The sequence below is a fragment of the Gopherus evgoodei genome, chromosome 1, assembly GCF_007399415.2.
Source record: "Gopherus evgoodei ecotype Sinaloan lineage chromosome 1, rGopEvg1_v1.p, whole genome shotgun sequence".
NCBI classification, from domain to species: domain Eukaryota; kingdom Metazoa; phylum Chordata; order Testudines; family Testudinidae; genus Gopherus; species Gopherus evgoodei.
Window position 1 is genome coordinate 160,143,108 of NC_044322.1, and position 142,638 is coordinate 160,285,745.

Below are 142,638 nucleotides of genomic sequence, written 5' to 3' on the forward strand. Positions count from 1 at the left end.
TCCTCGGTACCGTGGACGCACACCACCGAATTAATGCACTTGGAGCATTTTTTGTGGGGACACACACAGTCGACTGTATAAAACAATTTTTTTAAAACCGACTTCCATAAATTCGACCTAATTTCGTAGTGTAGACATACCCTAGGTGATGTCTGGTCCTGAGAAGTGGTTTACAGATGCCCCGGGGCTGTTCTAATCAGTCTTGCCAACCCTGCCTGTTCAAATATCATGAGTCAAGCCCGTCAAAAATCATGACACAGGCTTAAAAATCATGTGACTTGTGAAAATAATAAATGATGGGTTCTTTTCATTTGCTTTATGGATTTTGAGCCTTTAGGGTTCACGTTTGCAAGCCTTTTCCTGCAACCACAAGGGCTAGAAACTTTTTCCCCCTAAAACAGCTGAGAGTCTCACTTAACTATGTGACTGGGGCTTTAAGAAAACAAATACAAGAAGATTCATTATCAAATTGCAAAAACTGATAACACTGTAACTTATTTTGCAAGTCAAGGAATTGTAAAATAGCTGTACCACAGTACACACCAGTCACGTCTCTGACCTCCCCCTTCAGTCCCCATAGTCCCCCAGACACATACTCCTATGCTGGGAATAGGGCTGGCCATACTAGCAGGGGATCCTCCTTCTATTTCCCCAGTGTCCATTTTTGCCCCCTTTACACCAAGCAAGGAAGCACCAGGTAAGGGATGGAGAGAATCATTCCCTGTACTCATATAGACAGACCAGTTGCAAGGTTATAAAGCAACCAGCCTAACAACTGTAAGATGACTAAATTCCAATAGCTAGTACAACATAAATATATGGCAAATCTGACAAATCATTATTCAGCAGTCACAAACTGAGGGAAAACGGGTTTCTCAGAAAACAAACCTGTTTAAAACTGGCCACTAAAAACAAATTTCCCCTTTGTAGAAGCTAATGAAGCATGCTGCTGGGTGCAGAGCCATGTAGATTGTGATGTGTGAGTTGCCTTTCACCATCTAAGATGTAAAGCAGCCCATTCTTTCCTTGCCAGACTTGTCCCATATTCTCTTGGAGAGTGGAGATGGAGGAAAAAAACAAGCACAAAGAACCAAGTGAATCATAACAGCACGGTTGATAAATAGCCTGGGAGATAACTGACCTAAATCCACATAGAGAGCTTACAATCTAACCCACAAAAACTACAGACACCAGTTTCAAATAGCCACTGCATCCATTTACTGAAAAGCTTTATTCTGAAAATCAGAAGAGTCTACTGAGTTTATCAACAGCATAGCACGTATAAAAGCTTTCTGAGCCAGGAGTCAGCCACATCTGGTAGGAGGCGGTGACGTCTGATCCATACCAATAGTTTGAGCCATGAGAACCAGAGCAGATCCTCCACGAGGTGTCCCTACCAATACAGGCAGAAGGAGAGATAAGAGAGAATGTTCCTTCTGAAGAAAGTGGCTGATTCTACACCAAGAAACAGTCCCATAACATCCACTCCAGAAACCTATCTACATATCCCACCAAGAGGAACAAAAATCAAAGCTAATAGCAGAAAGCAATTAAGAAATTAGCTAAGGTATCTAGAATATCAAGAAGCAAGACAAATCTAATTACTGTGTTTAACTACTGTACCCAGAGTATATTGCCAACAATAATAATTGCATATAATTACGCAAAGGTAGCATTAAAAAAGAAAGCAGTGCCAGGAAAGAGAGAACTTTGTGCCCTGACGGGTTGCTGTGTGTCTTGCTGGGTAACAGGCAACTGGTGGCTAGTATTCTTGGAGACAGGAGCAGAGCTGGTCTCTGCTCTGCTGGCACCAGCCACTCCCACCATTCCATCTCCTTCTTTGAGATCCCTTCAAATTATTTTTAATTACTCTGAAAGCATCTCTTTATTTCCCAGATTGGGCTTGGAACTCAAGAAAAGAAGACTGCCTGCCTTTATGGAGCACAAGTCCTAAAACATCCTGTCCGACACTCACAGAGCAGAAAAGCGCAGAGGTATCACAGGGAGGCAAAGTGGTCTAGTGGATAGCACACCATGCTAGGAACCCTGCATTCCAGTCCTGGTCTACCACTCACCCTGCTGTGTGATGTTGAGCAAGTCTTTATGCCTCTGTTTCTGCTTCCATCCTTCGTCTGTCTTGTCTTGCCTAAAGTGTAGGCTTTCCAGGGAAGGGACTTGTCTTGTCTTTTGTGTTTGCACAGCTCCTAGCACAATGAGGCCAGGGTCTCAGCTGTGGCCTATAGGTAAAACTGTAATATTAATGATGATAATAATAATAATTATTACAGTGATTGGTGCTCTAGAAAAACCCTAAGACAAATAAAACTCTTATCTATATGGCAGCATTAATCCATCGCTCCCTTTCCCCCAACGTTACAGAGCAGTGGCCAGATGTCTGCTGTGGGAGTACAATAAAATGGAGGGCAGGCTTAAATTTTGAAAAATATGATTTTCTGGTTAAGCAGAGGAACCAGGAGGCAGCATGATGGGGATGGAAATTATGTCAGCTTCCCAGTAGCAAAACCTGGAAGTTACCCACCACCACCACGAGGGAAAGGGGAAAAGTTACAGATCATGGTATAACTCCTGCAATCCCAGTAGCACCTCAGGCACTACACTAGAGATCTGGTGATACAGCTGCAGCGGAGCACCCCTTGCGATCACATATGCTGAGAGGAAGGACAGTCTTGTGGTTCAGCCCCTGGACTGGGACTCAGTGGATCTGGGTCAATTCCCAGCTCTGTCACAGGCTTCCTGTGTGACCTTGGGCAAATCACTTAATTTCTCTGCACCTCCATTCCCCATCTGTAAAATGGACATTGTACTTTCTTTGTGTTGTCTGTTTAGATTGTAAACCCTTTGAAGTGGGGACTGTATGCTAGTGTGTGTATGTACATCACCTAGTCCAATGTAGCATCCCCACCACGTGTCACCACTAGCTGCCGGATAAGGAGATTTATAACCATGAGGATCTTCTATGAAGCAACTAGTGGCTCTGCAAAAAGATTTCAATCAGCTGATCCAGGAGCGGAACCCTGAAATAGAGCTGGGTGGAAAGTGTTAATTTCCATTTCAGGGAATAGGCTGAGATTTCAAAATTTCATTTTATCCAAATTGGGATAAAAAATCAAACCCTCTGATTGTTTTGCAAAATGAAATAATCTGAAATATTTGTCTTTATTGGTTTGACTGCTATGTTATAATAGCAGATTTTATATTATATTACAAATTATAATACAACATAAAAGTTGAAGTGATAAAGTCAAAACAAAACATTTCCACCTTACAGAAATGAAACATTTTGATAATTTCTTTGACAAAATCAATATGTTCCTGCAAAACATTTCAATTTACTCAAATCAGCCTTTTCTGATGGAAAACTTCCAACAGAAATTTTTCAACCTGCTCTATTCGTGAGACAGCTGAACAGTTGAATAAGGAGCAGGACCTTCAACACCGCAATGGTTCCTTTCACATAGAACATGATCCTTGTCAAAAGAGTCATTGTTGTGTCAAAGATCCTACCTAAAAAACCTGAGGAATTAATACACAAAAACACTGTGTTGTGCACCAGTTAAGGAAAGGCTATCATCAGCTCACAAACTCTATTCCCCAGTCCAGAGACATATCTCAACATTAGCGCAACCAACCCAGAGAACACACCACAATCTTACCTCTCCCACGATCAGCAGAGGCAGTGCTAGCAGGAATATTTAGTGGGGCTTCCACATACAACATATACTAATAATTAATCAGGGGCCCCTTGAGCTGCTCGGGGCCTAAGCAATTGTTCAGTCTGCTTATGCCTAATGCCAGCTCTGATGACAGGGATTCCAGCCCTCTAACACCCCTGCCCCAAACCTAAGTGTGTGTTTAGTTTCAAGGAACTGTGCATAAGGCACAGGGAGCAGGGAGATCTGGTCTGTTTGTAGTGGAGGATGTGGGTGAAATCTAGGGAAGGGAGGACATCTGAAAGGTAAAGGAAATATATCATCCCTTTCTGATCATAAATTAGGTTTGTAGAAGTTTCTCTTTCTTTTTAAGCGCAAAGACTTACATTTCTTTTCCTGTGGCCTGACGGGTGCAAGTAAAAAATGTAGAAGGTTCCAGTTCCATGGCTTGGGTAACACCCAAGCACAAACATTCCACTCCTCTGGCAATGGAGTGGTCTTTTGTATGAGGAAGTAAATTGCTGAACATCAGCAAACAAATGTCATCAGTAATTTAAACCTGATATTTTTAGAATAGACAGGCATGAGTTGCTAATACATTTTGCCCATTAGAGGCCTGATCCAACACCCACTGAAGTCAATCCAAGTTTTTCCATTGATTTCAGGGAATGCTGAATTGGATCCCATTCTCATTTAAGCTATACAGAAAATGAAGGGTTATAAACCTTTTCCCAGTCAGGTCACTCAGCCATCTCAATTTATGTTATAGTTCGCATGGGTAGATACTGCAAATAAATCCACAGACTGCTAATTTAAGGCAGTTGTTTCCAGCTCCAGAGAACATTTTCTGCCTTTTCACAAGGACTTTGTTATTTGTTCTAGAAATGCTTCATCCACTTCTTCTTCCTGATTTGGCAGTCTGTAGTAGTCCCCTACAATGACGTCACCCCTCTTTTTCCCCCTTTACCCAGATACTTTCAACTGGGTCTGCCTCTCACCTGCTTCTGGACTTCTGAACAATTGCATATATTCTTGATGTTTAATGCAACACCTCTTCCCTTTTTTTCCTGCCTGTCTTTCCAGAACACTATATCCCTCTATGCCAATATTCATCATGAGATTTATCCCACTCTGTGATGCCAGTCAAGTCATAATTTCGCTTATGTACTGATACGGCCAGTTCTTCCTGTTTAGTCCCCATATTCCTTGCATTTGTGTATAGACATCTAAACTGCTGAGCAGATTCCCTGACAGAGTTCTCTCTTGTTGGCCCTGTGACCCCAGTGTAATTTTCCACTTCCCCCTCCCACAACATCTAGCTCTCTGTTAAGGTTGTCTTTTTTCCTGCTCACCTGTGGGCTTTTGCCACTTGCCCCCTTTGAACTTAGTTTAAAGACTTAGTCACTTGGTGCATCTGTGGACAAAGATGCCCTTTCCCTTCATCTCCATGGTGAACAGCACTGCTCCCCTTTCTCCACACTCAGCACCTCGATACAAATGACTTGCTAGACATTAGTGACTAATTTAGTTAATTCATGAGTGTGTGGGAGAGTGAACACTTGAGATTGCCTTTTATTCTATGAGAAATAACAATCGCTGGCTTAAATATTTCAGGCAACAAATCTATTCTCTGTAATCACAGTAATATCTGACATCCCGATGCAACTTGCAAACATATCACACAATACTGCCAAGGAAATTATTCTGCATATAATTGTTTAGGGAATAAGGAGCTGATAGCACTTGTGAATGAGATATATAAGATGAGCGAGCACTACGTTGAGTAGTAGCGAAGGTGGACACCCTTTTTGTGATGTGAATACCTACTTGTTTGTGGAAAGTGATTTGTATTAAGGAAAGATTTCTCTTTCTGCCTTTGAATATTTATTTCTTATGTTTGTACTATAGTGTGACATGAACACACAGGTGAAGTAAGTGTCTCCCATGAGCAGTGCCTATTCCAGCCTTCTCTGTGGATATCTTATATGTTACAGGGATGAGAGCATAGTTGGAATGGAAGTTACTTTGGGGATCTGCACCATTGAGATCAGTGAAGGTAGAAGCAAACCACAAATCCCCATTGGCTCAGACTCAGGACTGAAGATAATAAAGATTTGGTCTTCTTCTTACCTGCATTCCTTCCTAGCCCACTTTGGGTGACCAGGAACTCAATTGTCTTGCATTTCTGATATTTACATACATGTTAGTTTCCCCTTTTCTTTCATCAGTGTCTCTGAGATAGCCAGATTTGGCCTCCACGCAGGGCACTGACTTATCAAGCAATTCCCATACTAACTCTTGAACTCTGGGGACCTTTTCCTCCAGCATTCCTAACTGTATCTCCACAGTAAGAGATGTATTTTTGTAGCCACTATTGGTGCTGTTAAATTGATCTTATTTTGAGCTGAGTCTTTTCATTGTCCTCCCATGCAGTGCCACAAGATTTCAAAGGTCTACTCTGTCTGAACTTGGATTATGAGAGAACTTTCCCAGTCCAAACTCTCTGCTCCCACACCTGCATCTCTTTCCTTTTGGGAAGAGATTGGCATTTTTACTCTTCTTAAGTGATCATTTTGCTCAATTCACTTCCATGCCCTGCATATGAGTATTGCCAAAGCAGCATGAAAATAATGCAGACCAAATAATGGAAACAAACATTCTTTGTATGTGTTTAAAAAGGGAGGGAGGGGCGCGGGGGAGGTGAGCTTGAAGTTAATCCAGTTATTCCTGGTTATCCTGTCTTGTGCATCCCTAAATATGTAGGCATGTACAAGTCATAGAACCATTGACAGCTAATTAGGGACAAAGCAAACCCTGTACTCATTGAGGTGAGAATGTTCCCCTTATAGCTCATTGTCATTTCCAGAAGGTTGCCAGTCCCTGACAGTTTGAAGAACTATAATTCCAAAGTCACTCCTAACATCTGGAGAGTCTGCATGGTAATATAGTGCAGCTGCCTGGGGCCCCAGTTCAGTAAAGCACTTAGGGCGAGACATTTTAAAGTATTTAGATGCCTAACTCAGAGGAGCTTAAAAATCTGGCCCTAAATCACACGTTTACATGCTTTGGTGAATAGGACTGGATTTAAACACAAGCTTAAAAATCAACCTACTTAAGTGCTTTGCTGAATTGGGGCTTAGAACCACAGGGTCAGGCCAGGAAAATAATATATTCCATGCGCTGTTCAAATGATACCTTCAGCTATAATCGTATCCATAACACATAACTAATGTAATAATAAGATACATCAATAAAAATAATAGTAACAAACAGATCAGATCCTGGAGTCCTCCCTCAGGCCATACACAGGCAGAACTTCTTTAACTTCCATAGGAGTTTTCACTGAGGATGCACTAAAAATTGCAAAAATTGGCCCAATAGTGACAATACTTTGCACTTCTATAGCACGTTCCATTTGAGGATCCCAAAGCATTTAACAAACATTAATGAATTAAGCCTCATCCTGCCTCTGTTGCGAATAGATAGCGTTAAACTCATTGCACAGACTGGGAAACTGAGGGGTTAAATGACATGTCCGAGGCTGCACACAGTGTCCTTGGGAGAGCTACAAATACAGCCCAGCTCTCCTGCAGCTTCTGTGCTGCCGGAGGCCCAGAGTCAAAATGCTATCAATTACTATCAGTGAACCCAAAGAGTGACACAGGCTCAATGAGTGACTGGGACTAGAGAGGACGGTGTCAGTACTATAAAATTTGAAATCTAGTCTCTGCAAAGATTCCTACATTGTACAAATGAAATCTTAAGTGCCAAGTAAGTTTAAGAGAACATAGTGTGGAAGGACACTAGAAACATGCTGTTTCTTTAAATCTGCAGTGGGAAACCAGGCAGGATAGACTAGGGAAGGTTGTAAGCAGAAGCTCTTACCGTGAAGCAGGGAAGAGAGAGTGGCTTTGGGGATAATACTGTTTTCTTTAATAAAGTTCTTTGTACGGTTTTACAAGAACGCTGCTCATCTGGTGGTTTTTCATTTTTACATGACATACTCCACCTTCCTTTAGATAAACAGCAATACCAATGTTAAACTGTAAACTCTTTGGGGCAAGGCCTGTCCTTTACTATGTTTGTATAAAACTTAGCACAATGAGACCTTGACCTGGTTGACCCCATGCTGGGGTGCCAAATAAGTACATAATAAAAGAAAGTTTTGGAATATATCAGCCTTCTGTTCAAATGCATGGTCAAAGAGAGGAAAGAACTGTCAATACTGAATCAGCAGGAGGAAAATTGGCTTCATAAGTCAGATGATTCTAAATGATTCTCTGCAGTGATCAGCACATATAGATAATGCTCTGCTCGGCTCTACTTACCTGAGTAAAATGGCATGAGAAAAAAGAGATGAGTAAAGGGTTTTACTCAAAGGAAATTAAAGAAAATACACCATGTAGTAATAAGATCTTGTAGTATTACCCTTAGAGCTCTACACCTCTTTACAGCTCTCTCATGCTTATTTTAAGCTTGTTGGCCTGCAGGAAGCAAATCTATAAACCTGACTTCATTATCAGGACTGTATCTATCCAGTGATAACATCTGAAAGCTAACATCACATATAAAATTGGACTGAAAAGGTCAGGATCGAGTTTCTATTTACAGAGAAAATCTTTATGTGCTAATGTTGATTTCATCATATAAAATTGCACTTGTTTGTCCTCTGTTATGTTTCCATTTGCAACTGGAGCTCAGGGCTTGGCTACACTGGAGAGTTGCAGTGCTGTAAACCCACCACCAGCACTGCAACTTACTCAGCGTCCACACTTGCAAGGCACATACAGTGCTGCATCTCCCTGGCTGCAGCGCTGGCTGTACTCCTGCTCTGCCTTGGTATAAGGATTGCAGCGCTGGTGATGCAGCGCTGTTCCACAAGTGTGGCCACCATAAGCGCTGTAATTGGCCTCCGAGGTATAAGGAGGTATCCCAGAATGCCTGTTCAGCCACTCTGCTGTTTTGCTGTCAGCTTCAGGCTCCCAGAGCTGCTTATCTAAAAAACAAACACAGCTCGTTTGCTAGAGCAGAGGCAGGCAGGGGAATTTCTTTGGAATGTTCACAGCTTGATAGTGTTTGCTTGAGGAGAGAAGCAACACAGCGAGGGGAAGGGGGAAGTCCGTATTGGAGCAGCTGCTAGTCTGAAGGCTATCTGCATTTACTGAATAAGAGAGGGGTGGGGGAAGGGGTCGAAACTTTTAAAATGATTGAAGGTTGGTGCTGTGTATCTTCCAGTCCTTAGAACTTGCGAGGCAGGGAGCTGAGAACAGTGTCAGCTCCAAAAATCCACTCTCTCTGTCTCCCCCACGCTCCCTGTCACACTCCACCCCACCCCCCTCTTTTGAAAAGCACGTTGCAGCCACTTGAACGCTGGGATAGCTGCCCACGATGCACCACTCCCAATAGCCCTGCAAATGCTGCAAATGTGGCCACACTGCAGCGCTGGTAGCTGTCAGTGTGGCCACACTGCAGCGCTTTCCCTACACAGCTGTACGAAGACAGCTGTAACTCCCAGCGTTGTACAGCTGCAAATGTAGCCAAGCCCTCAGAAATGTGTAAGTGCACCAAAGTACCTCTCAGTGCATTTTGCCAACAAAATTGTTGAGGACTTTTCCCACCTACGCTGCCACGTTGTGGTCTAGAGCCAGGTTGTGTCTGAGAGGCGTAGGCTGCACTTGGTGGGGAGGAAGGAGTGCAGAGATTACACTGTCCAAGAGGAAGTTTTGAAAGGGGCTGTGGCACAGGAGACACAATCACAGCCTTGGCTCCTCTAAACCACAGAGATGGTGGATCTTTATTGAGGGTGAAGCCTGTTCCCCCAGCATGTCTAGGCTGCTCGACGGGCTGCAGAAAGAGATGGAGGTCATCAATTTCTCCTTCCCTATTCATCAATCATCCCACAAGCCTTTGGGGTGGCTTCCCCACCTCCTGGCTACTAGAAGAGCAGTCATTGTGCCGAGGGCCAGCGATCTCTGTGTTGTATCATAATTATTTGTACGGGCTGTTGCCCATGAAGCTTCAGGATCATTAATGTGGTCATGTATAGAGATAGTTCTATTGGTAGTTATCCCGGGATGCTAGTACTCCTGTCTTGGCTTCTAGCCACATTGCAGACAATTTGCTTCATGCTCTGGGGTTTGGACATTTGAAAATGTCTCCAACAATACAATATTTTGCTTCTGGAGCTGCCCACACCTTTTTCCCCCTCAAGCCCTTCCTCCTCTCATTGCTGCTGCTCAGGCAGGCACTGACCAGTGATCATTCCATTTTGTGTTATAATAAGAACATAAGAATGGTCCTACTGGGTCAGACCAAAGGTCCATCTAGCCCAGTATCCTGTCTTCTGACAGTGGCCAGTGCCAGGTGCCCCAGAGGGAATGAACAGAACAGGGAATCATCAAGTGATCCATCCCCTGTCGCTCATTCCCAGCTTCTGGCAAACAGAGGATAGGGAAACCATCCCTGCCCATCCTGGCTAATAGTCATTGATAAATCTGTCACCCATTAACTTATCTAGTTCTTTTTTTAACCCCGTTATGGTCTTGGCCTTCACAACATTCTCTGGTAAAGAGTTCCACAGGTTGACTGTGTGTTGTGTGAAGAAATACTTCCTTTTGTTTGTTTTAAACCTGCTGCCTATTAATTTCATTTGGTGACCCCTAGTTCTTGTGTTATGAGAAGTAGTAAACAACACTTCCACATCTACTTTCTCCACAGTCATGATTTTAAATACCCGAATCATATCTTCCTTTAGCTGTCTCTTTTCCAAGCTGAAAAGTCCCAGTCTTATTAATCTCTCCTCATATGGAAACCATGCCATACCTCTAATAATTTTTGTTGCCCTTTTCTGAATTTTTTCCAATTCCAATATATCTTTTTTGAGATGAGGCGACCACGTCTGCACACAGTATTCAAGATGTGGGCGTACCATGGATTTATATAGAGGCAACATGATATTTTCTGTCCTATTATCTATCCCCTTCTTAATTATTCGCAGAATTCTGTTAGTTTTTTTGACTGCTGCTGCACATTGAGTGGATGTTTTCAGAGAACTATCCACAATGACTCCAAGATCTCTTTCTTGAGTGGTAACATATAATTTAGACCCCATCATTTTATATGTATAGTTGGGATTACGTTTTCCAATGTTCATTACTTTGCATTTATCAACATTAAATTTCATCTGCTATTTTGTTGCCCAGTCACCCAGTTTTGAGAGATCCTTTTGTAACTCTTTGCTAGGATGACCAGACAGCAAATGTGAAAAATTGGGACGAGGGTGGGAGGTAATAGGAGCCTATATAAGAAAAAGACCCAAAAATTGGGACTGTCCCTATAAAATCAGGACATCTGGTCACCCTACCCTTCGCAGTCTGCCTGTGTCTTAACTATGTTTAGTAATTTTGTATCATCTGCAACTTTTGCCACCTTACTGTTTACCTCTTTTTTCAGATCATGTATGAATATGTTGAATAGGATTAGTTCCAGAACAGACTCCTGAGGGACACCACTATCTACCTCCTCTCCATTCTGAAAACTGACCATTTGTACCCTCCCTTTGTTTCCTATCTTTTAACCAGTTACCAATCCATGAGAGCCCAGACTTCTTCATTCTCTGCCATTCTCCTAACACCCCTCCACTGAATACACAACACAGTGCATACCAGGTTGAGCGCTCCAGCACTTTGCAATGAAAACCTGCATTGCATACAAACATGTTTGGCCATGCTTTACATAGACAAGTATAAATACTACTAGTTATCTGGAAAGAAAGCAAATATTTGTAGGAACCTACACCAGTCACATGAAAGTTAGTAAAAAAAACCTAAAAGGGGCACAAACATGGTAGAATTGAATTGCAAGCTGGAACTGGCCAATATATTTGAAAATACCTTTTCCAAGCGATCCTCCCAATTCTAGTTTTAGTTTTCTGCATTAACTATTGTGCTATTAAACAAACACTGAACCATGTAACACAACACAAGAGCTGAGCCTTCTTCCTGGTTAACAGTTATTTATATTCAACTTTGTTGAAATTTTAGTTCCTCATTCCACATTTATCTGCATTTACATTAAAGCCATTCGATACTCTGTAGACTGTAAATTCTTTGGCTAGAGAGTCTACTCCACTGTGTATGTATAGTGCCAAGCACAATGGGGCCACAATCTTGCTTGCCCTGTAGGCACACAGTAGGGTCTTCTGAATCAAGTCAGGAAACAAAAACATGCCAGGTAGCTGATATGCCTAATGAAACTAACCAACATAACTTGAATAGCACAATTTAAAGATCAGATACTCTCCGTGACCTGCATAAAGACAAGCTACCAACCAATAATTATTAGCAGAAATGATTCAATATATTATTTTGAATAACAAACCCTCCAGAAAACAGCAAATGATTGAAGATAATTCATAAACAGAATGAGGGAAAATTCATCACTCTAATAGTTTATATACATTTTTCATCCAGCTCCATCAGAAAATGGTAATTGAGCTTAGTTTGAAAGGTGCATACCTATGCTACTAGGAAGGTTTGGGTCATTTGTGCTCTGTAAGTAAAACAAAAAAATTGAACAAAAACTTTGGCTGGGTCTGTCTGCACACAGATTTTGTACAGGTGTCATCATTAGTGAAGGAGTTGATTTTTTTTTAACCGATGGAGTTGTACCACTACAATTCCTAGTGTGGACACAATTATATTGGCATAAAGGTGCCTTATACTAGTATCATTTATTTCCCTTCCTATACAGGGATGGGCTATAGTGGTATAATAACATTTACATTGATATTAGTGCATCAAACCAGAGGGGTTGCATGGCTTTAACCATACCAGCATCGTTAAAGTAGTATAACTTTTGTGTGAAGACAAAGCCTTTATGGGGGCTTTTAGCATTGCCGTGACAAAACGAAATCAAGAGATCTGAGAAATAGGTGAGTCTCATCAAAGCAAACCACGAGTCATCTCCTGTTTCCTGGACCTCATAACTCCCTAGCTTTGCATGTAGCCACTAAGTCCCTGTTAAGTCATTGGGTACCGCCTCACTGTGGAAGTTCTGCTTGTCCACACAAAGAAAAAGCCGGTTGAGCTGCAACTTTACAAATACATCTAAATACCTCCTTCACTATAAGATAGCATTAATTCATTGGGTACTTTTAGGGATCACATGGTGCATGCAGGAACTAAGTCTAAAATATGTACTGGTGTTTTCTGCCTGCCCATCCACAAAGTGGTTGTTTGGTTTGGTGTGATTAAAAATAGTGTGTGGGACTCAGTTGAGTGTGCAGAACTGTGACGCCTATTTGTGTTCCTAGTTAGCAGATAAGTAACTGTTTACAGAAACATTAAATATATCCCCAACCCCACCCCGAGATGACCTCTAATTTGGTTTATTTCCTTATTCTCCAAACCATATTTGCACAGTGTACCTTAGAACTAACTGCTATTGGTAATGCTGTGGTCCTTTTGATGAGTGGTAGCAATTCTGAGAGGAGGAGAAATGTTGAAGCGTGTCAACTTCTCATTAGAAATGTGAGATAGACTTAGGGTGTTTCCTCCCCTAATGTGTTATTTGTAGCATATGTATATCCCGGGCTAGGATCCCAGGGAGAGGAGAAATCCAGCCCTTGTGCATTTCAGAGTTTTAGTCCCATGGTCTCACTCTATTTTAGTTGGCTTCCCAAACTCTCCTGCCTTCCCAAAACTATTTCCTCCCCCTCACTTAACCAAAGTCTCTGCTTCCCTGTGTCCCTCTCTCTTTGGGACAGAGTGAGGATGAGGCCTTCAATGAAGCACAATCCTTTTACAATTCAGAGCAAGGATAAAACATCCTTTTAACAGCTGGCAAACCAACCAGCTTCAAAGCCACAACAGGGCCAAAACCCCAATCAGGCCAAGCTATGCTCAGGGCAGTATTTGGGGCAGGGGTATTAGGAAAGGTGACTAAGTCACTTTATTGCTTTCCTGATTTGGGGGTCAAAAGCCCCTGGCACTAAATTACACATGCTAAATTGCTGCCCCTGGGACCACTCTGCTTGCTGGGAATAGGCATATAGCATTGTTCTTCGGTCACTGACCTAGCCCACTCCAAGGTGCCCTGTATACTGGGGGCGGGATGGGAGGAGCAGCTTTCTGGAGCTGGTTATGTCAGCTTTTCTGAACTGACATGACTAGTTCAGAGAGGTCCTAGGCAGTAGCCATTCTTTTGTCCAGCTACTCTGCAATACCAAGTAATCTCTCCGACAGGCTAGTGTACGTCTACCCTCCGACAAGTCATTTTTCAAAGCTGGGAATAGGTGACAGGAGATGGATCACTTGATAATTACCTGTTTTGTTCATTCCCTCGGGGGTACCAGGCATTGGCCACTGTCGGAAGACAGGATACTGGGCTAGGTGGACCTTTGGCCTGACCCAGTCTGGTCGTTCTTATAACCAATGTTCAGTAGAGCTGGTGTCTCTGCAAGTCTCCACTCAGACCAAGGGAGAGTACTTAAACTCACATAAAACCTGTAACAGACATCTGGGTGTGATTGCAGTAGCCAGCCCTTCTGGGGTCACTGGGGTATGTCGACACTGTGATAAAAGACCCATGGCACAGCCATGGCTGGTCAGGCCCAGGTGACTCAGGCTCGTGGGGCTTGGGCTGCAGGATTATAAAATGGCAGAGTAGAAGTTCAGGCTCAGGTAGGGGCCTGGGCTCTGAGATCCTGCATGGTGGGAGGGTCCCAGAGCTTGGACTCCAGCCATAGCTCAAATGTTGACACCCATTTTTAGCCTTGCAGCCTACGTCAGCTGATATGGACTCTGAGACTCAGTGCTAAGGGGTTTTTATGGCAGTGTAAATGTATCTTGGACAAAGCCCTCTTTCTTTAACTCTTTTTATGGAGACTTTCACATCAAGTATTTATAGAACAATGACTCATTAGATGTAATAACTTACCTTGTAATTCTGCCTCTGGGGATATATTGCAGGTTTCTCTACCTTGGTCTTCTGCTCCCTAATGTGAGCCAAGAGGAAGTAACTCACCAACAGCTAAAGGTTTTATTCTCTGAGTGCAGGGATAGTGAGTTGGAGTCTGAGCCAGTCCCATGGTGGTCTCGTGCTACCCATCACTAATCACTGCTCTTGGAATCTTCCGTCATTTCATTATTGTGCAGAGGGGAGAAGGCTCCCCGAAGAAAAATTAGCCAGTCACAAAGCAAAATCAGTGCTTCCGAAAGGTAGAACCAGAAATACATCAATGTGTAAAAGAGAAAACTCCTTGCTAAACTTTGCGTTTGTCTGGATTAGGAAAAGAGAGCAAGGCTAGGTCAGAGTTAGTGAACATCTAAGTGTGTCCTTAGCCAACTCTGCCCTAACCTTGACCTCACTCCTGGTCTAGACAAGATCTCTGACAGGATGTGGGTGGCCTGCATGATATCTTCAGAGAAGCAGAATTGTAAGGCCCCTTCTCTAAAAGCTCAGTGCAGAATTTGCACATCTGGAGAGTAATTAGCTCAAGGGAGATCTCAAACCAAAAAAATGTAACCAGAACAAGCAAGAACAAGACAAGTACAAACAACGGAAATGGAAATGTTTTGTTATATGTAGATATATTCACACAGAAACACAAATACTGCTACATAACCAGTAAGGTTGAGTAAAACACTGCACAAATACCTCAGGCTTATCCCTTCAGCCATCTGTACGATGGGTCCAAAATACAGAGGTCAAATATGTGACATCCCAAAAGAAATTAAACTAGGAGGGTAGGAGAAAGTAGTCCCTGCCCTTACATCAGGAAAACTACTGCTGTAGCACTGGGAGACCAAAGATCTACACATGTGTAAAATGAAGACCAGCTGGCTGATTTATATCTATAAGTGTCTGAGGGTATGTCTACATTATACATGCTCACTGCTGTAGCGCAGACACTTATTACAACAATGGAAGCACTATAATAAATCCAAGAAGTGGAATTCTTCCATTGTCCTAACGGCATCTACACTTGGGGCTTAGGTTGACTTGATTACATCACACGGGATGTGAACATTTTCACAGCCCTGAGTGCTCCCATTAAGACAACCTGATGTTGTAGTGTAAACCATCTCTGAGATGGAAACTTCTCTGAAGTAGGCAGTGGAGGCCTCCCTAACTTGGATCAAGTGAACCATGATGTGGCATTGTAGTCTTAGGCCAGACAAGTCAATGCCATAAGAAATGCAATCAGACCATCCTTTAGAACCTGATCCAGTGTCCACTGAAGTCAGTTGAAAGTCATCCATTGATTTAAATAGATGCTGAATTGGGTCTTTAGTGAGGGCAGGCTCAAGGGAACTGGCATCAAATAAAGCAAGAAATAGGGTGGAACTTAAATGCTTTATTCCACTCTAAGTAGAAGCCCAAGGAACCTTATTGGAGAACTACTTTTATGTAACACCTTCTAAAAATCATATTAGAAAGTAGCAAATAATGCAAAATACAAAGATACAAAAACTAAAACTGAAACTAAAGAGATGGCCAAGAAAGGTTCTAACATCATCTTTCTTTGGAGGAAACCATGCAGTAATTTAGACAGGAAAACAGTTGTGCTGTGTATGTTTGCTTTTTATTTTGGCTCTGGCGGGCATCATTGTCATTGCTAATGCCACACTCTGTATTTATTGTAATCTCTTGCCAATTACAAACTCAGTAGGTGTTTGCCCTAAATATATCATCGTTTGTGCCTGCAACATGCTGCCTCAGAAGTGAAAAATGCTCTTTCCGCAAAGTTATTTTGATCTGCTCACTGAGAGATTTCCTTCTTTGCTTATTTTCACTCCTTATAGCCCTTGCATCAACAGGGAAGGGGTCTAGGTGTGACATTGCTATGACCGCACTTATATAAAAAGCTAGGGTCCAACTGAGGAAGAAAGAGATGACTACTGTGCTTTCAGAACCTGAATGAGTAACAACGACTGAGAATCAATAACTTCAGCCTAGAATAGACCACACTTCCCAATTACACCCAGAACTAAAAAAAAAAGGCTTATGCAAGGTCTCAGTCCAGTTCCCTACAGACCATCTTCCACATCATAAAATCACCCTTGTCATTGGCACTGTTACTGGAAGTCACATGAGAAAACCTAAGGCTACATGGGAATAGAGACTGAACTAAGCTCTTTCCCACAGAGCTATTCCCTCCTTCTTGATTCAGGTACATTTGCAGGATAGCTGTGAGCTTGCATTGCCACCATCCATGCTGCACTTGTTCTGCAGATAATGGATTTCATGCACCAGAGCCATCAAGCTGGCACTTTGCACAGACAATGTGAATATCTCTAGAAAATGATTGATACTGGAAATCTGCCCTCCTCCAGACTCTTAAATGGGCCTCATTCCAGAGCTGTGTGCCTCCTGCCTTTCAGGTTTACTGCTCCTCGAGTTGATGTGGGTCAGCCAAAAAGGGGAACAACAAACAATTATTTAAATTCCTCTGTCTCAAGAGCATTTAATTGAAGTCCATTTTTTCTACACCCATTATTTCAGGCACACTCTCGGCAGCTTCCTGAGACAGCGTTGCAGCACTTTGTGACATGCTGAAGGTGCTATAGTATAACACACACACACACACACACACACACACACACACACCTGCTTTTTGACTATAACAGACTTCAAGCTAGTGGTGACATGGTACAGCTTACAGTGGCATACAACAGCCAAAAACGTTGGTATGAGACAGGCTTTAACTTTAACAGAATACATGACCTTGCTACAGAATGCTGCATTCATTTCTGTTTCAGGACCCTATACTGCTAACTTTTACACATACAAATAGTATCATTGACGGCAGCGAAGTAAGAGTCACTTGAGTGAGTCAAGGCTACATGGCTGAGTCTTTATTTGGCAGCTAACCTTTTGAGGATAATAAAAATGACTCAGCGGCAGCAGCAGGTTCAGTAGAGGAGTTATATGATCTGTGATATATAATATTTTCATAAGATAATGGCCAGAATTGTGAAACTGGCTTTCAGTTTATCTATCTATTATCATTATGGTATTCCAGTAAACAAAAAAAAAGTGTTACTAGTATTTAGAGTTACAACAATCATTATAATTTCAGATAACGAAAAGACAAAGGAATCTATTCTTTGTTGGTCAGCCAGATTGAGAATTAAAGGCAACCCTAGATAGGAGGCCACCTATTAGTTGTGTGAGAATGTGCCTTTCTCCTTTGAATTAGAAAGGAAAAACCATAGAGGAAGCTGACTATTTATCAGCTGGAAGATGCAGCAATCAGTTGCAAATATCACATTATGATGACAGCTGTCAATCTAAAGGGCTGGGCCCACAAAGACATGCTGGGAGAAAAGTTCCTACAAGAGAGAAAACCTGCCCTGGGAAGAATTAAGAAGGACTAGGCAGTTACAAAAGAAGATACTCCTGAAAAAGGGATGTTTCTGTGTTTTGCATACAACCATTATATCATAGACTGAACACCGCCCATGATTAGTTTCTAGAGTGTTCATCTGCAAACTCCTTTGAGCGATAACATCAGCGCATTTAGAATATACATTTGTGTTAGGGAAGAATATGATAAAAGTTATGCAGCAATAAATGTGTTCCAAGAGCTGCCAAAACCAGGAGTTAAACATTAAAATCTCTCAGAAAGAATCATTTCCTCCCAATTACCTAAATTAGTAATGGTAAAATTGTCACCATTGAGAGCACTATATTTTATTTATAACAGGTTATACCTCACTGCAGGGGTCGGCAACTTTGGCGCACAGCCTGCCAGGGCCAGCCCCCTGGCGGGTCGGGCTGGTTTGTTTACCTGCTGCGTCTGCAGGCTCGGCCAATCGCGGCTCACACTGGCTGCAGTTCACCACTCCAGGCCAATGGGTGTGGCAGGAAGCGGCGGCCAGCACAACCCTCAGCCCACACCACTTCCCGCAGCCCCCATTGGCCTGGAGCAGTGAACTGTGGCCAACATCCATGTCCTGATTTCAGGAAATAAAGCTGGCAAAGACATAGAGTGATCATTTCTGGGCAAGGTTTCAACCTCATTTTTAACAGTCATTTGTCTTCTTTTGCGTAGCAGGAAAATAGGAACTGCATGTCAAGTAATCAGAAATTACACAACATAGCATTAACGACTTTCTTCTTCAGCCATTGGGCTGCCTCTAGCTTTTGCCAAAAAAAAAAGAAGACTCTCTGAGTTAAGAGAAATCACCAGCAAAGAAGCAGTTAGAGAAAAGTAAACCATAGTACTTCATATTTTTCAGAGTACTGTACAAACATAAGTGAATTAATCCTTGCAACTTCGCTGTTCCGTTAATTTTATTTTCCTCATTTTGCGACTCTGGAATCTGCTAAACAATACATCAGTGGCAGGGCAAGGATTAAATCATCATAGACACGAGTTTGGAGCTCTCTTCTGCTTCTGTTGAAGCAGTGGCATTTTTGCACCATTGACTTCAAGGGGAGCAGGAATACTTGAGGCATGTTAAGTTGTTTTATGTTTAGATGTCAAGGAGTAGTTCCACATGCATCTTTTTCACTGCTTTCTTTAGAGTGTCATTGCTATTTCTTTTAACCACATCTGCCAGACATTTATTTAAATTAATGTTATGTTTAAATACTTATAGCAAAGAAATGGCTCACCGGTAAATATATCGCAGAAAAGGTACCTTTCTATGGAAGGCTTCTTAGACTTTTTATTTTCGACCCTGATTCAGTGCTGGCTCATCTCTTTGAAGATGAGCTGAGCATGGGAGAGGTTAGGGGTGCATTAGAGACAAATATTTTCAGCACTGCCAGACATTTCAGACTGAAATAATTTCAGCACTTGGTTCCAAGTCCAAGCCACCCTTCAGACATTACTCCTAACACTGGACCACTGCTACTGGTCTTTGTTGGTCAGAGTCAGAGGGAACTACAAAAGCATAGGTTGCCTTGATTGCTTCTTCTCTTTCTCTTTTATTTTCAGAGAGGCTTCTAATACTCTGCATATCAAGCCCACCACACCTTCTCCCGAGCAGTGGTCCACCATGCCATTGCAGGTGGTTACACCGAAGCTCAACATGCATTTACTGACAGGCATAACTTTGGCAGGGCCAGCTCAAAAAAGTTCCATGTGTGTTCTCCTTTGAAAAGGCTCAGTGGGTTGCCCCGTTAATAAGCTTAGTGATGTAGGAAGCACTATCTCCTCTAGTAAGTGCTTGCAGGATCTGGCCCTAGAATAGAAAAGTTAGCATCCAAGTGGCATAACAGTTACAGAGGCTTTGTCAACACAGATTTAAATTTCACTTATTCTGGGGCTGTGTGCCGCTCAGGACACGGCACCCACCAGGGAACCTGGAGGCCTGCTGAGACTTGACAGATTTCCTGGGCTCCTTCCATTGCCCTGTTAAAGGCCAGGAGTCTTGTCTACCTTCCTGTCTGATCCAATCGAGGCTTACCATAAAGGGTTCTAAGTATCCCCATACTCTTCAGTCTGCACAAACCATCGCTGTCATTCCCTCCCCATCTGTTTGTATGGCTGTCACCTAGGTGCAGTTACCCTGGCCAGTAATGAATGTGAGCAGATACTTCACCTGCTCCAGAAGGATATGGAGTCAATGGCAGTTTTACCCACACTCTCCCCTCTTTTCCAGCTCCATAGCAAACATGCTCTGAACTAAGCCTAAGTTCAACTAGCCTATGGAGCAAAAAATCTACATTCATTTTTGAACCAAGTTTCCTACAGCTCACTACCAAGCAAATAAACTAGTCTATCAAGCGGTTGCTCATTAAAGCAAATTAATGTTTTCTTTTTTTTCCCTTATGTTTCAGTGAAAACTATTATAGCAGCTGTTGCTCTTTCATTTTTGCTATCTTTCAACTCACTATTTGCTGTGCCATTCAAAAGGGATACAAATAACTCTCATTGCTTTCATTGAGCTGGAAGATGGCCTGAAACGATCGGCCAACAAAGCAAGAAGCATTGGATCAAAGGTACAACAAACCATACACGGGATAGATGGAGAAAACAAAGACAAAAGACCAAAGTATTAGATTACCCAGCAGTAGAGAATGTATTAGTCAAGGCTCTGTTGGAAGAAAAATTGCAGTAATGCTGACTTTATTTAGATTCCTCTTATTTATGTACAGATTTTATTGAAATTCAACATGGTAGTTGTTGTGAGACTGTTACAGTCTGCTATTAAGCATTAGCAGATATAATGGAAAGCATACTTTTCACTTAATGCTGACTTGCAGGAGTGGTACTAAGTACTTCTTAACTACCAAGACTGTGATCCTGAACAAAAGAAGAGCGTGTATAGCTAAATTACACAACATGTGGAAGATGGAACTCTGTCTTACTTCCTGGAAACGCCCTAAAATGTAGGGGTTTTATGGGTCTCTTTTTGTGAAAAACAACAGCAATCAAACACCTCCCAGTAAATGCACCTTCAAGATGTAGGGATACTTGGAATTTCTCTGCCATACACTAAAACTTTTTCTTTCAAGTCACCCCTACCCATTGTAGAACTATGTAAAGTATTTTGAGTTTTTTCCACCACTAGCAGTTTTTTCATCTCCTTTTAACAAAAGTGTGCCAAGAAGTCAAATAAATATTTAAAATGCTGACTTGCCTAAACTGTAAAGAGCTGTCCCCAAAGAAGGTTATATTTCAGCAAAGAGTTCATAAATAGGGCCCTACCAAATTCACGGTCCATTTTGGTCAATTTCAGGGTCATAGGATTTTAAAAATCGTCAAGGTTATTGTAGGGGGGAGTGTGGTACTGCTATCCTTACGTCTGCGCTGCTGCTGGCAGTGGCGCTACCTTCCGAAATGGGCAGCTGGAGAGCGGCGGCTGCTGGCTGGGAGCCCAGCTCTGAAGGCAGAGCCACCACCAGCAGCAGCACAGAAGTAAGGGTGGCATGGTATAGTATTGCCATCCCTACTTTTGTGCTACTGCTTTCAGAGCTGGGGCCGCAGTCAGCAGCTGCCGCTGTTCAGACACCCAGTTCTGAAGGCAGCAGTGCAGAAGTAAGGGTGGCAATACTATGATTCCCCCCCTAAAATAACCTTATGACCCTGCCCTGGCAACCCCCTTTTGAGGCAGGACCCCCAATTTGAGAAAAGCTGGTCTCCCCGAAATCTGTATAGTATAGTGTAAAAGGACATAAAAGACCAGATTTCATGGGAGGAGATCAGATTTCATGGTCTGTGACCTATTTTTCATGGCCGTGAATTTGGTAGGGCCCTACTCATATGCCATACGCTGTCATCATGCAACACTTGTCTTCAAAAAGCTGAAGAACCAAATCTGCCCTCTAGCAACTGGATTGGAGGGAGGTTACCAACTCATTTCAAACAGGACAAGAAATTCCTTTCCAGCTGGTAATAATGGCTGCTGACCTGGGTTGAATTTGCACAGTGCCCTAGAAATGAGAGGCTTTTAAGTCATTGGCCGTCAGATGTGCCATGCAATCATCCACACTGAAGTAATGCTGAAATGCTAACTAGCACCTAACACTTTGGATCAGAAAGCTTATTGTAATCAAAGACACAACTGCATTCTCTCATTCTTGCTTTTGAACCTTCTCTTATTAGACATCCATTATAAATTAAACATGCCTACTCTAATAATCCCCCTTTCATACAGTCCCATGAAATAACATATCCAATAACTGCATATGTATGCCTAAATCTGTGTGTCTGAGAATGGGTAGGCTTTCTGGTTTTGTACTCAGTGATGGTTGGCTAAACCAGTTTTAGTATATGGTTGACACCACTGCCTTTAACCATTTAAGTGGAATATACCTTAAATGCATTTAGCCTCTTACCACTCTAAAATCTAGACACTGTGTATTAATGCAGCGTGGGTCTAACAGGCAAAAATTGGAGATGTAAATCACCACAAGAGCAGTGCCATTGGCAGTGGCAATGGAGGAAGCCAGAGACTAGCCAGACTCAGGTATTCTTACCACTGTCTTGTCTAACTCTACTCTGAGCATATTTAATTGACACAGTGAAAAAAACTTGGAAGCTCCTGGAGATTTGTCTGTGCTAGGCTTTTCAGAAGCATTACCGCGATTGGTGGCAAAACCAGTGGGAATTTTTTTTTGCTACCTTCATACAGAGACAGCTTAGATAATATTTGTCACTCTCTTTCCAGGGATGGCATGCTGCCTCCAGTGTTCCCTAATGACTGAGCGGCAAAAGAAGGATGGCAAATTCTCTATTTCAGTGGCATCCCTCTTGCCATATAAGAATCCCAGATTACACTACAAGGGCCAGAGTATACACATCTTGACATATGAATGGTCCTTACAAATGAGATTAATCCCATTCACTTTCATGGAACTAGTCTAGTGAGTCAGGATTACTCAGGATCAGTCCCCTTCCATCACCCCCCTGTACTCATCTTGCGTCTTCTATTCAGTGTAACTACATGCTAGGGTACAAGTTCTAGTGATCTTAAAGCATACCTTACTTTCTGATCCACAAAGCAGAACTGCTGTTAAACCTGGAAGAGAATACATAGAATCATAGAAGATTAGAGTTGGACGAGACCTCAGGAGATCATCTAGTCCAACTCCCTGCTCAAAGCAGGACCAACCCCAACTAAATCAAGCAGGGCCTTAAAAACCTCTAAGGATGGAGATTCCACCACCTCCCTAGGTAACTCATTCCAGTGTTTCACCACCCTCCTAGTGAAACAGTTTTTCCTAATATCCAACCTAGACCTCCCCCACTGCAACGTGAGACCACTGCTCCTTGTTCTGTCATTTGCCACCACAATACACATTACTTCCTCCTGTTAAAGGGAAATATGCTGCACTTGTGACCAAACAAAGGGAAGCAGTGGGAACATGGAGTCAGAATTGGTGGTGCCAGATTCAAAAGACGGACAATTAATAATATTCAGATGCCTCAGTGGAGAAAGAAGAAAAATCTTGCTTTTTAGAGGGATTCTGTAAAATGACTTTGCACAAGCCACTGGCATAGAATTCTGTTGGCAGATCCACAAAACTGCTGCTGTAGCTGATGGCATCTGGCCCTCCAGCTTTTACCTTACAGTTACAGCTTTAACCTTGCTGCCAAAGGTGAGGGTTTTTCTATGTCACGCATGTTCTACTTTGCAAAACCAAAAGTCTTGTTAATTAAGCCCCAAATTCCAATTCAAACAAGCATTTCTATAGGGTTTGTTAAGTAGGCTCAACAGAAAATGTCTGTTTATTGTTTTGCTTTCAAGCAAACACTATTAAATACACAATTAAAATGTCAGTTATAAGCATAAGATGGCCACTCATATATAAAGCACAGCAATGATTCCCTTAAGGCTGGCATTAGAAGAAATACAAGATTCTTCTAGACACATGTATTAACTGAAAATTTCGAGCGACAGTGCTACCTTCATTTTTTGAAAATGCCAGGTGTCCAATGTATATAATAAAAGGAAGCATTGTTTGCAGTCGGTATTTCAGATCAAAGCCCTCTGGGGCATAAGAACTTAACCCTTCTCAGGGTGAGGTTGGAGTTTAAGCATTGCGGAATGTAAGTCATGAGGAACCCATGCCGCCAATAACGTCATAAGCTGCCTGCACATTCATAGAATCATACAAATGTAGGACTGGAAGGGAAATTAAGAAGTCATCAAGTGCAGCCCCCTGCACAGTGGCAGGACCGTGTAAACCTAGGTATTTGTCCAACTTGTTCTTAAAAATCTCCAGTGATGGGGATTCCACAATCTCCCTTAGCAACCTATTCCAGAGCTTAAGTGCCCTTTTAGTTAGATACTAAGCAAACCCTTTTATCCTGTCTCCCTTGCAGCAAATTAAGCCTATTATTTGTCTTACCTTCAGTGAACACAGAGAACAATTGGTCACCATCTTTTTATAGCAGCCTGTAACATATTTGAAAACTATTATGATGGGATGGGCAAACTTTTTGGCCTAAGGGCCACATCTAGGTGGGGAAATTGCATGCAGGACCATGAACGTAGGGCTCGGGCAGGTGGTTGGGGTGCGGGAGGGAGTGTGGTGTGTAGGAGGGGGTATGGTGTGCAGGAAAGGGCTTAGGACAAGGGGTTGGGGTGCAGGAGGGGTGCGGAGTATATGACTGGGCTCAGGGCAAGGGAATGGGGTGCAGGAGGGGTGTGGGGTGCAGCAGGGGACTCAGGGAAGGGGGTAGAGTGCAGGAGGGGTGCGGCAGGGGCTCAAGGCAGGGAGTTGGGGTGTGGGGTGCAGGAGGGGTTTGGGATGCGGGATTCTGGATTCTGGACGGGGGGGCAGAGGGCTCTGTGTGCTGCCCTTGCCTGCAGTACACTGCACTTTGTGCGGTGCCTGCAGGGAAGGGCAATGCATGGAGCCCTTGCCTCCCACCCCCAGGGGCAGCAGGGATGTGGTGCCAGCCGCTTCCGGGAGCAGCACAGGGCCAGGGTAGGCAGGGAGCTTGCCTCAGTCCCATAGCGCCATAGGGTGGCAATCCAGCAAGCCGAATCCAAAGCAGTGACAGGCTGTAGTTTGCCCACCCCTGTATTATGAGGTTCCCCTTCATTCTTCTTTTCCCAAGGTTTTTTTCAACCTTTCCTGATAGTTAAGGTTTTCTGAAGCTTTTATTATTTTTGTTGCTCTCCTCTGCATTCTCTCCAATGTGTCACATCTTTCCTAAAGTGTAATGCCAGAACTGGACACTGTACTCCTGCTGTGTACTGTACTCCTGTTGAGCCATCACCAGTACCCAAGTAGAGCAGGACAATTACCTCCCTTTTCTTACATACAACAGTACTGTTAATATACCCGAGAATATTACGCTTTTTCACTACTGCATCACATTGTTGACTCATGTTCAATTTATGATCCATATTCCCCAGATCTTTTTCAGCAGTACCACCTAATCAGTTATTCCCCATTTTGTAGTTTTGCATCTGATTTTTCCTTCCTAAAGTGAAGTATTTTGGACTGATCTTTATTTACTTTCATCTTGTCGAATTCAGACCAATTCTCTAATTTGTCACAGTTGTTTTGAATTCTAATCCTGTCCTCCAAAGTGTTTGCAATTCCCCTCAGTCTGCCAATTTTATAAGCATGCTCTCCACTTCATTATCTAAGTCATTCATGAAAATTTTGACCATTACCATACCCAGAACTGACCCCTGTGGGATCTCACTAGAGAAGCCCTCCCAGTTTGACAGCTAGCCATTGATCTCTAATCTTGAAGTACGGTCTTTCAACAGTTGTGCGCCAACCTTCTAGTAGTTTCATCTATACCACATTTTCCTAGTGAGAATATCACGTGAAACTGTGTCAAAAGCCTTACTAAAATCAAGATATAACATGCCTACTGCTTTCTCCCATCTTCTAGGACAGGGGTTCTCAACCTTTCTCTTTCCGAGGCCCCCTGACAATGCTACAAAAACTCCAAGGCCCACCTGTGCCACAACGGTTTTTCTGCCCATCCCGTATATTAAAAGCTGTATTAAATAGATTGTTATACAGTTAAACACATACACAAAATATATAAAAAGGATAATATAGGCACAAAAATAAACTGAATGTTATTTTTTTATTTACTCAGTGTGAAACTTGTTGGTGCTGATCAAGAATTCTGTCAAGGTGTGGGGCGGGGGGGTATCTTTGACATGCACCCGCGCTTGTTATGGTCAATGTTCATCCTGGTTCAGTACTTTCTTTTCATTGATGTCGTGGCTGAAAATCCAGCTTCACATAAGTAGGTGATACTAAAGGGGATCAAAACTTTCAGCACTGCAGAAGAAGCAGTGATGTATTCATTGGAACACTCACACCAAAATGTCTCCAGTGGTATTTCTTTGAACATGGTTCTGAGAGACCTGTCTGACGAAAAGTCAATGAGCTCTTCCAACAATTTTGATGGAACTTCAGAGGGAAGTTTAGCTTCAATGTTCTCACAAAGAGGTTTGTAGTCCACATGTGTGTAGCAGCTTGTTCTGTTGTGAATTTGGGAAAATAAACATTACATTTGTTAAGCAGACCAGACAGATGCGCTGCTAGCTGAGGTTTAATTATGTCAAAGTCAATGGTTCGTTCCTGAACGTAAGAGCTCAAATATATCAGTAGTGTCCCCACAGACACACTCTTTCCAGAGTTGTAGTTTTCTTTTGAATGCTTCAATTCTTTCACACTGGGCAATAAAATTAGCGTTCCCACCTTGCACAGTTTTATTCAGCTTATTCATTTCACTGAATATGTCTGCGAGGTAACCCAGTTTTGCCAGCCACACATCATCTTTCAGCACTTTGGCAAATTCAGTTTTCTTATCAATGTAGGAATTACATAACTCTTCCTTGAGATTAAATATATGGGCAAGCATTCTGCTTCGAGATAGCCATCTCACCTCTGTGTGCCTCTGTACGCATGAGCAAGGAACTGTGCTTTGCACCCATTTCCTCACAAAGTGCGGCAAAACACCTGGATTTAATAAAATTAAACAAGTGTTACCACAGTATTTAGAACACTGTGAAGACCTGGTTCAATATCTTTTGCAGCAGCACTTCCCTGTGTAAAAAGCAGTGTGTCCAAACAGCGTGAGGTGCAACGGCTTTTATTTTTTGCACAACACCAGAATGCTTTCCAGCCATTGCTACGGCTCCACGAGTGCAGACCCCAATGCAATTAGTCCAGCTGATTTCTGCTGAAATCATAAAAACATCTAACAGTTTGAAAATGTCATCTGACTTTGCTGTTGCCTTGAGCTCTTTACAAAACAAAAAGCCTCCCTTTATTTCCTTATTCCACGCTGTCATAAATACACACAGGGCAGCTGCACTGAATTACCTTACCTGTAAGGGGTTAATCACTTCAATTAACCTAATTGGCACCTCACCTGAAGGACCAATGTGGAAGGAAGCTACTTTCAAATCTGTGGGGCGGGGAGGGGAGGTCTTGTTTGTGCTCTCTTTGTTTGTGCCCTTTCTGGATGGAGAGAGAGAGCAGGGCAGAAAACACATCTCCTACAAACATACCTGAAATGAGCATCTAAGATTACAAAAATTTTAAGTAGGCAAGGGAAATGCATTAACATATCTTTTGTTTTGGCTTGTGAAATTTTCCCTGTGCTAAGAGGTAGTTTCATTCCTGTTTGTTGTAACTGTGAAGCTGTTTAAAATCTTTTTATTACCTTGTAAAGTTACCTTCCATCCTGATTTTGCAGGTGCGATTCTTTAACTTTTTCTTTATAATAAAGTTATTCTTTTAAGAAACTGATTGATTTTTAGTGTCCTAAAAACCAAAGGGTTTGTTTCTGTGCTCATGTGAAGGGGCTTGGGGGATATTTTAGGGGGATACGGCTCCAAATGGCCCTCCCTGAATTTTTGTTAAATCACTTGATGGTGGCAGCAATACCATCCAAGGACAAGTAAAGCATTTGTGCCTTGGGGAAGTTTTAACCCTAAACTGGTAGAAATAAGCTTAGGGGGTCTTTCATGCAGGTGCCCACATCTGTACCCCAGAGTTCAGAGTGGGGAGGGAACCCTGACGCACACATATTGAACATAGGCAAGTAAATGGGATATTTTTGAAATGTCTGTGTAGTTATATAGCAAAATTATTGTCATGCAACCAATCAATACACTGAGAAACTGTCTTCTGACACAGAAATGATCTGTCATTTGACGGCAGTATTTTTGTCAGTACCTTTGCCTTCTTTCCAAACACTTCCTTTGCTATTTCAGTAACACATGGTATTATCAAAATCTCAGCAATCGTATGTGATTTTTTTGTTTTAGCCATTTTCTGCGCCGCTATGTAGGATGACCTTAAAAACCTTTTATCTACAGTAGCTGTGGATTTCATTACTGCTTTAGTGCCAAGCAGTTCCTTGGCCTTTCGCTCAAAAAATGAGCAGTGCTTATTCTTATAGATGTCATGTTTTGTAATTAAATGCCTCTGTAATTTGGAGGGTTTCAAACATTCATTGGACAGTACTTGTGCACAAATTACACACTGCAGTTGAGGTATTTCTCCACAAATAAAACAAAAATTCAACTAGCTGTCTTCATATTTCCTAAACTGTGTGAGGTTAATAGCAGCTTTGTTTCTTACTCACGTCACCTCCTTGATGTTCTTCAGCCATTATGGTGCTTGAACTTGTTGAAGGAAGTTTGCTGTCATTGCTTTGTGGATTTTGTTGTTTTGAAGTTGATGGTCTAATTAAAAATTTATCCATATCTGATATTTATCGTTTACACTTACAGCCCACTGTGGTGCAGGGCTCAGGGCTTCAGCTCTGTGGCTGTTGCCTGAAAGGGGACGTTGGGGCTCCAGGCCTCAGCCATGAGCCCCTAGTGGACCCCCTGAAAGGGCTTGCAGTCCCCTACGGGGCCACGGATCCCTGGTTGAGAACTGCTGCTCTAGGACCAGGCCAAAAATCCCGTCAAAGACAGAAATTAGGTTGGTTTGGTTTGGCATGATTTGTTCTTAACAGATCTATTCTGACAGTTCCTTAAAATCCTATTATCCTCTAGGTTCTTACATATTGATTGTTTAATAATTACTTCCAGTATCTTTCCAGGTATTGAAGTTAGGCTGACTGGTCTATAATCCTCCAGGTCCTCTTTGTTTCCCTTTTTAAAAAAAGATACTATGTTTGCCCTTCTCCAGTCCTCTGGGACATCACCTGTTCTCCAGGAGTTCTCAGAAATAATTGCTAAAGGTTCTGAAATTGCTTCAACTAGTTGCTTAAGAATATTAGGTTTAGGCAGGGGCAGCCCTAGACTAGCTATCAGCAACTGGCACCCTAGGAGAACCATGCAATCGGCCCGCACCCTAAAACCCCAAGGGCAGATCTAGGCTGAGGTTTTTGGTAAACTGGGAAACATTTTGCCCCTTTTTTTCTATTAATGTTTTTTAAGCTTTTTTTTTAAAACAAAGGCTTAATTATTCGGTTTGTTCATCTGTCGGTCTGTTCAACCGATGTTTCTGAGATCAGATAAAATAGAGTCATGAAATTTTCAGAATAGATTTGTACACAACAGCTAGATGATATTTCAGTCTGATTTCAAATAAAAATGTATTAAAATATTAATTATAATTTTTATTATTACAAATCCAAAATCATCCGTTACACTGTCCTGCTTTAACTGCCATTACCACCACATCCAGTATAGAAAGAAATAAGAAAAGTCTTCAATGAACTTTAACCAGTATTTACAACATACTCCAAATAAAAAACACTCTGTGCTCTTAAAACATGACTTTTCTTGCTTTAAGTTTTGAAAATTCAGTCACTAGTTCTTTTAGATCCAGTTTTTCAACTATTTCATGCTCTGTTGACGTGGCAAGTCCAACAAGTCTCTCTTGCACCATTGTTGAATGCAGATATGTTTTTATCAAACTGAGAAGCTGTGTTCCCCACTAGCTACAGAAACTGGTAAAGTTAAAAAATGCATAGAGCTATAAAAATGTTCGGAAAATTGCCCGTGAGTTTATTTTCACAAACAAACTTCAGTACTTCTTCAGAAATGGAATGTTTCTTAAGTCGTCTTGAAAAAGCCTGAAGCTCACTACACAAATCTGTAGCATCAGTGTCTTTTGAATTTTCATGAGTCAATGCCGACTCCAGTTTTATACAAAGTTCTCTTATCTGCTTTGCTGTTTTCCTTTGCAACCTGTAGATATCATATAGAAAGCCAAATACTGACTCTAACTGCTGCATCTATTGAAAGTTTTCATCAACCAAATGAATAGCAATATCAAGGACTGAGAAGTAGAAATTCACTTTGAACCTTTGTTTTGGGTCTCATCCTTCATACAAAAACTGCTGTTTCTTATGCCAAATGTGAACTGGCTCTGGGTTCAAATTCTGTTAGAAAGCCTATTTCTTCAGCAAGCTCAAGAGAATCTACCAGTGTTCTTTCTGAATTCCTCCAGAATATTTTTAGTTTGCTGCAGTTTTTGAATAGCAGAATGTATATTCAAGTTCTTTTCCTGAAGCTGCTTACTAGTGAGGTTAATCTAGAAAAGGACTTTATACCACAAAATGAGTGAAGTCACAAATATGGACTTGGAAAGGCCATTTGCAAAAGCTTCTGCATATGAATGTGCCATATTGCCAGGTGATCCAGTAAACATTCATCAGAAATTTCATTCAGGGCATCATAAATGTTTCCAAGTTCATAGCGAAGAGGTTTCAAAGCATCAATGAGACTCTCCCATCTTGTCTGACTAAGTGGTTTCACAGTTAGAGAATGCACATGGCAAGTCAGAATCTCCCAACGGCGTGTTGCGTCTGAGAAAAACACATAAGCACGTTGCACCAGGTCAAAGAAACTGCTTGCCTCCAGACAGCATCATTGACAACCAAAATCAGAGGATGCGCACTGCAAGGAATGAAAAAGGCCCTAGGATTGATTTCCATCATTTTCCTTTGCACACCATTGTCTTTACCCTTCATATTACTCTCATTATCATAGCCTTGGCCATATAAGTTTTCAACAGATAATGACATTGTTTCAAGCTCTTGTAGAATAGTTTTAGTCATAAATGCTCCAGTCGTCTCCTTCAGTTGTACAAAACCCCAAAAATGTTCCTTTATGAGCACTTCAACATTATCGTCATCTGTAGACTTTCCCATATCCACAAAACGAATGATCATCATCATTTGTTCAACATGACTCACATCCAGGGCCAGTGCAAGGATTTTTTGCGCCCTAGGCGAAACTTCCACCTTGCACACACCCCCTCTGATGTCCAGCCCCCACCTTCCTATGACCAAGCTCCCCCCAGGGGCCCAGATGTTCACAAAGTGCAGGAGTCATGGGAGGGGGTTACAAAGAGGGGGGTCGTATGGGGGCTCTTCCGGGGGTGAAGGTGGCAGAGGGGGGGTGCATGGGATTGTTGCAGGGGATGGAGGTGGCCAAGAAGTGGAGGGGGCAGGGATGTATTGGCAGGGAAGAGATTGCACAGAGGCAAAAAGGGCTCATTGCAGGGAGTGCAGTGGCAGGGAGGGAGTGGCACAAGGGAGAAGTGAGCAGGAGGGGGTTGTTGCAAGGGGCTGGCAGGGGCGGGTGTGTCTGTGCCCAGGGTTGTTGCAGGGGGATGAAGGTGGAAGGGAGGGCTTTGAACAAGGAAGGAGTGGACAGGAAGGAGATGGCAGGTAGGGAGGCGGGATCCTGAGATTGATGCAGGGGTGAAGGTGACCATGGCTGGCTTGGGGGGGTGCTGGGTGAAGGTTGCCCACAGGCAAAAGTGGCAGGACAGGGTGGGTTGTTGGGGTAGGGAGTGCATAGGAGAGAAGGTAACTGGTCGGTGGGTGTTGGAGGGGGTGGCACGGGCTGGGGGAGGTGTGCCCGGGTTGCTCCCACATACATCATTCCCAAGGCCAGCGACTGGACCTGCCCACCCCCTGGCGCTCCGCGGGCCCGTGCGGCACCCCACAGCCTGGCTAGATACCTTGCAGGTGGAGTAGACACCCAGCTTTTCCGCCTGAAGAGCAGAGTGCAGCTGTGCCTTCTTTCCTGCGCCGCAGGCCGAGCCGGGCTCCCTGCTGCCCCTAGGGCTCTCAGTGGCAGCACAGGCAGCCAGCATCCCCAGGCCCGAGCCTACTGCCGCCGCTGCTGCTGAAAGCCCGTGGGCAGCAGGGAGCCCGGCTCGGCCTGCGGAACGGGGAAGAAGGTGCAGCTGCTAGTGCTAGACTCTCCCCTTCCCCGCTCTGCTGCCAATTGCTCCCCTGGGGAGAGGGACTGATCGTGCCGCGGATGGCCCCTCTGGAGCCAGGGAGCAGCAGCAGCCTAGTGCTCTGCAGTTTAAAAACAATAGGGGGGGGGCACCACTTTTTGACACCCCCAACCACTTGGTGCCCTAGGCAGTCGCCTAGTCTGCCTAGTGATTGCACCGGCCCTGCTCACATCTCGTGTACAGTCCAGTATTATTGAAAAGTATTTTGCAGAATGGGCAGCTTCTACAATTTTCTTTTTAACAGCATATGCAGTTCATTCTGCATATTTTTTCCTAAGTAATGAACCTGTGTTTCATGATCAGTTATTTTATGTAGATGCTCCTTCATGATTGGATCAAACAAAGCTAAGTATTCAACAAATTTTCAAAAGTTTCCATTACCTGGAGTGTATAATTTTTCATTTCTATCGTGATTGCAGACTGCTAAATTTTGCCCACTGAGAACTCTCACTAAAGTAATCAGATGCTCTAATATTTGTTGCCAATATTCTTCTTTTTCTTTGATCACACGTAAATTTTCTTCATTGATAGTTTTTCCTTTTTTCAGTCATAATTCAAGTTCTTTCCAATTTTGAAAACATTTCAAATGTTCTGTACTTCTTTCATGTGAAGAGAGAATTGAAGATGTGTTTTTCCATCCTTCGAACCATTTTCAGTAAGTGATGTACCAATTGCTTGATTCTAAACAACTTGCAGCAAAAACAAAACACAGAGTCCTTCGATACTGAATATTGTAACCAGTTTCAATTAATTTCTCCCCCTTTAATGAGTTTCCACTTGGAAGGCTGAGCAGAGAATTTTCTTTTATTTCTATCCTTAGGGAAGGGAAATTCATGAACTTGTTTGGGTCCATGTTCCAGGGGAATCTGCCGCACACTGTCATCACATCTGGGCCATGAAGCTGGGTCTCCATACTGTAACTTGTTTGTAACTTCGTCATCCTTTTTTCCTTCTACTTCATTTACTTTAATTTCTGCATGTGTCTCTGAGGGTGAATAAATTTTCTCCACTTCCACATCATTCTGATGCTGTGAGCTGCCTTCATCTAGAAGTAAGTTTCCATCATCTTGAGTTTCCAAACTGCTTTTTTATGGATGTGAGCTACCCTACATCAAGATGAAGTAATATACCTTCATCTTGATGTTCCAAACTGCTTCCATGCAGATGTGTGCTAAACTCCTCTCCAACTAAAATTCTTTCATCTGGATGCTGTGAACTGCTTCCATCTTTATGTGGATTAAAGAGATGATATTTCAGGAAGGATCCCTGCTGTTTTGCTTGGGCCTTTTCCTTCTCAGCTTTTCATTTATGATACTCAGCTCCTGAGGGTTCTCTTTTTCCTCTTTCTACCATAGGGTATTTGAATATTGTTATGTATTGTGCTCCCGACTGAAAGCATTATATCGTTAAGGATGGTTGACACACCACATGGTTGGCGATTTAAACCACATTGCAGCCATCCCAACAAGTCTTTTCACTGCTTAAAGGTTCAATGATTAGCAACATACATTTACTTACCTATTAAAAGTAAAAGTATTTACTTACCTAGTAAAAGTTAGCTACAGCATTTTCACAGAAACAAAATGATCTTTTTCGACATAACCTGACATCGGTTGCTTGGAAAGTAATCCTCTTCCTCATGGTTACTCGCTTGGAGTGTGAAGTCATCACTTTCGTAGTCTATTAAGCGTTAACACTGTTACTTTTCTTTAATGGACCTCATTTATTACATGTGAATCAGTTATAACAAAGAAAAGTTCATAATTATACAGCCCGATGATACCGCTAAGGTTTAATAATGCTTAAAGTTACTCACATTTTGGATTTATAATGCTGAAAGATGTTATTCTTTATTCTTTGGCACCAAGGAACACAATTTTCCACAGTATTCGCTCGATTCTTTATCATCTACCTGTGAAGTGTGTTAAAATGACCATTTGACATGTATCAACTCGCGATATCGCCACTCTGCATGAATTTCTGGCTATGCAACCTTGATGTATAGTCAATTTAGGTGTCACTAGCATTGCAGCTCTTGCCACTGGTGGATGTGTTTCATTGTGGCTGAGCTATTGCTTATCAAAATTGCAGAGTGAGTCATCTTGGCCCAATGTCACAAATTGAAAAAAAATCACTAAAATATTATTTATTTTTACAGTAAATAAAAGATCTCACATATTAATAAATTCTCAGAAATGCAGAAAAATGAATTATAATTCATATTCCCTCTGTACCTGCACAGGAATTGAAATAATGACATCTTTGTTATTTTATTTGTATTTTTTTCATCTTTTTCATTTTGTTTCCATTTAATTTTTTTTAATTTGATTTTTTCCCCTCAAATTTGGTGCTGCATTTAACTAGTTTGCCTATATGGACGGGCTGCCCCTACCTAACAGCTGTAGGCTTAATTGAAAGCAGCTTAAGAAGTGTTCCTGTCTTTAACACTCAGATGCCCAACTCCCAGTGGGGTCCAAACCCCAAATAAATCCATGTTACCCTGTATAACGCTTATAAGGGGTAAAGTCATAAATTGTTCGCCCTCTGTAACACTGATAGAGAGATATGCACAGTTGTTCCCCACTCCCCTCCAGGTATTATTACATACTCTGGGTTAATTAATAAGTAAAAAGTGATTGTATTAAATATAGAAAGTAGGATTTAAGTGGTTCCAAGAAGTAACAGACAGAACAAAGTGAATCACCAAGTAAAATAAAATGTGCAAGTCTAAGCATAATCCAGTAATAAAACTGAATATAGATAAAACCTCATCCTCAGAGGTGTTCCAGGAAGCTTCCTATTACAAACTAGTCTCCTTCTAATCTGGGTCCAGCAATCACTCACACCCCCTGTAGTTACTGTTCTTTGTTCCAGTTTCTTTCAGGTATCCTTGGGGGTGGAGAGGCTATCTCTTGAGCCAGCTGAAGACAAACTGGAGGGATCTCCCAGGGGTTTAAATAGACTTTCTCTTGTGAGTGGAGACCCCCTCCTCTCTGCTATGCAAAGTTCAGCTCCAAGATGGAGTTTTGGAGTCACGTGGGCAAGTCACATGTCCATGCAAGACTCAGAACTTATAGGTAGCAGACATGGTTCACATGCTGCCTTGAAAGTCCTCAAGTAGACTTCTTCAGTGGATTGGAACCTTCCAAGATCCTTTGTCCATTAAGTGCTTCTTGACTGGGCACTTAACTTGCACATTCCTTTCTCAAGAAACTGACCAAATGCTTTACTAAGGCTACTTAGAAATCAAGCAACTTACTGCCAGATAGTTGGACACTGTCCACGGCAGAGGCAGTACATGTAAAATCCTGGTTTGTCTTTGGTTACACTTCCTTTCAGTACCTTTAAACCATATGATGCCATCCGTAAGTGTTCTAACAAGTTTTGGGGTTCCTGGTCCCCTAGTGCCTGAAAATGAGTTGGGGTGTAATATTGCTAACAGAATGCAGATAGAAATATCTGTTAAAGTGTCAGTGTCTTGGCATTTAGCCACCAATGCCATGAGGTGGTGTGCCTCAGTTTCCCCTTCTACACAGCAGCATGGGCCTGTTATGATTTTGCTGCTGTGCCAAACTTCCAGTCTGTTCACAGGTATAGGCTGCTTGTGGGGCTGTCTTGTCACTATCCCTAGCATGTACAACAGTTTTTTCCACAAATCAGGTATGTCCCACATCTTTAAAGGGTTTACCACTGGTATTAATTCCTTTGTTTTAACACATAACTGAATTAGCAAAAGACACATGATTAACAGCAAATCTATGGTGGACAGGCTTTGTTCACATAATGTAGCTTGTTTGGTGTCTACTGCATTTCCCCATTTCTTTGTGCACCCTGGTAGGCACTCTGATGCAGATTCTTCTGCCTCTTTGGAGAAGGCTTTTAATTCAGGGGTGTGTTTGGGGCTTTGGCAAGGAAAGGGTGCACTGCAACCATGCCTGCCCTCGGCTCCTTCCTCTAGAATTTCTGTGGGCTGGACCCCACTCCCTTGTGAAGCTTCACCCATGCAGAGATTTTTTCCTCCTGCCTTGAAAAGAGAGTTTTATCTCTTACAAGCATGGCAAGAACATCATCTTTCAATGGGGTGCTTTGGATTGGCAAGATGCCTTTGGACACCCCAGTTTCTGTTCCCAAAAAGTTAGCTGGGGGGGGGGCTCTCCCCTCCAGATTTGATCCCCTTTTCCCTTTAACCCTGATCCACAGAAGAGGGGTCTGGCATTTTAAATGCAGATTTTTCACTCTCCTCCTGGGAAAGATCCTCCCTACAAAAGATGGGCAGACTCTCTTGCCCCTCTTCACCTTCCATCTGGGCTTCCCTCTCTGGGTTCCCCTCTGGGCCAGACACTCCTGTGTCCCCCAAAAGGGAAGGTGACCCTTGTCCAGCTGTGGGCTCACAGCTACCAGCTATGACAAACACTTCATTGACCAGCAAAATTCCCCCCTTTTCATGTAGGTTGGACTTGCTTCCAGCTACAGAGTCCTTGGGGTCTGTTCCCACCGCAGCAGTCACCAGAATCCCAACTTCCACCTTCGGGAAACATGTCTCTGTGCACTCCAGGGCAGGCCCTGCACCCTGCAACTTCCTGGCTGTCAGCAGCTGGGGTGGCCCGCCTGCCACAAGGTGGTACATTCCCCTCCCTGGGGAGATGATTGCGGGACAGGAACTGGCTTTGTCCAGCCCCTCCCTCTGGAACTTCCCTTGAGCCCTGGCACTACAGGAACTGGCTACAACCATCCCTTTCCCTAGAGCTGCATTCTTTACTGCTACAGAGGAATCTAAGGCCATGTCTACATCTAAAATTTTGCAGCGCTGGTTGTTACAGCTGTATTAGTACAGCTGTATAGGGCCAGCGCTGCAGAGTGGCCACACTTACAGCAACCAGCGCTGCAAGTGGTGTTAGATGTGGCCACGCTGCAGCGCTGTTGGGCGGCTTCAAGGGGGGTTCGGGGAACGCGAGAGCAAACCGGGAAAGGAGACCAGCTTCGCCGCGGTTTGCTCTCGCGTTCCCCGAACCACCCTGCAAACCGCAGGGAAGGAGACCTGCTTGCTCGGGGGTTCGGGGAACGAGAGAGCAAACCGGGAAAGGAGACCAGCTTCGCCGCGGTTTGCTCTCGCGTTCCCCAAACCACCCTGCAAACCGCAGGGAAGGAGACCTGCTTGCTCGGGGGTTCGGGGAACGAGAGAGCAAACCGGGAAAGGAGACCAGCTTCGCCGCGGTTTGCTCTCGCGTTCCCCGAACCACCCTGCAAACCGCAGGGAAGGAGACCTGCTTGCTCGGGGGTTCGGGGAACGAGAGAGCAAACCGGGGAAGGAGACCAGCTTCGCTGCGGTTTGCAGAGACACCCTCCTAATTCCCCAGAAGTCCATGTGACTTCACCCTCTCTTCCCCCACACCCAGCCCCGGGGCTTTTAGCACAAGATTCCTTCTCATTGATAACCAACCCTGGGACAGATCTGCCATATTAAAGAAATCATTCCCTAGTAGAAATGATACAAAATTGTGTGCCACTGTTGCAACAGTCAGCTCAGCCTGCAAACGACTAGTTTGCCTGTGTACTTTAGCTAAAGGTGCAAGGACTTTGTAACCCCCACCAGTTCTAATTCTGCCATTTTCCCTGGCAACAAATCATTCTCCTGGAACAGGTCCCTCCTGACCACAGAAATTTCAGCCCCCGTATCTCTCAATCCCATGAGTAATTTAGCATTAAGTTTAACAGCATGCATATGCTCACTGCTTAGTTGTGTAAAAGCAAGCTTTACAAATCCTGTGTGGAAAGAAGAAACAGCCGGGCTCTGAGAAGCAGCAGCTTCATGTGTTACTTGCTGCCTGTTCCCACTCAGCAAGGGACACTTATTCCTCAGGTGCCAGTGAACTTACAATTATAGCACCTCTGGGGCTCCTTTGCTTGTCCAGGAGATTTGGGACGAGTCAGAGGGGAATGGAGAGGTGAACGCCCAGCCTCCTTTTCCCAGGGGTAAAATAGTGATTTTGCTTTTCCCCAACCCTGTACCCCTCTGCCAGTGGTTTATGTCTAACTGCAGCTTGTGCTTGCTCATAAGAGTCTGCAAACCCAGCTAATTCACCCACTGCATTCACATTTTTGTCCCACAAATACTGTTTTACATCATCACCCACTTTTTTAACAAGTCTCTAATTTCATTTACATAAGCCACATTACTTAATCCAGATCCCACCTTAAGACTCTTTAATTTAACCCTGTAGGTCTCAGATGTAACCTGAAACTGTTTCAAAACCAGTTCCTTACATTTACCATAGTTTGAAGCATCATCAGTAGGCATCTTATTGAATATGTCCAGAGCTCTACCAGTCAATTTTGCTATCAATGTGGTCATCTTTTGATCTTCAGGGAACGATCAAGTGAAGGGTGCATAGTCTCTCAAAGGTGATGACATATTTGGCAATATCACTAGATTCATCAGACTGTGGACATAGTAACTCCCATTTGTGGATTTCTGGGGAAGTGGAGCCAGCAGCTGGAAGGTTTTGTCCCTTCAACTCCATTACAGCCAGTTCATGTTTCTGGGGCTGTATTTCTGCCTTTTAACTCCTGGGCTCTTTTGTGGACAGCCCCCTCCCTGTCTGTTTCTGCATCAATTTCTAATTCTTGATTGGGCACTTAACTTGCACATTCCTTTCTCATACATTTCCCTCCCGTATGTGCAGGGGAATTGAAGTAATGGTATCTTTGTTGTTTTATTTGTATTTTTTTCATCTTTTTTTTTTTTTCATTTTATTTGGGATTAGGGTTATCAGGTTTGGGTTCAATCCCTGAGGGGGCCGTTTGGGGATTGATCCTGCTTTGAGCAGGGGATTGGACTGGATGATCTCCTGAGGTCCCTTCCAACCCTAATAATCTATGATTCTATGAATTGATCACAGTTAACTCACACAATTAACTCAAAAAAATTAAGGAAGGTTAAAAAAATTAATCATGATTAATCACAGTTTTAATTGTACTGTTAAACAATAAAATACCAAATGAAATTTATTAAATATTTTGGATGTTTTTCTACATTTTCAAATATACTGATTTTAATTACAACACAGAATATAAAATGCAAAGTGCTCACTTTAGATCGGGGTGGGCAAACTTTTTGGCCTGAGGGCCACATCTGGGTATGGAAATTGTAGGGCGGGCCATGAATGCTCACAAAACTGGGAGTTGGGGGACGGGAGTGGGTGAGGTTCTCCAGCTGGGGATGTAGGTTCTGGGGTGGGTCCAGAAATGAGGAGTTCAGGGTGCAGGAGGGTGTTCTGGGCTGGGACAGAGGGGTTCAGAGGGTGGGAGGGGGATCTGGTCACCATTAACTATTTTAGTGAAGTCTGAAGCAAAATAGTCATTAAACACCTGAGACATATTGATGTCATCAGGTATTGGCTCTCTTTCCCTACCAAGTAGAGGACCTACGCTTTCCTTAGTCTTTCTCTTGCTCCTAATGTATATAAAGAATCTCTTATTACCTTTTATGTTCCTTGCAATGCATAGCTCCTTTTTTGCCTTAGCCTTTCTGATTTTGTACCTATATGCTTGTGTTATTCATTGTACTCCTCCTTAGCAATTTGTCCATTGTCCTGGGCATTTTTAATATGTCACAAAGAGCAGTTTTACAATTCGAGAAATAGGGAGGGGATTTCTGATAAATGGACTACCTAAAGTTAGGAAGTGCTCTCAAAAGTCACTGCCATTGATATGGGGCCATATTCCCTGATACATTGGGACAGCTTTGTGCTGATCTCTGCACACAGCTTTCCTCAAGCCAATTAACTGGACTGGTAGAGTATTCTCTCTGCTTAGACTACACATCTACCCCAATATAACGCTGTCCTCGGGAGCCAAAAAATCTTACTATGTTATAGGTGAAACCATTTTATATCGAACTTGCTTTGATCTGCTAGAATGCGCAGCCCTGCCCCCCGCCCCCGCCGGAGCACTGCTTTACTGCGTTATATCAGGGTAGAGGTGTATTTCCAAATATGAATTAAAAATAGTTCCCAGAATTACACTTGCTACTTAGTTTCGCCTGCCAATTTTCATGGGTTCTCCACATTTTGCTATTATTTCCAATTTTTTTTTCTTCCATTCTGTTACGCAAAAGACCCATGCTACCAGGGGAAATGATGAAATTAAGTGTATACAAAGTGCTGTCAAATCCACCAAGTAAACAAACTCAGAATTAGAGAATTCATTTTACTTCTCATCTCCTTCAGTTCTGATGCTCTTAAGTGTTACTTGTAGCAAGAGCAGGCAAAAAGATCATCAAACAGAAGTGATTTTTAAATTGATGCTGTCCCTTGAAGGATTGAATGAGAGAAGTTATTTTTCTCTTTAAATTAATTAAGCCTTACTCAGTAAGTAGGGGAAAGGTGAAAACCATTCCGCTGGTAAATGTTCACCACTGCATCTCTGACACAACAGACAGATCTAGCAGAGCCTTGTTGGTGTCCTATGCAATGTTCAATAGCCTGTGGGGAATGCATGGAACTTGAACCTGGGTACGCAGGGTTCCGGGTGGGCAGCACTTCCACACCATCACCAGGCAGCCTTGGGCAGTGCACCATATATCCTGTGAGATCAGTCACTGTGGGAAGTGCCACCCACAGCAGAAATGACTGGCAGCTCCTCTCACAATCTCCAAGTTACCCAGATCTACCATTTAAGTCTGGAGGGAGCACAAGCAAATTGTCTGTTCCACAAGGCAGATCTCCGAACCGCTGCTGAGACAGACCCTGCCTCATCTCTGGCTCCTGTTTCCTTGCTTATTCCTGGGTATTGACTCAAGCTTGACCCTGGGCTCCAGTTCCTGGCAATTGACTTTGGCCAGACCCCTGGCTCTGGCCCCAGCTATTGACTCCAGTTTGATCTCCTCCAGCCCAGCCGTCTATGTCTCTAACCTCTGCATCTCACCACTCACGTTCTGGTCCCTGACAGCAGGGCCATCCCTAGCCATTTTGGTGCCCTATGCAGCCCTACAGGGCGTGTGTGTGGGGCCCCAGGCATCTGTGGGCAAGGGGGAGCTGGCCCCAGACCTCCACAGAGGCAGGAGCAGACTTGGGGGGCAGAGAGGAAACCACCCCACAACACTCACCGGCGGAGCGAGTTTGGCCCGGTTCACTCCACTTCCTGCCACCAAGTGCAGGGCAGGCCCAACCTGGCATTCACAGGGTGGTGGGAAGTGGAGTGACCTGGCCCCAGCCTGCTCCACTCTGCTCCCCTCATTCCCAGCCTTGGGGTTTGGGGGGCAGGGGGAAAACTGCCCCTCAGCACTCACCAGTGGAGCACAGCAAGCTGGGGACTGGTCACTCCACTTCCCGCCATCCCGTGTGTGCAGGGCAGGCCCAACCCCTGCTGCAGTCCTCAAAGGAGTGAGGGTGGGGCTGGGGTGGGAAGAAGCAGGGCAGGGGCAGAGCAGGGGCGGGGCCTTTGGGGAAGGGGTGGAGTGGGGGTGGGGGTGGGGCGGAGCCCCGAATTGGTGCCCCAAATTTCCTGATGTCCTATGCAGCTGCGTACTTTGCCTATGTAAGGACAGCCCTGCCTGACAGCACTGGAAAGATTCATATTTTGACAGCATCCCTGCCTACAATACCTATGTTATTTCCAGAAGTGATAAGCTTCATAGCCATGGAAATATTTTACCTAGAAGAGGAACACTGCTTTGGAGAAAAACAAAAAGGACGGGGTGATCTACTAAAAGTGCTCATGCTGCTACTTTTCTCCATAATATATCAGGTTATGTTGCATCACTTCAATTCAGGACTTCCAGCTGTGCAGTTCATTGTCACATCTAGAGGATTTGTTTACCCACCACAATTATTTTTAAAAACCCACTTATCAGGCAGTGCCATCTAATTACTTACCTGTCTCAATACTTATGTAGGCCTCATCACTGCAGTTGCTGAGCATTGGCTGATAAAAAGAAAGCAATGTGGGTATTGCAAGTACCAGGGATTTATCACTGTCTCTAGAACATTTACATTTCCCCTTTCAGTTTTTTCCTTATCCACCTCCAAATGTTTTACCTACTTCCCACCTCTTTTTCCTTCCATTAGCACAGCTAGCAGCCTGCAGAGCATTGGTCATGAGAAGTATTTTTATTAAATGTATGAAACTTTTTCTGTCTCTGTTTCTCCTTTTCTTTGGTTTTGAAAACCTTTCAGAGTGAAGTTCACGTTCATGACAGGTGCTGGACTGACAGCTCTGCTACTGTGACTCCTCTATGCCCTCTACAGAAGTCCATCTATCGAACAGGCAGGCACAGTTTAAGCTTCCACACATTACCCTTCCAATATACCTGAGAAGCCACCTGTTTGACTAAGAGGGTAGGTCAGTCCCCATTCCTGTCTAATTCTTTGCCTTTCTGCTGAGACTTCTAGTAAGCGAGGCAGACGGTGCTTTTCGAAATAGGTTGATGTGTTCACTAGGCACCCAAACCTGAAATGTTCTAATTACATTCCACTCCCACTGATTCCATAGGAGAAGAAGGTGCTTAGCACCTGATAGGAGCAGGTTTTAGGAACTAGACTAACACCACTAACTCATTTCACAGTAGAATGGATTGAATAATGAAGAATGGATTTACAAATATATGTGAATAAATGAGCCAACATTTTGTCCTGCTGCTATTTGTGGGTTCACATTATTCATTACTTGCATATATTCAGATGATTGCTTGTTTCAAATCCCAAAGTTTTCAGGAATTTTAGCACAAATTATTAGTTTGAAAATTCTTACTACAAGTGTGTTACTGGCTCTTTGTCATTCATTAGCCTCCTGTTTTAAAGATTCAGTCATCCAATCAGAGTGCAGAAATAATGCCATGTGACTTTTATGATCACTAGAAGTTATGACTGAGATGGCACTTACATGATAAAGCACCCATATTTCTGACATACTCAGTTTTCTGTTGGATGGGTGAGAAACTAAAGGGTGCATCAGATGGGAAAGCCCTAATGTTTTCAATAGACTGGCCACTTTCCACAACACGGCAACTTGATAAGTCCTGATATGAACACATCTGACAGCCAAAGAGAGCTGGAAGTTGGCCACAGAGACCTACTGAGATCATGAGCACAGAGAGGAGGAATGAGGAGGGCCTGTTAGGATCATGACGAAAGAGGAAGTAGAAGAAGAGTGTCTATAAAGAAGAAGGGTTGGAATGTACTGTTCCTCTTCGAGGAGTGTGCTATTTGGTTTTATGGCTGAGTACAGCCCTCACAGACAGATCCCCTGCATAATACAATTGTCTGCACAGACCAGACCAAACCAAACCATCAGGTGGCTCTTTTACTCTAAGCTTGTGATGAGAATGTATTTTGCATCCTTTGTTTAATGCTTTAAGATAAATTACAGTAAAACTTTTTAGGTCTCTCTAATTTGTTTTCCTTCCCAGTGAAGACGGGAATTTTCCAGACAGACATTTAAAAAACAGTTCAAATTTCTTATATTTTCATTGACAGGTCTGTTTTCTACTATTTCAGCTATTCCCTATGCCCACAAGAATGGCAATAACTTCTTGTCTTTAGACTACACTATTAATGTGCATATGCAAAATGGCACATGGATTGTACATCAAAACTTGCTATGTCCATCATTTCCAATAAAAAATGGAATATTTAGAGATACATACAGGTGGCTTAAATATTTTCCTAGGACAAAATTTAAGATGTCAAAACAAAACTCCCCAGTGTTATTTCTATATGGGTTTCCACCACGGTTCTAACAGGCCTCACAGAATGCCCTACTAAGAGGGGGGAAAAGGTGGACAAAATCCAAACTGCATCAAAGAGGCAGCTAGCAGCTCTGCTTTTTGGTGGGAGCTGTTCTCGATCAGAGGCTGATAGTAGTTCTGACTTGTATGGCTGTAATAAACAGATAGCTAACGGTTAATGTCTCTTTCACCTATAAAAGGCTTAACAAACAGTGACCTGAAACACCTGACCAGAGGATCAATCAGGAGACAAAATACTTTCAAAACTGGGTGGAGGGAAGCTTGGGTGTGAGTTCTTTGTTCTTTGTCTTGGTTCGGTGACTCCCTCGGCTCTGAGAGTGATCTCTCTAGCTCCAGGCTTTCCAATCTTCTGTTTCCAAGTTGTAAGTACAAGGATAGTAAGACAATAGGTTTATATTGTTTTGTTGTGTTTACATGTGTGTAGTTGCTGGAATGTTTTAAATTGTATTCTTTTTGGATAAGGCTGTTTATTCATTTTCTCTTTTAAGCAATTGACCCTGTATATTGTCACCTTGATACAGAGACCATTTTTATGTCTTTTTTCTTTCTTTTTATATAAAGCTTTCTTTTTAAGACCTGTTTGAGTTTTTTCACTGGTTAAGGCTAAGAAAAAAAGGGAGGGGGAAAATCTCTTTGTGTTAGATTTATTAAGCCTGACTTTGCATACTCTCTGGGTGAGAGGAGAGAGAGATTTGATCTCTCGGTACTTGTGTTTCAAGGACTTGAAGCAGGGAGTATCCTAAAGTACTCAGGGCGGGGAAATCTGGGAGGAGGTAAAGAGGGGGAAGAGAAGTGGGTTATTTCCCTTTGTGGTGAGACTCAGGGCATCTGAGTCTTGGGGTCCCCCAGGGAAGGTTTTGGGGAGACCAGAGTGAGCCAGACACTGAAATTTTCTGGCTGGTGGCAGCGATATCAGATCCAAGCTGGCAATTAAGTTTGGAGGTTTAATGCTAGCTTCTCATGTTCTGAACTCTGAGGTTCAGATCTGAGTAGGAAAGTTATGACAATGGCAGTGAAGTGGATAATTGACCACAGCAGTTTAAGATGAGACCATCAATTTCACTCCATCTTCTTACCTGGATTTAAATTGACAAAGACAGAAGGGCAGTGCAGGAACCTACTGTAACACCCCACTTAATATCCCAACCAAATAGTCGTATGTGCCATAGCGCAAGAGGGAGATTGAAGAAGAAGAAAAATGCATTGACAAGAGATTAAATGCTAACAATTGAAATTTAGTGAAGAATTAAAATCATTGCGCAAAGAGAGGGTAGAAGTCATGACCTCCTGCAATGCAGGGGATGCAGTTGGACCCCACTGTTGTGCAGGGATATAAAGGGGGTGGGAGGGTCTTTCCCCTCCCTTGTACACTCAGGGCCTGATCCAGTGACACCAAAGCAGAGTGACACTGATTTCAATAGTCTTTGGATGAGCCTTTTACAGAACAGCAGGGGAACTATCTGGCCCTACAACTTTTTCAGTGGGTGTATTAAAATAATTACACATAGGTGAGAGAAACCCAGTGATGACTTGATAGGAGATGGACTGATGGACAAGTAGCTGCCTGTGTGCCTGTCTTATCCAGTCTACTAATGAAGAAGAGCAGGGCAAAGTGACCCCCTTTAGGTGGTTGAAAAAAAATTATAAAAAAAAGCCTGCAGAGACTTTTGAGGTTTTGCAAATCTCAGCATGGATGATTGGGAACTTGCTGTAACTTCTACCTCAAAAACTCTACCTTCCCTCAGGACTCAGTTGGTTGGCAAGGGAGTAGAGGAAGATGGGACATATTTCTACTCTGCCCTACCATTGGTTGATCCACACATTCAGGGAAGCACCTACTGCCAGACCACAGTCCAGGGGCATTACTGAATCTGCTTTTCAGTAGACAATCCACTTGTGACCCACTTGATCCAAACTGGCAGAGTGAGTGTATTGAGCTTTACAGGGATGCCCTGAGTCATATATATGCATATTCGTTCTCCAAAGGGTGATGTGAGGTCTCTACTGAGAGTCAATAGCCCACTGGTTGTTATCATCATTGAAAAAATGTATGTACGGGTAATATTTAAGGAGTTATAGATCTATACTGATTATTATCTTCTCAAAACCTTTAGAGCTGAGGCAGGTAACAAGGAGATTCAGGCAGAGGGTAACAGACACTTATCTCCCTGTCTGGTCAGTGTATGTATTGTCCACTTCACAGTGGGGGTCTATTTGACTACTGAGCCACAAGCTAATCAAGACTGTGACATCTACAAGAGATGATAAAATCCACAGGAAGGAGCAATCAGCAGGAAAGTGTCCACTTTATGAGCAAAGATCAAAGGATTTGTTTTGATATTCCTGGAGTAGCAAAAGAGACACCCAAGATCCTTTACCTAGGATACAAGTGGGCAGAATGTTTCAGCTCATCTAGGAGGGTCCACAGCCAGACCTGGCTGTGAAGACTTTGTGTGAGCTTTGCCCTACAAGACATGACAGTGTGTAGTTAAATAAGTCTAGGTTCTACAATGCATGGTATGATTTTATTTTATATGGAACCACTTGCTATTGCTTGAATATCTATTCTTTGTTAAATACACTTACGTACGTCTATCGTGAAGTATAAGTGGTGTGTGTGAAGCAGAGCAGTGATTGAGGTGAAACTAGTAAGCTGGGCTGTACTGCTTCTCTGGGAGCAGTACATCTGTGAATACTGCAAGTGTCCAGTGGATGAGGGTCTGGACACTATGGAGAGAGAGAGAAGCTGAGGGGGTTCAAGGTTGGAGTATACCTGTTGCTACCTATAAAGAGAGAGCGGGGCCTTCATAGCCCTAGTGGGGAGGGCTGGTGTTGCCCGTGGCTGGTGGCATTGGGAAACTGACCCCCAGCAGGCACAGATAAGCCTTCCTCAGACTCAGGAAAGGTAGTAATGAAGTGCCTCACAACCCTGGGTACCCCAGGATGCGTCACAACTCTACCTCGCTGTTTTTGGCTCTGAAAATCCTAACACAAAACAAAAAAGTTTGGTGCATCTCTCATATGGTATTGAAGATGTACCCCCTTCAGAAGTCTGGACATGTAATAATTTGTAACTGTAATACATATTTGCATTATATCACGTCACGTATTTTGGCTTGATATTCATTAAACTGAGGTTTGAGTAGCTCTTCAGAAACTGTCAGGAAGAAGTTGGTTCAATAAAAGATATTACCTCACCCACCCTGTGTCCCTGATACCCTGGGACCTAAACGACTACAGGTACACTGCATACAACCTACATTGCCACATTCACTCCACACACTGCTTCAGGACATTCTCAAAGTCTTAATTTGTGACCGAGTCATTAAATTTAAAAAAAAATGGAAATAAGCTTAGACCTTGCATTTATTAAGATACCAAAACAGGCTACATAATATCTGATTTGTGTCTGTTCACAACAATAGTTTCCATTCAGCATGCTAAATATCAAATGCAAGTTATCCCATTTCATTAAAAACTGTGGGCAAGAGCCTCCGCAGCTGTAAATCGACATAGCTCCACTGAAATCAAAAGCAGAAGCTCTGGCCATGTAATTTGAGAGCAGTTTAGGTGTGAATACTACAAACTATAAAAAATATTTATATTAAAATAGTTTCCTCTTTCACTATGTGCACAAAGCAAATACAGTGTGATGCTCAGTGTAAATTCACTAAGAACAAAGAAACTTCTATAAGACAAAAAGTTAGTGGTACGTTCATCAAACTAAGACTGCAAAGCATTGTATCTTCACTGCCCCATCATCAGCCAAGGCAGTGTTTTTAACTAGGATCTAACTTGCTGTTGAAACTGATACACAGATGACAATCCAGTAATTGAATTGTCTACCTTGAATGGTCTCTTACAATACATGCTAACTATATATGCGAAACAATCTGTTCCACTTTGCATTTTGCTGTGAGGCTGGGAGTTCCTTTCCAAGACCTGAGGAACAGCTCAGTGTGGCTCAAGAGCTCATCTCTCTCACCAACAGACAATGGTCCAATTAAAGACATTACCTCACCCACCTTGTCTCTCTTCAATTCAGTAGTGATTTATGGAATGACGATACAAAGAAGATTTGCATGCTTTGTAAGACATCTTGGGTTAAAAGCAGAGATAATTTACTCTGTATGTGATCCATAGATTTTAGAGCCAGAATGGGAGCATTATGATCTAGTCTGGCATCCAGCATAACACAGGCCATAGACCCTCCCCCTATAATCTCTGCACGGAGCAAACTTTGGATTCAGAAGATACAAATTGTATTCTTGAATATAAATAGAACTGCAAGGAGTGTAAAGCAATACCAGTAAATCAGTGCAAAGGCTATGATCTTTTAGATTATCTGTCTGTTCAGGTTTATGTCCATTTTCTACTGATCATTTTAAATGTTTTTTGTTTAAAAAGAAGCAGTTGTTTATAATTATAGCCATCAACCTTCAAGTGGTGTGATTATGTCCACCATAATCAATCAAACCAAACGTGTGACACAGGTACCGGTAACTAATAATGACGGTGACTGCATTTGGATTGCTTAAGAAATTTTACTTGTGGAGTGATTTTACTTACAAGTTATTATGCTGCCTCTCTCTTCATGCTGTGGAAATGTCTGTCAGGTCAGGGATTGGGGCAGTGGAGGAAAGATCATGTCATGAGAGCTCCTGAAGAAGTTACTCGCCATGGAGATGGGATTTCCCAAAAGCATTTGAGAGACATGTTCGTAGGGCTGGTGCAAGGATGTTTCGCGCCCTAGGCGAAACTTCCATCTTGCGCTCTTTCCCCTGCCCCGTGCCCCTGCCCTGAGGTGTCCCCCCCCGCGGCAGCTCCCTCCCTCCACTCGGAGGCGCCCTCCTTCTGGAGAAGTGAAGCAGCTCACCCCTGCCCCACCTCCTCCCCGAGCATGCCATCGCTGCTTCACTTTTCCCACCTCTCAGGCTTGCAGCACCAACCAGATTAGGTGCCACAAGCCTGGGAGGTGGGAGAAGTGAAGGAGCCATGGCATGCTCTGGGAAGAGGCGGGGCAGGGGTGAGCTGGGGCAGTGAGTTCTCCTGCGTGCTGCTCCCCCCCTTACTTGCTGCAGGCGGCCCTCTCCACGCTTCCCTGTCCCGGCTCCCTCCACCTAAATGCTGACAGCGACCGGGACAGCCAAAGATATGGCCGCCAGGGTCGCTGCCAAAGAAAATGGCGCCCCCCAAATCCTAGCGCCCTAGGTGACCTCCTAGGTCTCCTAAATGGTTGCACTGGCCCTGCATATTGGACCTCTGCACAAATGCCCTAGCCTTCTACAGGTGACCCAAGATCCCGCTCATTTCCCCCACTATTCTTGAGTCTCCTGGGGTTTGGAAGGCCAAGGTGTTTGCCAGCACTCTGCAGGGAAATTATCATGCTTTCCACAAGATGGGTAGCAGGAAACTGCAACTTGAAACTTGATGATTACTATACGCTGGCTAGCATACATATATATCTATTATGCAGATAATACTACCCACCATCTATATTCCAAGCATTTAAGTACACATATTATTAAGCATGAACATAGCAGTTATATATCCCAAACAGGCTTGCACCCAATCTTGTTCACTTATGCTAAGGATTCCATAACACCTTGCATTAGCTGCAGTAAGCTTTGGCTTAACTAGATAGGAAAACTCTCAGTATCAGGACATATATTGTTTCCTCATAGCAACAGAAAGGGCGTTACCCTCAAAAACCTATTTGTCCTAGCACAGATTTATGAGGTGTCCTCATGCCCTTAGTAGCCAGAACAAAAGTAAGAGTGCATCATGATCTGGAATGCATGTTCAGAAAAAAAAATAGAGGCATACGCCAGGGTATCAGAAACAGGCAAGGTAAAAAGCTGATTACCTGAATCCAGTTTCAGGTGACATACATATTACCTTTTACTGGGAAACGAGTAGGGAAGTACCTCCATAGAGCACACCTTCTGCTTAAGGTGAATGCACAGGACTGCTCTTCGGAGCCTGATATCTTACAGAACCTTTTTCCTGTATGACAGTAATAACCTGACTTACATTGCTATTTGGTCTCTTGAGTATATTTCGTAACAAACCAAAATGTGGTCAAGCAATTGATTATACAATTTATCAGACTAATCACATTTCTTGGCCCAGTGCTTATTTTTCCTTATGCAGGGATGATCTAAGCCTTTCTTTCTTAAGTTTCCTTCTCTGCCTCGAAACTAGGAGGTTTCAGTGCCATTCAGTGCAGCAGTAAAGCGATTTACCCAATGCAGGACAGCATAAGATAACAACAACAGAAGAAAATATAGTGATCAAAATGTTAAAAAGGACATTTCTTAATTTTCCATGAAAACAAAAATGGAGGAGCTGAACTGCAAGTGGCTGAGAGAGATTTTTAAGCAGGAGAATCTTGTGCATAGCTGGAACTGGAGCAATTGAGCTAGGATGGAAAGGAGAAGTTCTATTCACAAATATTTTGAAAAGGGAAAATAGTAGTACACTTGCTGTAAAATGAGACTAAGAGAAGCGATATGCTGTTTCTTGGCCTTGGGTCCCAGTTTATTCAGCTGAGAACTGAATTGCTGCCTCGTACAATGGAGTACCCAATCAAATATCCTGCAAATGTACTACGTGTAGACAATCACAGCCAGTTTAAATGCAGCTCTACCATATAGTTTGTGTGTTGCAATTAGACTGCTCTGGTGAGTAACAGACAGCGAAAAGAGATCAGGAGGAATATAGTCATATGTTGTAGTGATTGTTAACTTTGGGGATTCAGTGTTGAGACAGATAATGACCACCGACATGAGAGCTAATGGGAGCAAAATGATGTGCGAAGAAAAGCTGTTGCCATCTGTGTGTTGAGACGAGTTCCAGCTAAAAGACAAGAACAGAGAAATCATGCTGGGGAGGTGGGATCAGTAGTCTTCAGAAAAAATTAATGAGTGGCAAAGAACTGCTTAGTTGTCTTAGCTTCCAGAAGGAAGCTATTAGACAGTGTACTGCTGAGAGTATACTAGGCTGTTTATACATACATATTATGAGTCTGAATTGCATTTACACCAAGGCCTTGTTACACTGGCCAGAGACCTTGATGTAAATGAGAATCAAGCCCTATAATTGATGGAGCCGACCCCCGTCCCAATTTTTTACAGTCACCCTATTTCCTCCCCCCAAGCCTGCACCTTAATCCAATCACAGCGAGGCAACCAGAGGATTCCTTTCTGATGAGGTGTTCTTTCTGTGGCTGGCTAGGCACACAGAGCAGTACAAAGCAGCCACAAAGCAGATGATCAGAAGCGACATGTCTGGCAGTTGCTGTTAAGATCTTGGTAAGCAGATACTTACTACAGTATTCCTTTTACTTTCTTCCTGACATTCCATGAATGTCTCAGCAACGTTAAATGATTTACAAAGACATTAATAACTATCATAGTGATGAACCACCCTATGTACATGTCAGTTGCATTTTCAAGCATGAGACTTCAGACCAGGAAAACTAGTTATTCGTAAGAGACAACAACAGTAGAAGTCTCCTGCAAACAGGAGCCCTGTGTGCTCTATGGCATGATAGGTCCAAAATTTGGAACTACTGCCCTCAAATTCTGGGGCAATTATTTATTTTACCACCATGAAATACCCTTCTTTTCCAACCCATGCACACTCAAATACACACACAACAACTATGGCTTATACTAGGAAATATTCATTGTACAGGAAAAACGCTGAATTCTCTGGTATCTTAGAAAAATACAAAACTCTCCAGCAGCATAGTCATGAACTCCACAGCACCATGAGTGAGATGACAGGGGCAGTTCACACCACTGCTTCAGGCTTTTTGCAGACTCAGATAAACATAGGTTTACGCTCAGTTCAAATTTTCAAGTTTATCTTTCCAACCACAAGGGCTAGGAAGTCAATTTGAAAAAGAAAGAAAAAGAAAAACACACCACACACCCACAACCCTCAATGAAAGCTGAGATTCTGGAGCACAATTCTGTGGCATGGGGTAAATTCTGCAGCAAATTCTGCAATCACAGAATCATGGAACAAAAGGGATCCTGCCTATAAATATTGTGGTAAAAATTCCTTCAGATACTGTATTTGACACATGGTACATGGCAATGGAAATGGTTACAGGCACATTACAAAGATGGTATGTCTTCTAGTGTGAGCTAGAGCAGTGGCTCTCAACTTTTCCAGACTACTATACCCCTTTCGGGAGTCTGATTTGTCTTGCATACCCACAAGTTTCACCTCACTTAAAACCTACTTGCTTACAAAATCAGACACAAAAATACAGAAGTGTCACACCACAGTATTTCTGACAAATTGCTTACTTTCTCCTTTTTACCATATAATTATAAAATAGGTTGGAATATAAATATTGTACTTACCTCTCAGTGTATAGTAAATACAGCAGTATAAACAAGTCATTGTCTATATGAAATTTTAGTTTGCACTGACTTTGCTAGTACTTTTTACGTAGCCTGTTGTAAAACTAGGCAGATATCTAGATGAGTCGATGTACCTCCTGGAAGATCTCTGCATACCCCCAGGGTACCTGTACCCCTGGTTGAGAACCACAGAGCTAGATTGTGCCATCATGCTATGAGGCCATGTAAGATGATAAGGGGAAGCAACACACCTGTCCCCAGTATGGCCATGTAGGACCTACCTGGATCATGACTCTGGTGCAGGAAGGAAACACAGTAGCTGCATGCTCCATATTCCCCTTGATCCACAGCTGCAAGGGGATGGGAAGATTTCTACTGGCTATATAATTACTGTCCACATCACTAAACCAAAAAATGCTTCAAGTTATTGAAGACAAATTTGTAGGCATTTCACAGTTTCCATTTTAGGTAGGGTTGGGCAGTTTAAAACTTAATTGATCACGGTTTAATACTTACATGTGATGAATTGGAAATATTTAATCATAGAACACTTGGTAGCTAAAGTTGTCGGACTTGATTTTGAAGTTGTATCTCCCCGTCTTTCGTTGGTATTGGGAAACCGAAAGGGCCACCACTCCCAGCACAAAAACAAACACAGCAATGACGATAAGGATGATGGACCCTATTCCTAGCCCAGGCGCCTTCTCACTTTTTGTATCAGATGCTAGAGAAAGAACAAGGAAAAGTTTTGAATCCCTGGAATCTATTCATTTATTAAGAAGCCAACTTAGTGTTACAATCTTGCATGCAATTTAAGGCACATCAAGTAGCCCAATGCAGTGGTAAGAGCATGGCACTCTGATACATTGATTTGGTCCTCTTGGAAGGGTTATTCTCATGGCAATGTCTGTGCATTAGAGAAAATCCCGTCTTTAGATACGTGTGCAGAACCACCACTGACTGTGATGAGATATATGTACTCAAAGTGGTATGGAGGATGTGGCTCTAGGCATTTTCTGTTATAATATTAATAATAATATATACATTTCTGAGCTACTGCCCTAGCTTCAGCATAATCCTGTAGGGAGAATGTTCTTTGATTTTAGTCCTGTCATTCATCTGCAGTAATTAAGCATATTTGTAAAATTAATATGTTTACACCACATGAGATACAATTCATATTATTGGGGGGCAGGTACTAGTTAATGCCATGACAGGCAATAATTACACTTTAAAAGAACCTTTAGCATCATGTTCAGATGGAGTGTAGAGTAGTGAGCAAGGTCTAGCTTGTACATCAACTCTTCCCTGCCCTCGCTTCCCCCCCCCCCAGAACTCAGTCTCCATTGGATTGATTTTTGGCCACTCCACCCACTTCTAAGCAGTCTAACTTATTAAGGAACCAGAAGAGGTGTAATTAGACTGATCTCCACCCTAGTTTACACCTTATTCCAGTTCTTCAACATGTAAATTGTGCCAACTTTTCCTCTCTTACAGCATCTATAAAGTGGGTGTAAGGGGGCATAACAGACCTTATTTATATCACCTTACATAGCACATCTCTGAATTTGGCCTCAAAGTCTAACATATTGTGCTCTAAAAGGAATCTAGTCTAAGCACTGTGCAAAAGCTGATTGCAGCATAAGACTTGAGCAGACTCAGAACATTATAGTTCAAATACCCATTACTTTCTGCAATTAATTCTACCTCCTCACTAGCACAAATAGTTGCACAGAACATGCCTCCACCCCCTAAGTGTATCACCATTACTGCATCCCAACTGGCAGAGATTGGCCCATAAAGTATCAGTAATTGCTACCCAGCTTCAGCTGACCATCCTATTTCTCAGCCAAGGGGGTTTATGCCTTACAAGGAAGGTTTTCAAGTTCGCCCATCAGTACAGAATCTGTTAAATAATTAGCTTGTGTAACTTTTTTGTAGCCATCTACTCACCAGTGGCTCTGCACAGAGGCCCCCAGGATGTTCTGTGTGTGGCAATAATTTCACCACTTTTCAGGGATCGAACATCTTGGCAGCTCTGTAACAATCACAAAACCCTGATCATTTATAATATAAACATATGTAATATATATGCAGTCTTGTAATGACTCTAAAGAATGGAGAATTTATGCTGATTTATTGAAGGCAGTACCCAGTACCAGAGCTTTTTTTTATTTCCCAGCGCTAACCTTTGTTACATTCTAACATAAACTGAAAAAGATCAGAGATCAGTACTGAAAGAAATATCCGCTTCTCAGAACACTGCAAAGAAACCTCTGTGGACAGGCCCTTGGGACAAAGCAGATTGTATTGAGTCTATTTAAAAAAAATAAAAAGCCTACAGAAGAATGTCTACCAAAATTTTCTTTAAGCAACACAGTGTGTGTACTACTAAGTTTTCTCCCACACTCTTAGGGTATGTAAGAAGGATCTCCAAAATAAGCCATAGCACACTACTTGGCCTTCAGCATCCTTTTTTAACAGCATTGCTCATTATACTATTATTAATTGTTATTATGAATCATAATAATTTGTATTGTGTTGCCACCTGAAGGTCTCAGTCAGGATCAGTGCTCCATTGCGTTTACACGTAATAAGACTATCCCTCTCCTGAAAAGTTTACAGTCTCGTTTGAAGCAAGATGAAACATGTAAACTTAATAAACAAAGGGAAGAAATGGACAGTAGGGGTAAGTAAGGGTTTGTTTACATGGGCCAGTTTTTCCAGTTGTACTGGTATAACTAGATCACTATAGTTATAATGGCATAACTCCACTTGTTGATACATTTATTCCAGTATAACAGTGGCTTTCTCCTGCCTACCTTGAAACCTTTCCGAAGACCCATAAATGAAACAAACAAAAACACCAAAAAGTCACTCTTGTTCTGGAATTAGAGTATCCACATGGGTTGTTATACAGGTATAACTATATCAGTTTAAATTCACATCTTAGCAACAGTTATAACTTTCCTGTGTAGACAAGCCCTAAAATAAGAACATGTGGTTACATAGGTAGCCACTGTGCAATTTCATGGTTCCAATTCACTGTAATATTTTTTGCTCCTATTTGTCACTGTGCTGTTGGCTGTGCCTGATGTTACTGTCCTGACTTTGTCTTACTATGTTTTTCTCCCAAACTACTCTTTTCTCTTCCAGATTTAAAAGAGCCAAGACTCATCTACCAAAAAAACTGGGAAGTGACAAAAAGAGATGAAAAAATAGGTGATTTCCAATCTTCAGGCAAGAATCCAGGCCTCAGATCAGCTCTGAAGTGAGCAAATATTCCTGGAGGCAGAAGGTAGGTCAAGTATGAGAATATTGTGAGCCTTCACTTTCATGCTTCCCTAACTCGTTCTCTCACTTAGGTCATGTAGTGTTGGATGACGCCTTGCTATCCAGCCCACATAAGGAGCTGCCCCTGATTAGGCAGGGACCAAACCTGGACTCAGAGTCACAGTTCAATCCTTGCTTTTCCCTTGCACCATGGGGCGCTTGCCCTTTTCCTGTCATAGCTTTAAGAGTAGGTTAGATAAATGTCTATTAGGGATGGTCTAGACAGTATTTGGTCCTGCCATGAGGGCAGCGGACTGGACTCGATGACCTCTCGAGGTCCCTTCCAGTCCTAGAGTCTTTGAGTCTATGAGCTCTATTCCCCTGGGTGCCAGCTGACATGTGGTCGAGGAAGAGCCCAGGCTTCACCTGCTCCCCACCCACCTGTTTGTAGCAACTGCTCTTCCTTGCTGCACAGGTCCTGGATATGTGGAGCCCCACAGAGGAGAAAGAGGGCTCCTTATTCCCCTTACTCCCATGGAGGAACACGCAGGCATGCTGACAAATAATCCCACAATAAAGCAGATTGGTTTACTATTGGAGACCCAGTCCTGCGCACCAATTTCCCCGTGGCTCTTTGTGACCCTTCATGCACCCTCACCCTGGCATTCTGAGTGGTTCCCAGTGCCCTATGCATGCTCTGAGAATCCCCAGTGGTTTTCAAGTGCCTGTCATGTCATTGTTCTACTTTCTTGAGGGCTTCACTCCCCAACAACTCCTCTGGTTTCCCAAAAGTTTCCCTCTCTAGATTTGCCGGATGCGGTCTAGTGCCATCTGTGCTTATTATTTTAATTTAAATCCAATAAAAATATACTAAACTCGCTACATTTTCATATGGGATAGTTTGCTTGGGATAAGGGATGATACAGTTCTCCTCTTTAAATTAATAAAGTTTCTAAATCCTACAAGAAAGATATAAAAGGCATCTAAGTAATTAGTTGCTGTATCGTGCTAGACATTAATTTAGAATCAGCTACAAACTGGGGCCTAATTTTGATCTCACTTGCAAACCAGGAGCAACTGCAATGAAGTCAATGAAATTACATCAGCATAAAAACAGTGTAATTGAGATCAAAATATGGTCCTCAATTAACATACTCTCTACCCCAATCTATATAAAGATGTTAATATCAGATCTATCACAATTCCTTGTAGCTCCTACTAAGCCTTTGCTCAGTGCATTGATGTTAACTTTTACCCTTTGTTTGCAATCCTTCGGCCAATTTTCTATCCATGTGATAGTGGTCATATTCAAGCCAATGTGAACTAAATATGCAAGTAATATTTTGAGAGGCATTGTACTGAATACTTTGCTAAATCAAGATACATTACATCAACTTCATTCTTTTTATGCATTAACTCTGCAATGGGATCAAAAAAACAATCACATACATTAGAGATGGAGACATTCTATTAGGTCATCTAGTGTATCCATACCCAGTACTTTAAACTGGACCTGTATGAGTCTCAGTTTATTAGATCGCCTATTACACTAAATGCAGGATATTACAGAAACAAAGAAGCTGAAGATAGAGGAAAGCTAGTTTATCTTCTAGTCCATCCATTGCTGGGCAATGCAGGATTGTTCTCTACAATGCATTTTTAAAGGCTTTGCCCAGCCTAGTTTGTCTGGCTTTACCAGTGCTTTATAAAGGGACACAGTGCTAAAGACATTGGACTGAGAATTGGGAGACCTGGTTCTATTTCAGGCTCTATTGCGGACCAGCTGTGTGACCTTGGACAATGAACAAGGTCAGCTCCCAGACTGCTGCACTGGGCAGCACAGCATGGGGAGGAGGTGACCAGCCCTCTGTGGAGAAAGAAATGGTTCAGGACTATTTAGAAAAGCTGGACGAGCACAAGTCCATGGGGCCACATGCGCTGCATCCGAGGGTGCTAAAGGAGTTGGCGGACGTGATTGCAGAGCCATTGGCCATTATCTTTGAAAACTCATGGCGATCAGAGGAGTCCTGGATGACTGGAAAAAGGCTAATGTAGTGCCCATCTTTAAAAAAGGAAAGGAGGAGGATCTGGGGAACTACAGGCCAGTCAGCCTCACCTCAGTCCCTGGAAAAGTCATGAAGCAGATCCTCAAGGAATCAGTTTAGAAGCACTTAGAGGAGAGGAAAGTGATCAGAAACAGTCAGCATGGATTCACCAAGGGCAAGTCATGCCTGACTAACCTAATTGCCTTCTATGAGGAGATAACTGGCTCTGTGGATGAGGGGAAAGCAGTGGACATGTTATTCCTTGACTTTAGCAAAGTTTTTGTTATGGTCTCCCACAGTATTCTTGCCAGCGAGTTGAAGTATGGGCTGGATGAATGGGACTATAAGGTGGACAGAAAGCTGACTAGACTGTCAGGCTCAACGGGTAGGGATCAATGGCTCCATGTCTAGTTGGCAGCCGGTACCAAGCAGTGTGCCTCAAGGGTCAGTCCTGGGGCCGTTTTTGTTCGATATCTTCATTAATGATCTGGAGGATAACGTGGACTGCACCCTCAGCAAGTTTGCAGATGACACTAAACTGGGAGGCATGGTAGATATGCTGAAGGGTAGGGATAATATACAGAGGGACCTAGACTAATTAGAGGATTGGGCCAAAGGAAATCTGATGAGGTTCAACAAGGACAAGTGCATAGTCCTGCACTTAGGATGGAAGAATCCCAGGCACTGGTACAGACTAGGGACCGAGCAGCTAGGCAGCAGTTCTGCAGAAAAGAACCTAAGGGTTACAGTGGACAAGAAGCTGCATATGAGTTGACAGTGTGCCCTCATTGCCAAGAAGGCCAATGGCATTTTGGGCTGTATAAGTAGGAGCATTGCCAGCAGATTGAGGGATGTGATCATTCCCCTCTATTCGACATTGGTGAGGCCTCATCTGGAGTACTGTGTCCCATTTTGGGCCCCACACTACAAGAAGGATGTGGAAAAATTGGAAAGAGTCCAGTGGAGGGCAACAAAAATGATTAGAGGGCTGGAGCACATGACTTATGAGGAGAGGCTGAGGGAACTGGGATTGTTTAGTCTGCAGAAGAGAAGAATGAGGAGGGATTTGATAGTTGCTTTCAACTATCTGAAAGGGGGTTCCAAAGAAGATAGATCTAGACTGTTCTCAGTGGCACCAGATGACAGAGCAAGGAGTAATGGTCTCAGGTTGCAGTGGGAGAGGTTTAGGTTGGATATTGTGAAAAAGTTTTTCCTAAGGAGGGTGGTGAAGCACTGGAATAGGTTACCTAGGGAGATGGTGGAATCTCCTTCCTTGGAGTATTTTAAGATCAGGCTTGACAAAGCCCTGGCTGGAATGATTTAGTTGGGGATTGATCCTGCTTTGAACAGGGGGTTGGACTAGATGACCTCCTGAGGTCCCTTCCAACCCCGATATTCTATGATTCTAAGTCATATCCTCTCTCTGTGCCTCTGCTTCCTCTCTTCAAAATGGGGACAGTGACATGTACCCCACCCTTGTGGGACACAGATCCAAGGATTAAACATGCTCCATACGAGTTAAGTGTGTTTGTTATACATCATGCTTCTTGATGTTCATGATTCCATTGTCCTCTAGATGTTGATCCAAATTCAGTCCTCGTATGAATAGATGCAACTCTGCCCCTATCATCTCTTAGTATTTGTTCTGTTATGTTATTAGGAGTTGAAGTTCTATGGTTCGAATACTTACTTGACTGTGAGTTTTGCGGTACTTTAATTTAATTCAAAATTACATTAGTGTCAAACCTAGCGCCCTCCTTCCATCTGTCACTCAAATTTCCTGTCCCCCTTTTCCTTTTTCCCTGGACAAAGCTCTGTAATTGAAGACAGGAAATGGTTTTCTTCCTCCTGCTATCCATTCCTGATCTTCTAGGAGGAGCCATTTGATTTATACTGAGACCAAGCTGAGCAATTTAGAACAGGAGGGAACTATTAAATAACAGACAAATACCTAATGAAAACATTGTGTCACCACAGAGAAGATCTTTAGCAAAAAATAATAATAAATAATAATAATAATTCCTTTTATCTATGGTAAAAAAAGAGCCCTAACTTATCTTGTCTCCATGAGCAACAAATTATAAGAGCTGTTCACATACTCGGAACTAAAAAGAGACAATGTGATAATCTTTGGATGTAGTCAGAAGATAATATTATGTGTGTCCAACTTTATCAGAATACTGGTTTTTTTTACGTGCTTTTGAAAAGGTGCTGGATTGAGAGCCCTAGAAACCAGGGAACTTGGGCAACAACAGTGTAAGCTTCCTCAGACTGTGCCCAAACCTTGATCTGGGGAAATAATCACTGGGCAAGAAAATATAGAGCCGTCTCCTTGACAATTCCAACTTTGGCTTTTCTGATGAGACTACACCCTTATCAGATAGTTATCTGTTTTTTAATCTGTGGAACATATCCACTAGTATTTGTATTGAGATCACCTGCTCATTTCACAAAGGCCATCAGATGGTACTTTTTTTTTTCCAGGCACCCCCCAGAGCCATCCAGTTTCCCAGCCTTGATACCATTTTTTATTTATGCTCCATTCTTCAGCTGAAAGATAGGGAATTGAAAGAGAAATAAAGATTGAGGCTTACATGTGGCTATATTATTTCCCTACTTCACACTGCTGCAAGTTGAAAAATGAAGGAAAATGGAGAAAAGAAGTTTAAAGGATACCATCACCTTTCGGAAGCATGTTATCCCTTCATTTTCCAGGTACAGCATTGTCAGTCATATGTCACATAGAAAGTTAAATTTAAGGATCAACCCCCTTACCGTCCTACAGGTGCTTTCAGAGGTTTCCACACAAATACGAATTTTGCAGTGTAGGTAAACAACAGAGTTGTTGACAAAGGAAAAGATTTTCAGCTTAAACTGAGCTTTTCTTGAATTTCCATTTTCAATCATGGTGGTGTAGGCCTCTGGGACTGGGCAGCTAAAAGAGAATAGGAAGACACACAAAATAACTAGAGCTATAGGCGCTATACCCCAGTAACAGCACCTTGTAGTTCTGTTTATAAGCTTCCTCTGAAAATCCGTATCTAGATATTCCATGGAGTGTTCTCCAGTATAGACACTGGTGGCTGTGTTCTGAGTGTTGGCTAGTCCCTAGGATAGAACACCACTGCACACGAAAGCCTGAGTAACTAAGTACACAGGGGATTCAGAGGTGAGTATTTAGTGAGATTCTTCAACTTCAGCATTAGAGAAAAAACAAAAACAAATTGAAGTCTGAGGTGACTGAAGGCAAAAGATGAAGTGGGTGTCACACAATACTGAATATTTTACACATAATACAGTAGTTTGACATAGTAAACTAAAAACCAGTCATGCGCAGTGCACCATTTGATCCGGGTTCAAATGTCCTGCTACATACAAGAATTAATTCTGACTTTTGGAAGGGTGGTGCTGGTAGAGCAATCCCATTCTTCAGAAATTAAATAGGATTTTTTAATATTTTCTTTTAAGATCCTAAAGTGAGGTTCTACTTTGAAAGCTATCTGTGTAAACATATATCATAGGTTCTCCATCTTTATTGTCTCTCCACTATTTCCATATCAGATGGGCTTAGGTTACTATTAAATATTTTCATTAAAACTGCCACCCATCCAAAATGAACCTGGACTTTGAGGGTACATCTCCACTACAATAAAAGACCCATGGCATGGCCAAGGCTGGCCCGAGTCAGCTGACTTGGGCTCACAGGGCTCAGGTTGCAGGGCTAAACATGGCTGAGTAGGTGTTCTGGCTTGGACTGTAGTCCAGACGCTGACAGCTCAGGAGACAGGTGAGTCTTAGAGCCTGGGATCCAGCCCAAGCCCAAATGTCTATGCTGTTATTTTTAGCCCTGCAGCCTGAGCCCTACAAAGCCAAATCAATGGAGTTGGGCTGAGACTCAATGTTGCAGGATTTTTATTGCAGTGTAGCTGTACCCTGAGTGTCACCTAGGGCACTCTTCTCCGTTCTCATGTACATCACCAGTAACAAAGGTACTGCAAGCCAGATGAGGTCCTCAGTTTCACTTGTTCACCACTGTCTTAAAATTATGTCCCAGTAGCCTATTCTGCTTCACAAATCAGGCTACCGTACTCTACTTCATATGAAGATTCTAAATGTTCTTCAAGCATCACCCCATGTATAGCATACAGCAATAGTCTAACTTCAAGTCCATAAAGGCAAGCATGCCTTTAGTAATGGCTGTATTAGAAAGAAATGGCTGCACCATAGATTTTTTGCATTATTGACTACCAAAGCCACCTACGCCTCCAGGATCAATCAGAAATCAAAGAGTAGACCTACACTGAACATCTCCTTTACAAATATTAGGGGCAGGCAACAGCCCTCCCAGACTCCCTTTTAAAGTGTCTGAAGTTAAGTATTTGGCTTTGAAAAGAACAAGGACTCAGTGAGGGCATGTAAAAAGTACATTAAAAAGACAAGGTATTAATAGCCATCTTCGGCTCATGGAAAGGTTCCTCACGTTCAGGGACTACACTGCTAGACAGCTTGCACATGCCTATGTCACTTCTAATGAGTGTGTGCTGTACCTGTTGTTAATAAAACCAAATGATAGAGGATCCCCTGAATTACTCGTTGGAGTTGCCCAGCACTCAGTGACGACCACCTTGAGGTTGCTGTCTTCTTTTTGAATTCCCACCTCAATCAGTATATCATCACTGGCAGAAACACTGAAATTTTGGGGGACTGAAGAGTTTCCAACAAACAATTGCATCTCAGTTATAAAATATCCAGATCCATGTAAATCCTCAAAAAAGGTATAAACCCTGAAAAGACAATAAGCTGTTTTTAAAGATCAGAGATTTGATTATAGTGTTTTTATGGGTCACAGATACGATTCCTGTTTCTCTAGCACATGTGCACTACTGTAGTGAGGAAAAATCTGCAGTCCAGCATATTGTTAAGATTTCAAGAGGAAAGGGTGGTTGCTTGCTGCAGTCCAGGACCTTGGGATAGTGTGGAAGAAGGCATGGAGAAGACTCTGGTAGGCTACAAAGGTGGAAGCTATTGGCAGTATGAGCAGACAGTGCAGTGATTACAGTGATTTAAAGAAGTGGGAACAGAAGTATATTGCCAAAGCTCCGAACAAGAAACTTGAGTCTGATGCAAAAAACAAGAGGAAGACAGTGAAGGGATTTGAAGAAGGAGTGATGGGGTCAGAACGGTAAACGAGCAAGACTTTTTGATGCAGCTTTTTGGACACACTGCAAGACAGTGTGTGTGGGGTGGGAGGAGAAATCAAAGAGGCCAGAGGAGGTGATTGAAGTAATCAAGGCAAGAGATGATTATGGTTCAGATGAGAAGTTTTGATGTAAGAATGGAGAGGAAAGGATGGGTTTTGGAGCTGTATAGTACAGCAAGTGAGAGGATTTGGTCACAGCCTGGGTGTGGCGGAAAGAAAGAAAGAAGTGGTCCATCTGAGGATGGGATAAGGCTCATTGGCAAGACAATGTGAAGAAGTCTGGGCTGTCATTTCTTGTGCTCTGCCCATTCCATAGGTATAAACAGAGGCTCTCACTCTACAGTGCTGCTAACCTGGAGCCTTTCACAAGAACTAAATTTGCATTATATATTTTTTAAAGCTCATCAAGTAAATTTGTGGATTTTAAAAATAATCATCATTATCTTCATCATAATGCATAGCAATTACACAGCACTGTACGTTCGTTCGTTCGTTCGTTCGTTCGTTCGTTCATTCATTCATTCATTCATTCCCAGAGGCAGTTATTTTGCTGATTGGGAATACAACTTGCCCATGACCACACAAGGAACCAGTGACACAGCTGGGATTACAACACAGGAATTTCTGATTCCCAAGCTTGTGCGCATGCCACAAGAATACTCCTTAGAAGACTACATATCCCACCCTCCCCCCGCCCACACACACACAGCGCCAAACATTAGAACTTAGACGTTGGGTGAGTTTTTATTTACCCTTCTGAACTATATCCAGATGAAGTCAAGAGATTATTCTGAAACACACAATGGATTGGACAGACAATCTTCAAGTTGTGGATAACTTTCTGAGAGGAATTGTCATTCCGAAGTATTGTTTTCACAATAGTCTTAGTCATATTCTGGAACAGAAAAAGGAGAGAAAGATACTTTATCAACCTTTATGTTTCTGAGAACACCTTAGTCCCACTAGTCAGCTACATCTGGTAATTTTAAGTAATACCTCAGGAATTCTGAATACAACTGGCCATCAAAACCAAAACTATCAGCATCTACTAGCTTTGTCGTTGTGGGGCTAGCAAATGAAAACAAGTTTGTTGTTCTCATCTTAGTACATATTGTTCACTGCTCCATAAAACATCCATACCATTTGTATGACCTACTCTTTTTATTCCACATTGTCCCATCTAAACCAGTGGTTCTCAAACTTACTTGATCAGGCCCCCCTTCTTTGTATCTGTAGTCATTTATGCCCAGCTCCCAAGTACATATACCACCACCAGGATCTGAAGGCAGAGCGGAGAGCAGCGGCTGCTGGCCGGGTGCTCAGCTCTGAATGCAGCACCTGCCAGGAGCAGCATAGAAGTAAGAATGGCAATGTGAAAAGTGATAGTTATCACTTTTCATAGCAGATTTAGCTCCCGATTGCCACCTTACTTCCACACTGCTGCTACAACCCTGAGACGGCAGCTGCAGACCTGCCACCCCAGTGCTAACAGCTGGAGCCCCACTGCCTCCAGGTGTGCGGTTAGTGGGGGACGGAGAAGGAGACCCCAATCCCAGGTGGTGGAGCTTCAGCTGTCAGCCCTGGGACAGTGGGCCTCTGGCTGTCCCCTTTATACCCACCTCCTCAGCTGTGCACAGCCCTTCTGCACTAGCTCCACCCCTGGGGCTGAGAGCCAGAGATCTTTAAAAAATAAATAAATAAATAACAGATGGTTCGTGCTCCCGTTGACACATTCCCGCACCTCCCTTGGGAGGCCCGCCCCATGGTTTGAAAACCACTAAGTCTAGACCAATCAGTACAATCTTGTTTGGGTTACTTATTCATTTACATATTACATTAAACTTATTTCATTCAGACCCCACATTTTAAATATGCTACAGATTTGTGTACTGTCAGTGAGAAGTCAACAAAAGAAACTGGGGAGGGAACAATACTCAAGGCTGTTAGAACCCAGGAGGGTAGCAAATGGGTTTGATTGTGGAGGGGTGCAATGTGGATTTTGGTGTTGAGGATATAATCTTTACTTCCCTCCTCCTTACTCCCCAAGTAGAAGCAGAGGTGATTTTACTTTGGGCAAGTCGGACTGAATTCTTTGTTCACCATTTCAGGAAACCCTGATGGTAACAGGCTGCCCCCACAAGCTCAATCTGTGCCACTGCACTCTACAGTGACAAGTACATTAGCCAGGAGTTTCTTCATCTGTTCAGGTGACTTACACTTTGTACTTTAGTTCCACATCGATTCCAACTTGTCCACAGCACCACATGAGTGTCATTGCTGAAGCTCACGTTGCAGTGAGGCTCCCCAAGATAGAGTGCAGATTCTGAGATAGATTCCTGCTGCAGAAATATCTTCTGAATGGCAATGACAATCTTCTCAATCTCACAGAACACTCTCACTGCATCCTTTAAGGACATCCCCTGCGAAGATTTTGTGAGTGGCAAGGTAGTGACATGTGGTGAGCTATGGGCATTCGACACAGACGCTGTGGAGGCATGCGGCATTGCTGTGCTAGAGAACATAGCACCCTCTTCATGTTTGGTTTTAGCAGCAGATGAATCCTCTGTAGCAAGTGAAAACACATGAGCTGAAGTATGTGGACATGTCACAGGTAAACCTGTGCTGCCTACATGTTTGCCGTGTGCAGTTGTAGGGCCAAGGCTAAGCGGAAATGCTATGGAGCAACAAAAATAAAGGGATTGAAAATTACAGATGCAGATTTGATCTCTTAAGAATACTCAAATGAAAAAAACATTATCAGGAAACTTTCAATCACTGGTAGAAAAACTGCTGCTCTTCTTTCTTAACTGGTCGTGTATAGTTACCTCAAAATACACTATCGCTTTCTTCTTAATTAAAAATAAAGACACCAGCAAGAAAAGACCAAAGATTCCATTTCTCTCTGGCTGCAATAATTTACACACTCACAATGTGTATGTGTTCCCAGTGTCTCTTGCGGGCCAGATTTTCAAAATAGCTCACCTCCCATTTAGGCATCAAAATAAATGGCCATAAGGGTCACAATAGGAGTCTACTGGATGCGGAACACATTTGAAAATCAGGCCTTTATTTTTGTCCCTAAATGAGAGCTGAGCTCTTTGTAAAATGTGGCTCCAGCTCTGAGCACTGAGCACATGAAAATCTGCCCCTGGCCTGAGTTTTTTGGAGAATCTGGTTCTTGTTGCCCCTTTAGCACAACAGTACTACAGCAGGTCGGTACTGTCTATAGACATATATAAGGAGCTTTACTGAGAAAGTTAGCAAATGTATGTTAGTAGTAGTTTTTTACCGGGAAGAGGGAGGGAGGAAAGAGAAGGAAACTGGAGGAGGTAGGAGGATGATAGTCTGGGTACTGAATACCAAACTCCTTTCCCTCAGCCCTTTTTCTATCAAGGTTTTTGGTTACCTGTTAGATTACCCTATGATACTTTAAAGATACCCACAGAACCTACTCTGCACCCATCTTTGATCTTAGAGGGAACCAATGTAATGATCTACATTCACAACTAATACTGGGTTTGTTTTGAATAGTGTGGATTTTACTACGCAATATTTTATTGAATTATATGCACAAATAGCATGTATTCACCAATCCAAATTCTTAAACAAATATATTTCCTAGGAAACTATCTTCATGTCTTCTGAGAATGTCCTAAATTGAAAAATTACTGATCTCATGGCAGGAAAAAGGATCTGGGAGTTATTTCAGAAATGTCTTTCTCCAAATCCTTATCATCACAGTGCTAAGAAAATGTCCTGATTTACTGAAACCTAAAAAAGCTAGTCATCTATTTACAATACTTGAGATTTCAGCCAATACACACTTTTCATCACTATGGTTCCAAAACCAAATACAATCCATAGAAAAGTGGTTCAAAAGAAATGAGAAACTGAAAGACCTATTTTAGGTGAACGAATGCATTATTTGAGGAAAGGTGGCATCAGCTGGATGCATTAACTAAAGACAAATCAATGAGTTATAACATCAATATTGATCGGTACTACAACCCATAACATAAATGCTTCCCACTCTGATTTAGTCTCTTATCTTGTATCTCTGATGTCCCATCTATTACTGCTCATGAAAGAAAATAACTGGTACTCTTAACAATGCTGTTTACCTTTAAGGGGAAAAATGAGAAAAGAGAAATCATTGTTAAAAGAAAAAAATAAAAGAATAGACTGGGCCCATTAAATGGTCATACAGTAAATTTTTATGATAAAGCAAAAGTATAATAAATGCAATTAAACATAACAGAAATATGCAAAAACATTAAAATATACATATTTTTCAGTAGCATGTGCTTAACACACTGAGCCAAAGTCATCCCTAGTATACCTCCATGAACCAAAGTGGAGTTCCACCAAAAGTGGATGTAACCAAATGATTTTATGAAGACACCATCATTATAATTTCAAATAAATCACTAGGTAATGAAAAACAATATTGCCTTCACAGTTTCTCCCGGGCCTCTCTGAATTGAGATCAGCAAATCCTTCATTACAGCTGCACTGATAGCTCCCATATGTGTTGTGGCATGATGCATCCGGGGAACAGTCATCTTCTTCTCTTTCGCACTCATCATAATCTATTGGGATTAGGAGTTTGGGGGGTTTTATTATTTTAAAAAAAAAAGAGAGAGAGAGAAAGAGTGTATTACTGGCATTGTGATTATTCCTTAACTAGAACTACCATCATGGTCAGGGCCATCCTTAGGCATAGGCCACATAGGCAGCTGCGTAGGGCACCTGAAAATTTGGGGCACCACTGGGTCTTAGTGTCCACCCTCTTGTTTTCCTATCCCTGTTTTGACCCTTCCTGCAGGCTCCCACAGATGGCTGCTCTAGCCTGGTGAGTCTTCCTTGGGAGGGAATCTAGTAGTTAAAAGTGAAAAAACCTCCAGCCTGCCAGACCTATTAGCACAACATTGAAACTCTTAAAGAGACATTCAAGGGGTAATAAAGCCATTTAACAGGCATTTGCCAACCCCAAGGTATATACTGATAGGTTTCAGAGTGGTAGTCCTGTTAGTCTGTATCAGCAAAAACAAGGACGAGTCCTTGTGTCACCTCAAAGACTAACAACTTATTTGGGCATAAGCTTTTGTGGACTAGAACCCATTTCATCAGATGTCCACGAAAGCTTATGCCCAAATAAATTTTTATACTGTCAGTTTCTGACTTTACTGACAAAAACAGTTGTGCATTAATGTAATATTTACACAGAACATGTCAGTCTACAGGACCTTAGTTTAAAATTTGCTTTAAAAATATTTCATTAGTGAGCTGGTGAAGATTATAAAATCACATTTCTAAAAAATGCTTGCATAGAGTTTTAGATGCACAATCATCTTTAGCCTTAAATGTGTGGATCTTCACACAGTTTTTTAAATAAATCCTTCAAAAGACCTCCCTTATCTAAAATACACATTTTAATTACTATAGTTAAAAAAAAAAGTGCTTCCAAGTCTTCCTGTCCTTTCTGTCCATCCCTTCACCACCTCTCCCCCCACTCCCCACTGAAGAGAGCCCTTAAAGGGACAACAGTCCTTCCCTTCCAGATAGCTGGACAAAGAGTTCCCTTTCTTTACTTCTGACTAGCCGACAAACTAGTTTTAAAAGACCCCTCCAGCAAAATCAGTACCTTAGTAAGACAAAATCCTTGTTATACCTAAAATCTTTGGAAACATATTTTTTTAAAATTGGTGAAATTTCATAACCATGTCTCTTGTTATGGAGATCACACAAAGTAAATTACTGTTCCCTTTTTCTAAAAGCAATGAACATTGTTATGAACACACTAAATCTCTCTGATTAATTTAAAAGAATGTCTTTGTTTCAGTGAGTTAAATATGTAGTAATCTGGAATGCTGGCTTAAGATTTGAGTACATTTAAAATATAAATTCAACTTAGAAATACTGATGAAGAAAATGTAAAACAGAGAAGAGCTGCATCATGTATTCCATTATATGTAATATTGTATTCAGCAGGACAGCTGACTCACCCTTACTATGAAGTTTTTGCAAATAAATCTCTGACAAACTTCAGGGCATATCAAAAAACCTGTGACTGACATTTTTTATTCCCAAATTTTAGTGCTTTTAATTAGGTACTTTCTTCATGTCCATTCTGCATGAGGGAGAGGGCATGGAAGTCTCTGTGGGGAACTGTGACTCTCCGCCACCATGAGGCAGGCTGGGCATCTCATTATCCTTTGCTGTCAAGTCCCTCCTCCCCCTCCCCCACCAGGCTGTGAGCTTGGGCTGCCATCCGGCATAGGGGCACCAGTTTAATAATACTGCCTAGGGCCCCATAAATCCTAAGGACAGCCCTGATCATGGTACCCTGGACACTAGTTCTCATGTTGTTTATCTGGGAGATAGTAACACATACAATCTGGAAGCTGATGATGCTAGCAGAGCAAGAATACTCAGTGCCTTGAAGGTCAGAGTTAGCAAGAGCCTCCAGCGGCACTGCTGGCAGCTGATAATGGGAGAGCAGCTCTCCCGGGCCCCTTCCCCTCAGCACACTCTATTAATTCTCCCATCCCCCAAAACTGATAGCTGTCACAAGGGACTACTCCCAAACAGACTCTTCCATCCTACAGACTCAACACTCTTAAGAGGGAAGAGGGTGGCTAGTAATTTAAACAATATTTGGAGCTGGTTGAAAAACAGGCCAAAAAGTCTGGGAAAGTTTCATCAAATTTGTTTTCCCATTCTTTGGCCAAAATTTAGAATTTCAAGGACAAATATTTGTTACAAATTTCAATTTTTGTATGGGTTCTACTCAGGATTGTGTATAAATGGAAACACAGTCACAGGTGGGTTTCAAATTTCCCACTTGTTACTCTCACCACACCACTATAGGTGGCTCGTGTTAACTCTGTACCTGAAGCCCCTCAGACTAATGCCAGTTTCAGGGGGCATATATAACCCTGCTCTCAATGAGGTGCTACCTTGATATGGACATTCTTTTATTATTAATGAGACACGTGTTGCTGGTTGTGGTGAAGGTGGAGAAGAAGCACCACCATGTGGTCAACAGCATGGATTTCTGTGCCTTATGTAAATCAGACTCTGTGCCATAGGAGAACATGTATTTCTTTTTTATATGCAGGAGATTCAAAATGAGTGTTCACAGACAAAAATGGGCACTAAAAATCCAAAGAGATATAGAAATATCCAACCTGCACTCAGCTTTTGTACACTGGCGGTGCACTACTTTCAGAGAATCTGGCCCTTAGAAAACAATAACTTGATGAACACTATCAGATGGGTAGCCATGTTAGTCCGGATCTGTAAAAAGCGGCAGAGTCCTGTGGCACTTTAAGACTAAGAGACGTATTGGAGCATAAAAAGCTTATACATCTGTTAGTCTTAAAGGTGCCACAGGACTCTCTGTTGATGAACATTGTGCAGAATAGCTTTATAAAGGACACAGAATGTCTGACAAAACCAATAGCCTTCTTTGATAAACAACTGTAAGTGTGGCAGGCAAGGAGAATGCACCAGATGGAATAAATCTATTTTAGTAGTTTTCCATACTGTCCTGCCTGCAATTCTAATTGAGAGGTTAGAAGAATATTATTTGGATAAGCATGATGTGGTGTAGATACTAAACTTGCTGATGTACCATCAACAAAAGGATTAGAAATTATTTTATACAGATACATCAATTTGAGGAGCTCTATAAAAAAGGATTATACTGCAGTCAATCATTGGACCAGTCTTATTTATCTTCTTTATCAATGATCTGTAAGAAGGAAGAAACTGTACAATAACTAGTGGCCCTGATTGAACCAAACTGAGGGTATACATCTGAGCCCAGCTACACCACACATCTCACTGTATCTTTTGAAGTTCTCTGAAAGAGCTCATGGGATGAACTGGCAGAAGTTCTAAGAAAAAGATAATGGGATTTTCATCCACACTGTAACAGATGCTGTACTCTCTAAATCACAAACAAAAAGACAGGTTTTATCCTGTTGCTAGTTTTGAAAAATTACAGTGATATAAAACTGCACCTTACCACGTATGGAGAAGCTGTTGTCAACTGTAAAATAGGAACTATTTTTAAAGACATCATGAAAAGCTGTGGAAAGGCTGTGGATATCCAAGTCTTTTGCAGTCAGTAAATCGAAACCTACCACTATGCTTCCATTAGTAATACTGGTTATCAACATTTTTATCAAACCAAGATCCATTTCCTGAAGACGGTTAAGAGGCAGAGATTTCCGTACCTGTGATCAAAATATAATGCATGTGAATATGGGCAGACAGTATGAATTAAATTTTATACTGTGAAGATACTGAATTTTCTGAATACTCCTGTTTGGCTCAAATATGTATTTAACTGTGAATATAAAACATAGGAATGATTCAGGTCAGGGCATACACAGAAGGAGGTAGGCATAGATATTGGCAGGGGTCCCTGGTAACACTTAGCCTGCCAAGGAGAGAGATTCCATTAGTGCCATTCAGCCTCAATGCTCTCTCCATCAAGGGGCCTTTAAGGAGACAGTGCAACCCAATACTAAGAGGCTTTGGCTATGGAGACAGCATGGGCAGAGTGGACTCGGGATGCCCAGAGTGGGCATCTCTGCAGCAGTATCTGCCAGCAATCTCCTATGGAACCTCAACCCTATCTTATAGGTGCTCCCACAGCACAAACCCTAAGTGAATGTAGCAGCCATACCACCCCCTGCCCTCCCTCAGGGTGGATCTCCGCAGAGGGCAAGCCTGGTACAGAAAGTTCCTCTACGTATTATTAAGAGTAAATCTGGCCTCCATCTGTACCCAGTGATCAAGTCAAAGCGGAAACAGAAAAACAGTTTCCCATGCTTTCAGTATCTCCACGCAGCCTCAGCCCAGACTAACTCAAAAATGTTTCACAGGAGTCTTCCATGGGGAGTCTTGCACTATCGCTGCAGATCCTGACTGCCACCTGGACACATGTCCCAGGGTCCCACATTTCCCTGACAGCTTCATGGCCAGGCCAGAAAATAACTCTAAAATAATCTGAATGTGACTATTTAGCCTCAGAGCACTACAATTAGGACAGTTGATCATGACTAATTATAATAAACACTGAACTGATATGCAGATGTTCTGGAATGTATCTTGGGCTGCAAAAAGAGAAAATACAGCCTTTCCCAGTGATTACTGAATCTCCACAATCACTAGGCTATAGCAACAACCTTTTGTACTACTTTGGATAGAAGGATGGTCTTGTGTACACTGGACTGGAATTCATAGTTCTACTTCTGGCTGTGCCACTGATTTGCTGCACGTGTTTGGACAAACTGTTCCACCTTTCTGTGCCTGAGCTTCCCTACATATTCCACGTAGGATAATATTGACCTGTGTCTCAAGCTCTAGATAGGCTATGAGGCTAAAAATTAATTAACTTTGAATAGCATGTTGAGATCATTGGATGGAAAGCACTATGTAAATACAATGCGTTACTACTGATACTACCACATGGTTAGAGAATTTGAACACCAGTAGCAAGAGAGAGCAGACAATACATCCAATTTATTTCCTCTGCTAATTTAGATGTAAATTGAGATGACCCATCCCAGCCACACTGAGTTCCAGAGGAGGAGCCTACAACAATAATACAGAGTTTCTGAGAGAGGCAGTAAGTTTTGTGCTGAGGAAAACTGATAAAACCACTATCCATCACATAACTTTAAATACAAAGATATGAAAGTCAGCTGGTTTGATAATATTTTATGTATCTATCATAGATTAAAAACCTTTCACAATGTATGTGCAAAGGATGTGCAGAATGAATATGGGAGAGCAACACTGTACGCTGTTGACATAGCCTTCTCTCTCTTTAAAGTTTGACTGCTGAGTAAACTGCTGTTTTCTATCTGCCTGTCAGACACTTCTAATATGCCACCAGTGTAATATCTAGATGCACTGAATTTGTCCATAAAGGGCCCTATTCTCCTCTCGTCCTTGCTTCAGAAGCTGCTAATAGGCTTCAGAGTAGCAGCCGTGTTAGTCTGTATCCACAAAAAGAACAGGAGTATTTGTGGCACCTTAGACACTAACAAATTTATTTGAGCATAAGCTTTCGTGGGCTACAGCCCACTTCATCGGATGCATAGACTGGAACATACAGCAAGCAGATATTTATACATACATACATACATACATTCTCAAATTGTATCAAACCATCAAGCTCTCAAGTGAGCAGCATTTCATAGACCAATGTTTGCGAGGTAGACAAAGAGCAGCTTTGCTATGTTCAGGCTATTTCTCCATTAAGGGCTAGATTGAGAAAGGCATGGCCACCAGTAAGTGGCAGCACACAGCTGCGCTGTCCAGGACAGCCACAATTCCTTCCCCACTCCCCCCTTGCTCCTGGGCCAGGGGAGTAAACTGACATATTTTACAGGGTGCAGCTTCTCCCCTCCCATTAGTCCAGCTCTGCTCTCCAATGCACTGGGGGTAGAGACAGGCTTCACTCATTCCCTACCTACTTGCTCTTGGAAGGAATATCCAGGGTCCCACACCAGAGCTGGACTCTAAATCCAAGAAAGTCTTACTTTCCCAAACAGTGGGGTGGGGCCTTTCTCCCTTTTACTTTGAAACATCATGAAAGATAAGGCTAGATTTTGGCCTTAAATTTTCATCTTTCATATTTGTTATCTCAATTACAGCCATTAAGTATGTCTGCAATCTTCCGTTGGACCTTCCTCAGCATTCACCAATATTCCCTTCTCACAATTAGCTTTGTTTTGTGGACTCCATTTTAATGGAGGGTTTATTTTATTTTATTTTATTTTATTCAGAGCTAAGCATCTGGAAAACATTATAGTTATGTTCACATCATAGCTAGCCACTAGGTGACACTACTAGTCTCTCTCTTCAGATTACTGCATTACTTAACAATGCCCTAACATTAAAATAATGTGTGATAAAAGTGGGAGGCAGAGGGACCTCCATGGTATATAAAAGGAAAGGAAATTTCTTTCTCTGACTTATTAAAAGAAATAATTATATTAAAAAGGAAAATCCATCCCTCTGCTTTGAGGTTTTACTACCAGGAAATAAATCTAGCTATAATACCTTTCGTCTTCTTTGCATACATGCAACATGCCTTAGGTGGCATCCAAACAGATTCATCACCGAATTTGGTCTGCTGGTTAGATCAGGGTACAAAGGAAACACCAAGAACTCCTAAATAGAACAGGTAAAAGGTATGCCTACACTGCAAGTGAAGGTGTCAGTGTAGCACAGGTGGGCATATCCAAAATAGCTTTAATCTAGCTAGCACAGGTCACAGCCATAGCATAGATGTGGTGGCATAAGATTCAGCACAGGCTAGCTATCCAAGTAATAGCTTCTGGGGAGCATGGCGGGTATGTACTGGGTTGGCTAGCCCACCCTGAAGTCAAAGCCACTGGGTTTTCACTACTATTGTTACCTGTGCTACAATTACACCTTCATCTGCAGTATAGTACATTAAAAGGTACAAAGCAAAAGGCACATTAGTGCCAAAAGGAGAGTTACAAGAAAGGAGGAAAACACTGGCAAAATAACAGCTACAACATGAGATGGGAACCCCCTTTGGTAAAGTAAGAAAACCAGGAGGGAGATAAACCCAAAGTTAAGAAGCAGCCCTCACAGAGGAGACAGGAAAAGCCAGGCTGAAATGCTAGTGAAATTAAATGAGCCTCAGTAACATGGCTGGAGGTTTGGTGCTGTTGAGGGGTAAGAGACAGAAATAGGTTCAGAGTGGAGTGACTGTCTGTGTGGAAGGCAGTAGTAATTTCTGAAGGGTGCTGGTTAGAGGTAATAGCCACCCTGCCGACAGATCCAGGGCAAAATGCTAGCAATACAGGCAGTAGCTAATCTGGGTACTTCTAGACACATATATAGGGAGCCCTGTTGAGCGGGAAAGAATTAGAATTGCAGTGAAACCCTGGGGACTGATAATAAAATGAGTAAGAGGCTAGTTTAACAAAATAGGCTATTGCTATTTAGGATGGCGTGTACCAATACTTCCCACCTCCCACTCTGCCCCCCATCGCTGCTGTCCTCACCTACTGCATTTTATGATGGGGCCAACTGGAAGAAAAGTGCACCCTAGTGCAGCACTAATAGACTCGAGTCCACATCACCCAAACCACCCCCACAACTGACACTAACTGCCATCCTTCTTGGCAGTCTCAACAGCGAGGTTGAGGAAAATGCCCAGAGACACAATTACCCTCTCACTCTTGGTGACAGTTCCTCCAAGCCAGGGCCAAAGGTTGCTCTACAGCACCCTGCCTCTGTTTTTCCCCTTTTCAGGACCCTTTAAGAACACACTCAGTTCAAAGGTAGTTCAAACAATCCTGAGGTCCAATTTATTGAGTACCCCCCACCCATGTGTCCCGATATTTTCTTCATCTCATCTGGTCACCCTAGGTGGGGCTCTTCTGTAATCAGGGTTGGTTTAACCCCAGGTTCTCCAGCCCATGGGGCAAGCCACCTGGTTACAAAGTGGCAGAACAGCATGGGGAAGCTAGCTTGGACATTGACAGTGCAATCTGTCAATTCAGGCTTTTACATCTTGCTTTTCTCCACACTGTAACATGAACAGGATTTCAGTCTCCAGCACTGTCAATCTAGCACCTCTACTAAGCACTACAGTCATTTTTTAAAATAGCGTGATTTTTACAAATAAGTGAATACATGTGGATTGCAAAGACATAATTCCATAAAACAGATTTAAGGAAACCTTCTGGCAAAGTGTACTTCACTGGTGCTTGATCCTGCTCTTAAAATCAGTGGGACTTTTCCCATTTACTTTAATAGGCTCAAGGTCTGTTTCTTACATCCCAAAAAGAAGATTGTAAATATTTTCCAGACTCTCTCTTCTTTGACAGATAGGAACACAAGAATTGTCATAAGACACTATCAGGAGGAAGAGTATTTTGCCTCGGGCAGTGGCTTATGTCCAATGGTTCACAGATGGATGGGAAAGACTCCATAATATACTTGGCCAGTAGTATTGTTGGAAGGAACAATTATTTCCTTATTTTCCCAGGTGATCAACTTAAGCCTAAAGTATGAGTGTTGGGTATCAGTGTGACCTAGCTTACATTGCTATCAGTCATACTTTAATTCTGCTGCCTAATATTTTTAAAGATAAACTACTTATGTCAATGATTTTCCGGAGCAGAGAAGTTAATTGTATGCTGCATAAAGATAAAATATTTCATTTTATCCATTTTAATAAAATGTGAAAGGGACAAGGAGTGGGACAAGGCCTTGCTCAAGGTTCTAATATCCAAAATAGCCTGAAACATATAACAATGCTGAATAAGAGGGAGGTCAGTGGATGCTTGCTGCATTTTTACTTTGCATGAACATGTCACTTTCATTTTATGGCTGTTGAACAAGTATTGCTAGGATGTGTCAGCCTGAGGCCTAAACAGCTTCAAGAAAGCTGTGACCCATTGACTGCACATAGGGAAGGTGTAAACTAAAAACAATGGGAAGTATTTTATATCTTATACATTCTCTCTCTATCAAAATTCCCCTGTATTTTCATGCTGCATAAAGCATTCTTCACTTTCTATCCTGGACTCTTCCTGGGCACGGTTAAACTGTTGCCACTTTGCATCCCGAGATGGCTGTATTTCATGCATACTTAAAGTGCTTTGCTGTCTTTGGATGAAAAGCTCTAGAACAGTCAATCACGAATTTATCATTGTCAGTATTAATCTCCCGAACAACGTATCAGTAATGCAGACTTGTGAGACGAGACAGACAGCTGGAATATGTCCAGTGGTTTTCCAATATACACGGACCTGGGTGTTTGTGGAATAAATGTGAAAAGGAACAACAAAGACAAACAATTGATGGATTAGCCAAAAAATAAGAAAAGGAGGGTGGCACCTCCAAAGGAAGTCCCTCTGAATTACAAGACTGTTACAGGAGATAAATAGACCTTCCAAGGTAGTTTGGTATTCTGTGCCCTAATTAAATGTGATATTAAAGCTGACCTAATAAAGGGTGGGGGAAATAGGCTGTAAAATTAGGGGATATGAAACAGGATAATAATAAAAATCTCTACTATATCAGACATGAGTGGATCTGAAAAAGGACAACAATAATATTAAGTTGCATTGATATAGTGCCTTGCAGTCCAAAGATCTCTAAGTGCTTCACAAACATTCATTAGCCCCTCAGAACAAGCCTATGAATTAAGTCTGCTTGATTATCCCCATGTTACTGATGGGGAAATTGAGGCACAGAGAACCAGGAATAAACTCCCAAATTTTTGATTCCTGGGCTCATCCTCTAACCACTACACCATGCTTCTCTTTTTTCTAATGTAATCAATGGACCTCAATTCATTTAGGTATATGGGGATACATGTATGGTACATGTATTGGCCAATCATATTCCTCATTTTATGAAGACCATTTACAAATAATGACCATTTTTAATCAACTTACTTCACCAAGAAACAGCTGTGTAAAGTTATGATACTCTTCACTACTTGCATTGTTCAAGCCTGCAGTGTATTTCACATTTGTTATTCTTACTGATCCATTCAGTTTTTGAACAGCTGCAAAATCAGAAAACAGTTATTTAGGAGAATGTAATCCACAGACCATTGGTGTTCTGCAGAAAGCTGTCTGGCACATGGTGTAGGTATTCCTCCTAGTTTCTACCTGCTGAATCGGGTCAAACTAATGTAAATAATTTCCCAGTATTACTTTCCCACAGAAGCAGCTGCTGTAATTGCTACAGAGACATCCCAAGCCTATGAATGAGAATAGAGGAGATTCACAAGACATGATTTGTATCAATTGTACAATTCCAGTGCCAGCCTCAAGTGCTGACTTTATACCACAGTTAAATTTGCAGTCGTTGTCAGCCCATTGTTTTCTACGTGTCCACACATCCAACAGCTGCCACTAAATCATCCTTAGTATGTCTACCAAACCCTGTCCTGGCCATGTGCGCTCTTATAAATAGAAGTCCATTTCCCCCATTGCTTTCAGTGGCAGTAAGAACTGACCCTTTAAGAAGCAATCATAAGAGTTGTTTCTAAGCAAAATTACCAGTCTTTACTTTCTGGCGTGTTGGTTTACTTTCCATGCCACAAACTTCTGTCGTGATTTCAACCGTGTACAAGATTCCAGGTTCTAACCCTGGCACTGTCAGACTCGTGCTCTGGATTTTAGCCTCTGATATTAGCTGGTTTTCCTGAAGCAGTAGAAATCGGAAAGCAGGATTCAGTGCAGAATCTGTGGACCAGGCTACATGAAAGCTGATGCCAGTCACACTGGAGAAAATAATCCTTTGAGCTGGGACAGGTACTGGGAAGAAAAGAAATTATCATCAATCAAACCTCTCGGGTAAGGGGGGAAGTACCACATCTCTCTTAGAACTAACTGTTGAAGCCAGGCTTTCTCTACTCTACAATGATTCTGATGCAGAAGGAATGCCTTTAAAATGAAATGATAGATTATTGAAATTTAAGCATTTTTACTCCGTGAGTCTGCTGCAGTTCGTCTTGCAGCCTTGGAACAGATTCTAGAAAGGCTAGCCATGTTCAAGTATCTGACTTCAATTACCATTACTTAGGTAATTTTCAATATTAGAATATCTGCATGTAAATTTTAACAAATAAAATAAATCTAATATTAGCTAAAGCCTGTACCATTAGCAAGCTGAGCAAGATTAGACAAGGAGAGTATTTGGATGGGTAAACTCCAGGGCAGAGATGTTACACCAGGGAGATGCTATGGGACCCTTGACACACAGAGCAGACGGGTGGGTTCCTCAAAAATCCTGTACTTCCTGCCTCAAGCCAGCAGATGCTGTTATGATGTTTCCTCTTCTCAGTCACAGTAGCTAGCAGCAGTCCCTTGGCTGTCCCCTTTCTTGGCTTTCAGTATCTTCAGAGGAGGCAGCAAAGGCAGGAGAAGCAGCCATTCAGCCAACATCCTCTGTGCTGCGCTAGGCAGCTTCACAAAGCACTAGAAGGGACTGGGGAGAGGGGGCTGGTGGTGGTAAGTGGCAGAAGGGGTGAGGGGATTCGAGAGACCAGAGAGGGGTGAGTGTGGGACCCCAGGAATAAGTGGGAGAGAGTTTCCGAGAGATAAAATGAGGCCCAAGGAGGTAGGGAGCCTGAAGAGAGTAAATAGAAGTGGGGGGGATGGGAAGGCAGGAAATCCAAGGAGCGGGAGACAGGAAGGTGTCAGGAAGAGAATGAGGCAGAAAGGCCTGGAGGCTGGAGTCAGGGAAGGGACAGATTTAGAAGGAGTAAATGAAAGGATAACCTGGCGGGGAATAGACACTGTAAAAGGAAAAAGAGACAGGCAGAGATCAAAAGGGAAGAAAAGTGTCGAGAAAGACAGTGGGACAAACCCCAAGATAGCAGTGAGTTAAGGGGAGAAGTAGATAGTAGACATGAGGGGAGCCATGGGGAAGCTAAGGATGGGTGGTAGAAATGAGGGGGTGAGTAAGCGGTTAGTGCTGGAGTGTGGATAATGAGGTGAGGTGCAGAAGCAGAGGAAGGGCTGGGGGAAGGGAATAGGGCAAATAATGGATAGAGAGTGACAATGGGTAAGAGGTGGTTAAGACAGAGTAGGGGAGAGACTAGGAAAGCTGAAGGAGCAGCACGGTAGGTAGAATGCAGAAGCAAGCAGCAGCCATACTGGCAAGTAAGGGTGGCTCTACTTTCTTTTCTGATATAAATAGGGTGACCAGACAGCAAATGTGAAAAATCGGGACAGGGGGTGGGGGGGTAATAGGAGCCTATATTAGAAAAAGACCCAAAAATCAGGACTATCTCTATATAATCGGGACATCGGGTCACCCTAGATATAATTATTTTCCCTGAGCAAAGTAAAAGCAGAACACATTCTCCTTTATGCCACCACAGCATTTTTATTATCAGTTTGCTTGTTGGCCTGGACCCAGAAGCACAGGGAGCCAGGTATGTCCCAGTATCTCCAGTGAGGAGGAGCACAGTCAGCCCTAAGACCCAGGCAGAGCCGGAGGGAAGTGGCAGGCCTCAGAATAGAACCTCCAAGTTGCAAAATCTTGTTTATTTACTAGAAGGAGCTAAAAGCCTGTACAGTGTCTCCTTTATTTATAAAATAATCCCGTGCTTTGCACTCCTTTCCCAACTGCTACTTCAAACACTAGCTCCTGTGAGGTTGAGACACTTTTATTCTCTGTTTATATCCAAAGGGTGAATTGTGAGCATTTTATGTTCCCAGTTTACCATGTTAATTAAAAAGGGAAGGCAAAAAACAGCCTGTAGCCTCACAGGAGACATTGCTCAATCCAGTGACCTGGCCCTGATGAAGAGACTGACACTTGCAATGTCTTCATTGCCTGCCCTACTATCACTCATAGCAGCATTTCCTTTAAGACTGGAGAGGCTTCAGTAAAGCAGAAGCCTACACTGACTCTCCATTTCCTTTTCAGAAAGGACATTAGAAGCTAAAAGCAGAAGACACTGGTGAAAGCAGTGGCTGAGCCAACCGGAAATAATCAGGTCAGGCACAACTCAATAATACATTAAGTAAATAAATATAATACTTGCAGATGGTGACATTCAGATCCAGACACAATCATAATTAGAATTTATGGCCTGAATTTTTATCCAAACCCCAACTCTGGTTCAAATCCAAATGCTGAATCAAAAAGGTGGAAAATTCATTAGAACCATTGTAGTACATCTCCCTAGATCCAAACAGATCATGCCTCCTCATTGCCCTAATCACTCCTCATTAGAAGTCTTCATGAAGTTGCTCTCAGATCACCACACACTTCCTCTCTTTGCTGGGGTTTTCAGGTGTCCAGCTGACCCTTGCCTGATTGCAACTTTTAGGGAAGTGCAAGATCAGACCATCTCTTCCCCCCCACACACACCAAGTTATACACACCCCTCAACACTATGGGTATCCTACATTCTCCTGGGCCAGGGAAACACTCCCTCAGCTGGCAAAGGAACTTCAAATAGTCTTTGTAGGCTGCAGCCTACAAGTGTCATAGCAAGAGAGAGCATCCCTCCCCAGATCACTGTGGACCAAGAGGTTTATCATAATGTTAAATGGAGCAACATTTAAGGTGTTACATGAGTCACTTCACTGTTTTTGAGGACAGACTTCTAAAGTGTTATAAATCAATGAAACTACTATCAAAACATTGGAAGGTTCAGTTATTTTGGCAATGCTCTGACAGGCTTATTTAGAAAAATGCACCTAAGAATAATGCCAGGCCTACAAGAAAATATATATTTAAAAAAGACAAACTAAATTTTGGTCAGTCCCATCCCATACCCCAATACATACACTGTGCATTTTTCAGAACCCTGACTTCTTTCTTCTTGTGAACAATTACCACACATGCAGGACAGTGCTGTGATGCATACTTACTACAATCTGTGTTCGGGAAAGTAGTAGCACTGAAAGCTGGTGGTGAGAAGTCAGGGGAAACAGGTGGCACTGAGAATGATTCTCTAGGAGATGTCTCAGACCAGGAGTTGCTAACTCTTCCCATCTCTTCATGTACATCAAGGGTGGAACTTAGAGTATAAATTGTAGGGTGTTCTGTAGTAGGCAGGGATGTACTGGAGCCATCCTGAGAACTTGCTTCAGGAACCTGGGGAGGTATGTGGGTCTCTCCTATAGTTTTATTTCTCTCAACAGCAGAAGTTGTATTTGAAACCATAGATAATATGGACAATGGTGAAGTGTGCTGCTCTTGACTGGTTGCATCCTTGGGTGCACTGGTAACAGTCGTCAGTTGCTCTGGTGCACCAGTCAAAGTCTCTTCCACAGAGTTTTCAAGTGATGCACTTACATCTTTCCATTGTTCTGTCACCACAACTAGTGTTTCGATGGTTGTTGGACCCTCCATACCAATTGTGCTATTATTTCTTTCAAATCCAATTGATGATGTCATGCCTTGTCTCTGAGTTAGTGGAGGACTGCTGATGGAAGAATGACTGCTTGATGCTTGTGTGCCACTTGATGGCAGCACAGTAGGCATATTTAATATGGTTCTCCTCTTGGAGCTGAGAGTGGTCGTTCTTATTTCAGTGATTGCTGGTGAAGCATGCAGTCCAGTACTTGTTTCAGGTGGTATTTCTGTCTTGCCTGATTCATATAGGGGCATCATTTCACTAACTGGGTTCACAATTTCACCTGCAACAACATTGTTATGATACTGAAATGGACGTTCAAACCGAAGGAATAAAACATTAGAATATTCCCTATTTTATTTTAAAATCTGTCAGATCATTTTAGAGTCATGTAAGCAAGACGTGTGTATTTCATTAACACATTTACACAATAAGCTACTCAGAACAGGGTCTGATAGTGTGGTTTACTGCTCTGCCTTGATACACAAAAGAAGCAGATTCAACTTCTGGTTTCCCTCTCTTCTGGTCATGTCATAAACAGATAAGAAAAGTTAATAGCGCAGAAGTACTTTATATCTCTTTGACTGTAAAGGGTTAACAAGTTCAGTAAGCTGGCTGTCACCTGACCAGAGGACCAATCAGAGGACAGGATACTTTCAAATCTTGAGGAAGGGAAGTTTTTGTGCTGTGCTGTTAGTTTTTGGTTGTTGTTCACTCTGGGGGCTCAGAGGGAGCAGATGTGCAACCAGGTTTCTCTCCAATCTCTCCAATACAGGCTCTTATAAGTTCAGACTAGTGAGTACTAGGTAGATAAAGCAAGTTAGGCTTATGGTTGTTTTCTTTATTTGCAAATGTGTATTTGGTTGGAAGGAGTTCAAATTGGTATTTTGCTGAAAAGATTTTAATTTGTATTTGTATACTTAGGCTGGGAGGGTGTTCCCAGTGTCTATAGCTGAAAGACCCTGTACCTATTCCATTTTAAATTTACAAAGATAATTTTTACTGTTTTTCCTTCTTTAATTAAAAGCTTTTCTTGTTTAAGAACCTGATTGTTTTTTTATTCTGGTGAGACCCCAGGGGACTGGGTCTGGATTCACCAGGGAATTGGTGGGGAGAAAGGAGGGAAGGGGGAGAGAGAGGCTAAATTCTCTCTGTGTTAGGATTACTGTCTCTCTCAGGGAGAATCTGGGAGGGAGAGAGAGAAGGAGGGGGAAAGGTGCATTTTCCTCTCTGTTTAAGATTCAAGGAGCTTGAATCACAGTGATCTTCCAGGGTAACTCAGGGAGGGGAAGCCTGGGAGAGGCAACGGTGGGGGAAAGGGTTTACTTTCCTTGTGTTGAGATCCAGAGGGTCTGGGTCTTGGGGATCTCCGGGCAAGGTTTTGGGGGCACAAGAGTGTACCAGGCACTGGAATTCCTGGTTGGTGGCAGCGCTACAGGTCCTAAGCTGGTAATTGAGCTTAGAGGAATTCATGCTGGTACCCCATCTTTTGGACGCTAAGGTTCAGAGTGGGGAATTGTACCATGACAGGTCAGCAGGACATGGATCACCAGTGAGGAGAGCACTTAGCTCCTGAGATGCACAGGAATTCATTACTCAAAAGCCGCCCTTCTGGTTGATTAAGAAGTGCTATTGAGAGGTTCCAAAGGGAGATCTACCCAGTTCTCCCTTCCTGGAAGGATGGTGATCACAATGCAGGCCCTTGAGCATAGGAGATGGTACACTGTACGCTCCTGGGGCAAGGATCTTGCCTTATATACATGTGTAAAGTACTGTGCACACATTCTACACTATATAAACGCTAGATGACAATAAAAATAAAGTGGAGGTGGCAAAATGATGTGTTCCAACTCTTCCTGAAAAAAGAAACTAAATGCTCACCTTCACAGTTTCTTCCAGGCCGAGATGGATTGGTATCCATGGTTGTCTTGCATCTGCACATGTATGAGCCCATTAAATTGATACACTCTGCATACATACAGCAGTCATTCTCTGAACGAGATGCACATTCGTCCCAGTCTGTTATGCCAAAACCAAAGTCTCAGTAAAACAATCTTTTTTCTGGATGAATTGAGATATAACTAGAAATAATCACAAAATACTCTTGAACTTATTTAAATAGTTCTCAGTCTTCACAGTTTATCTGAGATCCAAGTTTTGAGTGACTTAGAACATTGACTGATCTTGATATCCTTGCAGATAAAAAAAAAATATGTGTTCTAGCCAGAGGATTCTTTAGATTTTTTTCATAGATTTAAAATAAGACATACTGTAAGCTTAAACCAGAGAAAGTTGGTTGGGCATTAGAAAATACAATGTGTATTTACACCAGAGAAACAAGTTACTTCAGATCATACACTCCACTGAATTCAGTTTACCACATCTCATGAGATTTCATGTACCAATGAACTTACAACCCAAGGATGCATCTGGATCAGCAAGTCCACTGGAAATGTACTTAGGTTTAAACAGACTTTGGATCCAATTTTTTCTTATTTGGAAGAAGTGATGCCAACAGTGAAGCAGTTCTAAGGGTGAACACTCACATTCTTTAAAAAAAAAGTGTCTTTGCAAAAGCAGTAGCATAAAATCTAGTGTCATAGCTGATACCCTTTTAGGCAGTCTCAGGAGAGAGACCATGGATTGGGTATGTAAGAAAATGCTTTAAGGGAGCCCTGCTATGGAAAAGTGGAAAAAGCTTCCACCACCACTGCCAGTGCTATGTATGTGGCTAAATATAAGACTTAATTCTCCAGGGTGCTCTCTCTGACATCTTTCATGAACACTCGGACACCAATCCATCAAACCCCTAAACGTGATTAACTTTACATATGGAAGTAGTCCCATTAAGTTCAATGTGATTACTCATACATGTAAAATTACTCTCATGGCTAAATCTTTACAGAATCAGAGCACTAGTTCACTTGAAAAAAAAAGACTATACTGAAAATGTAGTCCCAGGTACAAATCATTCTGATAAAAGGACTGGAAAATTGAGTTGCTCAACATAACATCTTAGGCTATGTCTACACTGGCAACTGAATGACAAAACTTTTGTCTTTCGGGGTTGTTCAAAAAACATCCCCTACCCCCACCCCGAAAGACAAAAGTTTTGCGGACAACAAGCGCCAGTGTGAACAGCTCTTTGTCAGCAGGAGCACTCACTCTAACGCTGCACATTGGGGGTGGAAGTTTTTTGTTGGCAGGAGAGCTGATAACCAGCAGCTACACTGCGCGCCTTTTAGTGACATGCCTGTAGCAACACAGCCATGTTGCTAAAAGCCAGGTAGTGTAGACACAGCCTTAGGCTCCTGTTCTGAAAATGTACAGAGATTCATTACTGTGATATTTTTTTCTATAACAAAGGAAACTTCTATTCTAGAAATAGAAGAGGAAAAGTGTGTGTGCACACATGCATTTATCTTTGTGCGTGAGCACATGCTTCATTTGGTACTGCCCCCCCAAGTGACATTTTGTTCTCTCTCTTTCAAACTTATGAGCTAATTGTCATATATTATTTATCCAAAGTCCACATCCATTTTTAAGTTGAAACCAACCCTATTGATAGAGTGCTGAAGTACCACGATTTACCACATCATGAGGAATGCAAGAACTTCACTAATGTTTTACTAAGGCACGGGCTCACTGTGACTTTTGATAGAGTTTTATGCTGTTAGAAGGAAGTTTCCTCTCTAATTATAAAATAATTTACACATTCTATTACTCATGAGGATTTTCAGTGAGGTTTTCCTGTCATTTTGCTGAGTGTGCCCCCTGTATGCCAGTTCCCTTATTCCTCAAGACTGAGAGCTTTATTCCATGAGATAACAGTTACCGCAGCTAAATTCTTTGTCCTGTGCTGATTGGCTGTTTGCGCCAACCATCTCCCACTCCATCCCTAGTCTTTTCAGATCAGCATCATTCCACCTGCTCTCCATACTTCCCTCCTCCCTTTCCTCCCATGCTATCACCCCTCACTTCAGTGTCCCTTTTCCCTTCCTTAGGGCTTGTCTACACTTGAAATAGCAATTCAGTGCAGACACTCACTACAACAACAGGAGGGGTTCTCCGATCAGCGCAGTTATTCCACCTCCCTGAGAGGCAATAGCTAGGTTGATGGGAGAATTCTTCTGCTGACCTAGTGCCATCTACACCAGGAGTTAAGTCAGTTTAATTATATTGTTCAGAGGTCTGGGTTTTTTAAACACCCTGAGAGACGTAGCTGGGTTGACTTAATTTTTGAGTGTAGACTTGGCTTTAGTCTTTTCATCCAGCTAATCCTCATCCCACTCAAACAATTCTAAAAATTCTTTCCAGGCCATCACTTTGTTCACTTGCTGGTACATTATATTTGCATATGAAAGGGTACATATATATTGTATTCTTTTTCTATCTTGTCTATTTAGACTGTCAGCTCTTTGAGGCAGGGCCTGTCCAGTTCTCTGACTGTATAATGCCTAGGACAATGAGGACCCATTCTCGGTTAGTCTATTAGGCACTACCACAGTAGACATAATAAATAATGATAGTAAATGATCCCAAAGAAAGATGCTTATGGCCCCAGTACTTTCAGCTATATTAGCCCTCCTGATTTTTTTAACTATGCTGTTTTAGGGATGCCAAGTTCCCTTTGTGTCAAATCAAGCCTTTATCATTAGCTAATGTAAAACAGTGTAGATTCATTCACAGGAATGGAGCTATTCTGATTACACCAGTTGAATATATTCTGATTACACCAGTTGAATATGGCCACGCTATTCAGGAATCGTTAGGAGATGCAATTTTGATACAGCGGGAAAGCCTGATATACAAATCTTTCCCGGTGTTTTCAGCTTTATTTTGTGCATTTAGTTTTTAGAAATTATTGAGAAACAAATGTTTGTCCAGAGTTAAGAAACATATGAGCCATTTTCTAGCTTTACAGGAGAGTGGAGTAGGTCTGTATGCCATTCTGGGGAACTGCTGCTGCGTAAGAATGTTACTTGAACTCTCCTGGATTTTTGAATTAAAACATTTTAGAACTTTTGCCATCCCTCATCCCTTCACACTCTAAATTCCCATATAATGTATGTGCAGCAAGGGGCAAACACTCCAATGATGTATTTTGGCACATATCATTATCACTTTGCATCAGATGAACATTTGATCAATACATGCTTCAGCTACAGTTTGTCTCTTCATTAATTCCATCCACCCAGATCTGCAAGTTGGAAGGGTGTTTTTCTTGACCATGCTAAATAAGCTTTTATAGGACATGTTATTCAGAGAGCCAACCACCGATTTTGCTGCCATTGGCAGCTGTCTGAACTCTGGTTGGCTCTGTCAGTTTTGAAACCTTATGCCAGAACCATCTGATTAGAAAAAATAGTGGGTACTGTAGATCAAAGGAGGACTACTGCAACATAAGTTCCATGCACAGTTCCTTAGCTTATTTCACTGGGATGGCATCAGGTAATTTCTCTGGCTGGACTTTTATCACAGAAATGTTGGATTACACTTTTTAAAATCTGGATCAAACACAACAGCAGCAGCCTTGAATATACAGTATTCCAGAGGGGATGTGTCTTTCACATACCCATAGTAATCCACACACTACCCTCAGCTACCCACTAGATGGCAACCTCCTAGTATCCCACAAAGCAGAGCGGGGAGGGGGTGGAACTGGCCAATCCAGGCTCTGCTCATTCCCACATCAGGTCCCACACACCATAAACAGAGGAAAGGATGCCTGTAGAGGCATAAGATACCCACCATCCCTTCTCCCCTAGCCACTTGGGCCGAGGGGCAAAGAGTTGCAAGAGGCCCATTCTAGTTCTAAGCCTGTGAAGGGAGGTCTGATTTCACAATTTTCCTTACAACACTATTGCTGTCACCTTAACACTGTACCATCTTTCTATGTAAAGTATTTTTGAAAAAGAATGTAAATGCTATTGCAGGTTATGAAAATACTATTTTAAAAAAGCTCTACCTTCTACTGAGGTGCTCTGCTGATCCACCAAAAACACTGAGCTTCTATACAGAGAAGAAAGCATAGGAGCAAATGTGGACACATCTACTGGAAACTCAGGGTCCTGTACAATGATTCTAAGCCTCACAATGATACTTCCAGCTTTCAGGGACTCAATTTGCACCTTCAGCTTCCCAGTTTTGTATAATATGGAAATATTTGGTGGAAATATGTTTTCAATCTAAAAAAGTAAGAGAAATGTTGATAATACAATAAGAACACAATTAAAGCAGCACATTACAAATTTTAACATGTATGCTGTCTCTATCTTAACATTCTATATATATATCACTTATAGAAAAACATCATCCAGTCTGTGATATAAATCAGCAAAAAATGAGCAATTCAGCTGAGTCTAATACATCCACGACATAGTGGAAGGCCATAACATGAATTAAGAACAGAGAATCAATACATTTTGAATATTTGTAGAGTCCAAGAAGAGATTTCAAAGCTATGATATCTGCTTCTCTCCGGGTAAGTGCCCTTGCTGTCAAGCACTAATGGTTTTCTGAAGAGTAATTCTCATTTACTTTAGGGCCCCTTTTTGCACCACTCTGATGCCCTAAAGGAGTTTTAATTTGGGAGTGAATGTCATTTATACCCACCTTAATGCCTATTTGCTCTGCCAGAGCAGTTCAAAGGACCACAGTGTAAATGAGAATTAAGCCCTAAAAGATTTGATATGTGGTAATAAGAGAGGAGATGGGTTAATTAGCATTTCAGATTCTGGGCCAACTCCTAAGCCCCAATGAGGTAGAAAATAGCTTCAGTTCTGATTTAGGTGGTCAGCTAAGGATTCTCCTGACATAGGGGAATGCTAGGGTGCCTTTGGGCTAGCTAGGGTGACCAGATCTTCCAATTTTATAGGGACAGTCCCATTTTTTGGGTCTTTTTCTCATATAGGCTCCTATTACCCACCCACCTCCATCCTGATTTTTCACATTTGCTGTCTGATCACCCTAGGGCCAGCATAGCCAGAATTCATAACCAACCTCCTTTGTTCCCCCAAGAGTAAGGACCAGGTCACAGGCATGCTGGGGAGAAGGAGAGGTTGGAGCATTCTGTGGTAAACCATTGGACTGATCCCAGTTAGAGCAGCTCTGAGATGGTCTAATATACATCTGAGGTCAAATCAGCCCCCAGCAGGTGCTGGGATCAGGGAGTGCAAAGGTGGCATAAATCCATCTTCCTATCCTTTTCCTGAGTTCTGTACTGAACCCTCTGGACCCAAGGATAGGAGCTGTTCTCTGCTATGAAACTGAACTAGAGTAAAAAAAATGTAAAAATCCTAAGTGATTTAAAAGCCTAAGTCTCATTTCCAGAAGTCACTCAGGTGCTTAGGAGCCTAAGACTCATTGATTCATTGGACTTTCAGTGAGATTAAGACACCTAAGTGACTTTTGAAAATGGGACTTGGGCACTTCTGAAAAATTTCTTGTCTAATGAACAAGGATGCTACAGATCAAACTGAGCCCTGGCTCAAATGAGCAGAATAGAAAAGGGCAACTATAATGATTAGGGGTTTGGAGAGGGTCCCATATGAGGAGAGATTAAAGAGGCTAGGACTTTTCAGCTTGGAAAAGAGGAGTCTAAGGGGGGATATGATAGAGATATAAAATCATGAGTGCTGTGGAGAAAGTGAATAAGGAAAAGTTATTTACTTATTCCCATAATAGAAGAACTAGGGGCCACCAAATGAAATTAATGGGCAGCAGGTTTAAAACAAATAAAAGGAAGTTCTTCTTCACATAGCACACAGTCAACTTGTGGAACTCCTTGCCTGAGAAGGTTGTGAAGACTAGGACTATAACAAGGTTTAAAAGAGAACGAGATAAATTCATGGAGGTTAAGTCCATTAATGGCTATTAGCCAGGATGGGTAAGGAATGGTGTCCCTAGCCTTTGTTTGTCCTAGGGTGGAGATGAATGGCAGGAGAGAGATCACTTGATAATTACCTGTTAAGTTCACTACCTCTGGGACACCTGGCATTGGCCACTGTCGGTAGACAGATACTGGCCTGGATAGACCGTTGGTCTGACCCAGTACGGTTTTTCTTATGTTCACTGACTTCATTAGCCTTGACCTCACTTGCACGAGGCCTGTATGTGTCCCAGTGACTTCGTGTCCTAAACTTTTGATGCCAATGTGGTACAATTCTAGAGCTCTCGTCTGCTGATTTGTCCCTAGCTCACCTGTCCAATTCCATGTGATCTGACTGAAACCCTCAAAGGCTGCAGTTTATCTGAAATACACAATCCTAATCCAATTGCAGTGGAATTCAATTGCAAAGAAATCTGAGACTAGGACAAGACAAAACTGACTTTTTAAAAAATGGATAACTTATATAAATCAATTTTATTTGGATGAATTGACTAAAAGCCAATACAACAAATATATTATGCGTTCCTAGCAATGAGTTAAGTTGATGCATATCCTGAGCCAATGGAGTTATCTGAGGGATGAATCTAGTGCACTAATGTCAGTGTTACAGTGTGCTACACTTAGCAGTTTTGCCTTGCAGGTGCTTGAGCAGAATTTTTTCCAGGTTTCAGCCTTTGATTTCTGCATGATCCTAAACATTTTTGTTTTGAGTTTACAATATGAGGTTAGTATGCAGGTGCTGGGAGGGAGGTCAGGGAAATCTCAGAGACCAGTGCTAGTCTATGGACCAGTTGTTCAGAAACGCTGGACTAGATGATCTGGTGATCTCGTCTAGTCTTAAACCCTATGATTGTATAAGAAAGCATAAAGCAGGTAAGGTTTGCTCAAACTGAACTAAGGTTCACTCAAAATGTTCACGGATCTGAACAAACTATTTGACTGGTCTGAGTTCTGATTTTCCTGTGGCTTGGGACACTGTTGAAAATATTTTGCCATTTGAGTCAGATAAACAGAGCCACAAAAATGCCTTCTACCATAAGGGTGGAGTATTCATGACAGAAACCTACATCTTGCACTTATGCAAGCAATTACCCATTTTGCATGAGCAAATGTCCATTTAGGTAAGCAAATGTACCTGTTGTGTCTTCCTTTGAAAATGTGGTCCTGTATGTCCAATCCTTTTGTTGTCAGCCTTTTTTGAACTGTATATGTACAAATGGCCCCAAGTCCCCTTTAGTTTTGGGAAATTCTGGGCTTGGATTTAGATCTGAACTTCACAATAAAGTCCCATCTCTATAAGATGGAACTAAAACAGAATACTCTATCTGAAACTCCTCACTCTTTGTGAAAGTTCCTATCTGGAACCAAACTCGGGCCTCTTTATTTCATAGTTCATGACTGATGAATTGACAACACCTTAGATTCACAGCATGCAGTATGTGAATATCTAATGAGGTATTAGAAGCAATCCTGACCCAACCATCTCTGCTTAAAGAAGAAAGGGCTCTGAAAATAGGTGAAAAATTGCTGAAAATACAACACAAAGAAGCCCATGCCACATGAGCATTTCAAAGATCCATTAAAAATCTTCAGATCAACTTGCAGCAAATTCCTTATCAATATAAAAATCTGAAGTAGAGAAGACCCCTCTGCATCACTGTTTTTCCTTCACTCCTCTGTAAGGCAAAACTGCCACTGACTTCAGTGATAATCAGGTCAGGGCCCTGATTTGTTTTTTATTTTGCCAACAGCTTTTCTCTCAATTGTAAGTGAAGGTCCAAAGATATGGCCTAAGGATTTTTACCAGACTTTGTAAATGTGTACAAGCTTCTCTGAGACATTAAGTAAATCCCAAGTTAAAAACAATCACACGCATATATTTTAGTGTTACCTCTGTGAGCAACAGTCTCGAAAACTCTTGATATTCTGAGCTACTGGTGTTGTGGAAATGTTCAGTGAAGTTATAGTTTAGGATCTTTATTGTAACACCAAATATCTGGGCATCTATAAGACACAATATTAAAATAGAGATAAAGGAGAAGAGGAAGTGATTTGATCAAAACTGATGTACCTGAATCAAAACCTCAGATCTGGGTTCAGGTGCAAACTGAAACACTGAGGACCAGAAGTGGAACCTCGATGGTGTAAATTAGCATAGCTCCATTGAAGTCAATGGCGCTCCTCTGATTTACAACAGCTGAGGATCTGGCCAATCTGAACATTCTGAAGTTTGGGAAAGTTTAGATTTTAACCCCTAACATTTAGGAGTTTTCAGATCTGTTTTTAATCACCCATTATATACGAAATTTGATCTAGAATTTGTATCCAAGTATTTGTTTTAGACCCATCTATCCCCAAAATCAGGGAAAATCTATGTAGAAAGTAATTATGTGGAATGGGCATTGGGGTTTAGAAAATAAAATATAATTGGAGAAATACTTAGTGCTGAAGGTGAGATTCTCTGTTCAATAACCTAGTACTACTATGAAGTAAATGGACCACTATATTTCTTATGTGTTAATGCTAAACCAAGACACTAGAGCCAGTTTCTGTTACTGATCTTCTAAAGATTGAGACAAGCACTTAGAAATTCTCCAATGTGTTTTTAAATCCCGGTCGGGGTTCCTATCAGGTCATCACAACTTGTCACTGGAAATTATGCTGCATGGTATTAACAGCATTCCTAAAATGAAGATAAAACAAAGTACATATAGTTTCCACTGCCTAACAAACAATAATGGCTTTCATGTACAGTGTATTATCTGAAATCAGCAGCTTGAGAGCCTGTAGAAACTGCTTTACCCTATAACATAGATAAAATAGATACTTTCAGTCTCCAGCTGAGATCTTTTTCTTTTTTTTTGATGGTTTTACCTTCACATCTGACTGATGTACCTGTATTTCCCTAGTCACTATAACCTCTATTTTCTCCTCCAAAAAAGATAAGGGAGGTAGCTCCCTACATAGTCAATCTGTTGTCATTCCTTAGCTGATTAAGGGAAGAATCCTACAGAAAAGTGACTAGCAACATCCTTACAATGGCTGTAACCAAATATTTTACTTAGAACAGGTTGGAACATTTCTGATTAAATTTTCTCTTTTGTTGAAACCCAAATGTTTTTCAGAGACATTTGACAAAGCTTTTTGCTGGGAAGGTTTGTGAGGTCTAGGGCTAACCATGTATAACCAGAATGAAAAGAATAAAAAACCTGACCTTTTCAACACAATTTGTGAAAACATTCCAAAGGTTTCATCCTCAGTCCAATATGAAATGAAAACAAATTCTGAAACTTTGGAAGTCATCATGAAACAGAATTGTTGACCTCTGGCCAGCTCTGATTTTTGCTGATGGATTTAAGAGATCATGTGGGATCTCAGGAAATAATTTTAGACCAAAGGAACAGCAAAACTTCAGTAGACCTATAGTGCACCTTATATCCTATGTAAAAAATTGGCTAATGTTGGATACTTCCGAGCCAGGTATAACATCCACAGGATGATGCAGCTAATTAAGCAGTGTTCTACCATAGGGAGAAATTTCTTCTTCACCCCAGCTAGGGACCAGCTTATGCCTTGGACTGTGAGGCTCATTAACTCATCTAACTGTAAATACTGACCTCATTCAAACAAAGAAATTGTATCTTGCTAAAATTTAGGAAGGTGTTTGGTGCACATGAAAGCAAGAGGGTAGCAGCACTGGCTGAGTGGATGGAACTAGCTGTAATACAGCAGAGCCTCTGCAAGCTTCTTTATACTGCTCTTGCCAATGTACTTCAATCCTGATCTGTTGCAAACTAACTCACCAAAATCTGGCCTTCACTCAAGCAGGTGTGTCAGTTATAATATTCTCAGAGAAGCCTCTGATTTATACCTAAGTAAATCACTTCACTTCCTTGTTCCTCTCTCAACTCAGCTCTAAATCAGACAAAAGCAGGACCTCCCCCACAATTTATCTTGACTGAAAAAATGGGGCAGCGCAGCAATGGCAGCTGACTGCACAACCAAACTAGCAACACCACATTCTAGGTTAGATTTATGTCTCTAATTACCTGAGTCAGGAAACAAGTGCTTCCCTTTACCAGCTGTGTAACAAAAGAGCCACATAGCTCCGCACAACCTCTGCTGGCTTGTTATCTGAATTACACTGGCATTGGGGTAAGAGGAAGAGAGCATATGTGAATGGAAGAAAGCTGAAGGTGGGGTCTTGAAGGCATCATGGGGAATCATCACAGCATAGAGATGTAGTGAGAAATGCAACATTTCTAAGGTGATATTTACCAGTTTTGACATTTTGATAGGAGATAATGTTCTTTCCACAAGCTTCATAGCTGATCTTCACTGTGTATTTTATACCTGCTTCCAGCCCAGACACATCCATTTTCATTTCTGTAGTTTCCATACTTCTGAGCAACTCTTTGCCCTTGTACACTTGTACTTGGAACGTGTGGTTCAGAGTAGAATTTACATTCCAAGATACTTCAAAACTGCTGCTGGTAACGCTGACGATTCGGTGGTTTCCAATTGAAGAGAGGTCTATGATAGCACAGGAGAGCATCATCAAAAGTGAAAGGAACTTTTTTTCTAAGAGATGATGTAGTCCAAATCCATTATATACATATACTGTTTGGATCAATAGAGTGAAATTGCTCATTGCAAAATAAAAGACCAGATTCTCCCATTTTTAGATTGAGTAATATCCTACTCCCAAGTAGCCCCACTGGAGCCATTAACTATACATTTACAATTTGTTTTCCTTTTTTTGTCTCCAGGATTTGTGACTGATCTATATAAATACAGATACTTGTCCAATAGGACAGTGGCTTGAATGACAGATATAAATGCAATCTCAATAGTACTACTCAGAGTAGAATACCACTCAACTTGAATAAGGGTTGCAGAATTAAGAATCAATAATTGAATTCAATACCTTTGGAATAATTATCACATATACTGTATGCACATACAGTGTTATTGTAGCCATGTTGGTCTCAGGATATTACAAAGAAAAAGTGGGTGAGGTAATATCCTTCACTGGACCGACTTTGAGCTAACAAAGGACCTGAAGAAGAGCTCTGTGTAAGCCCAAAAGTTTGTTTCTCTCACCAACAGAAGTTGGTCCAGTAAAAGATATCACCTCACCCACCTCATCTCTCTATATATATGCATGTACTCTTTATTTATTTTATACTTTGCTCTCCCAATACACTTCTTCAGCCAAATGCTACCCATCAGGGCAGTGTAAATCAGAGCAGAGCTTGGATCCTAGTTTTCATGCAGACACTCAACACAGAATGGAAGACTGTGGCATCAGTCAGTTACTATTTCAGTTCTTTTTATACTGATTGAACTTCCTAAGGAAAAGAGAATCAAAGTTTTTTTCAAACCAAACAATGTGGGTGCCTGTTTCAATGGAAAGGACTTGTTCCCAATCATTCAAGCCAGTGGCCCATCAGACAGATATTTTTACAAATCCTAGAGGCCAAAGACATAACACATATTGCTCTAAAATGACTGATTTAATTTCTGTCACTTTATGTTAAATGTCAAGTGGAGGACAAATATGAGGGTCAAAGTCATAATAACTGATAGTCTCAATGAACTAGACAAAAGGTCACTTTTTAAAACTTTCCTCTCTGTAAAGAAAAAGAGGGGGAGATTGTTAATGGGATTGTAATACTGCTCAAGTGAAGGAATTAAACTGGGTAATAGAAAAGCTAATCTATTGGGGGTCATTCTTAGTACTATCCCTCAGCTAGCACTGTAGACCTTGTAACTCAAACAGCCTTCAGGACAGAGGAGATTGAATTGGTGGTGAACTTACAATCAAGAAATATTAATTAACATCCGAGGTTTCTTATAGCATTCTGAATCAGTAGATTTATTAGCTGTTGATTTACTTATAGCGATAGAACTATTGCTTGTACTAACTGGATCATGTGGTGAACTTGGAGTAGAGTGTATCATATTAAGGAAGAAAGGGCATTGTTAAGCAGTTAGACTTTCCTAGCAAAACAAATCCAAATTAAACATCATCCACATTTTCAACAGCTCATAAGACTAAATTAGTGCAATGTAAGTAATATAAGTGGAAACACAAACCAGAAAATTTGCCAAGGCCCTAATCCTACAGACACTAACCAACGTGTTTATCTTTAAGCACATGAGTAGTCCCACTGAAGTCAGTGGGATCTAAGCATGTTTAAATTCTTTTCTGAATTGTGCCATAAGGAATAATTTCACCTATCACTGATTTGCAGCTATGTCTGACGTGGTACACAGCAACAGTTTAACAGCTTAAGGTTAACATTACACAACAGTTGAAGACGGTAACAAATACTGTATGCAGCTGAAACTGCAAATGGACTTTAAGTATGCAGAATGTACTTACACATACTTGCATTTCCCGAGGACCCCGCAGATATGAATTGATAATGCATGACTGAATCAAAGAAGTTATCACAGGTTGAAGCTGAAGCTTTGGCAGATGGATTTGGGGGCTTTTTGGCAATTGGCTAGGTATGGGAAATGGTTTGGTATTGTGGGATAAAATACATGGATGGTTTTGCTAAAATGATCAGCAGGGAAACAGTTAACAGGCAGATCCTATGCCATCTTCCACTCCCAACTCCATCATAAAGCTCAGAGAGCACACTGTGCTCCAGAACTCCTTTGCTGGCACACAGACATTTAAAGTAGATTAGAGAACATTCCTCAGACTTCTGAAAATCAGGCCCATGCTTCCTACCTTTAAATTCTTTCTGTGGCTGCCCAGAATCCCTGTCCACAGGTTCATGTTCACAGGTGCAGTTATAATAACCTTCTAAATTTATGCAAAGCTCTGATCTGGAACAAGCATTGAGTTCAGCGTGGGAACATTCATTGACGTCTAAGGAGAGGAACACAGTTTTTAGGACAGAACTTACAAGTATCTTGAAAGCAGCATAGGAATTTACCTGAAGTCTATAGCACAGGTAAGGCCAGACTATGTAGACAATTACAGCAATATAAATCCATCAGAGTTACTCTGGATTTGCACCAACACATCAAAATGTGGCCAGCAAGCAATTTCAAAGCACTTACTGCAGAAAGAATGATTTGCTATTCTCAAAGCTAATGCCACAATGAAGCAATTGCATATGTACATTACAGAAAGCAGTTTGACTTTGGAAGCAGTTCATGGACTGGGACCAACCCAGTGTCAGTTTTACACATTTTTCAAGGAAATGTAGAAAAGTCATACAAGAATGCTAGTTTCCTCAGTGCTGCTCCTCTATTCTGTCTCCCCACCAAGAGAATTCATCCCACAACCACCCTCTTCATGAAGTCTCTGTCACTCTCACCCCTTCCAGCTCGTTGCCTTGAAAGAAAAATATGTATTTTATTGTTACCTCTCCCAGCCCTTGGATTTTGGCCACAGAGAGGAGTGTGGGAATGCCACTTGGGACTGCAGTGTTACCTCTTCCCTTGAGCCAGCTTTGATCCAATTATAACTCTCCCATAATTTATTTTTAAGATATGATATCCAAAATTATTTTGACTTTCTTACTATTCTAGGGCATGAGCCAAAACCCAGTGAAGTCAACGGGAGTCTTTCCATTGACTTCAGAGGGAGCTGGATTGAGTCTTTAAAGCATTATTTTTCAAGTTGCGTTTTTATGCCAAGTAGTGTTTCATCTTGCATTTTTGGAGATTCAAATCTTCAAATACTTAAATAGCAATATTTTGGTAGATAAATAGATTTAGGTGACTCTAAGAAAATGGCCTAAATGTAGAGGCTCATATACCACAGGGATGTGTGCACTCCAAATATCTAGACAAATCATATTCTTATTTGATCATCCAAGTTATCTGCAGTAACACTTGCAACAAGTTTCCAAAATACAAAGCATTCTTGGTTTCAAAGTGCCCCACGAAAGTTTTCATTAAGACAATTACCTATTTAAAATGCCTACTACTGTGCCACAAATTCAGGCATGCTTTCTTTTAAGTCTAAAGATATGCTACATTATGAAAGTATATTTCTTCTTGACTGACCAAGAGAATCCCCACCGAAATGCAGATTTCCAAATAACTACTAATTAGAAACTTCATTGGCCACAGAGTGGGTATCTTAGACACCCAGATTTACAGAGTTTCACTTTAGATTTCCCATGGTCAATGGAGAACCATAGGGCTAAATTCTGAATGACTGAAAAAGTTTCCCCGAGAGACAGAACCATAAAAAATAAAAACCTTGAACATCTATGTTGATAACTTCATACACACGCTTCACAATGCCTTTCAACAAAGAAGAAACTTTCATTAGTGGAGCTGGCTGATGTAATCCAATCAGAACCTGTGATGCCAATGTCCCAGCATATGTTTCTGCCTGAGTAGTCTGGATATGGTACACTGAGGAATTTAAGGGCCATAATGCACCAGTCATCTGTAAAAGAGGTGAATAAACTTTTATATCTGATTTGTTTAGCAATACAACTATACGCCAATGAGGTATAACCTATCCAGCGATTATTATACTAAAAAAACTGAACAGAACAGAACAAGCATTAATTCAGAATTCAAAAACAGGAAAAACAAGCAGTATTTTAGTTTGAATTTGTGTAAAATGAACATTTCTATTTCTCTTATTGCATAGAAAAGGATGCAGTGTGATAACTGCTAGACTAATGAAAGAGTTGAACTCTTTGTCAGACCTAAAAGCTTTGCCAGGAACACACAAGAAAAGGAAGGTCTGGTTGTTAAGACAGGTCCTTTTTGAGTGTAGTACTTAATAACAGAGCCTCCATAACAAAATACTTATTACAGGCAGGGCTGGTAGCGCCGCCTATTATTAAAAGGACCCAACACTTCCCTTACAAGCAACTGAAAACAGAGTCTTATGACTCTGCCAAAATTCAACATTTGGGCTGAAATTTTCTACACTGGGTATCTGACTCAGGATGATTCTTTTTAAATATTTCTGCCAGAATGGTTCCTGCTGTTTCCAAGGCTAAAGGGGAAAACATTGTCTTGCAATGTTAAGAAAATGTTAACAACCTTTCTTTGAGAAGTAGTACTGCCCCTTTGCTTTGGAGCAGTGACTTGCAAATATCAATCCATTGCTAAATTTCATCAGGGATGCCGTTTCTTTCTCCTGTGAAAATCCACCCAAATTTGAACAAGTTATAAGCCTCTTAAAAATCTGTTTGTACATGCTCAGTAGAGACTTGTTGGAGCTTAGCAGCTAACACCTCGGAAGATTCCATATGTCCTGGGCATGCTCCAGTCCCTCACAGCTCCTAGTGAAGACAAGACTTCACATGCACCATCCTAACAAAGCCACTGAGCTTGTTCAGAAGCTCATTGGATCTTTCCCTCTAACAGCAACTGCTGTTTACTCCTGGAGTTAAACTGTCAACATTTGGGGGATTCAGAATCTGACTGATATCTAGAGCCCAGTTTCACAGCTGGCCCTTGTTTCTAGAATGATCCCAGTTTCACAACTGGCCCTTGTTTCCAGAATGAGTCAAGCCAAAACCCCAGATCTGAAAATACCCAACTTTAGAGTTCTTTAAATCCAAGTCTAAATTGTCTCTCTCAAGTCCATCTCTGCTTTTAAGTGGGGCTTAGAGGCAGAGCAGCTGTCACTGGAGTAGAAGGAAAATTAGATCTTATAGCATAAGAACTTTAAATTCCCTTTCAGTGTCTTAAGAAATGTCAAAGGAAACTGTGAAATTGCTGTTACTTGAGATATGCAAGCGGAAAACTGGCATTCACCTATTGAGAATGCATTAGGAAAAATTAAATTTATCCTGCTATGATATGGAGAAGTGGCTGGATAATAAGGTCCTGCCTAGCACCAAGAACCCTTCCAGCCCAATGTAGCTTGGCTGTGTTGGTATTGAATATCACTGTTGATGCAATGAGAGAAATAAGAACATAAGAGATTTTGGTTCTTTGTATCTATACGTACCATGGAGTGCAAAAGGCGTGAATGATTCAAAAGTCTTGGATCCACTCCGCTCAATTCATTAAAATCCATTTTCACAAGGACTGACACATTATACCAATATTTTTTCAGGTTTCTCTCTGAAATTGAACAAATTAAAATATAAAAGCATTTGCAGTCTGATCCAGAACAAATTGGAGTCAATAGAAAGGCTCCCATTGAATGCAATGGGCTTTGACTTAGTATCTGTGAATGTACTATGCACAGCTATCATATATCAAGGTATTTCTCATGTAATCCAGACAACAGAACTAGTCAAGGAGAAGAATTAGAGCAAGAAGGTTCCACCAAATCTTCAAAGCCAGTTTTCAGGGGCTCACAGATTCAATATTGAAACCAAGCATCCTTGAATTGATGGAAATCAGATTAATGTATTATGTTATGAAGATACACAATAACAATTGCTTTGTTTGTCCTCATCTTCAGCAGAAAAAGTAAGGCTGACTTCTTTTGGAGGGACTTTAGAATTTGTCAATAACATACCTTCTGGTACAGGATCCACACAGACTGTTCCTTTGGATGAGTTACAGCATTTTTTAAGTCCTGGACAGTCAGTATCAAGTGTGCATGAAGAGTTTAATGAATCCATTTCCTCCTCTGGACAAACACCAGGACTTGAGGCAAATTCATTGGATCTGTTCAATGCTGTGTAATAAAAACATTTAACAGCAAAATTGCATGAAATATTTGGTTTCTTTAACATTGTAATATAGAATCTAAAGGATACATCTCCTCATAATCCTGGGTGAGGGTCTCTTCTTGGGGTCTTCCTGAGGGAAGGAGGGGAGAATAGCAACTTAACATAAGAAGTGTTCTGTATAAATTATCAGCATCATCAACATTTTCTGATTTTTGTGACTTTTTCCATGATATTCTTATCAAAATTTTGAATTAATAGAAAAGACAGGTTGCAGTAAATGAAAAAAAAAATAAAACTTTGCATAAAATATGGATGGAACATTTGCAGCAAAACAGAAATAACTTGGAAATTTTCATGAGGTCCCTTTCCTGTTTTTTGACCAGCTCTAGTCCAGACAGAATGAAATGTAAGCATCAATAAACAGCAGAAAAGTGAAACATTCTGGGTTTTACCACCCCCAGCTCCTTCAGTTTTTATAATCTAAAATATTACACAGGGATGGAAATGGGTGTTTTAATGGAGATAAATTCTGCTCTCAGTTACACCACTGCCATGCAACTGAAAGCTATAGGGTTACATACTAAGAGAGGAGAGCAGAATTCAGCCCACGATTTGTAACCTGACAGTGTTCTTTTCATTTCTGGGAGTTACATGAGGTTGCTATCCTAAAACAGATTTAGCCAAGAAGAGGGTGGCTAAGGAAGAATATTACCACTTCCTAAGTAAAATGCACATGATTTTCCTGGCTTCATGACAATAATTGGCTCCATTCTGAGGAAGACTAAAAATATTTTCTATGATTTAATATCAGGCTTCTCTGAGCCTTCCCTTCATACACTCCTGTTAGACATAGGCCCAACTGCTGCTCATCTCCACTAGTCTTTCCATTTTGGGTCCTATGGTTTCTGTTTTCTTCTCCATTCATTGTGCCCAGTGCTTTTCGGTCTCATTAAGTCCCATTCTGCTGAGTGGACAATTTACTTCAGCCAAGAGGAAAATGAAAATGATTCCTGTGATTGTAGCCAAAGGTGTTCAAGCGATGAAAAATACATTCACCATAACTGAACTTCTAGGCAATTAAATGGACACTGCCAATTTTTAATGGGGTTTCAATTTCTTGTATCCCAGTGTGCCAATTAAAGGTAAAATTTTGATTTTTCTGTCAAGTGGGCTGTAATATTGAATGAGATTCTTCTGTCTCCACTAAATATACTTCTTTAACAGGCTAGTGATCTTTATTAATCAAGATTTAAAGTGAACATATGTAACCTACTGGTGGGTGAGTGTTAACAGGCCCGCCTCTTTGTTCATCCACAGAGAATAGGAGCCTAATCACAGCTAAGAAGACATGGCTATTTAGCTCAAGCTGCAGCAGCTCAGACTTCTAGGTCTGGAGGACGCCAGTTTCACCCCCAGTGTGTTGGTGATAGTGTCCATCATACACATACAAAATTACATGTACATCATTTGCAGCACAGTTTCTGCAACTGGCCATGCAGTCATAGTAATTGCTTAAAGATATTACCAGCGATGGCCATGTCTACACTAGTGAACCCACAGCAGCACAGCTGTGCCACTATAAGATCACTCATGTAGCTGCTTTGTGCCAACAGAAGAAAGCTCTCTCCCATCGACATAACAAAACCACCTCAACAAGCAGCGGTAGCTCTCCCGCTGACATAACACTGTGCACATTACCACTTCTGCGGGCGAAACTTATTTCTTCACACCCCTGAGCAGCATAAGTTTTGCCAATATAGGGGATAGTGTAGACATGGCCTTAGACTTCAGACTGGTCATTTGTACATTTAGTTACCTACACAGTCCAAGTAACTGGCATGCAAGTGATTTGCACATGCAGTTTTGAAGATTTGAGCCCAGAATTCCTTAGACTTTGTTAACGATATTTTGTTCTCAATATGTACAAAATAAATATTTGGGTGTTTTAGTAGAGCTGTATGCAACCTGGCAAAGAGCTACATGGATTTAGTTCTATAGTTTGCTCCAAAATGGCTGGCAGGGAACCAACTCTTAACATTTCAATTGAAAATTAGTTTTCAAAAAAAGTGAACCTCCAAGGTGAACCCCAGCAGCCCTACTCCCCCAATAAATATTGGGTTGCTTTAGCACATGTGTCTTCAGACAGTGCCCTGGGAGTTTTGCAAGGGAGGGGCAGATATTTTGGATACAGCCTGGCTCAGTGGAGAGAGGTTCACCAGCTTGAGAGAAAGGATTGGTTAAAACACTGTATTGGGACACATGAGCTACAGAACTAACTCCCAGCTCTGCCACAGACTTCCTGAGTAATCATGGACGAAGCACTTCAGATCCCCATCTGCGAAAGGAGCCTTTCTTTCACCTTTCTCTGCCTGGTCTATTTGAATTGTAAGCTCTTTGAAGCAGGGACTCTCTCTCACAGTGCATGTGTACAGAAAGTAACGCAATAGGTCCCCCAATCAAAGCTGGGGACTGGCCCCTGGTCCCAGCCACCTCCCAAGCACCTCCTCTTGGGCAGATGTGGCTTCCCAGCATTGTGTCTCTTTCCCCTCTTCCATGCCCTTTGTGAACTTTACCCAGTCCTTTTTGTGACTAACACCATGTCTCACCTGGAGCTTGCTTAATAACAGAAACAGTCCAAAAACAATCTTCAACACTCCCCAAAATAAATCCCTGCACCACCACCCAAAAGTTCATACACCTGTCTGGCTTTTCTACCACACGCAGAGCTCTTCCCATGTTTCAGTCTGCATCCTTGCCAAAACGTTACTCTCAGCCTTTCCTAGCAGGAGCTCAACCTTCTAGCTCTGGCTTCCTCCTCCTGCCAATTTCTCCCCTGTTCAGAGGGAGAAGACAGCATATTACACTGCTCTCCTTCTGAGAGTTCCTCCCAAGTGGCTGAGAGATAGGGGACACGCAGCCCTGCCTCACCCTATACTACAGAATTCTTGATCCCACACCCTTAAAGAAACTGTGTCCTGGGTTTTCTTCTTCCAACTATAAACTCCCCAGGACTGCTTCGTCTCTTCTGGTTTTGGCCATTTCCTGTAGCTTTGCTCACTCCAGTGTTCCAGGAACATGAACTTCAGGCTCCCTCTGAGCCTAACAGGCCAATACACCCCATTACAGGGACCTGTTGTGCTATATGCTACAGTAATACAAATAATAATAATAAACTTCCCAATTCTGCAAACTACTACAAGCCAATGTTTATTGAACTTTTCTGAGCTTGGACTCAGAATTATGAACCCATCAAATCCTGAAACCAAGGCTCATTTTAAACAAGTCTGAGGTTCAATATAGCTATTTCACACAGTTCTTTTTTTAGCATGTGAAACTGCAGCATAAACCATTAATGAGTCATGTGCAAGCAATGGGAATGCCATTGAGTTCTGGCTGAAAGCCATATCATCCATTAATCTAGAATCTAAAGGTCATAATTTTTACATCAGCAGAGAAACAAAGATGGACTCACATCACATTTCTGTCTAATCATATAAGACACTCTTTAAAATCAATTTATTCTCTCTACTGTAACTATCGTGGGAATAGTCACCCAGAACTAAGCCATCTGCAAAACATCATCATACTATCCGGGAGCAGAGCAATGGTTTCCTGTCAGTAGAATTATGTATAGTCTTTTCTTCTTCTATAACTTTACACAAATAATAAAGTAGAAATGCCGTTTCCATTGCCTAGCAACCAAAAGCTTAGTTACAAGCTTATTGCATATAATTTATAGTTAGGCAGAAGAATCCTCCGGGATAGAGGTGCTAAGGGACATAATTAGCTTAGTATTAATCTCTGTCTCTCTATCTGATCAGAACTCATAATATACAGTTTTCTCCATAACGTCCTTTTCCATATCATCCTGAGATGACTTGAGGTTGTGGTATAGCATAAGATCAAAGTACTGCAACTGTCACAGGGACCCATATGTGGACTAACAAAAACAGATTATTATAGGCAGTGCTGCTGGCATCATCTATTATTAAAGTTGCCAACACTTTCCATTATAAGCCCCTGTGTTTTCAGTTACTTATGAATTTGCCATACTTGAACTATATGGGATGAAATTTTCATACCAGGTGTCTGCCTCAGGCTGAATTTTTTTCTTTTTTCTTTTTTTTTTCCTGCAGGGGGTGGGGTGAGGGGGATTTTAGCCAAAATAGATCAGTAACTCCTGAGAACGAGGTTAGGGAAAAATACATTGTTTTGCCTATGTTACAAAATTCTGGCAACAGTTTTCTTTGCGAAGGACTAGCACCTCCATGCTTTGGAGCAGGGACTTGACATTTGGCAGGGGGGCTTTTTGACTTCCCTGGAAAAAGCTCAGATTTGGCCCAGTTGTAAGCCTCTGAGGAAAAATGCACTTTGCACATGTTCACTAGAAACTTCTAGAGATCACAGCTAGTGTCTCTGAAGGTTCCATCTGCACAGAGCATGCTCCAGCACAGGGCTGTGCAGGACTTTCCCTGCAATTGCTACTCTAGGCTGCTATGAGCCATGCCAAGTCAACCTTCCTGCTCTACCCAGTGTTTCAGTGACACCTCACCCCAATCCTCCAAGAAGAATGGAGGAGAAAGCTGACTGATGCAAATCCAGAGGACAAGACCCAAACCAGGGTGGAAGGAGAAGATTAGATAAGGAGTCTTGGGGGGAAACTAGGACGAGTTTCGGGGAGGGCGGGAAGGGAATTGGGGCTGAGGACGGGGAATGGTTCTGGCTGAGCAAGGAGACTGGAACTGGGAGCCAAGGAGGTGGAAGTCTGCTGCAATCTTAAAAATCAGAAACCCTGTGCAATCTTAATGAGGCCCCTTTGTGCCTATTTGTCTATTATGATACAGTCTTTAATTACATGATCATATAATATTTTTCCATGGGACTCCTGCCGCAGTCAGTACACAGAATGGATAGTGCTCACTCACTTAATGAGTAGCTGTTCAGTCTTTTCTTCTACCTTCATTGTTCAATGTGTGGCTTATTTACTGCACACTATTTCCACTGCTCTGAAGACAGAACTATTGATTTCCTCAGGGGCTTTTCTATGGCGCTCATTACTATAGCCTGAGTGCACCACAAATATTAATTCATTTACTTTTGCAACACCCTTGTGAGGTGGGTGGGATATTAATATCCCTATTTTACAAATGGGAAACTTAAGTCAAAGAGAGATTAAGGTCAAAAGTATCCACTACTTTTGGGTGCCACATTTTGAGAGGCCTAGGACCTGATTCTTCAGAGTATGTAGCATTACACGGCACTTCTTATGTTCAAAGCACAGCTCTCATTGACTACAGTTGCAGCTGTGAGTATTCAGCTCTTCTCTAAATCAGATCCCAGGGTCTCAAGTCAAACACCTAGAAAATAAGGAACACACTGTTAGTGACCACCTTTGAAAAGTCTGGCTTAAGTGGCATGCTCAGCATCTCATGGGAACTCTGCAGCACAGGAAGGGATAGAATCCAATTCGTCAGGGCAACATTCAACTGCTTGAACCATGAAACTATCCCTTCTCTTCTCAAAGTCCCCTGCCTCGTTCACTACACACATTCCAACTTCTATAATGACAAATAAAGCAGATGTCCCATAGACAACAGTTTCTTTTACTACACAACTCTGATTCCTCCCCAGAGCTGAGCCATCTTGTGTACTATATGAGGCAGGAGTCCTGTGGAAAAAATAGTAAGTGATCACATAATTAAAGACGGTTTTATAACTCATACCCACAAGTTAGCCAAACATAGATTGCACAGACAAGTTTCATTCTGGCATTTCCTAACGTCTGAGTTCTTGACTTGCCATCGTATTAATGTTCTTTTAACATCTTTTCTTGGATGTATAATATTGTCACAAGGGTGCAATTAACATTAGAAGGAGCTACTGAAGAAACTATACTAGTCATGTACTCTTAACCCCGCTCTCCACTCAAATGTTAAACAGAGAAAGCCTGTAGGCCTGCCTTCCTGGCAAAGGGTTTTGATTGCTTCTAAAAAGTAAAGATGGGAAAATGGCCAGGAATAGGTTTCACTCCAAGGGTAAGCACATAGAGAAAGCCACTGTGGATAACATCAGGGGGGAAAACAATGGTCCAATGGCATGCAGTGCAGTCATTCCAGCAGTTCCAAATGGCCTCCTTTCATCATGTGTTTAAGACTTTGTCTGGACAGTGCATTACCATTCACAGAATTTATGACTAATGCAAAGTAAGATGCCTGAATAATCTAATGCCAGAAGTCATCTAGAAATTATGCAAATTGGTTAGCTGTTCAAAATACTCCCAAATTAACTTTAAAAAGAACAGTCAAGAGTTATAGCATGCCATAAGTAAACATTTCCAGAGTATAGGTGTGCTAATTAATGGCGTGGTGCTAATTAAAGGTTGGTTTGAGAATTGTATAGCTAACCAGTGCAGGCATTTTCTCAATATTTTAATATTGGTTTTGTTTTTAAAATTAAGTCTATCATGGTAGATGTTGTTTTCACTAGCCCTACTGCATCTGAACTGTTCATTAAAGAAGCTTTTTTGTTTTAAAAATATACATCAATTACGCACAATGTTTTTCAACAGAGACCAGCGATTTTGGGTGCCTACGTTTTTAAATGTCCAACTGAGGCTCTTTAAAAAGGGGCCTGATTTTCAGACATGTGCATCCATCCCAAAACACAGACACCCCAAAATCACTAGTCACTTTTCAAACTCTTGGCCCAAATTGATTTTTGTTGGTTTGTGCTATATACATAAATATCAACTATCCTTGACTGCTACTCCACCTTGCCATTATTTGGTTAATTTTTTACACTGTAGAAGTAGTTCTTGAAGGAGGGATTTGATCTACAGTAGTTTTCCACCAACCTGAAGTTAGTGCCTGGAAATTTTGTATAACCAACAGTAGTTTTCCACCAGCCTGAAGATACTGTCTGGAAATATTGCAGTCTGTGGCCAAATTCTGCATTGATTTACACCCTGTGCAAAACACTGAAGTCAACAGAATTGCATGAAGGACTAAGTCAGGGCAGAATTTGTGTCTCACTATGCTTTTTTTCCCTTAGATTATTTTGAGAAAAAGATGGGTTAACAAAAACAGACACCACTTTTATGTTCCAGTCATTTCCACTGAAATCTTACATTGCCAAAGAGTGATTTAATAAGAAATAAATGATCAACAACTTGCATAATGTATGATGTTATGGGATGGATTTTCAAATGCACCTACGTGACATAAGACATAAGGGCTTGTGTACACAAGAAAGTATAGTATAACCTGAATCATCTTTTAAACCAATATAGTTAAACCAATGCAAAAGACTGTGTGGACACATTTCGGTATTAAAGTGGCTTATTTCAGTTTAATTAACATAAAGTCAATTAGGAACGGGATACTTAAACTGAAATAGGCCACTTTTATCACCAAACTTAGTGCCCATACAAACTTTTGCACTGGTTTAACTATATAGGAAAGTCACACCTTAAGTTATACCAGTCCTTTCTTGTGTCTTCGAAGTCCCACTGAAAGTCAATGATACTTGTGCTCTCAAGTCACGGAGGTATGTCTACACTGCAGCTGGGAGCATGCCTCCTAGCCTGGCTAGACAGACATGCTCTCTCTCTTTGATCTAGCATGTTAAAAATAGCAGTGTGGATGTTGTGGCAGAGGCACCTGAGTACGGACATCTGGGTCCGTACTCGGGTAGCTAGCCAATGCTGCAAAGTCTGCACTGCTACTTTTAGCACACTAACTCAAGCCCTGCTAGTGCACATCTGTCTTCCCGAGCTGGGAGGCTGCAATGTAGACATACCCTTAAGTACTTTTGACATTCCCACCTACTGTCTCTAAGGAACTCAATGTATCTGTAGCCTTTGGGAGCTTTTTAAAATGTGGATTTATTGCTCACAACAAGCAGCTCTTTGCAAAATGTTTAACGTGGTCTGACAGCAGGTGAAACTTATCAGATTTGGAATTTTGTTATAAACCAGAAAGTCAGATCAGATTCCATGAAAGGTTCACTGCATTTTCCAACTTTTCAAGAAAACCTGGGACAACTTGTGGATTCATGAAGAAATCATGACATCAGGCAGCCATCACATAAGTTTTCCTTTGAATTTTTAGGTTCATTTGAACTCAAAATTCAAAGCACAATTTGAAGATGGCCATGAAGTGTCATGGCTCCAAACTCAAGCAAATATTAAAATAAATCCTTGTGAAATTAAATCAGCATGTTTCCAGCAGTCCTAACAGATAGACCTGTAAAATGAAGTCATCCACAGAACAGGTACAGCACCAGGCAATGGCTGTGCAAGCTACTCCACATTGCTCTACTAATGTGCATCCACCCTGACACATACAAAGGCAAGCTGTAGGGGCAGCAAAGTAATGCATTTCCAAAATGGACATTTTGAACCACGCTTACTGATGATCTATGCCAATTCAGCAATTTCAGTGGACTGACACCAGCCGTGAACTTGGCCTTTTAAGTCAAAATCTACAGTGAACCACCTAACAAAAGGAATATTTATTTAAATAATTATTATAATACTTACATAATGTGCAATAGAACCCAACTTGTTCATACCCTTCACAGCAATCTGTAAAATTCATAATCTCAGGGACTTCAGCAATGCGATACTGAGTTTTATAAGATGTCTTAAGACAAACCATCCGTGGAATCCATCCTCCACAAGAAGTGTGTTTCTCATATGACTTTTGGTAGGCAACCATTTTAGACACAGTTTTAGTCATGCTATAGTTGCATAGATGGTAGCCTAACAAGGAGAGGCCTTTTTCTAAAAAAAAAAACAAAAAAAATCAGGGTTAGCTTCTAGCATTACAGAATGAGTTTCCTTCAATGTTTAGATGTAAACTGGGTTATGATATAGGAAAAAAGAGTCATTTTTTTGAATGATTGATTCTCAGAAAGGTCATTATTAGGAAGAATGTTACTGGAGAAAGTGAACAGGTGAAGTTTGCTGATGGCAATTACTAGTGGGAGTTGTTTTGGTTAGTAAAAACTATGCAGTTTGTAAGAAGCTCCAGATAAACATAAATGCCTTGAGAGATTGGGCAGAACAATGGCAATATAACTTGGATACGTTTTACGGACATTAACAAAATTAGTCTAAAATTCACATGTGAGCTAAGGGACTCAGAACTTCTATTATTTTCTGAGAAAAAAACAAGAGTTCATAGTGTCTGGAAACATAAAAATCAGAGGTGGAAACTCATTAGGTTTTTTATTTTTCCCGTGTGCTTCATCCCATCTTATTTTCAGTCCCTCGACAACATCCTTTGATAGACTATACTAGAAGACAAGAGCATGGTGACCCCACAACATTTGGAGACATGTTTCTGCTGACAAGCATTCCTAGAAGACCATGTCACTGGACTTTCTGTTTTACCTTCCTAATTTTTTAGTGTATCATCAGTGTAAATCCTATGGATCAGACCTCAGCTGTTATAAATTTGCACAGATCCACTGATTTCAGTGAAGCTATGCCAATTTATACTGAGGCTGAAAATCTGATCCTATATCTTTTGAGACCTGAAATCAGTTTAGATGAGGTTAGATTTAACCGGGGTAAAATGGCCTCCATAAAGGCATATGTTAAATTAAGCCTCAAATCTCTGCTGCTTAGGCCCTGGCAGTCATCTTCAAAATCTTAAACAGGCTTGCTGTAGAAGGAAAGCAACAGAGGTGAGCTAGCATGGATTAGTGGGAGGTTGCTGATGAATTGCATTGGATGAGGGATCCACAAAACGAAAGACAAGTTTTCCTTAATAATACAACCCAGAATTTGCTGATAATCAGAGGGACAGATAACTTAAGAGAGATGTGATTTATGTTTATGCTGTCTCAACTAAAGGCTTAGTGGTGATGCTTGGCTAAAGTCTTTGTTATATTAAAGACGAACCTATGAAGGATACAATGATAATATGTGTCAGTGTATTACAGATCACTTTATAAAAAAGGATTTTTTCAGTCCTCAATCCTGAAAAACCCTTAGGAATGTGCTTATCTTTACACACGCAATGAGATTACTCATGTGAGTAAAGTTCTGCACATTCAGAAACACTGGCAGGATCAAGACTCTCCTAAGGATGGAATTGGTATCTATAGTATTTTCAGCAGATTTATTTCAGATTATGAGAAAACTATTTTAAACATTTAAATGATTCATTTGATAATAAAATCAACTGACATCTGAAAAGTTTAATAGGTGAATCCCAATCACATGCAACAAAATGAAAGTATCAAGAGGGAGCATTAAAAAAAGGTAGACTAGCAAGTCAAATGAAATACAGTATTTAATTAGAGTAAAATTGTAAGTAATTTTATTTAGGGTTGTGTGATAGACAACATGATTTCCTCTTGAGATTTTATAAAAATGGGAGGGGTGACGTTTGGAAATGTGAAAAGAATAATCAGATAAATATATCTTTATCGTATAACTTTACACACAGAAAAAGATGGAAAGGGCTTTTAATAACTTAAATGTGAAGTGGATACAGAAATCAAAGTGTGGTGGGTCTACATCTTTCGGGGCTTTCAGAGAACTGTGGGCAGCCAAACAGAGAATGAAGCAAGAGAAGCATGCAATCAAAACATGTACAGTACAAATGATTCAAAGATGACAAAAAAATATAAACTAATTCAATTTAAAAATTTTAGATGCTAGTCCTTATACAACACATTTTCAAACACACACACACCCCAAAAAACATGCTCACTACATTTGTAAGCAAACGGTGTCCTGTATTTGTGCGCACATAAATGTGTAATTGAAAATTTCATGGGATCATTTTTAAGAGGTCTCTTTACAAAGTTGTAACGCAGGGCCAGATCCTCAGCTAGTTTAAGTCAGTGTATTTTCAGAATTCAGTGGAGCGCCATTGACTTACATCTGTGGAGGATATGGCCACAGACCACTTGTGCAATTGTGAGCAATTCATTTAATCTCTCTCTCTGCCTCAGTTCTCCAGCTACAAAACAGGGATAATGCTACCTGACTGGGGTGCTGTGAGCATAAATTAATTATGGCATTCAGATTTTACAGGGATGGAGGGGGCCATACATATAGACGGAGTCTGCTCCTGGGTTTCATAGATCAAAATTGTGATATTCAAGAATTGCAGTGTTACAATTTAAAATGTTAGGATTCTGTGGGCTGTTCTGCATGCCCCCAGCCATCCCCATCACCACAACAACAGTGCTCAGATCCCACTACAATGAATGTGGTATAAGAACCTGAATAGAACAGCACAATGAGATAAGAGGAAGGTTAAAGATACATGTCCTCACATCCAGAGCTGAAACGACAGTCTACAGATATCATCACAAATCTAAAGCTTCCAGGGCAATCGAAACCAGCTTGGGATCTGTAGCAACATTCAACATATATACTGACATGAAATCTAGAAAGTAAAATGGTACAGATGTGTGAAAACCAAGTGTAAGCATATAATAAAAAGCACTGATGTCAGGCCAGATGTATGCAATTCAATTTTTTGGCTGTTTCAGTAGACATGGGATGAAACTGTCAGAGCCAAGAAAGCAGGCTGAGGGATTCCCATGAGAGTGTAGAAAGATGCACTTCTAAAGAGACTGAACCAAAGCTAACAGAAGCAAGCACAGTTCCAGCTTCTCCTTCTCTGAAGCTAGTTCAGGCCCACGGTGCAGTCTTATTTTAAATAAGGTTTGTTACTAGGAGAGCTCGGTTCTCTGGGGACAGCACTTTCTCTTGAGCACTGTGGCTTAGCATGATTTGATGTGTTCAGCAAATTGGCATTCTCTGCTCATTAGCTCCCAATCAGCAGGAATTAAAGTGTACTGGACTGTGTTTCCACCAACTCACAATTGAAATTACTAGCAAAGCAGATAATTATCTGAAGTTACTTCTGTCACATTAGGTCAGTCATCTTTGAGCATTTCAGCTTTCATTTTAACAATTTTAGCACGGGCAGGCAAAGTACAAAGCTATTGTACTAAAGCAACAATAACAAAAGCTCCTATGTGACTATTTTATTATAAGAGGTGAGCTGCATTGGTTAGTCAATATTCAGCTCAGACTCTGAATTAGGAATAGGCTGTGTTTTGATTTCAAGGTCAAGACCAAATCAGGCCTGGTATATGGGATCATTGTCAAATTTACCAGTGACAAAAACTTCTGAGCTCTTCATGCTAGATTTTAATTCCAAATTATGGAAATCTCACAAGATCAACTGCTGTCATATTGGGTTGAAATTTGCAAGAATGCTTGAGATCTAAATCCAAACATGAATCAGAGACTAAGTCCTTAATTGCTTTGATGTGACCTACAATTAAACCCAAGGGCATGTGTCCTCATCCAGGGGATTCAAACAACAGCTCTGTCTCCAAAATTTAAAAAGATTTGAATTAAAGGTTCTGTTTTCTAGGCTCTCATATCTGAAAACCTCAAACATTTTTTTTGAAGAAAGCACAAAAAGATCTCTGTATCTTCTGCTTTTCCCCCTTTCTGTAGGGGGATTATTTAAAATGTGATTTTTGGTAGCGTTATTGAGAAAAATCCATGTTTAAGTAGAGTGATCAGACAGCAAGTGTGAAAAATTGGGACGGGTGAGTAATAGGTGAGTAATAGGACTCTCTATAAGAAAAAGCCCCAAATAGTGGGACTGTCCCTATAAAATCAGGACATCTGGTCACCCTATGTTTCAGAAGTGGGTTATATATTTTGGCTGTGAATTTCAAGACCTCTGAGACATTTTTTAAAAAATACAACAACAAAACGCCAGCCAAAAATTAAAAGCTGTTCAAATCTAAATAAATAATGTATTAGTCTAGAAATTAAGAGTAAACTAGGAATTAAAATTGGTGCTCCAAACCATAAATTTACATGGTTACTTGGCTGGATTATTCCCATTCACAGCCAATAACTGAATGTGAGAGTTAAAGATGTGCCATCTACATGCTTGCCTTTGCCACCTCATACATCTCTAGAAGTTTGCTAGGAAGGAAAAGGATTTTTCATCAAAATCAGCACATGACTGAGTATAAAGCTGCAGTTTGAGCCTCTCTTTTCTGGCAAAAGAGTAATGACAGGTTTTTTTAACTGGGGATTCTTATGTGGTCATTGAGACATAGCTGGGTTTCTGGAGAGCAGAAACAATCACTGGTTCATTTATCATAAAGAGACATCTCATCATATCCAAACTAAAATACTCAACATTTCTCAGCTGCATTGTGTATTACTCACCTGTGAAGACATTTCCTTTCCCTTGCCCTGTGGCTGTCCAGAGAATGAAGAAAGAAATAACAATGATCCGGGTCATTGTACCTGCAAAGATTGGCATCATTTTTCTTATTTCTTTGTTCTCAGGGAACAAAAACTCACTTGTTATTACATCCAGATTTTTAGAATAAGGAAAAATTTTCCTCTGTATTTCTCCTTTACAAATGGGTGATGACAACTGGCTTCTGAACAAAGAGAAAATCCAGTGGGTATTTCATCTGTGTAGTCTCATTAATGCTTTCCCCATGGAACCCTTGCATCTCAATTACCGAGCCTACCAGTGCACACCTTGAACCATCCAATGTAGTCATTTACAAAACAAAATATTAGAAAAACTGCTGCACTGGTCCGTGTCTATCCTTCTGAGCACCAATCCCCTTTGTACCTTGAACATCAGACAGACGGGAACCATATCTCACACAGTTGACTGTACCTCAGCATTCATTTTAAACCCAATTTTGACTCTGGCCAAATCAGAGCTGATGTTATATTATAGTTCACACCTGGAAATTATTGTCCGCAGAAATTCTACCTCTTGAAGTCAAAGTTATTCAAAATAACTGTGTATGTTAAAATAATGCTTCCCTTCTAACTTAAAGCTTCCTCACTGGCTGCTTTAGTGCCTTCCTCATTTTGTTGTGACCGCACTGTCACCCATGTTGATGGCCAAGTGAGAGCTAGACTAGGGCTGAACAGCGATAGGGCAGGATCAGGATGTATATAAGCAAATTCGGGCATCCAGAAACCCCTTTCTTTTCACTATCTAAAACAGGAATGTAAATTGCAAAGACAAATGGATCCACACTGTTCAAACACAATGTACAAGCATAGAAATTGTTCTCTTTTATTGAGAAAGAAAGAAAGAAAGAAAGAAAGAAAGAAAGAAAGAAAGAAAGAAAGAAAGAAAGAAAGAAAGAAAGAAAGAAAGAAAGAAATCCTCACTAATGAAATGTTATAACTGAGATTTCAGAATGAAGCCTGGAAAGTTAGTTATAGTTATGGTATGCCTACACCACACAAATAAATTAATACATAAATACAGTAGAACATCAGAGTTACCAACTGATCAGTCAACCACACACCTCATTTGGAACCAGAAGTACATAATCAGGCAGCAGCAGAGGCGGAAAAAGCAAATGCAGTACAGTACTGTGTAAACTATTAAAAAAATAAAGGGAAAGTTTAAAAAACAGACTTGACAAGGTAAAGAAACTGTTTCTATGCTTGTTTCATTTAAATTAAGATGGTTAAAAGCAGCATTTTTCATCTGCATAGTAAATTTTCAAAGCTGCATTAAGTCAAAGTTCAGTTAACTATTTAAAGAACAACCATAAAGTTTTGTTCAGCGTTACGAACAATTCAGAGCTCCGAAAAACCTCCATTCCCAAGGTGTTCATAACTTTGACATTTTACTGTAATGCTATATAGCAATAGTACCAATTACTACCAGTGCTTAAGAGAACTAGGTAAAGTTTCTTTGGTGACCACAACTGTGTGTTTAAAATCTCAGCCACAACAATGCAACCATACATCTTTGAACAATTACCTTGTTAGACCCCTCAAGTTAAATCGGTGTAGGCTTCCAGGAAACACGCAGAGGCAATGAGTGATTCAATAAGTAGTTTATTTCCCTCTGAGTCAGTACTGAGCCAGAGCTCCAGCACAGTATTGAGGACACCTAGCTGCTGTTGGTGCTACCCATTTGTTTTGATGCATCAGATTTAAGAACTTAGACCAGGCTGGGGAAAAATTCCCTAGAAAATTGAGACAAAAATGAAAAAAAATCATTTTCATCTGAACTTCCCACTGAACATTTTGTTTTTTAGTGGAAACTCAAATATAAAAAAAAATTCAGCCAAAAAATATCTGTTGAGTTGGAAATGCTAACACAGTGTCTCATGGGAGAAGTAGTTTGGGAGCCTCATGCTCCTATTCTCCTCTGTAGGCCAGGATCCCTAGTTGGACAACACCTCCCATGATGCACTATGGTATCTCCTCTTAGAGAGAGGAGGCAGTGCATTGTGAGAGTCCCTCAGCACCTTGCATCATAGTAGTCTGGCCAGGAAGCTCAGCCCAGCCCACAGAGGAGAAAGAGAACATGAAGGGTGACCAGATGTCCCAATTTTATAGGGGCAGTCCCAATTTTGGGGTCTTTTTCTGATATAGGCTCCTATTACCACCCACCCCCGTCCCGATTTTTCACACTTGCTGTCTGGTCACTCTAAGGACATAAAGCAACTGAACTACAACTTCCATTAGGCACCATAGCATAATTTCCAAATAGAAATATTTTGGGATTGGGGTGTTCATTTTTTCACTAAAAAGCCAACATTTCCTGCTGAAAATAGATTCTTTGTAAACAAAATTTGTTTTGCCAAAAGCTCAATTTTCTGTCAAAAAAATGTTGACAGAAAATTTTTAACTAACCCTAATAAAACTTAAGTCCTGATTTATGCTCCTTAAAAACTCCACAGTATTTTTGGAAGAACAGAGAAAGTTCTGCAATGTCCTGGAAAGATTCAAATGTAAGTCATTGCATTCTGCCAACCTATATTTCCACTGAGGTTTCAAGTACATGTGGTATTCCTCACTTAGGCCTGGGCTACACTGGAGAGTTGCAGTGCTGGTGGTGGCTTTACAGCGCTGCAACTTACTCACCGTCCACACTTGCAAGGCACATACAGCGCTGTATCTCCCTGAATACAGCGCTGCATGTACTCCACCTCTGCCTGGGGAATAATGACTGCAGCGTTGGTGATGCAGAGCTGCTCTGCAAGTGTGGCCGACAAAAGCGCTATTATTGGCCTCCAGAGGTATTCGGAGGTATCCCAGAATGCCTGCTCAGCCACTCTGCTCATCAGTTCAAACTCTACTGCCCTGGCCTCAGATGACCCACCCTTTAAATGCCCCGGGAATTTTAAAAATCCTCTTCCTGTTTGCTCAGCCAGGTGTGCACTGCAATCAGTGAATCTTTCCAGATGGCCATGCCTCCACGTGCCAAATGAGCCCCAGCATGGAGCAATAGCGAGTTGCTGGACCTCATCAGTGTTTGGGGGGAGGAAGCTGTGCAGTCACAGCTGTGCTCCAGCCGTAGGAATTACGATACCTATGGGCAGATATCAAGGGCCATGCTGGAAAGGGGCCATAACTGGGATGCGGTGCAGTGCAGGGTTAAAGTGAAGGAGCTGCGGAGTGCCTATTGCAAAACCCGAGAGGGAAACCACCGCTCCAGCGCTGCCCCCACAACCTGCCATTTTTACAAGGAGCTGGACGCGATACTTGGGGGTGATCCCACCGCCAATCCGAGGACCACGATGGACACTTTGGGGGGGGAGGCGGAGGCGGAGGAGGAGGGGGGGAGGAAACCAAGAGTGAGGGTACTGGGGTGGGGGGAAACCCCCCTGAGTCCCAGGAGGCATGCAGCCAGGAGCACTTCTCAAGCCAGGAGGAAGGTAGCCAGTTGCAGCAGCCGGTACTTGGCGAAGGACAAGCAAAGGAGTGGGTTCCCAGTAAGCGGCTTTTATTTTCAGAATGGAAATGTTTTGGGAGAGAAGGGAAGGTTAGGGCTGCACATATGCATGCCTAGATGTGGAATAGCCCATTGATGTGGTCTATCATGTCGTGGTAATCGACCTCAGTAATCTCTTCAAAAGTTTCAGCCAGAGCGTGGGCAATGCACTTGTGCAAGTTTGTAGGGAGAGCCACTGTGATCCTTGTCCCAGTCAGGCTAACGCGTCCGCGCCACTGTGCCGCCAGGGGTGGGGAGACCATTGCTGCACACAGGCAAGCTGCATAGGGGCCAGGGCGGAATCTGTATTGCTGTAGAAGACCCTCCTGTTCTTCCCAGGTGACCTGCAGCAGCGAGATATCTTCCAGGATTTACTCCTGTGGAAAATGTTGGGAGAGTGTTCAGTGTAGGTGCCCCCTGCAGCTGTTTGCTTTCCCCAATGCACAGAAACCCCTGCACAGCCCTGAAGCAATCAGTCCTCCTTACTCACCATTTTGGGGCTCCTGTGGGTTATGTGCGCTCTATTTGGTATGGGAAAATTATGCTAAAGTGAAGACTGTAAACTCCTTCATAAACAATGCTGCCTCAGTTAACTGTTGCCTTTTTTGCCTTTCCACAAGCGACCTTGATTTCTCAGCTGCCCGTGTTATAAACAGCTCAAAGACTCCAAAACCTCCGGAAGACGCCGCGAAAGAGCAAAGACGACCTGCTGCAAGCAGTTATGGATCACTCTGCCAGAGAGAACAAAAAACTGCAGGACTGGAGGGAAAGGGAAAGCAGGATCCACCAGAGAAATGCAGCGGCCAGGAATAAAAGCACAAAGCAGCTGATAAGCGTCCTGGCAGCCAAGCGGACTCTATCCAGGCGCTCGTAGCCATGCAGGCAGAGCACTACCACGCCGGTCCCCCACCCCCCCATCCCAAAGCTCTTTCCCTTGTGCCCCAATGTCAGCTCAAAACCCCCTTCCCCAGCATCCAAGTTCTTACCTCCACCAGCTGCTCCCAACACCTGTACGTTCATCAACCAACCCTGAGAACTACGACCTTTACCCTCTGCACTCAACCCCCATCACCATGCAGTATAGGCATCCTGAAGTGCAGAAGTCATTGCACAGCACTCCAGACAGGACATATTCAAACCTGTGACTGTACAGTTCCCCACCACACCCCCCTGCCCTTTTAGATTTCCAAAATGTTGTGTGTCTGTCAATAAAGTTATTTTCTTTTCAACAAATGAATTCTTGGCTTTGAAAACAGTCTTTATTTTTGCAGAAAGTCAAAGATACCTTAGCCCAGGAAAGAAACAGGCACTGCAAATCAGCTTAGGAAAAATGGATTCCTACTAACATTGTAACCACTGCACTTCACTCCCATGTTGTGGTCTGTTGGTTTTCAGCCTCAAATTCCTCCCTCAAGGCATCCCTAATCCTTGAAACCCTGTGTTGGGCCTCTCTAGTAGCCCTGCTCTCTGGCTGTGCAAATTCAGCCTCCAGGCATTGAACCTTGGAGGTCCATGCCTGACTGAATCTTTCACAGTTCCCTTCACAAATATTATGGAGGGTACAGCACGTGGATATAACTGCAGGGATGCTGCTTTCCCCCAAGTCTAGCTTCCGATACAGAGATCGCCAGTGCCCTTTTAAACCGCCAAAAGCACACTCCACAGTCATTCGGCGCTGGCTAAGCCTGTAGTTGAACCGTTCCTTGCTGCTGTCAAGCTTCCCTGTATACAGTTTCATGAGCCAAGGCATTAACGGGTAAGCGGGGTCTCCAAGGATCACAATGGGCATTTCAACGTCCCCTACTGTGATCTTCCGGTCTGGGAAAAAAAGTCCCGGCCTGCAGCTTCCTGAACAGGCCACTGTTCCGAAAGATGCGTGCATCATGCACCTTTCCAGGCCAGCCTATGTTAATGTCAATGAAACGCCCACGGTGATCCACAAACACCTGGAGAACCATGGAGAAATACCTCTTCCGATTAACGTACTCAGATGCTAGGTGGGGTGGTGCCAGAATAGGAATTTGCATCCCCTCTATCGCCCCTCCACAGTTAGGGAAACCCATTTGTGCAAAGCCATCCACAATGTCCTGCATGTTCCCCAGGGTCATGGTTCTTCTTAGCAGGATGCAAGTAATGGCCCTGCAAACTTGCATCAACACTATTCCAACAGTCGACTTTCCCACTCCAAACTGGTTCCCGACTGATCAGTAGCTGTCCGGAGTTGCCAGCTTCCAAACTGCAATAGCCACCCGCTTCTCCACTGGCAGGACAGCTCTCAATATCGTGTCCTTGCACCACAGGGTAGGGGAGAGCTCCTCACACAGTCCCATGAAAGTGGCTTTTCTCATCCGAAAGTTCTGCAGCCATTGCTCGTCATCCCAGACTTCCATGACGATGTGATCCCACCACTCAGTGCTTGTCTCCTGAGCCCAAAAGCAGCATTCCACGGTGCTGAGCATTTCCGTGAATGCCAGGAGCAATGTCGTGTCGTACGCATCAGGCGACTCGCTATCATTGTCGGACTCCTCATCACTTTGGAGCTTAAGGAATAGTTCAACTGCCAAATGTGATGTGCTGGCAAGAGTCGTCAGCATATTCCTCAGCAGTTCGGGCTCCATTTCCCACAGAAATCGCGCTGCACAGAAACCGTTGGGAGAGTCACAATGGCGCCAAACATGGACGGAAAAACAGTGACTGCTGGGATTTGAAGCGATGCATCACGGGGTGTTGGGACAGGAAGCAGAATGACCCGCACCTTTCCATCCCCTTCCCACAACCCACGGCATCAAAATGGGAAGAAGTGCTCTGTGGGATAGCTACCCATAATGCACCACTGCCAACACCACTGCAAATGCTGCAAGTGTGGCCACACTGCAGTGCTGGTACTGTCAGTGTGGACACACTCCAGTGCTTTCCCTACACAGCTCTATGAAGACAGCTGTAACTCCCAGCGCTGCACACCTGCAAGTGTAGCCAAGCCCTTACTAACCTAGATTGTTGTATAGCAGAGGTCTCAAAGTCCCAGCCCAAGGGCCATCTGCAGCCCAAGAACCTCCTCAGTGCAGCCTGCAGAAACTTTTAATTAAGTTCTTTCATCCAGCCCGCTGCCCTCATGGCTGCCAGCCGAGGGGCGGTGAGGGAGCAGGCAGGAGAGAGTTACATGCCCCTCCCCCCAATGTTGTTCCATCCTGCTGCTCCTGGGACCCTCCCAGGGGCTGCACTCAGCAATGTGTCATTCACTTCAGGCAGCTCGGCTCCCTGCAAGCGGTTCCCTATACCTGCTGTTGCTGGTGGAGCCATGGAGGAGAGACCCATGCAGCCACGCTTCCAGCTGTCTGCAGCAGGTGGCACCCCCTGCAGCTCCCATCGACTAGGGGAAAGGGACAGAGATACTATCACTAGTTACTGGGCGGAGTCAGACATGGAGGCAGCATTATTAATTGCTGGGCAGAGTCAGCATCACTAGTCACCTGGTAGAGTCAGCTGGGGCAGCATGAGACCAAGGAAGTGAGGGAAAAAGGTGGGAAACGGGCTGGGAGGTGGCATGAACAGCATATGCAGTGACATTATTGGCCTGCTGGGAGGATTTGAGGACTGGTTCTGGCCCTAAGGTAAACTGAGTTTGAGACCCCTGTTGCAGAGTGTTGCTTTAAAACAGCCATGGTATTCCAGAGTTGGCTGCATAACAACTGATACCTTATCCATCTCTGACTTGTGAACCTAGCATTTCTGTAGCTAAAGCATGAGCCTCTGCATCTCGCAGCAGAGAACCAATGCTCCCAATTCTGAAAAGATTTATGCACATGCTTGAATTTAAGCTTGAGTATTGAGTAAGCACATTGACTGGGATTAGTCACATGCCTAAAGTTGAGCATATGGGTGAGACTTTTCAGGATCACAGCTCAAGCCTCTTGCTGGCAGCTGTAGAAGGCTGATGTCCTCTGTGGGCCAGGCACTTAACAGTGTGTTACAACAGCATGTCAGTGACAGATGAAATGACTCCAGGATAAATAAGCAGAAGCCAATCCATCCTGAAGTCCTTAGCTGACAAAATTCCCATTAAAGTCAATGGAAGCTTTGCCTGTTAATTAATTCAAAAATGAACATGGTCTCCAGGATTTGTCCTACAGCTTGTTCTGGGGACCTGTGATTCACATTTCCAGTGTTTCTTATGTGATATTACTGTTTAGACACATACAACTTTAATTTTCAATAATGTCTAAACACAGCTATGGAGATCACAGAGGCCCTGTAAGATGCTTAAGTAGGAGTCTAATGTTAAGCATGTAAATCACCCTTTAGAAGCCAACAGGGCTACTCACATGCTTAGATGCTAGACATGTACCTTGATGAACTGCGGATAGAATCAAGAGATTGAGAAAGACCTGCTAGGTCATCTAGTCCATTACCCAAATGGTATGAACTGTGCATAGTTTAGCATTTTAAAAGAAAAATGTCCTGAGAATAAGCATCCAATTACAAATCTTTCAGAAGTCTTCTTGCAGAGATTCCCATGGCACTTGGTGACTGTGTTACTTTTAAGAAGATTCTTCCTATCCCAGGAGGCAGGTTGATCAAGTTGGCAAGAGCAAATGGGACAAATGCCCACTTTTGCCAAAAAGGTGGGGTGCAGTGTGGAGGAATATATGGGAGGTGAGCAGAGATGCCAGCCCTATGCAGGGAGGAGGCTGGGCTGGAGGGGGAGAGGAGGAAGGGTTCCGGTGGGGGGGGAGGCGGCAGGGTTCCAGCAACCAGTGACAGCCTCCAGCCAGGAGCCAGCAAGGTTTGAATGACTAGTGAATAGTGATAGCCTCTAATGAGGGTGGGGGGAGCAAGGTTTGAGTGACCAGTGAGAGTCTGGGGGAGGTGCCTTGGCAGCAGCTGGGGACAGCCCCAAGGGCAGGGCCGGCGCTCCCATTTAGGTGACCTAGGCAGCCGCCTAGGGCGCTAGGATTTGGGAGGGCGGCATTTTGCCACCCTCAGCAGCAATTCGGTGGTGGGGAGTGTCATAAACAGATGGTTAAGGGTTAATGTCTCTTTTACCTGTAAAGGGTTAACTAGCTCAGTAAACCTGGAACACCTGACCAGAGGACCAATCAGGAGACAAGATACTTTCAAATCTCAGTGGAGGGAAGCCTTCGTCTGTGCTTTTTGGGGTTTTTCTTTGTTCTCTCTGGGTTCTGAGAGGGACCAGACATGTATACAGACTCTCCAATTCTCTGAAACAGCCTCTTCTGTTCAATTTAGTAAGTACCAGTTAGAAAGGTGGTTTAGTCTTTTGATTGTTTTCTTTATTTGCAAATATATATTTTGCTGGAAGGATTGTATCTCTGTTTGCTGCAACTTGTATTTGTGCTGGGGGGAGGATTCTCTCTAGTGTCTATAAGCTGAAATACCCTGTAACATTTTCCATCTTGATTTTACAGAGACAATTTTTACTTTTTTTTCTTTCTTTTATTAAAAGCTTTTCTTTTTAAGAACCTGATTGATTTTTTTTATGCTGGTGTAAGACCCAAGGGGAGGGGGTCTGCACTCACCAGGGAATTGGTGGGGGAAAGGAAAGAAGGGAGGAGGAAAAGCCTGATTTCTCTCTGTGTTAGGATGACTGTCTCTCTCTCAGGGAGAGTCTGGGAGGGGGAGAAAAGGCGGGGGAAGGTGAATTTCCTCTCTGTTTTAAGATTCAAGGAGTTGAATCACAGGGATCTCCCAGTGTTACCTAGGGAGGGGAGAATCTGGGAGGAAGAAAGGAGGGGGGAATGGTTTATTTCCCTTTGTTGTGAGACCCAAGGGGTTTTGGGTCTTGGGGTCCCCAGGAAAGGTTTTGGGGGTCAGAAAGTGTCCCAAAACACTATATTTTTGGGTGGTGGCAGCTTTATCATTTCTAAGCTAGTAGTTAAGTTTAGAGGGGTTCATGCAGGTACCCCATCTTTTGGACGCTAAGGTTCAGAGTGGGGAATCATACCTTGACAGGGAGTCCTTCCACGCTCTGGGTCTTCGGTGGCAATTCTGCGATGGGTCCTTCACTCGCTCTGGGACCCACCGCCAAAGTGCCCCGAAGACCGGGAGCCGCGGAAGGACCCCCACCTAGGGCGCCAAAAACCCTGGCGCTGCTCCTGCCCAAGGGTGGGGGCTCAGGCAAGCAAATGGGGCCTTCCCCGTGAAGGGGGAGGGGGCTCTAACCAGCCTGCTCGGTGTCTTATTTTCCCTTTGGGAAATATGGTCACCTTAGGCAACATGTGTGCTGCAGTTTTTATAGTGATTTAGTGGCAAGAAGTCAATAGAGAGTGAATTAATATAGGTAAGTTAAGCACATTCATCAGCCATTTGGAAGACTGTTTATACAAATATTTAAAGGTTGATAAGCATTTCTAGATTTTGTGTTCATACCTAGGCAGGGATGAAAGTAACTTAAAGGACTTACCGGTATTCTGGAGTCCTTATGGGGGGGGGGAGGCTCTATCAGAAGAGGCGTGGTCTCTACTGGAAGAGACGGGGCCTTTAAATCCCTGGGCACTTTAAATCAGGATTTAAAGAGCCCAGGGCTGGGGCTGTGGCAATTTAAAGTGCCCTGGAGGGTAGCAGCAGTGGGAGCCCCAAGCCCTTTAAATCGCCACACGAGCCCCACTGCTGGAGCCCTGGGGTAGCAGTGGCAGCCAGGAGCTCAGGCAGGGATTTAAAAGGCCCAGGGCTCCGGCTGCCACTACCACACCGGGCCCTTTAAATCATCCCCGGAGCCCTGCTGCAGAGCCCTAGGGTAGCGGCGGCAGGTCTCCAGCAGCAAGTTAAAGGGCCCAGGACAGTACTGGCGGCTGAGCCCCTCGCCCTTTAAATCATCGCCTGAGCCCTGCTGCCACTATCCCAGAGCTCCAGCAGGCTCCGGGGACGATTTAAAGGGCTCACGGTGGTAGCAGCTACCGGAGCCCCAGATCCTTTAAATAGCCGCCAAAGCCCCACCGCCACTTCCCCAGGGCTCCAGCAGCAGGGCTCTGGCAGCAATTTAAAGGGCCCAGGGCTCCAGCCACTGCTGGGAGCCCCAAGCCCTTTAAATTTCCACCAGGGGAAGCCAATCCACCCCGGTACACCGTACCAGTGCATACCGGCTTAGTTTCACCTCTGGACCTAGACCATTTTTTTCTGTTCATTTCCCTCTAGGTCATGTGTTGTCCCTCAAGAGCCTAATGGAAAGATTGCTAACTGCTCCTTTGGTGGAGGGAAAAGAGAAAGAAGAGAAAAAACATGCAGTGGAATGAACGCTCTCACTCTGGTCTACCAGCAGCGTGTTGTGCCAAACTCTGGGAGGAGCTCATTGCAAGGGCTCAAGCTATAACATTTGCAGCTGCTCAAGCATCCTGACTGCTTTGTTGATATTCTCTGCAATTACATTTTTAATATATTAATTTGGCCAAATAGATGCAATTTGCCCAAGGATGGGCTAACTCTGTCAGGTTAAACCAGGGCAAAAATAAAATAAATGAATTAAATTAAGAGGTAAAGAAGCAGGTTGTTTCAGAGTGGGAACACTGGATTTGAATCTTCTAGGTTGGGAGGTTTAATAATTTTATTGCAGCTGAAAAGTGACTTGCCCATTATAATTTGTATGTACTTACTTCTTTTGACATGTTCAGCTTTTATTTTAACTAGTACTTTTGAAAAGGGTATGGAAACAGATTTCTTTGTTTGGTCCCAGGCATTTGATTGCAGAAGGTCAATTGATCTAATATTCACTTTGCTCTATAATTACTTATTTTGTATTTCAATTAGTAACAGCTACTTGAAATATCCTTAGGAGCCATGCTCTGTATGTGACAAGACAGAGAGTGGTTTACACATTTAGACCCAAAAATAGAGGGCTGTGCCCTTGGGTTCCAGAGGAATCCGATAAAGGCCTTTACATACTACTGGTACGGATGTTGTTTTGTAACTAGTTTGACAGCCTCATCTGGCTAGAGCTGGCAGGAAATTTTCAAACTAAGCAGTTTTTCATCATAACATGCCAATTCATTGAAACCAAAATGTTTTGTGGAAGTGTATCAATTTCAATTAACTTCTGACAATACGGTTTCTTGCTAGCTCAGCTGGAGAGCTGCTGAGGAGCCTGGGCTCCTAGGAGCCACTGGCCCCTTTCTGAAGACCGCCTGTGAACTGGGGACCATAAGACTCCCAGGGTCTGCAGCTGTCCCATCATGTAAACTCTCTGAGGGTCAAAGACTCCAGGGCTTCCAAGCTCCCTGCCATGGAGCAGGGAGCCTGGAAGACCTGAAAGTCACAGCTGAGCTGGGAATCTTGAAGCTTGGGCTCCCAGGCTCAATTTTGGTTTTAATGACTTTAAACAAACTATTTCAATTATTTTGTAATAAAATAATTTCAGATTTTCCCTTTTGAGAGAAGTTTTGAATTTTCTCTTTTTTGTTCCAAAATTATTCAAAATTTTCATTCCATTGGAAATTCTAAATAATTTTGGAACAAAATACAAACTTGAATTGGGTTGAACACAAAGTACAAACTGGGTTGAATTTTGTCTGTAACAAGGTCACTGCCTACACACAGACTACCCCCTTCATTAGATGGGGTAGCTCTGCACCACCCTGCCTCCTTTTTTCTTTCCCCTTTTGGGGCCCCTTGAAAAACTCCATAGCCAGGTTTTGTTGGTACAGTGACTTTGTTCTCCAGCTAGGTCATTTAACAAAAAGTCCACCTTTTCGGGGGTATGCCTGTCCAAAAGGAGGAACACAAAAAAAATTCAGAGTCTGCACCCCAGCCTCAAGCTGGGCCCAGCCCTTCCATCCTGAGGATCTGGTCTGTCTTCCACCAAGACACACTTCACAAAGCCCTCTAGCTCAGTTTTCAACCTTTTCCAGGCTTTTTTCCATCTCCCCTCCTCCACTCCCCCAGCTCCTTTGGGTTACTCCCTTCTCCTTTGCTCAGCAACAATTCCCAGGGCTTCCTTCCTAGAGTCTTCCTTCTCCTCTCCTAGATGAAAAATAGCCTCTCTAGGCCCTCATATCTTTCTTAAGAGGCCTACTTAAGCCACTTGACTGCAAGTCATGTGACCTTGCTGTTTTTCACCACCTGCAGAGGCTAGCTAATTGTGTCACAGCTGAGGCTGAGGTCCATCTCCTCGTAAAGATCCAGCCACTCTATGACAGCATGTGATGCTTCCTGTGGGATAGCACACGGTTATGAGCTATGTCACTATCACCTGCCCTATGTGTGAGGAAGACTTGTCAGCACCTGCCGGGGTCAGCTCCCCAACTCCATGAGCCATGCACACAACACAAGCACTCCCCTCTAAGCGTTGCGGGCCCTGCTGTCATTCTACAGGTTAGCAACAGGCACGCTCCAATCCTCAAGCTCTCCAAATGTCTCCCTGGAGTGTCCAGTCCCTGGCCCACTAAACCCTCTCCGTATATGCTCATTCACAGCTCCCAGGGAAGCAGTACATTTCAGCTTACCAGTTCCACCTCAGATCACCGCTCTGCCAAACACATACAAAACTTAGATTTGCTTATAGTGAAATCTAGAATAAGTTTAACAACTCACAGAGATTCAAAGTAATAGCAAGAAGTAGTATTGGAAACAAATGGTTACATATAAAAGAAAGTCATAACACTCATTCAAGAGCTGAGACTTAATTAATGAGATACTCTCATGTCTCGCAGAGTTTGGCTTATCCAAAATCCTTGCAGCACTTTTCAGACAGGCTTCGCCATGATCTTCCTTTGATGACAGTAAGGCCTGTTCTATGCTACAAAGTTAGGTCAGTGTACGTTGCCTTGTGTCAATCTATTGATGTATGTGTCTATACTCAAATTTGCCTCTTGCCAACATAAGCACCCTATTATGGCAATGCAGTACCGCCACCTCCAAGTCGCATTGAGCAATGGTTGACGAATTGTGGTTGATGCAGTGTGAGTGTAGACACTCTGTTACCTGTGTCAGTCCTGCCAGTCCTTCAGTAGCTCTCCCACGATGTCTAACAACTGACAGCTCTGATCACAGTTGTGAACTCCACTGCCTAGGGGTCAGAGAGATGGGAAGCCACACCACCCCTTTTAAAACCCCTGTGTATTTTTGAAGTGCCTTTTCCTGATTTCCCAGCCTGGTGAGCACACCTAGCAGCTCTCCCTTGTTGTGTGCAACTGCCTCTCTGACAATGCTGGCTACATGCTCCAGATGAGCTCCTGACTGGAGTAGACAGGCGATACTGGATCGCCTGGGCCTTTGGAGAAACTAGGCTGTGCAAGCATAACAACGGACCAGTAATAGAAATGTGGACATCTATGAGCAGATTGCATGGGAGAATCAGGAGAAGGGACCATCAGTAGGGCTGTGTGAAAGTGAAGGAACTGCGTCAGGCATATCAGAAGGCTAGGGGGGGCAACAGTCAAACTGGTGGTGAGCTGCAGACCTGCCCCTTTTACAGTGAGATTCGTGCCATATTTGAAGCCCCATCAGCACCTGGCAGAGTATTATACATATCTCCCAGAAACCCAAGGTGCAGACATCTTCCATGAATACTGAGGAAGAGGAGAATGTAGTTCCACAAGCCAGGACTCCACTGCATTCTGGTCAGTCCCAGCAGCTGAGTATGGCTGAGCCTGATGCTGGGGAAGGAACATCAGGTAAGTGCGTAAATGCATTTTCCATTATAATGTTTAAACGTACAGATGGTGCCTGACCCCCAGCTTAGCAGGACAGAGATATAGATTTTTCCTCAATGTATTCAACTGGAAGAAGTAGCTGTACAACAAACAGAGATATTGGTGTTATCTGCTTTTCATTCCCCTACAGGGTAAGTGGAGCAGTTTTTTTACCTACATAGGGATGTACCTTGAAATCCTCCTGAGAGATCTCAATGAAACTACCATGGAGGTACTCTGTAATCCTCACCTGAAGATTTCTAGGGCTGGCAGCCTTATTTCCTCCTCCGTGCTAGGACACTTTCCCACACCACTCTGTGATGACTTTGGCAGGCACCTTTGCCGTAAACAAGCTAGTGGCATATAGGCCCAAGTGGCTTCAGGACACTAGCAGCAGCTGTGGTCTCTGTGCCTTTGATACCCTCTGGAGTGAAATATCAAATGAAATCGCCACCGCCTATGGAAAACAGTGCCAGTATTCAGCACCATTGCCTTATGCTCATATCCATAGAAATAGGGGTTTAACTGTATTGTTTCATGCAGCCGAACAACTCCTTCCTCATTCTCCCCGTCCTCTCCTGCCTCTGGTGGGCCAAACTCACCATGACCGGGACTGGAGAACAATACTACGTGCTCCAAAGCTTCAATAAGCATCTCTTGTTTAAAATTTTAGGAGAACAAGGGAAGGATGTTCTAAAACTTCACTTCTGTTTTCCATTATGACCATAAATCCAATGATACCTCTGTGTGTTTTAGCTGTAGCTGCTGTGGCCTTGAGGGGTTCCCCTCCATACACACTGAATGCCAAACTATGATACGGAGGAGAAAGAAGAAGAGGACTCAGGAGGACATGTTCTCCGGTATCTCACAAGGCAGTGCTGCATCTGACCATGAACAGAGGGCCTGGATGGTGAACATTTCAGTCAGCTCAGATAGGGCAAGAGCAGACAGGAGAAAAACCCAGGTGTTCCCGAGGAATAGGAGCGGGAGATGCACCAGGATATAATGGGGCTTCTCCAACAGCAAACACAGATGCTCCAGACTGTGGTTGACCTACAGGTTCAATTAGCACAGGCTTGTCACCCTTTGCAGTCAGTGGAGAACTCCATTTTAGCACCTCCCTGCATCCCACAACAATCAATGGGGCATCAGGGGCCACATTCTTACTCCTACCCCTCCACACAAGGGGATAGTTAGGAATCACAGCTTCACATATACTGACCTGTGAGAGCCAGGGTTAGTGTTTATGTACAGCTGAAATAGACATGAACATTCTTTCACCTTGTTAAGGTCTGTTCCATTCATTTATTTCAGAAGTTTTTACTGTATTCGTTTTTTAATAGCAGAGAGGATTTTTGCACTGATTTTGGTATGCACTAAAATCTGTTTTGTTGGAAAATAATTCATCTTTATGACTTCACAACATATGCTGCAGAATGCCTAGCACTGCTGCCAATACCCACTACTTGTTCTCGTGCAGAGCTCCAGAACTCATAGGATCAGTGACAAACACAGCATAATAATAATGTACAGAGAGCAGAACAAAATGAATAGGTGCATTACCAGTGTTATATCATAGATGTATAGCAAGCACCACACCAATCCCTATAGCCCCAGAACTTTAGGACCACAGCCCACCACACCATATTACTGTGGCCCATGTTTAAAGTGCTCTTTCAAGGCATGGTGAGAGAGCCCTGCCCACACAGTGAAATAATAGTGTTACAAACTGGTCACACAAAGACAACCACATACCAACCGAAGCCTCTGCCAAGAGTGAGACATGTTTAGCTGCCATGGCTACACACACCATATTTAGAGCCAGCAACTGTTCACAAACTTAGTTAAAAGTTCTTGTGCAGACAGGAACTAAAGCTAAAAATCTAATTTCCCCAAATACCTCCAGGACCCACTACTGTACAGAAGCCTCATGTGGTGAAGATACGTCCAGAGGCAACAATACTTTAGTCACCCTTCTGCACCAGGGAATCCTCCTGCAACCTCTTCAAGTTAAACCCGTCTTCTCCCTGCAGCTTAGTGAGGGACTGTGTTTTCTCTCCCTCTCCCTACTCAGAAACTCTCCTTTTCACTGCTGCACCCTTAACTTCATGAATGCCACAGCCTTTCTGCCTCCTCTTCGTGACATTGTTTCAACATTGCCAGCTCTCCTGTATGTGGTGGTTTGCTTAAAGCCACAGCTCCTGAAGTTATGTGATTTCTGCAGGCTCTCTAGTTTTATTGTGTGAAAAAGTAAGTTTCTAGCCCTTAAGGGTTGGGGCGGGGGGTAGCTTAAAAATGTGACCCCTAAAGGTTCCAAAACCAGCAAGTGAATGGAGAGAATCCCCACATTATTTTTTAAATTTTGTCATTTTTAAGCCAGTCTAATGACTTTTGAACATTTGGGGTTGACAATACTGGTGCTGGCTCCTTTTGTTTTCCCACTCGTACCTGTCCTGGGAGCACCCTAGTCCCTACTGTTCCAACTATTGCTGAGTCCCTTCTTCCCTCTCTCCACTACTTCCTGTTCCTCTTTGGAACAGCTTCACTTATTAACTCATTTAACTTGCCTGTTCCCCTCTGCCCCACCCTTACCCTGACTCCTCTCAAACTCTTTTAGACCCCCACACTAAGCACCTCCCCCTCTCCACCTTGTCCCTTTTCCCTCCCCCCACTCCCAACTGGTGTAAACACCAAGGAATGAGAATTAATTAGACCAATATAATGGGGTAACAAGACAAAACTAAGAAAGGGAAATACCTGTTAGGAAAGCCTTTCCAACAATGGAGTCTGTTAGGCTGTGGGATGATATTTAAAAATTAGCCTACAAAAAGAACTACTGAGTGTACTCTAGGGAATAATCATAAATTGGCAGAGAAAAGGCCAAATAGCTCTTTTTCCATCTCTGGCTTCTCAATTCTATTTTTAGTTTAATATCACACAGCTCCAGTGAGAAGCCAAAACTAGTAGAAGAACTTTTCATCAAGAGCAGCCTGACATTATTCAATAATAAATATGTTTGAATTTACCAAATATATTTTGCTGCAGCAGTAGAACCCCATCCTGCACCAGTGAGGTCAATTTGCATTTTGTTATTTACTTCAATGGGAGCAGCATCAGACCCTTAGCAGGAAGTAGTGGATTTTTTTATTCTTTGCAGTGTCACTCACAGGAGCATAATGCTACCAAATATGATCTATAATAATCAAAGTTAACATCTGAAAAATTAAAAAAAGGTAAGCCAGGAATGGAAGGAAGATGATATGTGCTTATTTTTAATATACAGTACTGCTTTACCTCCCTATGGCCTTAAAAAAGCCAGAGGTAAACAAAGGCTAACAATGTATTCCCAAACATACCACTACTCACCACAGCCGGGTCAAATGCTGGAGTGACTTATATGCTCTGCAGCTCCATTTACTTTAATAAAATAGCACAGGACACATATAATTGCAAATTCAGGCCCAGCTTTTTAATGCAATTATCACTATCAGACCTTTGGGGTCACTCCTTTGTAGTGTAACTCCACTGAAGTCAACAGAATTACACCAGAGATGAATGTGCTCGGTAAATCTTGCTAGTTGATATAAATAAGCTGATCTTCCACAAGTAAACTTCCCATAGTAAAAAAAAAAAAATCATCATTCCTATCATTCAAGATTCAGACCTGCTCCATTTCCTTTCCTGTTTCAGAAAATCAATTTTCATAACTGGCATCTTTGCCTAATTTCATAAGCAGTGAAATGTAAGTTTCCAGAATCCTTCTTCACATTCATTCCCCAGAATAAGAGCACTAGCTTGGGACTTGAGAGACCTGCGTTCATTTCCCACCTCTGCCACAGACATCCTATGTGACTTTGGGCCAAATCTATGCAAGACCTTTTGCCTGTGTAATGTCATTTAAGAGTGTGATTTGTTTGCAACATTTCAATACCAACACATGCCTTTGTTATACTTGCATAAAAGTGCTTTTGCTGTCATAATTTAGTTTGCTCGGGGAACCAGTATAAGCCATACTGGCAAAAGCATTTTTTTGCCAGTATAAGCTGTGTCTATGCTAGGATGGATGGTTTGCTGGTATAGCTACACCGATATAGTTATACTGGCAAACATTTTCTAGTGCGGATCTGGCCTTAATCCTGTTGTGCCTCAGTTCCCCATCTGTAAAATAAGGATAATAGCACTGACCTACCTGACTGGAGTGTTGTGAGGATAAGTACATTAGAAATTGAGGTGCTCAGATACTGCAGAAATGGGACCGAAGTGACTGACAGACAGACAGTGATATACTCAGAAAAGTCCTCTCATGTAGAACAGTCTCTTACTGTATTAAATTACTTGCTCTTTTTTAAACCAACCCACGTTTCCATAGGCAAGTTGTTTTGTTTTTCCTCTAATATGGACAGCTATATAAAAATGATTCATAAGGAAAAAAGGTCTTATTGGTAGCAGCAAAAAAAAATCCCATGAGTCAGGAGCAGGTCATGCTGAACATTTGACTGATCTTATATCTCTGAGTGAACTAAGATTGTGTAATATTGAGGTCATTGAAGCACTCATTTTCTGTAGTTCTTTGATGGTTTAATCCTGCTCAAAATGCAGACTTTACAAAACCTAAGAGCAGAATAAGACCTCACACTGTATTTAGGAAATACTGCTGGAAAGAAGACATCCTTTTGAAAAGTTCTTATACAAGAAATAATGCTGCTTGCTTTTTGTTTGCTCTCAGTAAAAAACAACAGAGTTCTCAATATGAAAGCAATCCAAGGGACAGAGCCTGCCTGCTGCTATGCAGGTTCACTAGTGAGGCAAGATGGCACAAGAGCAGCCTTCCCTCCTGGCTCTGCCCCTACCGTTGTGCAGGACCAGATTCTAATTTAGGGCTTGATTCAGCAAACTATTTAAGCCTGTGCCTATGTTTAAATACACACATACTTGATGTCAATGAGGCTACTTACATGCTTAAAGTTAGGCATGTGCTTAAATACCTTGCTGGATCAGGGCCTTAGTGCTCAAGAGCGGCAGACCCTTCCAAATGGCAACAGGACCATGGCAGCTAGGGGACATGATCAAACTACTGCTGTGGCATAGTCTCTAACACATGCTAGCTAAGGGTACATGCTGCTTCTTTTCAGCCCACTTCTTGTCTTCCTAACTGCCCCATTGAATCCTTTCCTGACCATTAAGATATAAGAAGCAAAGTATGCAATAACCAGACTTCTTGATTCCCCTCCACTCAGTTTTGGTCAATTAGCCCTAGTTTACAACTAAGGAATGTCTAAATAACAAAAATAAAATAAAGCAAGCTTAACACCTGAGGATTTTATTTTTGATTGCAGAAAACATTCTATATTATAGACCTTAGAGAATTTTTCAAAATCGCTTTAGGTTCAGATTGTCCCAAGCTATAGGTGGGTATGAAAGGTCTTTATTTATTCAAAAAGCTTTACTACCACACTGTTTACCAAGAAAAAGTTTTCTGTGTGCTCTAGTACCAGTGTCAGTAAGTGACAGACAGACTTATAAAGAAGGATCATCCTGAATCTGCAGCACTGGATGGAGATAAGCACATTAAGGCTGGGTCAAATTCCGATCTCTTCACTCACTTCTTACTCATGCCCACAGCCCAGTTAGCTTCAGGAAAGGTTTGCCTGAGTAATGACTAAGGACAACAGGATCTGTCTCAGTGCTTCTGAGGGTTAGAAGGAAACCAGCAGAGTTTTTCCAGTAGTAGTTCCAGAGAATTAATTGGATCAATTTACAGGAAAGTATGTAGAGGGGTGCCTTTTCTTAACACCTTGGCATTGTAACCCTCCCAGACAAAGACTGGATTGCTAGTGTACCAAGTGAGGGGGGGGGGTTAAATAAAAATGAAACAACCAAACAAACAAAATCCCTCAGCTGCAAGGAGAGAAATAAATTGCATGCCAAAAACAAACAAACAAACAAAAAAACCCAAGCTACAAACAGAAACTTATTTCTTTGCGTGAATTTGAACACACTGAGAATTTGCCAGTAGCTCCATGGTTCTCATTTCTGGATCTGAAAGACTGGTTTTTCTTTATTTTACAAAAAGCATTTGGATCCTCAATCATTTGTTTATTAATTTTTTTTTAATTACACTCATTTTCAGATTCAGATTATATAATTAGAATGGAAAAGCCAAACACGTTGTGGCTTCTCTGCTCCTCACCTTCCACCCCTGTAAAGTTTACATTAATACGCTTTGTGAACCACAGCAGTAAGTGTTACCAGAGGGCCAAAACTGAGTAATTCAGACCTGATCAGAAGGCACTACCAAGTTAAAACTCAACATGAGTAACTCTGCCATAGGCTTTTAGAAGTGGTGTTCTGATCCTTGATATTTACATATATGGATTTTTCCACTCTTTCTTTCTGCCACCAGATGACCTCTGTAATATGAAGGTAAGATGACCAGATGTCCTGATTTTATAGGGACAGTCCTGATATTTGGGGCTTTTTCTTATTTGGGGCTCTTATTACTCCCCACCCCATCCCAATTTTTCACACTTGCTATCTGGTCACCCTATATAAAGGGTCCATTGACTTCAAAGCATTTAAAAAACAAACAAACTCCTAACTATACAACCACATTCTAGCCTGCAAGCAGGATTCATTTCACCAGGTATCTGAGAATAGATTTCAAATAGAGACCATTTTCAATTAGGTAATGGAACAGCGCACATCCTACTAATTGTAGCCTATAGTCTTCATACAAAATGTACCCTTTGCCTTACTTTCAGCAACAAGGAAGAAGCTTCCATTGGCATACACGGCACTGGAACATGATTTTCACACTAGTCTGGGTGAACTATCCTTCTGTCTCAACACAATCTACTCTGTACTCATATTTCCATTTCTGATGCTAGGAAAGTTGTGTGGCTGTCTCCACACCCTCTGCTACAGAGAGCCACTGCCTGAGCTAGGTAGCACCCCCTAGCTCTCCAGATCCCAAGGCAAGTAACATCTATCCCAGTTCCCAAAAGCATGAACTGCTGTCACAAAAAAATAGCAGTTTCTCTATAACACTAGAGTGTTGAAAAGAGATGTTAAAAAACACTAAATACTGGTTTGGAATGACACCCTGTATTGCATCACAGGCAGGTACCCCATAAGCAGGGATGGCTCTAGGAATTTTGCCGCCCCAAGCACGGCAGGCAGGCTGCCTTCCGCAGCTTGCCTGTGGAAGGTCCGCCGAAGCCGCAGGACCAGCGGACCCTCCACAGGCAAGCCGCCGAAGGCAGCCTGCCTGCTGCCCTTGCAGCACTGGCAGAACGCCCCCCGCGGCTTGCCGCCCCAAGCACACGTTTGTCATGCTGGGGCCTGGAGCTGCCCCTGCCCATAAGAGAGACATAGGAAAGTACCAAATGAAATGGACAGTAGGACTTCCCTTGAGTTGCCTATGATGCATACTTGATCAAGAAAAAAGAGAAGCAATGAGACATGCATAGGAAGAAAGTGATGTTCTTTTTGAAGTTGGACACTTGGAGGCACATTTTTACAGGGGTCTCAAACTAGATTCTAAGTATTCTGACAGGAGAAAAGATGAGGCAATAACTAATAGAATGCACATTTTTATTTATTAAGATTCACAGAACACAAACAAACTGAAAGAATTTCAGTTACTTTATATTTTTTAAAAACCCTCCTTTTTTGGTTAGAGATCAAGAGCAGTTGCTACTAGAGAAACTTTCCATGTTTCCTTCCATGCTGATCTTATATATGGGGAAAACTCTCCATCAGAATTATCCTCTTTTAAATCCCTCCTTAAAACCTAATGCCTGCTTCTGGTTAAACAAGCACATTTGTCTGTTTTCTGTATCCTGTCTGAGACCTAAAATGCAAGCTCTCTGGAGCAGGGACTATCTTCTTTCTTAATTGCTCCTACAGTGCCTAGCACAATGGGGCCCAGATCTTAGACCCTACCATTAAGAGAACAATAATAATAATAATACCAGGTGACTCTCTAAATCCCAGTATACATTTCAGTACATACAATATTCCATAAGACCAGATAAAAATTTTACACCCAAGCACGTCATCTTTGTAATTAGTTTCTAACAATCTACAGACAGTCATAGTTTGTATATTTTGATCGACAGTCTTACATGTGTTACAGTACAAGTGACGAGTTGAAAGATTTTTTTAAAATTCAATGTTCTTTTAGTTCCTTATGCTGAGTTTCCCATTCTGCATTTCTCTTAGCTTGAACAATAAAAATAGATTAGTCAGCATCACTTTTACTTATAGTTTGTTCCTTGTCAATATCACTGTCAAGTTCAGATGCAATAGCACAATATAAATACTCCAGGGAGACCTTGATTTGGTTCCAAAAAAGTGACAATATTAAAAATAAAATAGAATGATATTGGTCTTCACTTATCAATGCTTTTTTTTTAAATAAATGCTAAATTTTAACCTTGATTTTAGTCCCAAAACATTACAAGTCACTGTCTTGACTAGCAGTAACAGCTTGAGATAAGGAAGAACCAACTCTGGAATGAGGTAGACGAGACAGGAAGGCGCGGAATAAAATAAAATAAAAGTAATGGGCTGAGTTTCATTCTTGGACAATCATGTCAGTGAGAGTAGAAATGGCTCACTGTACATTGTGTTATGGGACTGAATTTTTGTAAACTCTTTCAACCTTTTCTCTACCTCTGCCTCTGCCTTTAACAAGCCTTGTATGCACAGTGAAAAGGCAGGTCCCACAGCTCCTTATTAACTTGTTTATTCTTTCCAGCCATCTGCATTAAAAATAAATCATATTGCACAAATAGTAGGTATGAAAACAGTGACATTTATTTTGTTTTAACATTTTGGAGGATCAATATAAAGTGTTTCTCTTTAAAGGGGCATTTGAAAGGTACATTTATAAACAGTTTGATGTTTGAAATATTTATTTATGCCTGTAAAAAAATAAAATAGAAATTACTGTTCTATGGTTATGTTTAAATAGAAGAGGGCAGTATAAGAAATCTGCAATTCAGCCTGAAACTTAATAACCTAATTTGGTCATTTGGGTGAATTGTTCATTTCTCTTGCAGGAGCAGAAGAGCAAATTTGAATCCTTTTATATTTTTTGACTTCAAAAGAAAAAGGCTGCTTTTGACATCTCAGTGGGCTGATCCTGCAGTCTATTATTATCCTCTGCTTTCTAAATTCTTGTTTTCAAATTTTGGTGTCTACTCATGCTGTTATTAGCACCTTGTTTTGGAGATAAACTGCAAAAATTCAGCTACACTACATGGCCTTTGCTTGTATGGGAGAGGGAAAGACAGTTACCATGTAAACAAACAAACAAAAAACAGACTTGCTCCCTTGAGCTCACCAGTAGCTAAGCTTGAATTTGATCAGCTCTCCTATCAACAGCAAGATCCAGTGTAACAGAATTTACTATAAAAGGAAATGTGGGGTTTTACTGTTATCAAATGGATTAAACAAAACAAAACATTTCATTGTAGGATGTGCGTAATATTTTAAATACATGCTATGCCCATTGTGGCAGTCATCAGAATAGCTCCTCATTTTTTTATATATCATGATTATCTTTATCCGGTCGCTGCAAGGACTGTTTCCAGTACTAAGCTATATATTCTCAATAAATGTTGCAGGAATTATCTGAATGTAAATGAGGGCAAACATGCCAAAGGTGCAGCCCAAGGAACCAACCCTTATCCATCTCTCGCTAATATATCCACAGGAAGCACAAAGCTGTTCAATCAAAGAGTTTCATTATTGTTGAATTCACCAACAACCAGGCCCCAATCTTCAGCTGAGAGCACAGGCAGACTGTTGTTCAATGGAGCTTTGCACAGGTCCAGCAGTCCATCCCTGTGAATTGGGGCCTTCACATTTGTCTCTCAAAGACATATGTACAAACAAATACTACTTGTAAACTTTTATTTTTAAATGTATGTATATAAATACTAAATGCTACAAAATGTTGGGTTATACTAATAAAATTTTTAATATATGTTGACTAAAAGGTAGAAGTTCATTGCAAGCCATCTGAAGATAGGAAACTGAGAAGAGGTATTTAAAATAAATCAGATAAAGAAATTTTAAAGTAACAAACACTTAGGGGAAGTTCAAAACAAACTTCCACTAAAAAATAATTTTGGGAAAATATATCTTTCAACAAATATATAAGGAAACATAAGCCATGATTATTACAGAAGTGGGAACAGAAACACAACTATAAATTTGCCAACATGAATGCAAAAATACAATTAACATTTGCATTCTCAATATGTAATATGGTCTCTTCTCGGGTAGAAAATTGATGGAAAATTGTAAACACATTTTTTCTGTGTAGAATAAATAGAATAAATTTCCAGTTCTCTACTCAGTGCTGGAAACTGTCCCCTCCTTAATTATAATATTCAAAAGAAAGGGGCATTTCCTCTGAATTTTTTTTAAATATTATCAACTGTTGCAGAAAAGGTACTGAAATTACTCCAATAGACAAAGGCATAATGAAACCCACTGTTTGGAAGATGAAGCTAGTCAAAGTTCAGGCAATTTACCTAGGGTTGTGGTGGCTTCTCCATCACTTGAAGTCTTTAACTCAAGACAAGATATCTTTCTAAAAGATATGCTCTAGCTCAACCAGAAGTTATGGGCTTGATGCAGAAAATACTCTGAGAGCTTCTGTGGCCTGTGTTATGCAGGAGACCAGACTATCCTAATGGTCCGTTCCTGCCTTAAAATGTATGAACCCACCCCAAACACAGAACTGAGGGCAGATAATAGAGGGAGGATGAACTGATTTTCAAATATATTCCTTTAAATATAAATGTATTTGTCATATTTAAATCTACACAAAAGTCTGTTAATGATTTGGGATTATAAACAATATTTTTAAATGCTAAAGCTTTGCTGTTCACATTGTAAGGTTACTGTGTCTCTGCAGTTGCATACCATAATTGCAGTCAGCTGGCAGGTGGTAATGTGTGAGACTGAGCCTAGTTTTTTATCAAAATACGCTGAAGTGTGTCTGCTGATCTGTGCTGGTACAGAGTCAGGTGGAATGTCCTCAGTGGTAGAAAGTCAACTTTGGAAGGGGGCAGGAAGGGGGTGGGGGGGAGTAACAATACCCACTCCATCAAGGAGCCTACAGATGCATAGTGCAGCTAAAAAATGAGCACCACTAACTGATTCAATACATCCTTGGGCATCCTACGTCAGCAGGGTTCTTGCAGATACACAGCTGTAACTTAAAACTGCCATCCTTGCTGAAGCATGATAGTGAATCTCCCTTTGGCATTGGAGCTGGCCCCACTGGCACAGGGGATGACACAGAGCTTGGTACAGGGGCAAACCAAACCCAAGAGCTACCATTTTCTCATAAATTGAAGTAGTAAGGGGGTAAAAAGACAAACAATTGGAAGGAAGTAGGAGAAAAACCAGCAGGGAAAATATAGAAGAGGAAAAAAGGGAAGGAATAGACAAACTCCATGTTGCTAGAAATAGCATTTGTCAATCACATATGATATGTAATGTCTCAAAAAGAGCCAATTAAGGAAATGGGAAGGCGGAAACAATACGGAAGGGTTGAATCATCTAACCTAATATAGAGAACATTGAAGAGAAAAGGGAAGACGAGATAAAATTTATTTTGGACATTAAAATGATTCCAGATTGAATCCATCTTTCCAGAATATTTCAGAGGTTCAACTCCAGCTCTACCCACAGAATTTCTGATTCACCATGTTATTCCAATTTCACACTGATGTATCTTCACTGAATGAATGGTACAGAACTGGGTAATACAGTGGCGAATCAGGCCCATGGATCTGATATGAACACCTTCAGAAAATGTAGTTCATTCAAATATTTATTTCTTCTTTCTTTCCTTTCTTCTCTTTCTTCTGAATCAGCTGCAGCGTGAACATATAGGGTTTTGGTACTGGATACTATTAGATCCCAACCAGTTTCCAACATTCCCCTTTCCCAGGCTCTAACTTATAATATGTAAATAGGCAGGCCTGCTCTTCTGCAGCTCCTGCGTTTCAAAACTAATCTACACACAATATTCTACATGTCAGCCAAACTCCAAAAGTGACACTGCAGTAAAAGACACACTGTTACTCAAAGACTATTTCATCATCTCTGAAGGGTAATTTATCATGTCATGGCTGGATGAATTTCAGAATTTCCTCTTATTGTACCACTCCAGATTAGTATTATATATGTAAAAGGAGAGACTGCAGGTTAGATGTCCCTAGATACCTTTCTGCCAGCACACCTCACACTCCAAACTTGCCACCAGTCAGCTCTAACATACCCCCTGTGCTGGTAGAGCCTTAGAGTGGCTACTGTAAGGCAAAATCCGCTTGAGTTAAAAGCCTGTGAAGGTGAAATATGTGGCACTATGGGAAGGGTCTACTCTAAAGATTAGTCTACAGGGAAGCATTCCAGGATGTTCCATGGCAGTTGGGGTAAGGAAAACTGTGTAAGAAGTAAGTTTGTGAGGAGCCTGGAAACCAAAATTATGTAATTTAAATAAATAAATTTAACATTTGAATTTAAACCCAAAACCACTTGTCCTGAGCATATTCTGTTGTTCTCAAATAAGTATTCTGGTTATCTTGGTAGCACATGGTCCAATGCTATTATCCCTGCTAGCATCACTAATGTGGTGAATTTGTAGGCAACTATTTCAAATTCTCTCTCCTCACATACAGTAATTGGCCTCCAAAAATGGCAGATGTATGCTGAAAAATCATTATTAATGCGTGCCTGTTTGGGAGCACCCTCGGTGTCTCATGCAGATTATTTATATTGGGAGCACAAATAATCTCTGGGTAAATGCATGTGTATTACTGCCAAGGACTGGGGGAATGAAGGCACAAAAATGCAGATCATGGCACAAGTCCTGCCTCAAACACCCAAACAGAATTGGGACAGAAAATTTACATCCTGTACACCCCGTTTTTGTGTGTGGGTTTTCTGGTGTATTTCTCGTTTTCTATAGTCAAGTAGCAAAGAAAATAATTTGTTCAGTGTACTGAAGAAATTAGGCTAGTGACATACAGAGAAAATGATCAATAATTAGGCACCTCAGTTATTTTTGCTATACTACTTGAATTTTTCACTTAACAATTAACATATTGGACTAAATTCTCAGCTGACAATGAGATTGCACAGGCTTCACAATCACAGAATTTGACTTGTTACAGAGCAGTATTTCTGCAGTAGCCCCCCTTTTAGGTAGAACAGGGAAGTACGGTCTAAACTTGTAATCAATCTTTTAAAATAACTACTTTGTAATCTTCATATTAAAACATAAATATAGTCTACGAAGTGAGTGAATGATAAAACAACACCTTCACTAACCAGGGTACATATGTAGCATGGTTAGTTTATATGAGCTGTGAAACTTTAAATAAAAATGACAAAATGCTTCTAACATTATTTGGTAAGAACGTAACTAAAAACACACAGATATTTTTGTGTGTAACGCTATAAGGAAAAACCATGATTTAACTGCATTTTTTCTAACACGCGTATTCTTTATTTGATGAGAAGTTATCATAAAACACTATGACTGAACATTCAGACACAATTTTTCCAGAAAAAAAATAATTTTGGCTTCCTTGGGGAAAGCACTGCATCATATTCCACACTTTTCAGTATATTAACCTCGCTCAAACAAATGCATTTGCTACATTCCTGAGAATTGTTATCCACTTCTGTGTAATCTCTGACACCAAATGCTTCTGAGACCAAAATGTATGGTTGATATTAAGGAAAGATGAAGATTGACTTTTTAAATATTCCACAACACTAATAGGTCATTGGAGCTTTCTCAGATCCACTTATATAAACCTTCTAGAGAATGGAGGCTCCACTAGCAGTAGTTTCTGCCAAGAAACGTAATCTCCAAAGCTTTGTTTACAGGAAAATAAACATAATTACTGTACTAAAGCAAAGATTCTGATTAATCTATCTTTCTTGAAAGTGAGTTTTTTGAATGTCAGCTAAAGTTAATCTAAAGTATCTGAGAGCTACTTATTTATAATCAGTATAAACTCTGAATGAGATGCCAGTGCTTCCTCATCTTGTTTTGCCTTTACTCACTCTCATTTATGGTTATGCTAAGCTAACAATTTATTTTTGTCTTTTTACTTTGCTTTTTCTATATTTCAATGTGCTATATGTGCTTGCTCTAAAACAAAGAGCCAAGATGTACACATTTGTATCTGGAAAATCCATGCCACAATTTATTTTTTATTGTCTTTATTATTAAGCTTATACTACAACCAAAATACCTTGGGCCTTATTTTCCTAAGAGCTCAAAAACCAAACTCCAGATGACATTAATAGGGGCTGTGGGAATTGACTGCTTATGACAATTAGGCCTTATACACTGTACTGTGACAAGACAGAATTTTGTATCTGAATTATGTTTGTATTTTTTTCTGAAACAATTAAAATCTTTTTAAAAACCTCTCTGCATTCATTACAATAGTTATATAGTGAGGAAAAGATACATTTTTCTATAACTAGTAACACTAATAATTATTTGTTTTCTGTTCATGGCATACATGTCCCTAAGTTTTCTAAAATACTTTCTTCTATATAACTGAATCTTTGTTTTGTAAATGAAACTGTTACCTTTTCAAAGGCTAGATTTGAACTTGCTATTTAAGGTTTTCTGTTTTAGAATCATAGAAATGTAAGAATGGAACAGACCTTGATAGGTCATCTAGTCCAGTCCTCTGCACTGAGGCAGAACTAAATATTATCTAGACCCTCCCTGATGGTGTCTGTCTAACTTGTTCTTAAAAACTTATAATGAC

The 142,638-nt window shown here is 41.9% G+C and overlaps 1 protein-coding gene across 1 annotated transcript; it reads right to left on the bottom strand.

Annotated features, from left to right (window-relative positions):
• Nucleotides 1–50,928: 50,928 nt before the first annotated feature.
• On the bottom strand, nucleotides 50,929–121,604 carry UMODL1 (uromodulin like 1). The gene is made up of 24 exons (XM_030548408.1): nucleotides 121,519–121,604; nucleotides 120,163–120,210; nucleotides 113,630–113,850; nucleotides 108,941–109,183; nucleotides 100,245–100,406; nucleotides 99,726–99,841; nucleotides 98,006–98,198; nucleotides 96,519–96,659; nucleotides 94,052–94,306; nucleotides 91,665–91,777; nucleotides 87,851–88,070; nucleotides 83,764–83,901; nucleotides 81,395–82,165; nucleotides 78,062–78,319; nucleotides 77,450–77,562; nucleotides 71,014–71,224; nucleotides 67,433–67,570; nucleotides 65,198–65,655; nucleotides 63,734–63,876; nucleotides 62,329–62,565; nucleotides 60,557–60,716; nucleotides 54,417–54,501; nucleotides 52,980–53,187; nucleotides 50,929–50,943 (listed from the first exon to the last, which is right to left on the bottom strand). The coding sequence occupies exons 1-23, from the start codon at nucleotides 121,602–121,604 to the stop codon at nucleotides 53,000–53,002; spliced, it is 4,698 nt and encodes a 1,565-aa protein (XP_030404268.1). The 3' UTR covers nucleotides 50,929–50,943; nucleotides 52,980–52,999.
• Nucleotides 121,605–142,638: the final 21,034 nt, after the last annotated feature.

What these genes read in the sequence shown, in the direction of transcription:
- UMODL1 (XM_030548408.1), bottom strand. Translation starts at nt 121,604, where the DNA reads ATGCACAGTTCATACCATTTGGGTAATGGACTAGATGACCTAGCAGGT. An exon ending in TCTGCTATACAACAATCTAG is followed by an intron (nt 113,851 to 120,162) that starts GTTAGTAAGGGC and finishes CTCTTTGTTCAG; the next exon opens with AAGCCAGTTGTCATCACCCA. An exon ending in CTATCAAAATGTCAAAACTG is followed by an intron (nt 91,778 to 94,051) that starts GTAAATATCACC and finishes TGTGTCTTATAG; the next exon opens with ATGCCCAGATATTTGGTGTT.